The sequence below is a fragment of the Mesocricetus auratus genome, unplaced genomic scaffold (assembly GCF_017639785.1).
Source record: "Mesocricetus auratus isolate SY011 unplaced genomic scaffold, BCM_Maur_2.0 Super-Scaffold_100011, whole genome shotgun sequence".
In the NCBI taxonomy this organism is placed as follows: Eukaryota; Metazoa; Chordata; class Mammalia; order Rodentia; family Cricetidae; genus Mesocricetus; species Mesocricetus auratus.
Window position 1 is genome coordinate 70249661 of NW_024429195.1, and position 144179 is coordinate 70393839.

General features: G+C 37.9%; 2 protein-coding genes across 3 annotated transcripts in view; both read right to left on the minus strand.

Moving 5' to 3' along the window:
* Positions 1-35328: 35328 nt before the first annotated feature.
* Positions 35329-110839, minus strand: Ccer1 (coiled-coil glutamate rich protein 1). 2 transcript variants are annotated; one of them, XM_040754993.1, is made up of 4 exons: positions 109046-110839; positions 108425-108565; positions 38050-38083; positions 35329-35435 (listed from the first exon to the last, which is right to left on the minus strand). In XM_040754993.1, exon 1 carries the CDS (start codon positions 110335-110337, stop codon positions 109129-109131), a length of 1209 nt encoding a protein of 402 aa, XP_040610927.1. In that variant the 5' UTR covers positions 110338-110839; the 3' UTR covers positions 35329-35435; positions 38050-38083; positions 108425-108565; positions 109046-109128. The 2 variants fall into 2 exon arrangements, with proteins under 2 accessions (XP_040610927.1, XP_005068081.1); XM_005068024.4 differs by lacking the exon at positions 38050-38083.
* Positions 110840-121752: 10913 nt separating this feature from the next.
* The window catches only part of Epyc (epiphycan), a 32992-nt gene continuing 10565 nt past the window's right edge, over positions 121753-144179 (minus strand). Inside the window, exons 3-7 of the mRNA XM_013111874.2 lie at positions 132850-133024; positions 127533-127691; positions 127199-127401; positions 126007-126102; positions 121753-122164 (exon numbers count right to left, since the gene is read on the minus strand). Coding sequence (XP_012967328.1) covers positions 121994-122164; positions 126007-126102; positions 127199-127401; positions 127533-127691; positions 132850-133024 — 804 coding nt within the window. The 3' untranslated portion in view covers positions 121753-121993. The remainder of the gene's footprint in view (positions 122165-126006; positions 126103-127198; positions 127402-127532; positions 127692-132849; positions 133025-144179) is intronic.

The following is a 144179-nucleotide window of genomic DNA, read 5'->3' on the forward strand; positions in this document are numbered from 1 at the left end:
GCTTTGGGACTAAGACCACTTAACTGCTCTTACAGGTGACCCAAATCCATTTTCTAGCAATACATTGCGGCTCACAACTCCCTGTAACTCCAATTTCAGATCTTGCACTCTGTTCTGGCCTCCACGGATGTATACATAGACATGGTGCACATACGCACATACAGCCAAATCACCGATACATAGGAAATAATAAAAATAAGTGAATATATAATATTTACAAATATATTTACAAAGTACTTCAAAAATGCCAATGTGTGTTTATGTAATGATATAAATTGATCATCTTAGGAATCCTACTCCAATATCGGATTTTATTTGCCTCAATGGCATGTGGTAGTGGATCCTGGACCATACTTACACATGTCTGTTGGCTGCTGACTGATCTGCTGTTAAAGGTTATACCTAAAGCTCACATTGCCCCTTATCAGGAGAGACATTACTGACTCATTAATGTGTACATTGACCTTGCACTGATAGGAATGCACCAACTATCTGGGACAGTGCTGATCTTGGCAGAGAATTGCAGTTTTTGACTCAAGTGCTAGGTAACTCTTACAAAGGAGGTAGTTGTGTACAACAGGTAGTTCTGCCTTTATATTTCTTTATATTTGAAACTAGGCTTCATCGCAGAGCTGCAATCTCTCAATGTAATTCATCATGTAGATTTTTTTTAGAGGCAGGGTTTCTCTGTATTGTTTTGGAAGCTTTCCTGGAACTCACTCTGTAGACCAAGCTGACCTCGAACTCACAGAGATCCAACTGCCTCTGCCTCCTGAGTGCTGGGATTAAAGGCATGTGCCAATTGTGCCCAGTGTAGCTTTCATTTTATGATATATTTTACATACCGTTCAATGAATATCACAGAATATGAACTATCTCTGTGATGATGTAGTAAGAATACCTTACTGTGTTCCCTTTTAATTTTAGGCAGAACATACCCCGTAGAGTTTTGTTTCTTTCTTTTGATAATAGCCCTGCTATATAGTCTTTGTTGTTCTGGCACCCACTGTGTGGTCTAGGCTGATCTCAAACCACAGCAATCCTCCTCCCTTAGCCTACTGAGTGTAGAGCTTACCTAGTTGCATAGCATACACAGTGGCTGGTGCTATCACCTTATATCACCTTATAGGCTCTGTCTATTGCTTCTTTTCAGCGTAAACTCATTGTGAGTCTCAATTCTTGTCTTGTTACTGTTACTGATGATCTGTTTTTGTCTTTTTTTTAGTTCTTCTGTTTACAGAAGAAAACTGAAACAAACCCTTAGTCAGCCACAGTGCCTATCAATTCAGTTGGCAATGACTATTTTCACTTATAAGATCAAAATGCAGAAGCATTTGTGGTGTGTGATTTAGTGATTATGTGAATATCACCACTATTTTTTACTTCCATTTTGTGTTCATCCTCTCAAAAACTAAACGTTTTAGGACTCTGTAGCTAACAAAAAGCATATTTATTATTTTTCTATATATGCACCACCTGGATTTAAATACGTATCTTAAAACATTTCTCTTTTGAGATCAGTATCTGCTTTTCTTAGCTGTGCAGTGTGCACAACCAAACAGTGCATTCAAAGCAGGGTGAGACTTGAAAGACTCCACAGGATCAGACATAACTCAAGATGAGTGTATTGAATGATAAAAGCAAAACAGTGTAGAATGGAATCATTTTGGATTCACATTTTCTAACCCTTAACCTTTCATAGAAAGGTAAATGGTTTAAAATATTTTTAAATTACCTAGGAATATAAATAAGTACACAGGGAATTTCAAATGTGTAAAACAAAAAAGAACCCCAGAAAGTCTTTTATTTCTTCTTATAAGACATTATAGTATGGAATGAAAGGGAAGCAATAACTTTGTTTTATAATTTCAGGAAATAAGAGCTTCTTTAAATGTCCCACTCTGCCTCTTTCCTGTTATATGAGTCTTGAGAATGGACTGTTTAATTTGTCCTTTATCTCTTAAACTGCAGTAGAGATGAATTAAAGTCAGTTTTACAAATTGTCCTTTAATGTGTACAGATATTTTTGTCTTTTATTAGATATGTAGCCTTAGAAAATTCTAATGCCTTATTTTTTCTCTGTATGTCTCCAAGACCACATCTACAGGGGTACTTCTCTAATTCTGAATAAAACTGTTAGTTCATACAAAATACCTTGAAGACTGCCTGCTACATAGTTATTAATAAATGTAACATTTAGTTTGTTATTTCAATATATACATGTTAAATTTATTTTGTAAGTATTAAATATAGACAATATAGCTATGCACATTAAATTTTATTATTTATTTCTGCTAGTTTACTAAGTAGTAGGTTTTGCTTATGTAGAAACTATCATCAGTACTGATAACTTCTCCATTGTATTTATAACATTAAAGTTTAGATTGATTTTGAAAACTGTCAGAAGTCAAGGATTGGAGTTAACAAATACTTTTGAATCCAATAATGTTCAATAAATGTGTCCAGGTGGTATGGATACCACACTATATTCTCAAAGGTGATACTGAGGCAGACATACTTAGGATGCTCTATCCATCAAGTTGTCTTTCACATAAGGTGTTACATTGAACAGACAAGAAACCTGCTGAGTTCTTTAAGTACCTCTCATTTGTACAAGTATTATGACTGATTACTTGGGATTGGATAACCTGTCAGATGACTTATCGCTGAAGAAAACTGATTCTTCCTGTCTGAAAATCCAGTGATTGCCTGTAGCTCTTAATCGATGGTTGGGTTTGGGTGGAATTTTCCCCCATCTAATTTGGCATTGTTTAATGGTATGATTGTTGTGCATATTTTATTTACGCAACCACATTGAGTTGCAGCATCCAGGTCTTCTGGCTCTTACAGTCTTTCCAGATCCTCTTCCTAAATTTCCCCTGAGGAATATATTACTGACATTATAGTTTCTAACTTTATTCTAAATACTTATCCTTGTACCCAAGGTAAGTGTAGTTCTCTTCTGTCACCAAAGAAATGGGTTTTGTTTGTTTGTTTGTTTGTTTGTTTGTTTTCCACTGGATGGAGGCTACTGCAGAGGTCTTCAACACAGAGAGTAAGTAACTGTGTGGAGAAAAGTACAATTTGAAACTTATTTTTCTCAAGTGACTAAATTATTTCTCTTAAGCACATCATTTCAGATACCGTTCATGTAACAGGTTATCCCCCCAAATTTTTAATTAATGGTGCTATAGGCGTTACACTTCCATATCCTAGTCATATTACATTTGTTGGTAAAACTCATGAATAATGAAGTTCCCAAGACTCTTCTATATGTAAAGTCAATGCCTAATGAATTTTCAGGAAAACATAATCACATAGTCATAGTATTTCTGAAAAGTCAGAGACATGGAAGCAGACCCCAAAATATATCCATGTAGTCATGGCATAGAGTGAGATTTCAGAAGTTTCTTCCTGATGATGTAGAACTTAATTAATAAACCATCTAATTCCAAACTTGTAACAGTCAACATTTTTTCTAGGTACCTAGAACAAAACAAAAAATTCAACATAGTATTCACCAAAAATAGACAGAGAGATAAGAATTACAGTAGGCCAAGGATAGGATTTGTGGGAAACAATATTCAGGGACAGCTAAACAAAACAAAATATACTCTTAGATTTCCTGGCCTGGAAACCCCAGCCAGGTCGACTTCCCCCCAACCCCCTTGGACAGACAACCAAGTGAACAGGAGCCTGCAGAGAGAGCTGGTCTATTTCCGCCCACACTCAGGGCAGAGGACAGAGGTGAGCTCCTGGTCCCCATCTTAGACCTGAATTCCTCCTGGTCACCCTCTCACAGATCTCCTGGCCTGGGGACCACAGCCAGGCAGACTCATTCCCAGACAGATGACCAAGTGACCAAGAGCCTGCTCCTGCCTACACACAGGGCATAGGGCAGAGGACAGAGAGTACTGGATTTTCTTGCACCCACCAAAAGGGAAACATGGTCACCTACCCACCAGGAGAGGAAGAATACACTCAGCAACAGAAAAACAAATATGACACCACCAGCAAGACCTGAACACCCCAATGCAGATGAAACAGAAGGAAGTGAACACAAACACCTTCATGAAAATGATAGAGGCCCTCAAAGGGGATATGAGAAAATTCCTTAAAGAAATGGAAGAATAAACAAACCAAAAAATCCAACAAATGCAAGGGAGGATAATATGAAGCAAAAATTACAATAAACAATTCAAATAGTGCAAAGGTTGAAACTTGACATTGAGACAATAAAAAAGCACAGTCTGAAGGAATGCTGTAAATAGAAAATCTGGGGAAACAGTCATGTACTACATATGCAAGCATAACCAACAGAATACAAGAGATGGAAGAAAATCTCAGGTGCTGTAGTCACACTAGGAGAAATAGATTCATCGACCAAAGAAAATCTTAAGTCCAACAAATCCCTAACACAAAATATCCAGGAAATATGGGACATGGTGAAAAGTCCAAACCTAAGAATATTAGGTATAGAAGAAGGTGAAGAAACCCAACTCAAAATTTCAGAAAACATATTCAGCAAAATCATAGAAGAAAACTTTTCCAACCTAAGGAAAGACATGCCAATAAAGGTACAGAACACCAAATAGAGTGGACCTCAAAACAAAGTCCCCTCACTACATATAATCAAGACCCCAAGCATACCAAATGAATAAAGAATACTTAGGGTAGCTAATTGAAAAGGTCAAATAACATATAAAGGCAAACCTACAAGAATTACACCTGACTTCTTCATGGAAACTCTGAAAGCAGAAAGTCCTGAGTAGATATTCTGTCAACACAAAGAGACCACCAGCCCAGACTACAATACCCAGCAAAGCTTTCAATCAATATAGATGGAGAAAACAAGATGTTCCATGACAAAACCAGATTGAAACAATACATATCCACTAACCCAGCCATACAGAAAGTTCTAGAAGGAAAACTCCAATTCAAGGAAGTTAACTACAACCAGAAAAACATAGGCAATAGATAATCCCACTTTACAAACAGCCAAAAGAGAAAAGGTCTGGAAATCCACACATAATTCCAACAATAAAAACAAATCCAAAACAAATAAGAATGAACAATCAAAGATCATTAATATCCCTAGATATTAATGGTCTTAACTTGCCCATAAAAAGAAACAGGCTAACAGAATGGATTCGAAGACAGAATTCATCCTTTTGCTATACACAAGAAACATTCCTCAGCTTCAAAGACAGATGCTACCTCAGAGTTAAGCGTTGGGCAAAGATTTTTCAATAAAATGGACGCAAGCAGGGGTAGCAATCCTAATATCAAACAAACTAGACATTAAACTGAAATCAATCAAGAGATGAAGGAGGTCATTTCATATTCATCACAGGAGAAATCCACCAGGATGAAGTCTTGATTCTGAACATCTATGCCCCAAACACAAAGGCATTCACATTCGTAAAAGAAACATTGCTAAAACTCAAACCATACATAAAACCTCACACACTTATAGTGGAAGACTTCAACACTCCATTCACCACTAGACAGGACTACCAGACAGCAACTTAAAAAAGAGACAAAGGAACTAATAGAAGTTATGACCCAATTGGGTTTGTCAGACATCAATAGAACATTCCATCCATACACAAATAATATACCTTCTTCTCAGCACCACATGGAACCTTCTCAAAGACTGACCACATACTTGGCAACATAGAAAACCTCAGCAGCTACAAAAAATAGGAATAACTCCATGTATCTTATCAGATCACCATGCTTTACAGTTAGAATTCAACAACAACACAAATTGCAGAAACCCTAAAAACTCATGCAAATTGAATAAGGCACAATTGCACCACTCCTTAGTCAAAGAAGAAAAAAAAGTAAAGGCTTCCTCGAATTCAATAAGAATGAAGACACAACATACCCAAACTTATGGGACACTTTGAAAGCAGTGCTAAGAGGAAAGTTCATAGCACTAAGTGCCCACATAAAGAAACTGGGGAATAGTCACACTAGAGAATTAACAACAGAACTGAAAGCTCTAGAACAAAAAGAAGCAAACTCAACCTGGCAAAGTAGACACCAGTAAATAATCAAATTGAGGGCTGAACTCAACAAAGTAGACTACGAAAACGATACGTAGAACCAATGTAATGAAGAATTGGTTCTTTGAGAAAATTAACAAGATAGACAAACCTTTATCCAAACTCACGAAACAGCAGAATGTGAACATGCAAATTAAGAAAATCAGAAATGAAAACGAGGGCATAACAATGGACACTGAGGAAATACAGAGAATCATTAGGTCATACTTTGAAAACCTGTACTCCACAAAATTTGAAAATTAAAAGGAAATGGACAACTTTCTGTATAGATATCACCTGCCAAAATAAATCAAGTACAGATAAGCAATTCAAATAGACCTATAGCCCCTAAGGAGATAGAAACAGTCATCAAAAGTCTTCCAACCAAAAGAAGCCCAGATCCCAGATGGTCTCAGTGCAGAATTCTACCAGCAATTCAAAGATCAGTTTACACCAGTATTCCATGCAATAGAAGCAGAAGGTTCTTCACCAAACTCTTTTTACAAGGCTTCAACAACGGTGATACCCACGCCACACAAAGACACAACTGAGAAAGAGAACTTCAGACCAATCTCCCTCATGATCATTGATGCAAAAATACTCAACAAAATACTTGGAAATAGAATCCAAGAACACATCAGAAAAATCGTCCACCACGATCAAGTAGGTTTCAATCCAGGGATGCAGGGAAGGTTCAACATACGAAAATCCATCAATGTAATCTACCATATAAACAAGTTGAGAAACAAAAATCGCATGATCATCTCACCAGGTGTTGAAAAAGCCTTTGACAAAATCCAACACTCTTTCATGGTAAAGGTCTTGGGGAGATCCATGATAACAGCAATTTACATTAACATAATAAAAGCTATATACAGCAAACCAAAAGTGAACATCAAACTAAATGGATATAAACTCAACACGATTCCTCTAAGATCAGGAACAAGACAAGGCTGTCCACTCTCTCCATACCTCTTCAATATTGTACTTGAAGTTCTAGCTAGAGCAATAAGACAACAAAAAGAGATCAAGGAGATACACATTGGAAAGGAAGAGGTCAAACATTCACTATTTGCAAATGATATGATAGCATACGTAATGCCCTGAAAAACTCTACCAGGAAACTCCTACAGCTAATAAATACCTTCAGCAAAGTGGAAGGATACAAGATCAACTCAAGAAAATTGTCAGGGACCTCTGGCCATTAACCAGGTAAGGCTGCCTCACGTACTCATAAGACTTGACTCAACCCACATAGAAATTACATGACTCAGGACCACCCTGCTACCTGCCAAACTCCAGAAAGAGACCTGCAGCTTATCTAGGGTGTAGGTTTAAACAATAGAAGGTGGAATGTGAAAGATAAAGTTAGGTTACCAGAGGACACAGGATGACCTACACATCTAAACACTGAACTGAACTCCTGGAACCTACTGACAGAGGGGAAGGAGTGATGAGCAAAGAAAGATGGGGTGGCGAAGTGGTGGGGGAAAGATGGAATGGAAGGAAGGAAAACCATTTCATGTTTAAGACCACAGAAAATATGTAATCAGAGGAATAATTAAGAAAATGGGAAACTCAACTGGACTGTGGATATCTTAGTAATTTCAGGTTTCTGTGCAAAAAATTACTAATAAAGGGAGCAAAATATAAAAGACTATTATAAGAACATAACAAGAACTTTGTAAAATCAAGTAATTTTTAATTCGCCTAGCAATGCCAGCAAAGCTGTAGAAATATAATCTTACTCTTGTTGTTGACTTTAGTCAATTAGCAATTTTTGCCTGAGGAGGGCATCTCATTTGAGGGATTGCTCACATTATATTGGCCTGTAGGCAAATATGGGAGATTCTCTTGATTGTTAAGTGAGACTTGATTGCCCAGTCCACTGTAGGAGGCACCATTCCCTCGTCAGGTTTTCTGTAACTATATAAAAAACTAATTAATTGTGAGCTCAGAAGTATTTCTCCATGGTTTCTACTTCAAGTTCTGAACCTGACTTCCCTAAGTGATGGACTGTAACTTGAACATGTAAACCAAATAGACTCTTTTCTCCTACAAAAAATATATAAGAGATGAGTAAGAAATACTAACCAGAAAATTGAGTTATGTTGAAATGCTAAGCAAACAGAAGTTGTCAAGTGTACTGGCAGCTATGATTTTCAAAAATTACAACCATAAACAAATCAATAACTATTGTGTTTAGTAATTAGGAGTTCACTAGAAATAACTATATGTGGTTGGATGTTTTGAGTGTCTTTTATGTTTGACTACATGTTTTGCTGAGCTACATAAAGTTAAAATGACACAGGCTTATTTTGTAGTCTGTGAAATGAAAGAACTAAGAAATCTCTCTATCTTAATTCACAGCATACTCTGTAATACATGGTAGATCAAACTTAAAGACTTTATCCAGTAATAACCAATATATGAAGTTTCTATGACTTTGGAACCATAGCTTTTTTCTATTCTCTGCTTTTCTGTTATTATTTTCTAAAACTCAAATTACATATATTTGTATTTAACCAAGTTGATCATAGGTATTATTATTCCTAGAATCATTAAATTTTTTGTTTCCAGGGATCTGAAGAAAGAACTTCTAATCTTAACACTTTTATAATGTAAGTTAGTTCATATTATACTTTGGCACTAACTGATTCTTGCCAAAATAATTCCAGTTGCCATAGCTTCTCATGCCCTTGGTATAGAATGTCAGATTTCACCAACTGGTGGTGACTGAAGTCTATGGATATTATAAGGACTTACAAGCATATCTGTGCAGCACAGCATAGAAAGATGCAGTTGTCTAAGCAAGGATTTGAGAAAACATGACAATAGGATGAATCTAAAGTAGGAGTCAGAACCAGCAGATTTGGCCGTTGCTTCATAGGTTATAAGTTTAGTGTTTATTGGCTTATTATTTTTATCTTGGGATGACTTGTTGGGTTATCAGTTGTGAGAAGGAAGTCTCTACCACAATGTCTCCAAAGCCTGTCTTCTCTTATTTGTTTACACCGATACAAATATTATCATGATGAACAGACATGGAAAATGATAAGCCATTATCACAATAGTGGTAAGTCCATTTAAATGAAAACAAATAAAGGGCTCCACATTTTATTACTGTTCATTTGACTCTTTGGCATTTTATGTGTCCATTATACCTTAGAATAATTATTCCCTAAAATGTTGTATAATATTGAAGATTTGTGTTATCTTAGTGTATTTTAACACCACTTTTTGAACTAATTTTTAAATTACACTCTTATTGGGTATTGTGATCCTGGGTGTGGAAGCAAGCCAGTATTTTATTCCACTATTACATAAAATATACTAATTAGAAACTAGATAAATTATTATGCAATTTATATTATAAAATTATTGTTAGAGAAACCATAATTGGTTAATATTAATCCTATTTCAATGATATTTTTGTTAATTACAGTTAAGAAAAAGGACAGATGTATTGGTTCTTATAATTCAATAATTAAAACATCTACAATGACAGTGAAAATGTCATCAAAAATCCTCATATTGCATTGCTTCTTCCTATCCAAGAGCATGGGAGATATTTGCATTTTCTGGTTTCTTCTTTAATTCCTTTCTTTAAAGACTCAAATTTCTTGCGATACAGGTCTTTCACTTGTTTGGTTAGGTTACACCAAGGTATTTAGTGTTGTCTCTGGGTATTGTAAAGGTTGATGTTTCTCTGATTTCTTTCTCAGCCCTTTTATCATATGTATATAATAGGGTACTGATTTTTTGTGTTGATCTTTTATCCTGACACTTTACTGCAGGTGTTTATCAGCTGTAAGAGTTGCCTGGTAGAGTTTTTTGGGTCACTTATGTAAACTATCATATCATCTGCAAATCTGCAAACAGTGAAGGTTTGACCTCTTCATTGCCAATTTTTATCACTTTGATCTCATTTTGTTTTCTTATTGCTCTAGCTAGAACTTCAAGGACAATATTGAAGCACTATGGAGAGAGGGGACAGCCTTGTTTTGTTCCTAATTTTAGAAGAATTGCCTTGAGTTTCTCTCCATTTAGTTTGATGTTGGCTGTTGTTTTGCTGTACATAGCTTTTATTATGTTTAGGATTCTATTTGCCAGTATTTTATTGAGTATTTTTGCATCAATGTTCATGAGGGATATTTGTCTGAAGTTGTCGTTCTCAGTTGTTTCTTTGCGTGGCTTGGGTATCAAGGTTATTGACGCCTCATAAAATTGTTTGACAATGACCCTTCTGCTTATTTTGCGTGGAATACTTTGAGGAGAATTGGTAGTAGCTGTTCTTTGAATTGCTGGTAGAATTCTGCACTGAGGCCATCTGGCCAAAAGCAATCGACAGATTCAATGCAATCCCCATCAAATCTCAGCACTATTATTCACAGTCCTTGAAAGAACAATTCTCAACTTTATATGGAAAGACAAAAGACCAAGGATAGCTAAAACAACCCTGTTCAATAAAGGAACATATGAAGGCCTCACCATCCCTGACTTCAAGCTCTATTATAGAGCTATAGTTCTGAAAACAGCTTGGTATTGGCACAAAAATAGACAGGTAGACCAATGGAATCAAATTGAGCACCATGATATTAACTCACACACCTATGAACACCAGATTTTTGACAAAGAAGCTAAAATTATACAATGGAAAAAGGAAATCGTCATCAATAAATGGTGCTGGCATAACTGGATGCTGGCATATAGAAGACTACAGATAGATCCATATATATAATCATGCACAAAACTTAAGTTCAAAAGAATCGAAGACCTCAATATATATCTAGCCACACTGAACCTCTTAGAAGAGAATGTAGATGGTACCCTAGAACAAATTGGTACAGGAAATTGCTTCCTGATCATAATACCAATAACATAGACACGGAGATCAACAATTAATAAATGGGACCCCCTGAAACTGAGAAGCTTTTGTAGGACAAAGCACACAGTTAACGAAACAAAATGGCAGCCCACAGAATGGGAAAAGATATTCATTAACCCCACATCTGACAGAGGGCTGATCTCCAAAGTCTACAATTAACTCAAGAAGCTAGTCTCCAAAGACCAGGCTGCAGAAACCCACAGAAACAGCTGACCTGAACAAGGGGGAACTCATTTACTCCAGACTGATAGCTGGGACACCAGTGTAGGACTATTCCAGACCCTCTGAATGAGGATGTCAGTTTGGAGATCAGGTTAATCTATGGGGCCTCTGGTGGTGGATGAGTATTTATCCCTAGTACACGAATGAACTTTGAGAGCCAGGGGAGGAGGGGTTAGGGTTAGGGTGGGATAGAGAACTGGGATTGATATGTAAAAGAAGCTTGTGTCTAATTTAAATTAAAAAATGGAAAAAATCCTCATATTTCATTGGAAACATAATGAATAATGTTTCTGAAATCCCAATATAGTATTAATCAAAGTCTGTTTTAAAACTAACTGTTAATTGAGCAAGAGCAGAGCCCTCTCATAAGGGAATAAATAAGCATTACCTGTACCATTATAGCTTTTTTAAGTGACTTAGCAAATTTACCGCCATGCCATTTGTTACACGATTGCTATATTAATGACACATCTGAGAACTATGTATTGTCCCTGATTAAATATTTATGCTCACTTTGATATTATTACTGGTTTTGTTTAGCTGACAAACACTATTCACCAGAGATATCAGAACAAATGCATAGGAGGGCTAAGATTTAGAGTATAATCTGTAAGAATATATGCATGTTCTCAACCACTAATGCATTGTGATGGTTAATCTCTGCTTCATAATTGGCACAAATTTATATGCAGATTTAATGTCTACTCTATTGTCATAGATATGTGTGGGAAAGGAACTTGTCTATGGGACCTATTTCAGTTTGTGTTTTAATTGTGTATATGACAGGGTGCAGTATATTCACAAACACTTCTTTTTAACTGGACTAGATCAAGTTGATATCTTGTACCTTGACTTTCCAGTATAATGAGACTATTCCAGATTGATGTAATTTCTCCAGTGGGAAACAGAGCAGGGAATGTCAAATGAGCAGGAAACAGGAGGTACAAGACAGAATAAGTTAAGGCCACGTGATAATATGGAGATTAACATAAAAGGGTTAATTTAACTGACCTTCTTTTAATCCATGAATCTGTGACAAAACAGACAAGCTAAAGACTTCAAGTAAAATGCAAAATAACAGATGGCTGCTTTTAAAGCCACTCTTACTTTGTAAATTGCTACTGTAGCCAAAGCTAACAAATACAAAATAAGATAAAGTGTTACAATGGGTAAATCATTAGGTAAGTAAATGGGTGAATTATTTTCTTCTTGAAAATTTGCACTGAAACAACTAGAAAAAAGAGGCAAATATTTAAAAGGCAAGGGGAATCATTGTCTTTTATAAGTAGAGCTCAGAAGACATAACTTGCCTAAGTCAACATTGAGTCTTAACCCTTCAGCCTCTTTGTGATCTAGCTAATCCTCTGTCTGTCTGTCTATCTATCTATCTATCTATCTATCTATCTATCTATCTAATTATTATTGATAATTGTTATCATCATGAATAATTTGAGACTGTAGAGAATTCACAAAGGTTTTCAAATGGACTTACTGCTGCATCTAAACGGATTAATTATTTCCTGAAACGAAACCTACAGAATGATGCAGGTTAAAATTATCTTTTCAAATCATGACCACTATTGCTTCAGGAAAGGGTCACCTTGGATTATGATGAGATTCAGTTGCAAATATTAATTAGTTTATTGGAAAAATCAGTACTATTGACAATTTTCTCTATTTTACCAGTAACTAATTGCACTGGGATTTTTATTCATAAACTGGGATAGCATAGTGCACTTTTCATTTTCATATTTTCTACACTGATCACAAAACTAATTCAGGAACAATGAATAAATGGGAACAATTGGGGTTATTTCAACCCAGAAACAATAATTTTAAAGAAAGTATAATGGCATCAATAGTGATATGTATTTATGTTTTTGTGTACTTTTGATTGTGCAATACTAGCATTTTATGGTGTTTAATTATTTGAAAATATTTATTATACTATATCTCATCTGGTCTTCATGACCATGAAACTTGCAGACTGAATTTACATTACATTGGCAGAAGTGTGTTCAGAATTGTAGCCTAATACCCTTACAACAGGTCTTGCAAACCAGGATTGTTGGCTTCTTCTTCTATAACCTGGGTTTTCTGTTTTGTCGTACTGCTCATAAAGTGAATATTAAGGAATTAAATAGAGTCAGAATGTAATATTTCTATCTTTTAATTTTTCTCAAATTTGTGTAGTAAATTGAGAAGTTTGTTATTTGGAAAGATATTCACAGACTCAATTGAAACTATGTTCACAAACATTCTAATTTTCCAAACATTGGGCTATTTTTGTAACATGAAATAAAAATTCAGAGTCCCTTTACAATGAATTATCGAAAATCTTATAGTAAATGCCAATGATATTTATGTAAGCTTTACAAATGTTAGACATTTCAGAGAGAAAGTAAACCTAAGAGAAGAATAAATACAGTAAAGAATTTCAAATGTCTGTTCAGTTAGAGGAGCAAAACCTGTTAAGAAAGAGCTTTCAAAGAGGCAGTATCACCTGTTATTACTCATCATAGCTCTAAACTTTATTTAACATCCCAAAGATAGGTCAATATATGTAAGTTTTACTACTACACAAATAAGGCAAATCCTTTTAAAGATATGGATACCTGATGAAAATTAACGTGTAAGTTCTGGAAAAGGGGCTCTTTAAAAAAGTATTATTTATTAATTTGAAAGAGATGCCAATCAGCTACCTTGTTATGGGATATTTGTACACTGTGTGAAGGTGTATTGCTGTGATTGGTGTATTAAAAAGCTGAACAATCAATAGCCAGTCAGGAGGTATAAGCAAGATTTCCGGGGAGAGAAGAATAGAAATATAGGTGTGTGGGAGATACTAGGAGACATGGAGAGGAAACAGGAGGTACAAGACAGAATAAGTTAAGGCCACGTGATAATATGGAGATTAACATAAAAGGGTTAATTTAAATTATAAGAGATTATGCTAAAGTCCCAGCTTTCATAATTAATAATAAATCTCTGTTTTATTGTTTGGGAGCTGGCTGGTGGGACAGAGCAAGAGTCACTAACTAGATGTATTGTGGACTTTCTTGTAGATAAATGGATGTCCAAATAATCATTCTGTCATTGTACAATCTGTTTCTGTTAAATGTGACTGGACTCTTGTGATTTTGTTAAACAAACCTAGCAATACAAAAACCAGAAAAAGACATGATTCTCCATTTCCCTATTACTGGGATTGCAAACATATGGCACCCTGACTGATTATGATGTTTGCTCTCTAGAGAGGCTAAAGATTTATGTTTTTAGTCAATTAGGTAGACCTACTTTTAGGCCTTTTCAACATCTCTGTGAATTATGTTAGGCTGAAATTCAACCAAAATATGGTTTACAATGGCAAGTAACCATAGCTCAGTTAGTAATCTGAATAACATTAAAAAATCAAACTTAGATTATTGAGTAACATACATTGTAAGATCATAAGTCTTTGCTGTTTTGGGACTAAGCTTTTAGTAACTATTATGCAGCAATGACAACTAATACACACAGTATTATTCACATATTGAAGAACTTGATAATAAAAATACTTTAATTAAGCATCACATATACTTAATTAACAAGAGGAAGTGGAGAAAGAAATTACACTATCAGTGTTTCTGATATTTGGAGACATTTGTAATAATAAGTTAGATTTTCTTTCTTCTTTTATTTCCAATATTTTTAGTTTGGTCTATAATTCACACCTGTAGATAATCTCAGCTGAAAACTACCTTGTCCAGACATCACCTCACCACACTATTTTTCTGAATTATGTCTTATCATTCACTATACTCTAGCCCTTTGAGGAGTGTTTCCATCACACCACAGCCACATAGTCTTTAAATTTGACCTTTCTTTACTCTGGAATATGCTCCTCTCATATACCAACAGGAAGACTCCCTTGAAATGCAACATTGTGATGATCATCTCCTCATACACAACATCTGTCCCTTTTCCATAGCCTGTATTCCACCATAGACTTTATAAAGCAAAATTTATACCATTTCTGTGAGAGTGTATCTTTTTAAAAATAAATTATTTAGTTTATATCCTGTGACAGTTTCCCCTCCCCTCCAAATCCCTCGCCTTCAGTCCCACTCTGTTTCCATTTCCCCAATCCATTCCTCCTATTTCTGTTTAGGAAAGGGCAGGTCTTCTATGAGTTTCAACAAATCATGGCATATCTACTCGTGGTAAGACTAAATAAGCACCTCCCCATGTATTCAGGCTTGGCAAGGTGACCCAGTAAGAATAGTTGAGTCCCTAAAAGCCAGTATCAAAAGTCAGAGAGCACCTGTACCATGGTTAGGAGTCCCATAAGAGGGCTGAGCTACATGACTGTAACATATATGCAGATTGCCCACATCATTCCATGCCTGATTGTTGGTTCAGTCTCTGTGAGCCACGATGACACCAGGTTAGTTGATTTTGTGAGTTATTTGTGTGTGTGTGTGTGTGTGTGTGTGTGTGTGTGTGTGTGTGTGTGTATGTGGTGTCCTTGACCCCTCTGGCTTCTAGAATCCTTTATCTACCTTTTTGCTGGATTCTCTGAGACCCTATGACTAGGCAAGACTTCAAGTGAAGGGAGTGGGAAACCAACCTGGCCACATAACCTTCTACCTTCAATCTTACCTGCGAATGAAATGTGTTGAGTTAACGGTGTCCTAGAGACTGTTGGAGTAGCTAGTTAATGACTGGTATAGCCTCACACCCATGCTGGGAAAGTAAACCCACCCCTGACACTCCCCCAGAGGCCTAGGAGAGAACCAAACATGACTGGAGGAAAAATATGTGAACATAATGATGCCTAACATCATTTTGCTATACACATAGTTTGGTGCCTAGCCCAGTTACCATTAGAGAGAATTCATCCAGCCACTGATGAAAACAAATGGAGACCCACAGGCAAACATTAGGCAGAGAATATATGATATATCAGCATTCTCCCCTAGAAAAATCATCTCCAAGAAAGTACTACTTTGTCAAAGATTTGCACAGTAGTGTCTACAATGTGTGACTGCAACAAAAGAATATGACAGAGAAGCATCAAATACAGTCCAAGTAGTTGGGAATTTTTTTCTCTGGAAGTTTGGTAAAACTTTTCTGTTCAAATGAGCCCAATGTTAAAGGACAGATCTTAAAGCATCATTTAGATCCTTAACATGCAGAAAAGTGCTTATCGATCAGTACCCTCATCTTTTTCAGGGCATGCCTGGACCTCTGTGTTCACTGCTTTCTGCAGCCCAAACACCTAAAATTAGCAATAAGTGTTATCAACAAGACCTAATTGAAGAGGCAAGTGGACACTTCTCAAAAAAGGTTCACTAAAGCCCAATATACTGCTTTAAACCTGATTTCATTTTAAGTTTTACTTTCTCATAGTAGATAAAAATCAGGTGTCAGTAAGCTAACGTTTTATTCTAACATGATTCATACTTCTGTGTCACAGACTAATAAGATCACTCCCTTTTCATTAGCAGAAATTACAAACATAACTTTTTCTTACTACAAAATACCTATGAATCACAAAAAGTGTTTTAATAGAAGTATTTTTGAAACATGTAATAGAAGCATGCTATCTCACATCTCCTATGGCAGATGGACTTATGCATAATTTTAGAATGGTAATCATATTTATCATTCAAATAAGATAAGAGATTAATCAAATAAGATTTAAGTGAATGATATTTAATAATGTGGCTTGCTCTACAACCACTTTAGTATAATATTTGCAGAGTTTTTATTTTGAAAGTAATTTAATTTTTAGTATACTTAGAATTAATTTTAGATCGGTTTTAAGTTTATTGAAATTTAGGCAAAATGCACAATGTTCTCATTTATCTCTGTACTCTCCCTCTCACAACAGTTTTTCTTATTTTGTCATCATGATTAGTGTGGTAGAGTAATAATCTCCAAAGTAATAATTCTATGTTATTAATTTCAGTCCACATTTTACATCAGACTTCATCCTACATGGTGTGATGTATGGATTTGCCACTAAAATCATACATATCTACCAGTTACAATAGCATACAGAATATTTTTATCACCTTCAAAATCCCATATTCTACTTGAGGTCCTGGTTTTCAAAAATAAGAAAATAATGGTATATCCTATTTATATTTCTCAAGAAATTAAGTACTTACTTTTACTAATGATCTCTACCCTCCTGCCTATCCAAAAGTCAAGTAGATAAGATATCAAAAAAGAAAATGACTTTTTGGAGGCAGAGATTATTGTCTTACAAATGGACAAGCAGAGAGTCAAATAAAACTAAGAAAGCTAGTTTAAATGTTCACTACAAATTAAAGTATCTTGTAGACTAACTGAATCAGATAGATCCAGTAACAGGTGAAATTTATCTGGGAAATATTGTGATATAATGTTAAAGTAACAAAGCAGTGATAGAATGATGGGGTCATTTATTTCAAAGATCAGGATATGCGAACCTGACAAGGCAAGCAACACTGAGTACTCACACTACCCTCTTGTTGTCCTTAAAACACCAGCACTGATATATGTGTTCTATGTTAGAACAGGAGCTAAAGCCACCTTGGCAGGTGTCTGTCCCCATCCTGGTACCATGCTGTACGTACATGTCCTACACCATTTCAATAATAATATGCTAATCTGTATATAAGGAAATAAGTGTTAAGTTTGAAAGTTGGCCCACGTATAAGCTACATTATGTCAAGAAGTCTGTAATGTACTGATTATTTTGCTATCATTCACTGTGCTGACAAATTTTATATCAACTGGACACAGGCTAGAGTCACTTGAGAGGAGGAAACCTCAATTGAGAAAATGCCTCCATAAAACGGGGCTGTAGGCAAGCCTGTAGATAATTTTCTTACTTAGTGATTCATGTGAGAGGGCCCAGTCCATTTGGGTGGAATTATCATCCAGATGGTGGTCCTGGGTTCTAAAAGAAAGCAGACTGAGCAAGTCAGGGGAAACAAGTCAGTAAGCAATGCTTTTCCATGGCCTCTGCATCAGCTCCTGCCTCCAAGGTTCCTCCCTGCTTGAGTTCCTGACCCCACTGCTTTTGATGATGAACTATTACTGAATGGACCTGTCAGTGAAATAAGCCCTTTTCTCCTTGAGTTGCTTTTGGCCATGACTTTCATCAGTGCAATACTCACCTAACTAAGATATTTGCCTGATTTTAACTGTTCCGTGTGTGTGTATGTGTGAGTGTGTGTGTGTGAGTATGCATGCTTGTGTGTGCCTGTGTCAGTCATGACTTACAAATGACCCTCATTACTCCTACAAAAAAGATGATGAGACCAATCTTAATACTTCGGTTTTCTTTCAGATTAATTCCCTCCCACTCTGTTAACCTTTCTTCTCAATGCCTCTTCTCCATCCTTTGACTCATGTCTATTATTCATCATCACATTCTTTCTGTATTGAAAATCTACACAGTAAACTGTTTATGACTAATGCTAAACACAGCAGAACAATTGAAGTGACCTTTAAGGGGAGTCTTTAGACTATTGACAGTCAAGGCATTTAAGTAGGTATTATTTTCTTACTAAATATCTCTACAAGTGCTACTCTACTTCACAGACACCTCTGTGATATAGATTTAAAATGTGTTAGGTAACCTGTATAACGAGAACTTTGAGTATTTAAAAAAAGAAATTAAAGAAGATACCAGAAAATGGAAAGATTTCCTATGCTCTTGGATAGGTAGGATTAACGTAGTGAAAATGGCAACCTTACCAAAAGCAATCTACAGATTCAATGCAATCCCTATCAAAATACCAGCACAATTTTTCACTGACCTCAAAAGGACAATCCTTAACTTTATATGGAAAAACAAAAGACCCAGGATACCCAAGACAACCCTGTACAATAAAGGAACCTCCGGAGGCATCACCACCCCTGAGTTCAAGCTCTATTATAGAGCTATCAGCCTGAAAACAGCTTGGCATTGGCACAAAAGCAGACAGGTAGACCAATGGAATCGAATCGAAGACCCTGATATCAATCCACACACCTTTGAACACCTGATCTTTGACAAAGAAGATAAAACTATACGATGGAAAAAAAGAAAGCATCTTCAGCAATGGTGCTGGAGTGACCCACAGAGGCAGCCGACCTAAACAAGGGGGAACACATGGACCCCAGACTGATGACTGAGGGGTCAGCATGGGACTGATCCAGACACCCACCCACTGAACCTGGGTGACAGAGAGGCCTTGGCAATCTGTGGGACCTGGGAGAGTGGAGCAGTATTTATTCCTGGCATACAGAAGGACTCTGGGAACCCATACAATGTGGAGGGATGCTCTCTCAGCCTGGACACATGAGGAAGAACTTGGGCCTTTCCTGGGATGATGTGACAGACCCTGAAAATCCCTCATGGAAGCCCTTGCCCTCCCTGGGGAGCAGAGAGGGAGTGGAGTGGGGATGATGGGTTGAGAGGATTGGGGGTGGGGGAGGAGAGGAGGGAGAGGGAACAGAAAGTGACATGCTTAAAAAGTTAAATAAAAATAATATGGAAAAAAAGAAATAAAAGCTAAGGTAGTGAATGCAAAAACAATGTGTTAAGTGAAAAAAATCTAGGCTTACGAATGGTAAAGAGGTCAACTCTAAAGCACATAACACATTTATAAAATTTTCCTGTTCTTGTTGTAAATCTGTTTCATTTTGATATAGGATGACCAAGTCATATCTACAAATCCCAAGGTTGTTGAAGCTTTCTGTTCCTACTGGCCTAATCCTACAGTGCTTTGGTTAACAGCAGAGAAACTTAGATTCATTCATGTTACTAATTTAATTCATGTAATTCAAATTTTTTCTCTAATTCAGTTTCTGTTGTTATCGTTTAAATTAGGGTCTAAGAGCTAGATTGTTCCTATATTAAAACGGACCCAAATTCTTCTTTTATGTTAAGTCTGCTGTTTAATTTGGCATGTCTCTATGTTCATCTTTCTACTACATCGGTGAAGCAGAGAGGTTCCATCTCAACTATAGTCTTCCTTTTGTGATTAATCCATTGCATCAATAAACAGTCATGGAAAGCATAGCTCATACTTTGCTCACTATAATTTCACCTTTTTCACATATCATGTGGATAATTCTTTTGAGTTCAGTTTCTCTTGTTTGTGTACAGTAGTCATGTTTTTATTTACTTTGGGTTAGTGTTTAATTACAAGTATATGCCATCATATATTTAGTTCTTCCTCAGCTGATGAATATGTGTGAATTTGGGGACCATTTCTCATTAAGCCGCAAGGTACAGGTATATGTAAGGACATAGATGATCTTTTTCTTTTAAAAATAGCTAGAGTTATGATTGGAGAACATTCTGGTAAATATATTTTTAATTTGATACACAGTAAACTTTCAAATTGTCTTCCAAAGTATTTGTTCTTTCTTTGTATCTTCACCCACAATGTGTAAGACTTTCAGTTATTTCTCATTTCCTACAGAACTTGCATTTTTTGATTTTTAATTTTATAGCCATTTCATTTGATATGTAGTGATAGCAAACTTTTGTCTTACTATGCTTTTCTTTAATGATTAATAATGAGAGATATGTTTTCAAGGTTATATTTGGCATCAGTAGATAAACTTTGGTGATGTAGCTTTACAAATCTGAAGGTCATCTATAAAATCAAGTTATTTTTCTTATGAGTCTAGATCAATGTTTCTTATGCCTAGTAAATAAAAGATATTTATCAGATATTTAAATAGATGTATATTTTACAAGTCCTTTATTTTAGCATATGGCTATATTTTTATTTCCAATATTTCAATTTTAATTTTAAAAAGTAAAAACTTCATTTCAAAATGTATTTATGATATCTTTAATTAAGCAAGGTCACAAGAAAATTCATCTTGTACTTATTCTCGACATTTTATTACCTCAGATTTTAAATCTGTGCTTGTTTATTTTTAATTATCTCCTTTTGTCTTCATCTTCCTCATTTTTGTACAGATACACAAAATTATTTCATCATCTTTTATGCAAATGATTATTCCTCTCTATAAAATTACTCTGAAACCTTTATTGGCACAATTCTAGAATCAACCAAGCCAACTAGTCAGCCATTAGAAGTTTTTATTGAAAAATAATCATTCATTTTCCATATAGGTTTATTTCACAATGTTCTTTTGTATGTCAATGATATATAAATATAATCTGTTTTCACATAAACACTACGGAGTTTTATTAGTATAGTATAATAATATATTATTAAATCATATTGCTCTTATTTTGAAAATTTTTGATTGTTATAATTTCTTAGATTGTATGAATATACCTTATATTCAGCTATCAATTTGATTTTAAAGTGAACATTATTGGGCATAGGAACCAATTAGGATGAAATGTCATTATTATAACTTTGATACCTTTGTTCTTCTAATACACATATATAACTTAATTTTTCATTTACTGTTTTACTTCAACTTTTATGGTTTTAAGAATAAAAATTGTGAGTAATTTTTTATTATTATTAATTTTTTATTTTTAAGTTTAAATTTAGATTAGAAACATGGTTGATTCACATGTCAGTTTCAGGTGCCTCTCCCTTTCCCTCCCCTCCTCCCGTGCCCTCCCCCCAACTACCCCATTATCCCCTCATTTCCCCAGGGAGGGTGAGGCCCTCCATGGGGGTGTCCATGGACTGTCATTTCATACAGGGAAGGGCCTAGACCCTCCCCCCCCCCCAAGAGTTCAGGGTGAGAGTTCATCTCACATTGTTGGATGGGAGTCCAAAGTCCATGTGTATACTCGGGATGAATACTGATCTACTGCCCAAGGCTCAATAGATTACCTAGGCCTCCTCACTGACACCCCCATTCAGGAGGTCTTGATCAGTCCCATGTTGGATTCCCAGGCATCACCTGGGATTCAAGAGTTAACCCTTGTCAGGTCAGCTGTTTCTGGGGTTAAACCAGCCCAGTCTTAACTCCTTTGGTCATCAGTCCTCCCTCTCTGTTACTGGTTTTCTTGAGTTCAGCTCAGTACTTAGGCATGGGAGTCTGCCTCTTCTTCCATCAGCCACTGAATGAAGTTTCTGTTTCCCAGACTCTCTGGCCGTGGGATTGTAGGCTGGCACTCCCAAGATTTATGCCTAAAATCCATATATGAGAGAGTACATGCCATGTTTCTCTTTTTGTGACTGTGTTACCTCACTCAAGATGGTTTCTTCTAGTGTCATCCATTTGCCTGCAAATCTCAGGATTCCATTGGTTTTTTTTCTGCTGAATAGTACTCCATTGTGTAAATGAACCACATTTTCTCTATCCACTCTTCGGTTGAGGGGCATCTATGCTGCTTCCAAGTTATGGCTATTACAAATAATGCTGCTATAAACATAGAGGAACAGACATCCTTGTTGTATGAATGGGCATCTTTTGGATGTATGCCTAAGAGTGGAGTTGCTGGGTCTTGTGGTAGGTTTATTCCCATTTTTCTGAGGAATCTCCATACTGATTTCCAAAGTGGCTGAACCAGTTGGCACTCCCACCAGCAATGGAGGAGTGTTCTCCTTTCACCACATCCTCTCCAGCATATATTGTCATTGGTGTTTTTGATTTTAGCCATTCTGACAGGAGTGAGATGTTATCTCAGAGTTATTTTGATTTGCATTTCCCGGATGTCTAAGGATGTTGAGCACTTTCTCAAGTGCCTCTCAGCCATTTTAGACTCCTCTATTGAAAATTCTCTATTTAGTTCTACAGTCCACTTTTTAATTGGATTCTTTGGTGGAGACTTGCTTCTTGATTCTTTGTAAATTTTGGAGATCAACCCTCTGTCAGATGTGGGGTTAGTGAATACTTTTTCCCATTCTGTGGGCTGCCATTTTGTCTTGCTGACTGTGTCATTTGCCTTACAGAAGCTTCTCAGTTTCAGGAGGTCCCATTTATTAATTGCTGATCTCACTGTCTGTGTTACTGGTGTTATGTTCAGGAAGCTGTCTCCTGTACCAATTCATTCAAGGGTACCACCCACTTTCTCTTCTAAGATGTTCAGTGTGGCTGGATTTATGTTGAGGTCTTTGATCCATTTGGATTTAAGTTTTGTGCATGGCGATAAACATGGATCGATCCACAGTCTTCTACATGCCAGCCTCCAGTTATGCCAGCACCATTTGTTGAAGATGCTTTCTTTATTCCATTGAATATTTTTAGCTTCTTTGTCAAAGATCAGATGTTCATACGTGTGTGTGTTAATATCAGGGTTTTCTATTCGATTCCATTGGTCTACCTGACTATTTTTGTGCCAGTACCAAGCTGTTTTCAGGACTATAGCTCTATAATAGAGCTTGAAGTCAGGGATGGTGATGCCTCTGGACATTGCCTTGTTGAACAGCATTGTTTTGGCTATCCTGGGTCTTTTGTTTTTCCATACAAAGTTGATTATTGTTCTTTCAAGGTCTGTGAAAAATTGTCTTGGGATTTTAATGGGGATTGCATTGAATCTGTAGATTGCTTTTGGCAGGATTGCCATTTTTACTACATTGATCCTACCTATCCAAGAGTATGGGAGATCTTTCCATTTGTTCTTCTAATACACATATATAACTTAATTTTTCATTTACTGTTTTACTTCAACTTTTATGGTTTTAAGAATAAAAAATTGTGAGTAATTTGTTGATTTAAACTTGATTAACTTGCTTTTTTAATTTAATTTAGAAGCAAGCTTGCTTCACATGTCAATCCCAGCTACCTCTCCCTCTCCTCCTTCCCTGCCCCCACCACCAACCAGCATCCCCAACCTCCCACTTCATCCCCCTTCTGCTCTCCCTTTGGAGAGTGAGGCCTTCCAAGGGAATCTTCAAAGTCATATCATGCCTGGCAGGGCTTATGCCTTCCCCTATGTGTTGTTTTTAATGATCTTATAAATCTGAGTTACTTAAAAGCTCAGGTGTCTTTTGACTATCTAAATTTAATTTGCTCACTCTTCCAATGATACAGTATACTCATGCTGTAACTGTATTGAATAAAAGTGACAAGGGAGAAGTGTTCTCACTGCTGAGGAAAAGTAGCCTTGTGTACCTTCACTGGTGATTGAAGACTAGCCCACACCTGTATGGAATTGTAACTGGAGAAAAGCAGAGAAACAGTACTGTTCTATACAACATTCTTGAGCATCCAGCACAAGGAGAAGTCCTATTTTTAAACACCAATTATTCTGGTCATCGTTTTGTTTTATGAAACCAGTTAGACTGATTCTTGTTTTTAACTGCCAAGAGGGCTCTGGACACTGTTAGGACCCATTTCTGTCCCTTTTTTGCCAATTTATAATGCATTCAATTATTTTTATTCAATGAAATCAAAACTATAGAAATAAAATGATGTTAATACAGCATTAAGTGAAAATATATTCACTATTCTTTAGATTCTAAATTTAGGTAGCCAAGCATGAATATTTATAGTATAATTAACTGGGCTACATATTTTATTTGCTCTGAAAATGGATAGAGATAAATGAAACTGCCTTGCATATAAATTTGTAGGACTACTTGCTTTAATATGCTATTACATTCAAGTCTTTTTTTTCTATTTTTTAAAATTTAAATTAGAAACAAGCTTGTTTTACATGTCAATCCCAGTTCCCTCTCCCTCCCCTCATCCGCTGGCACCAACTAACCTATCATCCCCTTTCAGCTCCCCAGGGAGGGTGAGGCCTTCCATGGGGGATCTTCAAAGTCTGTCATATCATTTGAAGCAGGGTCTAGGCTGGGAAAGTATCCCTGTATGAGGAATGGGCTCTCAAAATCCATTCTTTTGCTAGGGACAAATACTGATCCACTACCAGAGGCCCCATAGATTTCTGAGGCCTCCTCACTGACACCCATGTTCAGGGGGTCTAGATCAGGCCTATGCGTCCAAGTATTTTAAGAGTGAATTATGTTGCTTTTTCATAGAACGGAAAGTTACCTAAGCTGATAGAGGTACACATAAGAGATCATTTCCATGATTCCATTTATAAGTGAGAAAGAGAAAGTTAGGAAAATTGAAAGAAAACAAAACAAAAAGCAAAATGGGTGTGGATATACTGGACTGGAAGTCTTTCAGGACCATCAAATATATAAAATAAATGTCATATTTCTAAAGCCAAGATATCAAAATAGCTTCATTCTGATGCACAGTAGAATTGAAGAGCAAATTAACCAAAACCCATCTTCCCTAGCAATTTAAGAAAACGTAGGAACATATAAAGTTTGGGCTTTCGCATTGTTTTCTTGTCTTCTGTTGCTGTGAAAAATACGTCTGAGGCAATCCCCATAGAGGAAGTTGCTTTGCATGCTCTTTGGGGGGAATTATCCCACTGTCATTTGGTTCTGTGATTCTGGGTCTATATTAAGGCAGATCATCATGGAGGGGATTGTGTGTTAGGGCAAAGAAGTCCACCTTGTGGCAGTTGGAAGGTGGGGAAGAGAACATAAGAGACCAGGGCAAAAGACACACTTGTTCATGAGCCCATTCTCCTATTCCTTCTACTCCCATAGCCACCGCAATTAGACAAAGACTTGAACACGCGAGTCTTTGCCGAATGTTACAGAGTCAAAGTAAAATACTTCTTATTGAGACAATGTAAACTAAAATGTGGATTTAATGGATGTTTAGAACAACAATGATTTCCACATCACATTTGTAAATCAGAGAAAAAAATTGGTCACAATTATCATGAACTGATACTCTTAAATTATTATTTTTCTATAATCTATATAGTAACTGACACCTTGATTAATTTACTTTAAGATGCTTTATAAAATTTATCACCTACTTTGTGTTTCATCTTCATACTTTGAAATTTGGGTCCAATTATTATATACATTATTTTTGGTTTGTTGAGTTAGCATCAGCTACAGTTATGGAAACAAGGTCCATCTTAATAAACACAATCCAGTTCTACCACATATGGCAAGCGTGGAATGAGACTGTTATCAAGTGTCTTCAGAATCACGGATTGAGCATGTTACCAGACAAAGGGACCTTGCTGACCTTTGAAAGGTCACAGTGTAACCAACCCTGACCTTTCAGCATATCACATTCTCATTTCAAAATGGTTGCAAAGCATTTTCCTAAATAGGTTTAAAGATTATTCCAATTGGAAATCCTGTAAAATAAATTAGAACTCTAAATACATTTATTGGAATTTGAGATTTATAATAATTACATGGCTGAAGCTTACGTCTAAAATTAGAATGTCTTTTCAAATAGATTATTTGAATTCCATTTTATTCAGCTGCATTCCACTTTTACTTTAAAAAAGAAAATTAAAACTGATCTATTTTTCTAATGTCTTCCAGATTGAATAGTGCTAATATTTTCAGCTATAAGAAACATACTGATTATTTTTCTGTTTTTATGATCCAAATTACTTTCCTGTTTCTATTTGTTTTTTAATGGAATAACAAGTTGCAGGTTTCATATGACATGTGTGTGTGTGTGTGTGTGTGTGTGTGTGTGTGTGTGTGTGTATTGCTCCTTCCTTCCCTATTTGCCCGTATCTCTCTGCCATTTCCCTTGCATCCCGATTATCTCTTTCATGCCACATGTATTCCTCTTCTCTGCCTCTTTAAAACCCATGCCTGCCTATTGTGGTCCTATTCTAGTTACATGACCTATAACAACACACACTCCCGCAGAAATAAACATTAATGCAAATTAAAAGCACACATGAGGGAGAACATGTGGCATTTTTCTCTTTGATTCTATGTTGCTCTACTTAGTTTAATAATTTCAAGATCCACCCATTTTCCTGCCAACTTAATAATTTCATTTTTCTTTATATATGAATTAAATTCTATTATGTATGTGTACCACATTTTCATTATTCATTCAGCAATGATGAACATCTAGAGTCATTCCATTCCCTTTGAATAGGCAACTATATAGAGCCTTTTGGGTATGTGCCCAAAAATTTTATAGAAATATCTTGAAGTTGTTCAGTATTTAGTTAGTTATTTCTAAATTTTTCATACTCACTTTCATAGAGGCTATACTATTTTATACTCTCCGTGAATAAGGCGTCCCCTTTCTCCACTTGTGGGACAGTATTCATTGTCATTTGTAGGATAGACACTCTAACTGCAGTGTGGTAGAAACTCAAAACAGTCTTTATTTACATTTCCCCAATGGGTGAAAATGCTCAACAATTTTTAAAATTATTGTCTACTTGCTGCAGCATTAGGAGTGAGAATAACTACCTTCCAAATTATTTTCAAAATAGGAAAACATTCTGTGAAAAAAATTAAAGTAGAACATAGAAATAGAGACATTAAAATACGAATGCAAATTTTTTTTTGGTTTTACGAGACAGGGTTTCTCTGTATTGTTTTGGAGGCTGTCGGTCCAGCCCGGCCTCGAACTCACAGATATCTGCCTGCCTCTGCCTCCCGAGTGCTGGGATTAAAGGCATGCGCCACCACCGCCCGGCGCCGAATGCAAAATTTTAAAATAATTCATTTCCTCTTATGTGTTGCTATATGTAAATCATACATTTACCAATTACTCTAGCACAATGATTTGTCATGAGTAGTTTTTGACTGAGCATTATATGAATTTAGGTATTATGTGTAGTGTGTTTAATGGGTGTGCTAATGTTCTTTTGTTTTCCATAAAAGATGCTATTGTATCAATTTGTTTTCATTTGATGATGTTTGGTATAGAGTGAAGACAGTACTTGTTAGAATTCATATATTCAAGGATATAGGCCTTTAATTTCATAATTCTTCTTAAGTGTCAATTTGACACAAATCTGAAGTTACCTGAGAGGAGGGAATCTCATTTGAAGAATTGCCTTAATCAGGCTGCCTTATGTCCAAATCTGTCAGACATTTTCTTAATTACTAGTTGGTATAGGAAGACCTAACCTATTGTGGGCAGTGCCATCCCTAGGCATTTGGGTTTGGGCTGCGTATGAAAGCTACCTGAGGAATCCAGAGGTCAAGAGTCAGTAAGTACATTTCCTCTATGAACTCCCTGTCGTTCTTGCCTTGAGTTCCTGCCCTGAATTCCCTTGGTAATTGACATATTTCTAAATGTAAGATGAACTAAAGTCTTTCTTCCTCAAATTTCTTTCCCTAAAAATCTTTTGTGATGCAAAAGAGAAAGCCAAGTAGAATAATGGAGAAGAGTTTGAAAGACGGTAGTGGTGTATGAATGAATTTAGACACTTTATGTCAATAGTTGCTTTTGTATCTTAGTACAGAGTACACTGGAAACATAATTTGAAAGCATTATTGTTTAGGCTCAAAGTTAAAGTAAATATGAGTTGATTTAAATTGAAGTCCGAGAAAAATACATATAAAATAATACTTGAGGAAGGACAGAAAACTAGAGTCCCATAGTGATAAGTGAAGCATCTTGGGGACTTTGGACATGGGGGGTTTCATAATGAGCTTATTGTTACATGCCTTTGAAAGCTGAATTATTTGACTTGTTTTAAGAAGGATTATGTGACTTAAATACTTGATTAAGGAGTGGCATTTTGGGTTTGTAAAATATTTTTTTGAGCATCCAAAGTGGTGATGCTGGCCTTCAGTTCCAGCGCTGTAGGTTGAGGCATAAGAATCAAGAGTTCAAGATTAGTTTCAGGTCCATAACAAATTCAGGCCAGTTTGCGCTGTGTGAGATGCCACTTCTAAAAACAAACAAAGAAAAAATTCAGTAACAGATATCACTTGAAAGTAGAGTTCAATGAATAAGGAATAAAATAGGTCTGTGGTCTGTAGGTGAAAGCAGAGGTATTAGCTGATGAACAGAAACTCCCTTCCATCATTTCATTCACTTATCCATTTGCCACACTGCATTCCTGAAGACCAAAATCATTTATGTTATACCTCTCCTTTGGAAGTCCTACACACTCCTGTTAAAATCTCTGGAAATAGACGAAAGCAGAAGTTTTTATATTCTTACATTTCATGAACACCAGTTCCACTGTATGGCACATAGAATAAAATGTTTTAATTCTCAGGTTGATTGTAAGGGTTTATAATTTTCATTGTTTTTCTTGGTGTCTGTCTCATTTCATTCTACATATTATACTGAACACAAAACTCATTCAACGCTAAGTGAATGATGTCATAGGTCAATTTTCTCCCATGTGCCATTGGAAGACTTGGAAAAGAATTATAGAAGTTCTCCTTTAACTTCTGCATGTTTAAATCAACGAGAGATGAAAGTACCACACTTACATACAGAGCAAGGTTTTATTCAACTCCCCCTGTTTGGTGAGAAATGATTATTATAAAGGATATAATCAGTTTTGTATTAAAAGATGAACACATTCTTGCTTACACCATTGCTCACCCTTCTGTATCTCAGCATCCCTGGTGGTGAAACAGAGGCTTCATTCACATGATTTCTGAGGACAAATTTCATCTTGAAGTTTCTCTGGTTCTATCACAGCGAACTCCTACACTTTGGACAGGAAAAAGACAGAATACCAGCTATATTAGTCTTTTTAATGTCAGTTTTTTTTAAAAAATCCCATGTGCTATGACAATTGGGTTGCTCCAAACTCTTTCACTGTCCTTCCCATTCCTTTCCACAATGTTTTATCTTCATAAATGAGGGTGACTAGACTGACAGCATCCATGAGTTTCATCAAGTTCCCTGGAGGTTTGTATGGAATTAAAGCGAATCCACATAGCAGAGAAGATGGTAACCATTAAGAGCACAGTTGTTCAGCAAAGCCATGTGTACATGTACATCTCCGTTACAATTGCTCCAATTTATAGGCAATATGAATAGCTGAAGCATGTTCTCCTTCACAGAGGTCCTTTCAAGTCAATTTTCAAGTAAAACTCCAAATGGCTCTATATTACAGCCAGACAGCCGCCTCCACCCCATCTCTGATGACAATTCAAGACAGCTGCTAAATTTAACATGCCTTTACTGGAACCCAGGGCTTTGTGCACAATAGCAGCCTGTGTGTTGCCAATTCCCAGGATGTACTCAACTTTTGAATTGCTGCACAGCAGCCCTGCTGATCCTTAATCCTTGTGAATACAGCATTGACACAGGGCCAAGAATTTCAGAGGATTCACTTTTAAAGGGAAAAATGAGAACAAAAGGAAAGGAAAAGCTCAGCCCAACATGTTAAGACACATCCTGTGTGGCAACAAAGCAGGAGGGTGGACAGGGATGGACCAGTGAACACAAGCAGTCCTCAACGTACAGGGATGGACCAGTGAACACAAGCAGTCCTCAACGTACAGGGATGGACCAGTGAACACAAGCAGTCCTCAACGTACAGGGATGGACCAGTGAACACAAGCAGTCCTCAACGTACAGGGATGGACCAGTGAACACAAGCAGTCCTCAACGTACAGGGATGGACCAGTGAACACAAGCAGTCCTCAACGTACAGGGATGGACCAGTGAACACAAGCAGTCCTCAACGTACAGGGATGGACCAGTGAACACAAGCAGTCCTCAACGTACAGGGATGGACCAGTGAACACAAGCAGTCCTCAACGTACAGGGATGGACCAGTGAACACAAGCAGTCCTCAACGTACAGGGATGGACCAGTGAACACAAGCAGTCCTCAACGTACAGGGATGGACCAGTGAACACAAGCAGTCCTCAACGTACAGGGATGGACCAGTGAACACAAGCAGTCCTCAACGTACAGGGATGGACCAGTGAACACAAGCAGTCCTCAACGTACAGGGATGGACCAGTGAACACAAGCAGTCCTCAACGTACAGGGATGGACCAGTGAACACAAGCAGTCCTCAACGTACAGGGATGGACCAGTGAACACAAGCAGTCCTCAACGTACAGGGATGGACCAGTGAACACAAGCAGTCCTCAACGTACAGGGATGGACCAGTGAACACAAGCAGTCCTCAACGTACAGGGATGGACCAGTGAACACAAGCAGTCCTCAACGTACAGGGATGGACCAGTGAACACAAGCAGTCCTCAACGTACAGGGATGGACCAGTGAACACAAGCAGTCCTCAACGTACAGGGATGGACCAGTGAACACAAGCAGTCCTCAACGTACAGGGATGGACCAGTGAACACAAGCAGTCCTCAACGTACAGGGATGGACCAGTGAACACAAGCAGTCCTCAACGTACAGGGATGGACCAGTGAACACAAGCAGTCCTCAACGTACAGGGATGGACCAGTGAACACAAGCAGTCCTCAACGTACAGGGATGGACCAGTGAACACAAGCAGTCCTCAACGTACAGGGATGGACCAGTGAACACAAGCAGTCCTCAACGTACAGGGATGGACCAGTGAACACAAGCAGTCCTCAACGTACAGGGATGGACCAGTGAACACAAGCAGTCCTCAACGTACAGGGATGGACCAGTGAACACAAGCAGTCCTCAACGTACAGGGATGGACCAGTGAACACAAGCAGTCCTCAACGTACAGGGATGGACCAGTGAACACAAGCAGTCCTCAACGTACAGGGATGGACCAGTGAACACAAGCAGTCCTCAACGTACAGGGATGGACCAGTGAACACAAGCAGTCCTCAACGTACAGGGATGGACCAGTGAACACAAGCAGTCCTCAACGTACAGGGATGGACCAGTGAACACAAGCAGTCCTCAACGTACAGGGATGGACCAGTGAACACAAGCAGTCCTCAACGTACAGGGATGGACCAGTGAACACAAGCAGTCCTCAACGTACAGGGATGGACCAGTGAACACAAGCAGTCCTCAACGTACAGGGATGGACCAGTGAACACAAGCAGTCCTCAACGTACAGGGATGGACCAGTGAACACAAGCAGTCCTCAACGTACAGGGATGGACCAGTGAACACAAGCAGTCCTCAACGTACAGGGATGGACCAGTGAACACAAGCAGTCCTCAACGTACAGGGATGGACCAGTGAACACAAGCAGTCCTCAACGTACAGGGATGGACCAGTGAACACAAGCAGTCCTCAACGTACAGGGATGGACCAGTGAACACAAGCAGTCCTCAACGTACAGGGATGGACCAGTGAACACAAGCAGTCCTCAACGTACAGGGATGGACCAGTGAACACAAGCAGTCCTCAACGTACAGGGATGGACCAGTGAACACAAGCAGTCCTCAACGTACAGGGATGGACCAGTGAACACAAGCAGTCCTCAACGTACAGGGATGGACCAGTGAACACAAGCAGTCCTCAACGTACAGGGATGGACCAGTGAACACAAGCAGTCCTCAACGTACAGGGATGGACCAGTGAACACAAGCAGTCCTCAACGTACAGGGATGGACCAGTGAACACAAGCAGTCCTCAACGTACAGGGATGGACCAGTGAACACAAGCAGTCCTCAACGTACAGGGATGGACCAGTGAACACAAGCAGTCCTCAACGTACAGGGATGGACCAGTGAACACAAGCAGTCCTCAACGTACAGGGATGGACCAGTGAACACAAGCAGTCCTCAACGTACAGGGATGGACCAGTGAACACAAGCAGTCCTCAACGTACAGGGATGGACCAGTGAACACAAGCAGTCCTCAACGTACAGGGATGGACCAGTGAACACAAGCAGTCCTCAACGTACAGGGATGGACCAGTGAACACAAGCAGTCCTCAACGTACAGGGATGGACCAGTGAACACAAGCAGTCCTCAACGTACAGGGATGGACCAGTGAACACAAGCAGTCCTCAACGTACAGGGATGGACCAGTGAACACAAGCAGTCCTCAACGTACAGGGATGGACCAGTGAACACAAGCAGTCCTCAACGTACAGATGGTCCTTGTTCTGAAAGTTCATCTATAGGCCTGTCATTTGGCAACCAGAGTATACAGAGACAACATTTTTCTCCTTGTCTTAGTGACTTTGCTGTTGCTGTGATAAAACACCTGAAACAAGGCAATTAACACAAGGAAGAGCTTACCTGACCTTCAGTTAGAGGGCTGAGCAACAGCAGGGAGGCATGACAGCAACCAGAATGCATGGTAGCAGGAGCAGGAAGCTGAGCCTGAGAGAGTTCCATCCTAGACCACATGAAGCAATGAAGCAGAGAGACAGAGAGAGAGAGAGAGAGAGAGAGAGAGAGAGAGAGAGAGAGAGAGACAGAGGCAGAGACAGAGAGAGATGAGACAGAGAGGAGAGAGACAGACAGACAGAGACAGAGAGATGAGACAGAGAGACAGAGAGGAGAGAGAGACAGAGAGACAGAGAGACAGACAGAGACAGACAGAGACAGAGAGAGATGAGACAGACAGAGAGACAGAGAGGAGAGAGAGAGACAGAGACAGAGAGACAGACAGACAGAGACAAAGAGACAGACAGAGAGAGAGACAGAGAGAGAGACGTGACAGACAGAGAGACAGAGAGGAGAGAGAGAGACAGAGAGACAGATAGACAGAGAATGACAGAGAGAGAGAGAGATGATAGTAGAGTGAGGCTAGAAAATGCTCAAAGTGCTTCCCCAATGATGTATTTTCTCCAGCAAGATTGTACTATTTCCCCAAACAGTGCTACCAAATGGAGACTTAATATCAACTATCTGAGTCTATGGATGGCGTTTCCCATTCAAACTACTACATTTAGAACTAGATTCCCAAGGAAGGTCATATAATGCTACTTAACAAGCAAGGTGGCCAATGTATGTATATAAGATTCACCATTTGGCAATGTCTATGGAAAAGATGGACTGGTAAGGGCTTCCTAAGCCAAGATGCATATCTGAGTTTTTGATACTCAGAAACAAGTCCTTATCCCTAGTACTATGGGCATGAACAGGAGGTGGATGCCTGGATTTCTCTAGGAAAGTCTATCTGAATGATAGCCCTCTAGAATCAGGAGAAACCCTGTCTCAAAGACTAAGGTGTTGGACAGGTGCTGCAGAGATGGATCATTGGTTAAGAGCAGTGGTTTCTCCTCCAGAGATTCCAGTTACAATACTCAGCACCTACCCACATGGCAGTTCAGAACTGTCTGTAACTCCAGTTCCAGGAGATTTGATACCTTCATACCAATGCACATAAAATAAATTTAAATAAATTATTTATTATGAATGGGAAAATTGCAGAACAGAATGGTGGTAATCTATCTCAAATTACACATGGAACCACTCAGCATTTACTTATCCATTATTTCTTACACCTTCAGAAGTTAAAGAACTGGAGCCACAGAGCTTGTCTTTGTGTCTTGAGTCTGTTGAGTTTCTCCAAAGCAAAATCACTAGGTAAGCCAGGCATTGGTGGCGTACGTCTTTAATTCTAGCACTTGGGAGGCAGAGGCAGGTAGATCTCTGTGAGTTCGAGGCCAGGCTGGACCGATAGCCTCCAAAACAATACAGAGATACCCTGTCTCATAAAAAAACAAAAAATAAATCACTAGGTAACAAAAGTTAATTCTTTCTGAGGAAGAAACTAGACTTTACCAGTGTTCTTTAACATCTGTGTTCATTCTCACTTGTGACCTAGCATCCAATCTAGCACCGCTGGGAACAATTTCCTTTCTATTAGTAGTCTCTACAGGCTCATAGAAGACATGTTCCTCCTGCATTTCAAAGTCTCCTGTTGAACCTCCCGCCAAGTTCTGTTTGACAAGCTTTCAACTTACTAAATAATGAGACCATCTGGACTTGGCCTAATTCCCCTGTGCACGTCTCCAGGTTTCCATCAGTGACTAAGATCCCTTCAACCCCTAGCTCTTACCACCTAACTAGTCAGTGTAAAAGTGACCCTGACCTGTCAAAGTTCTTAAGACACTGATAACAGAAACATGTTCTGCACCTACAAAATCAACAGAATATAAGTAAGTGGTCTTCTGGAGTTTGGGTTTCTTCACTTAGAAGTCTCGTAGTGATTTGTGGAAGGCCTGGACTTGGTAATACAACCTTCTCAAGTGATTGCTTGTAAGTCCTGATTCTCTATGTCTAGCATTTATACCTCATAAAGGACACAAGAAGCAGCATGTACTACTTTTCTTTTAAATTTCACCATTTCTGTTCCTTTCTTCCTTACTGCTGGGGCCAAGAATAGCATTGAAGCATTCCTCTTGTGCTGTTATCCCAGAATTGGCCATTTTTCAAAATGCAAGGGACTTTTCTGCTACAAGAAAATAGAAATAGATGTGAGGTCAGAGGTCCCTGCCTGTGCTCTTTTTCTCATTTTTATGCCACTTAAACTCAGCAGAGGAAGACAAAGGCACAGATAAGAGAAAATAATAGGACTCAGAATTTACAAAGAACAAATTAAAATGTAGCTGCTTCATTTCAGAAGGAATCCAGACTTCTGGAGCTTGGCAGAATGAGCATGCTGGAAGGTCACTTTTGCTGCTCTCTCCTTTCTGGATGAATCTCTGGTTGGAAGATGAAGATATTTGTTTCAGAATAAGTGTTATCACACAGAGAACATGATGAAATTTTCAGGGGAAAATTTTTTCTACCACCATGTTCTGTTTGCAAGGGAATAGACAGGAAAAATCACTTAAAATTGAATGGGATGGGTGCTACCAAGAAATTATGAGATGAAAATTAAGCTAAATTAGCAGTAAAATCTAAATATCCTCTTAGCGGCAGGCAAAAGTGCTTTGAGTTACTATAGATGCATTCTACACAAGAAAGTGAATACTTTTCATGGATCATTTAAGATCATACTAAGATTAGTGAAGATATTTTTCTTTCATTCCCGAAAGAACAGGTGGGTTCTGTGGGTTACAAAGGTACTAACTGGACTCAAGATCACTTAGTATAATATATGTTACTATACATATTTATGAATTAGATATTTAAACACACGATGAATTTCTCTGCAATAATTGTTAAATAAAGGACTTAGTGTTCTCATTACAATTGAGAAAGCATAGAAACCCCAGAGATTAAACATAATCTGTCCAAAGTTGTAGATTGAGAAAAAGATCAAACAACTTGAACCCTGGTTATTTGGGACTACAAACTTGCCATTGTTCCCTTGCTCTGTGCTAACCCTGCTCATAAACTGCAAAGCAATTAAATAGTATATCCCAGATCTGTGAATCACAGAGAACATTTATAATCATTGATGTAGTAGATTTTTATGCTTTTCTTGTCTGAATATGCATGAGTCCCAGATCATATTAAGACAAGATAATATTATAGTTTGAAATTTAAATTACTACCATAGGATCATACTTTCAATATTTTCCCTGTTTGTGGCCCCGATTTGAAGATGGTTGAGTCTTAGGATGACACTAGACTAGTTGATAGGCTTCTGAAGATTTTCTTTGAATTTGGTTTTAGCTGTTCTCCAATGTACCTGGTCTTATACATTGTTATATGACTTTTCTCCTGAAAACAGGTGATAACCGATCAATGAAATGAACTCATGTAAGTTTTAAAGGTATGGAAATGATGTGTCTATTGAAGTTACTATTTGAAGACCATTGAGATGCTAGGGTCTTTCCAATCTTGTAAACTTAGGAGCTTTCTGAGTCTTCTAAGTTTACTTACTTTCTAAGTCTTAAAGGTCTCTGTCTTAAAGCCCCTGTGTTCATGAGGAGCTCATCCAGTAATAAGCAAGTATTTCGCATACATCATATGAAACAATCTATGACCTTATTTTTTTCTGCATTATCTCAAGTGGCAGAGCCCTTGTCCCAAGAACAGATGAGTAGATATATGACTCAATTTTCCTGATTTTTAAGACACCCAAACTGAACTCATCCTTTGCCATGTACAATAGCCTTATGATCCAGTTTCTGAGAGACTACCATATTACTTGTATACAAGTATTTCCCATTTCCCACTTAAAGAAGTTGAGAAATACCCTCTAATCATCATGGTTGCTTTTACTAGGCACGCGGAAGTGAGAATTTCTCCTCCTTGTGTAGTAAAGAACATGCTTGAGAATAATAATCTATCACTTCTACCTCATTCTCTTCCTCTTTGCTCTCCAATTATTCTCACCAGTTCTAAGATGTTGAAGCTCAAGAAAAGCTCTTTTAGCACAAATCCAATGTGGACTCTCTTGTGTCTTTCCTACTGCAGGAAATGCAAGCTAACATATCCACCAAATGATATTTCATATTCTATTTGTTCTGACTGGCACATAGCATTTGATTGACACACATTTGTGAGTCACTATGTAAAATTTTGACACATGTACACATAGTATAATACTGAATCAGAGGAAGTACAATAATATTATCACCATGAAGATTTCTTCATTTCATAAACATTTGAAAAAATATAAATACTACATAAATACTATTGTTCATTGTATTCAATAATGGAAAATAAGCAAGTCCCACAGAAAATTGCAATAAAATAAGAGAGTTTTTTTCTTTCTAAGGTATGAGATGCATGCATGGATTTCAAGTACAATCAGTCTGGACACTGTGTTGATTATTCTAGCAATGTTCACATGTGCAGAGCAAACAAAAATATACATATTTAGGTTGCTTCAAAATTAGAATTATGCATGTTTAGAACGACAGCAAGAAGGAATAGAAAATCACTTGCAAAGAAAGAAAAGTAAATGTAGGGATGTAAGTTTTATTGTTTTATTCCTTTCTGAAGAGAGAGCAGTTCTATCCCTAGCTCACTAGGCTGAAAATTGAAAGTAAAGCATGGGAAATGCTTCAGCTTTCCTGGTACTCAAGATGTACTCAGTCAACAATTCCATTGTTGCTATCATGTTGCCATGCCTTATAAATATCTATGGCAGACAATAAAGGAATTTGAGTAGGTGGAAGGTGATGAATAATGAGAATGCAGTGTGCTGATAGATGAGATGTTTCAGTGAGAGCAAACACAATTATACTGGAAACTTGAGTAAATAAGACCAAGCTAAAGAGAACAGAAGGCCTAATTGTAGAGAGGCTGATGGGTCAATCAGGTAGGAGGAGTGGGCAACATGACCCAATAGCAACATGTTTCAGATGAGCACGTTGTTTGTATAAAGCAAATACTATTGTTTCAAAGCTACTAACTTACAGCAGGGAGGGAGTTCAGTTCTTTCCTGGGGAACCTGTTGTGAGAAAGAGAAGAAACAATCCTATCATTTCAAACGGATCAATTTCCTTGCAGGACAGCTGCATTTTCCATAAAAATATAGATGGAAAAGGAGCACCTGGAGAAGAGTCTATGGATTTAAAGACGGTGATTATAGATTTGAGATTCCGAAGATCAGACTGGTGAAATATAAAAGAGGCACTTCTTTCTTTTGAGAATAAACCTGACTTGCAGAGAAATACCAGAGAATGGGCAAGCATGATCAAAGAAAGCGATACTTTGGCTACCATGTATGGCAATGTGTTAGAGACATTTATTTTTGATATGTAGCTAAGTCCCACACTCATTCCTAAATCATATGCTTGGGAGTCTAGAAAACAATGCATAGTCAAGGTCATTAGTGATTTATTCAAGCCTGCCTTGTGCTATTGATACACTCTTACTTCATTACTTTTTATTCTGTGTACATTTGTGGACAATTTTCTTGAATAGAGTGCTTTATTCCCCCAAACAAACAAACAAACAATAAAAACGCTTTTCTTTTAATCTTTTCGTGTTGTACTAAATCATAGTAGTTCAGAGAGAGTTAAATGCTCATTAATATTTTTGAAATTGTTTCATTGTAAATCACTAGCCTTTAAATTTATGTATGTATATGTGTTTACACATACACATAACCTTATATTTTCTGTTTTTAATCACAATAAAGCTATATTTTTGGAAAGAATTATTTTTTACTTTTTATTGATTTTTTTGTGGCTTTCACATCATGCGCCTCGATTCTACTCCTCTCCCAGTACCTTTGTATGTACCCTCTGCCCTTGCAGCCTGCCTGCACATACAGTAAAATGTAAGAGAGAAGAATAACAAAAAGAAAGTAAAAGAAAAACCTCATTGTGGAAGGTACAGTATGACACAGTGTACCTTTTAGTAGATATCTTTATTCGCATGTGTTCATTGCAATGAATTCAAGGCCTCTGATTTCTGCTGCATTGTCAATGCTGGGTTCTCACTGGAACTGCTCTCGGATATCCTGTTGATTCCTTTTGTCATGGAGATCCTTCAGTTTTAGGTCTGTATGACTGGCCCCTTCATGTGCTCCAGCAGATCATAGATGAAGCGGGTGTTGGGGTGGGCCACCTCACAGCACTGGTTCTGATCTGGTTTGTTTTAGGTTTGGTTATCCCGCCAGTTCTCTCCCATCACCACCACCAGGGTGAGCTTCCCAGTACTACCCTGGTTAGTTCACTCCATACAGCTGGCAACAAAGGGTGGGGCCAATTCTTCTGCTTTCACCCTCCCCACAGGGCAAGCTCACCAGCACCTTTACAACCAGTGCCAGCTCAACCTTGTTGCCAGGTGAGGTGCAGGGGCCAACAATTGCTGCAGCTGATAGGGGGCAGATTCAGCTCTCATGATCTCATGAGGTCAGGGCCAACTCTCCCACCTCACACACACACTACATGACAGACAAGGGGGCCAGGGCTAGCTCTGTCCTTTCATGTACTCAGGAGGGTCGGTTTGCCCATGCTCCCAGGAGCAGGGTCAGCTCTATTGTGCTGCCCAAGGGAGATTTAGGACCTGCTTGCCCGAGTGTTAACAGTTGGTTCGTGAGGATCAGATGCAGTTCTCCTTAGTGTTGCAGTCAGCGATGGAGATGGCAGCTCTGTGCAGCCCTATCCTTTCGACCTTTGGTGGTAACAGGAGCCATACATCTACACAGATAGAGGATATAGAAGGGCCACAGACCCAGATATGGGCTTTGACAGCAGCTCATCTTCAGACTTCACAGTGCCTGAGTGGCAAGCAGGCCATCCTCCTCAGCCTACTCAAAACCGTCCTCACCTCTTCAGACCTGCCTCTCTCTACAGGACATGGACCGTTCTGTCTGTACCTCTTTCTCCCATACCCCACCATGTGTTTGCTCACTGTGATAATGCCCAACTGTTTGGTGCCATAAGACTTCCGGTGGGCTTGAGTTTTCTTCTCACCACCCAGGGCAGGCACCCTGGGCAGGCATGTGAATCTCCTTCTCCCATTTAGTCATAATGGGGAGTTTGTTTTGATATTCATTAGGGTGGCAGACAAGAGAGAGTGGGGAAGAGAGAGAGTGTGAGATTGAGGGTAAACATGATAGACATATAGATAGATAGACAGACAGACAGACAGATAGATAGACAGACAGATAGATATATCATGAAATTGGATGGGTAGGTGGATGGGGATCTGGGAAGAGTATGAGGAAAACCAAGAACATGATCAAATTGTACTGAATAAAAATAATGTTTAAAATTAGAAAATTTTCAGATTAAAGAATGCTGTTTTAAAAACATTGTTTAAATCCAGCCTTGTAAACAAAATGGTATCTTAAGCAAAATTGTAGCAAGCATTCACCAAAGACTTCAACACAGCCAGTTAATAAAATAAATGAACTATGTAGCCTTAACTCTTTCAATCTTGTGAAATTATCACACTGAAGAATATATGAGGTAACAGTAAGCCACGTAGTTCATATTCTACAGCTCCTGAATAACCTACACCTTATTTTCAGGTAGAGAAGATAATAAAAGCATACTTCCTCTACTGACATCCAGTAAATTTTGCTGCATTTCGGAGCTTAAAATCTATGTTAAAAGCTTAATAAAAATGTCCATAACCAAGTCATGATTTTTGTGAGTTTGAGTTGAAGGTACCTTAATGAAGTAGTGTGAACATTTGATTTTCTTTACTTAGTGAACATATAAATGGATTTTCAACTGCTGAATAGCTTTGACAAAAAAACGAGATTCTTCCTTTTCAGGAACAAAATACTCTTCCCTCATTTTAGCAGATGCTCATACAACTGAACAGCAAGCAAAGCCGTCCAGATGAGCATTTAGCAGCAGAGGGAATTATTTTGTAATTATTGTCGACTTGCTATTTATTAAAATATGCAATTATATTTGAGAATGACTTTTTGAAAGCACTGCTGACATTATTATGGGTAACACTAAAGGGGATAGAACTTTTGGAGATTGAAAATGAAATTGCTTATCAACTTTCTTTCTAGAATGTGCTTACATGCAGAGCAGCCCACTTCTCTCTGTCTCTCTCAGTCAGGTACTGTGGTACCCATTTTATAGTAGAACAACTGTGGTAAAAAACAGATGCAGTAACTTTTCCAATGCCATGCAGTCTGCAGAGCTGATGCTCTCAGTGAAGTTCTGACTCCGTATAACTTTGTTGCATTATCATCAAACCAGTCCCCATTCATATGCACTACCCATGAAGACACACTGTCATAACATCTGCAGCAATAAAGTAGAGAATCACCTGAATTAGAGTGTACAGTGTTAGTTATGTAAGGCTAGTGGCACATTTCATGGGTTACAATGTCGTTCTCCTTCAGGACTGCAAGCAAGAATGTAAGCAAGTACTGCACGGTAGCAGAGAAAGAATGTCTGCCCTCAATCAACCTGTCTGCTCCCTGAACATTCTGCTTCACAGCACTTATTGGAAATGACCTTTTCCAGAAATATAACATGCCTTCCTTGGTGATAAGAAATTCCACATTTACCATGGTTGTTTCATTCATCATTTCAAAGAAAGTTCCAAAATTGATCCACAGAGTCTGTGTCTCCTCAGGTATTTTCAATAATTACAACAACAATAATAACAATAATTATAATAAAAAACAAAATAATATTAAGATACAAGCAACAACAAAATCCCATACCCCATAAAACATAAACAAAATAACATAAATTCCTGAATCGTTTGTGTATCCATTCACTTTTTATCTTTACATATGGGAGCCATTGTAGGTTTAAAGAGAAATCTGGCACTAGGGAAACATTCAGAGATTCACAAGGATGAACCCAATAAGAATCTAAGCAATAGTGGAGAGGCTTCCTTAAATGCCCTTCCCCTATAATGAGATTGATGACTACCTTACATGCCATCCTAGAGTCTTTATCCAGTAGCTGATGGAAATAGAAGCAGATACCCACAGGTAAACACTAAGCTGAACTCCTGGAATCCAGTTGCAGAGAGGGAGGAGTGATGAGCAAAGGGGTCAAGACCACGTTGGAGAAAACTAGATAACCAGTTTATCTGAGCAAATAGGCATTCATGGACCCCAGTCAGACAGCTGAGGAGCAAGCATAGGATCGAACCAAGCCTCCTGAATGTGGGTGTCAGTTAGGGGGCCTGGGCAGTCTATTTATCCCTAGTGCACAAATGGACTTTGGGGACCCATTCCCCATGGAGGGATACTCTTTCAGCCTACACACACAGGGGAGGGCCTACGCCCTGCCCCAAATGTTGTGATAGACTTTGATGATTTCCACATGTATGGCCTCGCCCTCTCTGGGGAGAGGATGGGGAATGGGATGGGGGGGTCAGTGGGTAACATGGGAGGATGGTAGGGAGAGGGACCTGGAATTGATATATATATATATATATGACATAAGGATGTTGAGAAGACTGTGAACATAGCTCAGGTTGTGGGTGCTTGCCTCACATGCACAAAGTCCAATTTCCCCTTAACACGACATAAAAACTGAGTGTGATAACACTGACTATTCTGGGCCACATAGCTGTTTGGGGGCCAGCCTTAGATGCCTATCAGCTTGTCTCAATGAATGAGGGAGTGAGTGAATGAATGGATGGATGAATGAATGAATTCATATGGATACAATTTTTACTCTTAGTAAAACTCCACATCTTACATGCTGTCCCCACCTTACTTATGGAACAGCCATTCTGACCAATTTTTCATGTCTCATCCCGATGAGCTTAGGGCTGGTTGGGATTTGGGTGCCATATGATGCCAAGGAGGGGTCTCTTTCTTGTTATATGTAATTTTGTCTGCAGGGAGTGTAACTCCTGAATTTAAATGCTGGAAGCATGTAGAAGGTAGGAGTCCCTCCAGTCTTCTTTCCAAGTGGTTTCAGACTCACCAGCTGGGCTCTCAAGGCAGGTATCTATAAACTTCTCATGAAAAGCTGAAGGTTCCAAATGGAACTATTACAAAGGTCTTATATAGAAACATCAACCTTTGCTTCTTGCCTTTGAAATAGCTCTTATAATCACATTTAAATGATGATTGAAATATTGTCAAAATTTTAAGGTTTTTAAGGTTTTCTGCTATGTTCTGGGTACTTATCAAAAGTCCTCCAACAGTGACGATAAATATCTGGGCTGCTAATGATGGAAAGAAGTCAACATAAAGGTATTAACATGATAGTAATTTCTCTCTGCTGTAGTTTTTCTTTTGGTGCTTCAGTTCTGAATCATGGTTTGAAATAATAAATGGAAAACTCATCCAAGCATAATGGGGCATTTCTTTAATTCCCTAACTTCAAAAGTGGATGCAGGCAAAAATCTCTGTGATTTTGAGAACAGCCTGTTCTACATGGTGAGTTAGTTCCGGGACAGACAAAGCTACAAAGTGAGACACTGTCTCAGAAATATCAAAATTGACCAATTAATCAATAAACAACTGGAAAACTCCTGAATGCCCCTAAGGGAGAAGTATTTCTTGACTCCTTGTGAAAAAAATGACTTTATACCTGGGATTTATAATCTTAGAAATATTTAGACATGTATCTATTGTCAAATATTGTCAGCTATTGCTAATCATTTAGACAGGATATTTCTTCAGCCTATTAACCTGTGTAGACTCACAATGACCAGGACTTACCTTAAACATAAGATTATATGTTATGGTTTTGAAATCTTAATAACTGAAACAAGTGGTTTTGGCATGTCTAGCCTTCAACACTGTATTATTAATTATGGTGATTTATCATAGAGAGAATATGCTTTCCCATTTGGAGTTTTCCTCCTCAGTCATCTGGAAAGGGAAAATTACTTACAACTTTTAATCTTTCAGTTAATTTCCATGGCATAAGATAATCGAAGTTCATCACACATCACACACACACACACACACACACACACACACACAGAGAGAGAGAGAGAGAGAGAGAGAGAGAGAGAGAGAGAGAGAGAGACAGAGACAGAGACAGAGACAGAGAGACAGAGAGAGAGAGAATATTTGGTACTATCCATAGTTTCTCACACAAATGGTGGAGACTTGAAAAGAAACCCTGATTGTAAAGTGTTGCTACAATAGTAGTAGAAGACACAGCAATAGCTACTGATTGCCCACTGAAAAATATCACTTTGAGGGGTAGAATAAACCTCGCTTGTAAGTTTGCCTTGGTAAAAATGTAGCTCTTTGCAAAGCTGTATGCAAGTTTGTATTGTTTTATTGGTTCATCTTATTTATTCATAAAGGCAATCTGGAAGCAGGTACTATCATCTTATACGATAATCCTGTGATTCCAACAAGACTAAGTGATTTCTCTTAAATTAATGATATGTTTGATGCATCAGGTCCTGACTTTCTGATGGATACATTCAGGAGTGGATTTTAGCATTAAGATCCTCAGCACCTCACTTTCTGTACTTTTATAGCCCTGAGTATCAAGTACCTGACACATTGATTCTGGAGTACTCAATTATCTGACTCTACAAAAAGATAAAACACATTTCCTAGGACAGGGCTCATATAAGTGGCTTCACAAAGTATTGGACAGAAGTTATATTTATCTGTATAGCTGTAAAACAGCTTTGTGTAGAAGACATGGATCCAGAGAAAAGATGGGAAGAATAATAGTTCAAATGACTCATTTTGGCATTTTAATTAGTAACAAAATACTCTGGTTTCTTGAATACCATCCTTACTACAATCTGACACCTAAGGTTCTCGTTATTTTATAACCCTTAGATAACAACCATTTTTTATTTTATTAGACTACCTTAGAAAATTCTGTGCGTAAAATCTGCCAAAAACTTTCAACAAATTCAATAAATATGGGAACAAATGCTAGCCCTTAGATAAAAGAACTAAATTTTAGCTGCTTCTCTGCAAAAGGAAGTCACAACTTCTATCCAATGAAGTTCTCTGTTAAGATAAATGCAATACATTAGTACTCCTGGGGCAATATAATTGATCTACAAAATGATTCATAGACTATAACTTAAACTTAGCCCAACAGGAAAATGTGACTCACTCTCAGGAAAACAAGGCTTGCCAGGCATCAAACCTGAAAGATCCCAGATGTCTTACTGAGCACACAAAGAGAGTTTTAAATGATGTTACAACAGTGCACAATCAGAGAATGTTGGATCTCTTCACAAAAGCCAGCAATTTGAGCATCAGGCAAGAAACTATAAAAGAAAATCAAAGGAAATTTCTAGAACTTGATGATATTATAGACAAAGTCCAGTAACCATTACTGCATGGGGTATTAGGTGAAAATCCCATACACACAGTGATCAGTAAATAGAATAACTAAACATAAACAAGCAAAATTTGTCTGAAGAAAACTGAAGGTTCATGGGCATAAAAAGTTATTTTAAAGTGGCTACAGAAGGAAATCACAATGCATAAAAGAGTGCAATGAAAATGGCTACTGATTTTCCAGAAATTAACCTATAGGATACAAAAGAGAAAAAGTGTCAAAACGTATTTTGTGATAAGGTTTTGGATCAAGAAATCTCTATATCCAATGGAATATTCTTTAAAAATTGCATTAGTCTTCTCAGATTGCCACAACAATATACCACGTGTTGAATGCAATAACCAATAGACATTTATTTTTCATGGTTCTGAAAGCTAGACATTCAAGATCAATAGGTGGATAGCGTTGGTTGGGGCGCTCAATGGGAATTGCAGATAGTTGCCTCCTTGTGTTCTGACATGGCCTCATTTCTTGCAGGTACTTGATGATGTTTCTTGTTATAAGGATACTAAACTTATTGGACCAAGACGCTACTCTTATTACTTTCACAACCATATTTCACATGACTTACTTCCTTTCTCAAAATACAGCCACATTAGGAGGCAAGGAAGCAACACCTGCATTTGTTGGGGGCATAAAGACTCAGCCACAAAATTAATGAAGACAGTGCAAAGGTGTTCTTTCATCACTATGTAGAGAATTTATCACCGGCATATTGACACTATAAGAAATCCCTTTACAGTTTGCTGAGAAGGTCATAGCACATCAGTAGAGTGAGTTCTATATTCTTTCAGAAAACTGAAGTGTGTCACATATAGCTAGTATCTGACTAAACAGAGAGTCATTTTTTCTTTCAACTTCTGTTTAGTGAAACTGCCAAAAAATTCAGTATTTTGTGTGTAAATGAAATGCATAAGGTAATTATAACATGAAGAATGCAGCCATATAAGTAGGGTTCTCTGTTTTCATGGTACCTATATTTTGTTTGACTGATGAAAAAATCAGTGCCACTTTGTAGGAAAATCAGAAAAATATTAAACATAAAAAACGAATAGTTTTCCCTATGCCCAGAGTGTCAAAAATTGACCTAAACTCATCTCTGTCATTCCAGTTTGTGACCGGATCAGCATCATCTCCCATCTGTAGTGTTTTATACATTTTTCCTAAGAAAATATATATATATATATCCATGCCTATGACCAGAAGGCTGGTCTGATTATTGTCAGATGTATTTATTAGTTGTTCTAACCAAAGTGGTAGCAGCCTTCATCATCACACCTGGGTCTTCTGAGACCCTTCCTGTGTATCAGACTTTACATTCTGAAAATCAGCTTTATGGCCAATATGTAAATGTCTCTTGCCTTTTTGAACTTACAATAACTAAAATCTGAAGCTTCCCCAAATCCTCAGTCATATAATACTTTTAATATGCTTTTTCTTTCACACAGATATATTTTATTTTCATTATATCCCCATCTCACTCTCCTTTCCCAGCTTCATGTACATATGTACATATATGTATATATAAAAATCTACTGATCCTCACTTAGTGTTTCCCACGTGCATATGGGTATTACATTATCCACTATAGAATTGGCAGCGTAACGGGCACAATCATTAAGGAAAACTTACTTTCCTTCACTAATAGCTGTTGATCACCTGTAGCTTCTCAATTAGGTATGGGGCTGTGTGAGCCTATCCCATCCATGCTGAAATACCAACTAGTAGGCTGGAAAGTGAGAGGTTACTAGAATGACCTGAAACTGCTGGCAATTTTCATGGTAGTACTGCTGTGTCCTGTACACACTAGACAAATAGTTTGATCTATTTTTACTCCTACACAAATAACTTCATAGCCCAAACAAAAGTAACACAGAGTTTTCTGCCTATGGTTCACAACTAGTTTAAAACAAACTGAAAATAACTGAAGCAAGAAAACCTTGGTTAATGAAGAACTTTAACAAAACAAGTTGATTTAACAGATACTCCTCTCCACCCCAGCAAAGACCACATACACAAGGCACTGTTTGGGGGTCCTTAAAATCTAACTAAGAGCAAAAGTGACCTAATTTATGCCCTATGAATGATTAAAATGGATATAGTAAACAAAAAAGTAAATAATAATGCGTACTATGTATTATGAAGTACTTGGAGATAATACCAAGTGCTATCTTTCTAGAAAACAGCAGAGGAGCCCTGCCAGGTCAGGTAATCTAAAAAGTCATTGATATGAAGCTTACTATATATCAGGCATTGTTCTCATTACTGTTCATGAATATTTGACTTAGCAAGAGACTCATGTGAGGGATCAAGTAAAGTCATTATTTGGGGAAAAAAGGATTTCAAGTTTAAGATATGGTTGGAAAGAACTGGGCATGTTTGAGAAACTGAAGGATTGTGGTAAGGCAGGATTATGCTGGACTTTGTGGGAGATCAGTTGGCAATCTGGAGTGCAGTGGGAATCAAAGTGAGGTTTTTTTAAGTGTTAAGCTCTTGATTGGGTAGGCAATACCAAGTGGTCAGACCTGAAACACACACATATGTAAGCTCCTATGGAAAGACTCAGCAGGTTTTCTGTGTAAGTTGAATCATCCATACGTGTATGTAATAACAATGGTTAAATAAGAGGGGGCAGTAGATTTGGATAGAGGAGAACAGACCCGGGTCTTAAATATGAGAGAAAAGAGGGGGAGAACTGATGTAATAATATTATAATAAAATGACATAAAGTTTAAGCTTTCAAAAAGCAGAGGCATGGCTTGCCTAGACAATCACTTTAAAACTCAGTCAGGGTACATGGAGAGAATACAATAAAAGAAACAGGAGGGAAATGGCAGTGACTAGTCCAGGAACTACTGCTCTGATCTGAAGTGTTTATGATAGCTTCTTGGCACGGTATGTATGTGGAGATGCTTCAGACTGACGGATGCCGAGTTTTCCTCTAACATCACAGGAATGCTGTTTACTGCACTCTATGTACTATAAACCCACATTCCCATTTTAGACTCCTTGGAAGTGCAGAATAAATCTCACTCATCTCTGCATAATCAGGACTTTATATAAACAAAGTTACAATGTCCTCTGTGTACAGTCCCACTTTTATCTGTGGATAAACATAATATATAATTGCATAAAAATTACTTGTGACTCAAAATTTAGATTGTATAAGCTTTCTTTTTTAAACCTGCCTTGATTATTCTTTTTCTCTTGTATTATTGCTAAGGGTGTTGTTTATATGTCCTTTGACCTAAATCAGTGAAAACAAAGCTTAAAGCAATTTTTAAGAGGGGAGATATATTTCTAATGGTCTCGTAACTAATTTTACTCTTTAAAGTGGAGGAGTTGGGGAAGAAATGATAGCAATCAAATGTGAAACAAAATACAACAGCTTCATTCATCCAAGTTTCCAATCTCACAATTCCAAAGAGGTTCTTGGAATATTATGAAACAAGAACTCAAAGCTGACATCTGAATCCTGTTTTCTTTTTAGAGAAAGCTTCTGCAGTGTGACACCAAAGTCCTAAAGGTGACACAAATCCTTTTGGGCTTTGACAAAATAAACATTTCAGGAAACCATTGCCTGGGGGATACTTAAGAATATGTCTAATACATCCTTTCAAGAAAATCCTGCATAACGTATTGAGGAAACAGAAAGATGAGAACAGCAAAGTTTGCATCTAATGTTCTCTATCTATGCACATGCTTCTTTTTTTACTGATTATAACTTCCAATCACATTCACTACCCACCTCTCAGTAAGCACATTATCAGTACAGTAAGGTTACTTTATTCTGTCTGATAATTATTAATTTGTTGTGTGTAGATGCATCACCGCCAAATTACATAAATATTCTAATTCAAAGCATTCACTTTTAACATTATTCAAAAAGTAGAGCTTAGGCAAACATGCAGTTCACAAGAAATATTCATGTGATGCCTAACCCTCTGAAGAGTACTCCAGAAAAAGACACACCAGAAGGATGTGAGCTAACTCTTGGCTGGAAGGGAAAGGCAGGAAGGAAATATTTATTAGATGTTGGTGTGAAGAATTTTGGCCAGCAGAAGCTGAAATCAACTCCACAAAAGAACTAAAATTGTTTTAGCACAGGATTGCTTCCATCGCCCATCAAAATCCTTTACTCTCGCCCACGAACAATCACCATGGTGCCTTAAGTGCAGCAACTTCCTGTAAAGTTAGTTACACCAAATGACTTTCCTACTTACTTTTTAGACATTGATTAGCAAACTTGTTCTGGCTGGATGAGCATTCTTTTTCATATTCAGTCACAGAATGGGGTTTCTATCTACATGCACAACTGCTAAAGCTTTTGATGTTACTTACTCTATTTATAATGTCTTTTGTATTCATGTAATTGACAAGCTTGAGTGACGCTTCTCTCAACTAAATTTAGTAAAGGACATTTGATGTATTTTGTTGAGTTCATCAATAATGTGAATTATGTCTTGGAATTCTTAGCAAGATAGATAGATAACTAGATAGATGATAGATAAATAGACGATAGATAATAGACATAAATAGATAATTAAAAGTAGAGAAACATCTCCTCCAGAAGTTAATTTATATTGTAATTTTATTATTATTTTGAGTTTTGTTCTCATGTGTGTGTGTACATGTGTGTGTGAGTAAGTTTGTGTGTATGTGAGTGTGATACATGGTTGTAGGTATGCATATGTCATAGCACATGTATGGAGGTCAAAGGACAACTTTGCAGAGTGTCTCTGTTCCTTTCACCTTTATGTGGGTTCTGAAGACTGAACTCAAGCTGTCAAGCTTGCAAGAAAAGTGACTTTAGCCTCTGAAGCATTTCAGCAGCCCTCAAAATCTTTCTTAATGATTTATCTATCATATAGTTAGTATAAAAATTCTAAAGTAAGTTAACACATCCTAACATAATTAAAGCATTTAGTATACATATTGGATTTTGTACATACATAATATATTATTATGCAATATATATTATTCATTTGTATTCACTATATCCAAAATTGAACTTACATCTGTAGAGAATATGGGGACATTTTTCTACAGGTTTGTGTGGCATACAGACTGTGTCGTAAAACAATAGTCAACCAATTTTAAAACATGAAATCACCCAGACTGTTGACTTAACATAATGGAACTAAAATAAGAAGCAGTTCCTGAAAAACTGGTAGGAAAATCTCCAAATTCTTGGTCACTAAACAATTTATTTTAAAAATAATCTTTGGGTCAAAGAGTAAGGCACTGAGAATTTTTAAACAAAAAGCCCTAAAAGGTATTATAAATGTAAGACCAAAAGCTATTGAAAAAGGGAACAATATTGGAATGTAGGATGAGGCAGAACTTACTGGATTAGACATTGAAAGCTTGCCAGTGCAAGCTAGACTGCACAAAATCCAATACCATTGCTCTAATGAAGTACCATGTTAAAAGTCTTTTAAATATTTATTTAATTTTGTTTGTGCATTTATTTATGTGGAAGGGGTTGCAGGCCCTGATGTGAATAGCTATATCAGGGGCCATAGAAGAAATTTCTTTTTTACTGCCGTGAGAGTGGCAGGGATTGAACAGAGACTGTCAGATTTGATGTGAAGTGCATTGACCTGCTGAGCTGTCAGTCATCTCACTGACCTCGAAATATCATGTTAAAGTATATAAAACATGAATCTCTCTCTACTTGAATGCTGTGAGGAAACCCTTCATGTGGGTTTGTAAATGGACTTTAGAAAATAAGAGAGAGGCAAGCTAAAAAAATATCTACAATGTTTTGCTTATAAGCCTGATGGGTAACTGAGGCAGGTATTTGGAAGACCAGGGTGGTGGTGGGATGGGGAAATTAAGATGATTTTAGACAAAGAGGAAGATCCTGTGGGAAATTGGCCTGTAGGATACCTTTATTATATTAGGCAAAAATTTGCATAAAGTTTGTTCTTGTCTTAAGACTTTGTAGGCAGCCCAAGCTTGAAGGTGATATTGCAGTTTGATTTGAAGAGGACATTTCAGTCACAGAAGACTTCATGTATCAGCACACATATTATGAATTACTCTTATGATGGTTTAACATAATAAAGTGTAGCAAAAAGCAAGCAGAGAAGAAATAAAATAGTTGATTTTTGGTTACAGAAAAGGGGTGTTTAAAGGTGAGACCAGATAGGTCACAATTACTGAAGACAAAGGATTTATCATATGATCAACAAAAAATATTCTTGGAGGGTGTCTTAGTTAGAGTTTCTATTGTTGTGAAGGGATATCATGACCATGGCAGCTCTTTATATTTGTCCCTCCACCAGCCCCCCAACCTCCCACCCAATCCCCATACCATTCCCCAGGGAGGGTGAGGCCCCCCATGGGGGGGATCTCCAGAGTCTGTCATTTCATCCAGTGCAGGACCTAAGCCCTTCCCCATGTGTCCAGGCTGAGAGAGCATCCTTCCATGTGGAATGAGTTCCCAAGGTTCATTCGTACGCCATAGTAAACACTGATTTACTACCCAAGGCCCCAGAGATTGCTGAGGTCTCCTCATTGAAACTACATTCAGGGAGATCAGTCCCCTGCTGGCCTCTCAGCCATCAGTCTGGGGTTCAAGAGCTCCCCTTTGTCATGTCAGCTGTTTTTGTGGGTTTCACCAGCACGGTCTTGACCCCTTTGCTCATCACTCCTCCATCTTTGTCACTGGGTTACAGGAGTTCATGTCAGTGTTTAGCTCTGGGTATCTGGTTCTGCTTCCATCAGTCACTGGATGAAGGTTCTAGGATGTCATATAAGGTAGTCATCAGTCTTATCATCAGGGAAGGCTATTAAGGTAGTCTCTCCACTATTGCTTAGTTTGCCAGTTGGTGTTATCCTTGTAGATCTCTGGATATCATTAGTGTCAGCTCTCTCCTCAAACCTATAATGACTCCATCTATTATGGTATCTCCCATCCTGCTCTACTTTATTCTTAACCCAACTCAAATTTCCTGCTCACCCATGTCTTTCTCTGCCCTCCTCTTCTCCCCCTCTCTTTTTCCCCAGTTCCCTCTCCCCTCTGCCTTGTTCCCAATCTGCTCAGGAGATCTTGCCTCATTCCACTTCTCTGGGTTTTCATGCATATCTCTCTTGGGAAACTCCCTGTTTCCCAGACTCACTGGCAATGGTATTGTAGACTAATACTCCCCTGATCCATGTCTAAAATCCATATATGAGTGAGTACATACCATGTTTGTCTTTTTGTGACTGCATTACCTCACTCAGGATTGTTTCTTCTAGTGCCATCCATTTGCCTGCAAATTTCAAGAGTCCATTGTTGTTGTTTTTTTGTTGAGTAGTACTCCATTGTATAAATGTACCACATTTTCTCTATCCACTCTTCAGTTGAGGGGCATCTAGGTTGCTTCCAGGATCTAGCTATTACATATAATGCTGCTATTAACATAGTGGAACAGACATCCTTGTTGTATGAATGGGCATCTTTTGGGTATACGCCTAAGAGTAGAATTGCTGGGTCTTGTTGTAGACTGAGTCCCATTTTCCTGAGGAATCTCCATATTGATTTCCAAAGTGGCTGTACAAGTTTGCACTCCCACCAGCAATGGATGAGTGTTCCCCTTTCTCCACATCCTCTCCAGCATAAGCAGTCACTGGTGTTTTTGATTTTAGCTATTCTGACAGGTGTAAGATGATATCTCAGAGTTGTTTTGATTTGCATTTCCCTAATGGCTAAGGATATTGAACACTGTCTTAAGTGTCTCTCAGCCATTTTAGACTTCTCTATTGAGAATTCTCCATTTGGTTCAGTCCCCCACTTTTTAATTGGATCCTTTGGAGAGTTGCTTCTTGAGTTCTTTGTAAATTTTGGAGATCAGCCCTCTGTCAGATGTGGGGTTACTAAATATCTTCCTATTCTGTGGGCTGCCTTTTTGTCCATGGCAGCTCTTATAAAGAAAAACATTTAACCGGGGCTGACTTACAGTTCAGAGGTTTAGTTCAATATGGTCAATGCAGGAAACATGGCAGTGTACAGGCAGAAATGGTGATATAGAGCTGAGAGTCCTGCAACTTAATCTGCAGGCTGCAGGAAAAAACTTAGACATTGGCCTTGCTTGAACGTCTGGAAACCTCAAAACCTCCTTATCGACACCCCTCCTCCAACAAGACCACACTTATTTCAACAAGGCTACACCTTCTATAGTGCCACTCCCTACAGGGCAAATATTCAAATCCATGAGTCTGTGTGAGCCATATCTATTCAAACCACCACAACTATCACAGTGCCACATAGTCTGTTTTTAGTGGTTGGTGTAAGCACTAAGTATAATGCTTAGCTTCCCACAAACACTTTTAAATTCTCAGTGGAAGGCTCCATGATTCAATAATTCTTGCATTTTGAATCCAATAGTTCTTATAATTTGCATAATATAATAATAACAATAATAATTATCAACAGCAGAACTGGGGATTGAACCATGCCACACTCATGCCATGCTAGGCACTGAATTATATCAACCTGAAAAAAAGGCATTTTAAATTAACCATATTGATCATTCCCTTCTGTAAACAAACAAAAGCATCAATTATACCCCACATGCATACTGATTATTATTTAGTAATTAAAACTGGAATATTGATAAGATGGTTCAAGGATATAGTGAGATAGGAGGAAATTCTTGTAATATCCTATGACACCATAAAATGACTATGGTTGTCAACAATTAATGACTATATTAATATGGCTAGCTGAAAAGTGTTCTTTAAATTTATAAATGTAAATTTTCTGATATCATATACTACTTACATGTATTAAAGTTTCACAAGCCTCCATAAATATTTATAATTGTTGTGTATGATTTGGAAATAAAAAGTAAAACTAAAAGCATTTGCATGTGTAAATAAATCTAAGATTCTTAGGGGTGCCCATAAGAAAGCAATAAAACAATACTTCAATATAGTATAAATGCAAATATATCTATGTAAAATTTGCTCCAGAAGTCATTTATTAGAAAACTGCAGTTCAATAATAAACTCTATATTAGAAGTCTTTTATGAAACAACATAGTATGTAAAGCAGTCCTCTGAATGTAGTTGAGCATGTTCTTGAATCCCAAATGATGTGCTTTTAATAGGTGTGTTATGTATACTGTTTCTCTGCCTTTCTTTCTTGGGGTATAATGAAGATGCTACAAACGTTTGTGGAGTTAGTTTTTAACCAAAAGAAAATAAGCATCTAGAATACATCACAAAGCTCCTAGCTCAATGGAAGTGATCAAGCAATGGCAGGGCGCAGAATCATCAGGAAAGACTTTTATCAAACAAATGAGAGAACTGTAAGTAGGGAATACAATTGTGAGGTACTTTTGGTTCAGTACGCTACCAAATGAAGACAAACATTCTCTCAGGTTTAAGGATAAGGAATGCTCATTTTGTCTAGTTTCAGGGAGGAACTGATATGTAGAAGCTTAGGGGATAGTGTGGGTAGCAGCTTTGGCTATGCAAGTGAAGACCTAAGTACATCTGGTACAGGGTATATTCTGCACATGCCTGTAACCACAGCATTAGCAGACGGTGGTAGAAGGATCTTGAGAGGTCACTGGAGAGTTAGCCTTGCTGGAATAGTGACCTCCCAGTTCTGCGAGAGAGAGTCTCAAGGGAACATATAAAGAGCAATGAAGCAATTTACATTCATGTGCATTGTGCATACAGCATACACAACACACACACACACACACACATAAAGTATATGGTATTATCATCAAAGTGTACTATTAGAAGACACATAATTTTATTGTTTCTATTAAGTTTCACACCATAATTAGATACATCTAGAACCTCGTGGGGGAAGAGAATAATTGGATTATCTCTGGCTTATTTATTATAATAAAAAAGTTTTAATTCCCCTAGCTATTAAAAATAATTAATTATAAAGCTTATATTGGAAAAAACAAAGTCAAGTATTTATTTGCTCCCCTGAATTATAAAATAAAATTTAGTTAGCTCCCGGAATCCAGTTGCAGAGAGGGAGGAGTGATGAGTAAAAGGGTCAAGACCAGGCTGGAGAAACCCACAGAAACAGCTGACCTGAACAAGGAGGAGAACATGGAACCAGACTGATATCTGGGAAACCAGCATAGGACTGTTCCAGAACCTCCTGAATGTGGATTTCAGTTTGGAGTTCAGGTTATTCTATGGGTCCTCTGGTAGTGGATCAGTATTTATCCCTAGTACATGATTGAACTTTGGAAACCCACTCCCCACAGAGGGCCACTCTCTCAGTCTATACTGAGAGAAGGGCTTAGACCCTACTCCAAATGATATGACAGACTTTGAAAATCCCACATAGACTGCCTCACCCTCCCTGGAGAGCAGAGAAGGGATAGGATGGGGGTTGGTGGGACCAGAGGAGGAGAGGAGCGAGAAGGAACTTGGATTGACATCTAAAACAAGCTTGTTTCTAAGTTAAATTTTAGAAAATAAAAAAAATAGTTCATAAAAAGAAAAACAACAGCTGGGCATGGTCGTTCACACCTTTAATCACAGTACTAGGAATGCAGAAGCAGATGGATCTCTGTAAGTTTGAGGGCAGCCTGGCCTACAAAATAAGTTCCAGGACCGCTAGGGTTACACAGAGAAACCCTGTCTCAAACAGAAAAGAAAAGGAAAATAAAAGGAAGTGAAAGAAAAGGAAAGAAGAGAAAGAAAGGGAAAACACCATTGTTTTAAAGGATTATGGGTTAGTAATATTATAGAACTATTTTTCCTATTGGAGGGCAGCATTTTCAGATAAGTTTTCATACTCTGTGCTGGCTTGGGGCTCACTATGTAGTAGACAATGTTCTTAAATTACTGTTCCTCTTTCCTCATGTTTTAAGTACTGGGATTATAAGGGTAGGCCACCACACTCAGAACTTTATGATGATGATTGCTCATGACCACTCTATTGTTTGTAACAGTAAAATTTAACTGTGTTATGTGTTCATATTATAATGTGTTCTCATCTAGGAGGCTATCCCATGGACCTTAGCCTATTCCAACAAGAAAAGCAATGTGATTCCTTAATGAGAAGGGGCCTTCACCTGGAGAGGAGAAGGGAGTTCAATACAATAAACAAAGAGAGATGGGAGGCAATGAACAAATAATACCAAGTTTATTTGACAAAAACTCAAGGAATCATATAATTTTATATTTACCTAAAACTATACACTGGTATGGGGAAATCTTTTTATATACTATAAAGATATATCTTTGCCAAGGTGCTTTCTGATTGGTTTCATAAAGAGCTGAATGGCCAATAGCTAGGCAGAAGAGAATAGGCATGATTTCTGGGGAAAGAGAGAAAGAGGAGGAGGACCCTAGGTGCATAGATTTTATTAACAGATTCAGAGTATTTCAGATGTGCTGTACTGAGGAGAGGTAACAGAGCCACATGACACAATGCAGATTAATAAAAACAGGTTAATTTAAGTTTTAAGAGCTCGTTGGAAACAAGCGTAAGCTAAAGGCCAAGATTTCATGATTAATAATAAGTCTCTGTGTCATTATTTGGGGACTGACAGTTCCAAAGAAAGTCTAGCAAAAGTCTGTTACAATACATAATATATATAAATGTATGTTTACAATATACACACACACACACACGCATACACACTTTAAGGGGATTTTAGACTGAGAGTGCTCAACACAAGAATTGTAGACTAATGAAAAACCTACTAACAAGCAGGAGAAACCTCCTTTCAAATGATTGCTTTGGGTAATCCAAATAATAACAAAACAATATACATTTTTGATGTAATCCTTCATTGCCTCTCAGGGTTAAATGCTGCTCCTATTGCTAAAGACATTGCTCATTTAGGACACAAGTCCACTGACTTGAGCTTAATCTGACCTGAAAGCCACTTTCCTGCATTCTAGCACCCATAGTTCTAGAAAATACTATGCAAGTTACTAAGGGAGGGAAGAAATTAAACAGTTCTACCCAGCTGTAATACCTGTGAACTACAAAAACTGCAGCATGGTGAGGATATGCATTATGAGGCAACAAGTGGCGCTCCCATGTTGGTGGGACCAACAGCTGTGTAATTGAACTTAAAGCCCTCTCCATAGGAGGGAAGCCATGACTGTTACTAGAAACCGAGTAAGCTTCCCAGGACTAGTGAGCCTATAGAGTCAAAGCATAAACCACAGAAAAGAAGAGTAGATTGGCATTACTACATTCTAAGTCAACCATATACAGACAGATAAGTGCAGTTAGCACCCTTCATAAATGAAGCCTTCCTTCGCAGCAAATGGAGACTATCGCAGAAAACTACAACACAATACAATTCAGAGATCAACAGATCTCAGAAGTCAGAAGCCCCAGTTGGATATGCATCTACAACACAGTTTCTGCATCCATGACTCAAAGAACAGCATAGAAGAGGGTTAGCAAGATTATAAGAGCCATAATAAGAAGGAGTCTCGTGTGAAGTAGAAATGGCTATATAAACAAAACCGGAACAATGGTAATATCAATGGGCATATTAGCATGGAAGGGTGATGTCTCATTGTCCCACAAAGAAAACTAATGAGTACTGGAAGACGAATTAACTCACAGAGGAAGGGATAAGCCCCTTATAGTTGTGAATGCAGAATGGTCAGTCTTGGAAACATATACATGTCAACAGCAAAGATGGTATCAGAATTTTGTTTTATATATATTTGCTTATACACATGCAGATGCACGTGTCACAATAATAAAGATAAAGAGGCCACCATGTTGTGAAGAAGGGTGTGTGGTACTTCAAGTGTGGTTAGCTGGGAGAGTCAGGAGAGAGGAAAAGTAGGGGAAGAATTGATGTAATTCTACTAATTAAAACACATTGAAAGAGAAGCAGCAAATAATTCTTTCCTGTACTCATTGTTACCTTGAAAACATTTTTATATTTTTCTTGTTTAGCTTCACACATCAAATTCCATCACAACAACTATTGTTGTGAAATAATTTATATAACTATACACGAATAAAATGCGGCTTAGAATGGGAATATTATTGTAATGCAATAACTGTATCTTTGTAGAATAAGAGTCTAAATTGGTCCTGATGTAGTGGGTGAATTTTTTAAAAAGGTAATGAAAGGACTTTACAAAAAGGAAACAATGTTGACAAAAATGCAAAGTATCATCTTAAATAATAAACCAGTCAATACTGATAAATGCATAGATGCAAAGTAAACCTTAATGTGTACTCCTTTCAACTCCTATCATTCACCCAGTTAGCTGAGCGCCACTGGCCCCCTAGTGGTGATGGCTCAGGTTATAGATTCTTCCAATGTGAGGGTATAAAAAGGAATCTTATTTCAGCGGCACTAAAGTGAAACATTTTCCTGTAAATGCCAAACTCCAGAAATATATTTTTAAATCTCCGTGTGGGAAGCAAGTAGAATTTTCCTCAGCCAATGTGGGGTTTCTTCTTGTACCCCTCAATAAAAGATATGTCAAGAAAAGATGACAAATTGGGATCGCACATGGTACATCATAATAACTCAGAACTTGTGCCACGTTGAATTTTGCTAAAGGTTGCAGATGACTCACAGCACAAAGTTCTGCAAGACTTGCCATGTAGATTGCTATTGCACCTTAATTTTCCTGGAGCCCCTCTTCAACATGCCCTTCTTGCTGGAGCTCTAGCATCTTCTTCAAGAGGCCCTATCAAATTCTCTCCATGCTGTAGTAATACACTGAGCTCAAGGTTTCACATGGAATGAAGAGCAGGTGTAGTTGCAATGGTCATTGTCCCCCTCTTAGAAAGTTTTTTTTTCTTCCAATTTCTTGAATAGTAAACAAACCCTTCTAGCTCTGATATTAAGTGAAATTGTAAAAAAAAATACATTTCACACAATCTACTCTTCATCATTGGTTCTTAGTCATAGCAAAAAGTGCTTTCCAAGGAAGGTATCTGAAGGAAGAAAACATCACAGAGGTAGACTGTCACATCTCCCTCTGTGCTATTGTGAGTCTTGAACTAATTTTCATGAGCTCGTACCCAGTCATCTTCTAATGAATAACAGTCACAAGATTTTTTATCTGTTGTTTTAAACATGAAAAGACTAAGTATTTTATTAGAAAAGCAACCCATGATCATACACTAACACAAACCAATATTTAATCAATTTGACTTCTAACTAAATTATTACTTGGGAGGTCAGAACACTGTGTTGCAGAAGAAGAACGGGAAGGGTGATAGCACACTTCTCTCTCTGATGTACTGTGCCCAAACCAGGGCATCCACACGGAGAGTAGTGGCTCACAATGAACAGTATGTATAGAGAAGGAAGTGAGGAAGAGGAGAAGCACAGAGAGAGGAAGAAAATGAGGGAGGATAGAGACAGAGGAAAGGAAGATGGCATCAGTTTTTCTTTTTTATGCCTCATATTTTCAGGCACAATACTATCTTAAGGCAAGCAGAAAATATTTCTTTCCATTAATTTCAAGGTGCTAAGATATCTACTTTCACTTTCCTCTTATTTTCATGAAGACACCTATAGATTGACCACATTTCCATTATTGTGTATACGCACTGAGAAGCTTTGATAATTATTTTTGTATCATTATAAACCAATGTTATTTAACACCTGTGGAAAAACTATATTCACTGTAAACTCAGAGTGTTACAGGTTTTGGTCTGCTTTGCTCATCTCATTTGTCTATACTGACTGTACTGTTTGGGTGCTGAAACTGCTGAGTTTCTGCTTTCACTAAGTTTTATAATATTTATGGTCTCTTTTCCTCAGAAAATTTAAAGAATTTATGATACACGCATATATGCAACAAGTGCAATCACAAATCCATATTTATATTATTTGCATTCATACAGTATTGATATAACTGCCAGTGAATATCCAAACATCTATATGTCTTAAGTTCACTGTACTTTAGATATCTGATATTTTCCTCAGTACTGACATCATTATATAATCTAGAAATGTTACTCATTTTGTAAAAGACAGAAACTATATTACATTTAAAAGCTGACTAATAACTTTGAAATGTTTCTCTTGTACAATGTAATATAATTATGTGATGAGAAATTTTTTAGTACTCTAAATACTTAGTAAAATCATCACAGTCAAGGATATATTCAGGACTACAATTAAACACAATCCTAGTGGTGTATAAAAACATATTTGAAAGACAGAGTTGTGCATTATGTTCAGATTTGAAGCTTTAACTGAATACTTTAATCCAACATTTTAACTTCTTTGACTCCCACATTTCCAAGATATTTTTCCAGACTGGTGACTGGGAAAAATGGGAGAGTCAACTTGCCTCAATGGACTTCTGGCATTGGTACTTAGTATATTGGTTTCCTTAATGCAAATACTGTGAATCTGTGAACCCATTTACCTGACTGTAAAGTATTATCTGAATTCTAACATTGCTTTTTACGGTTGAGTTAGTGATTCATTTTTGAGCACTAGAAAAATGATTCATGCTTACCCAAAATATTAAACGAGATGGAATGTGCCAAGATATTCCTGACTGAAGGATGTATTGTATAAAAACTTGGTAAGTGCTCAGGAATTATTACTACTGTTGTTATTGTTGTTGCTTACACTAAAAGTGTGATTCTGGGAATAAGATAGTCTTGGGCAAGGAAGAACAGGAACATGATAGGTTATGAAAAAGAGGTCAAGCCAATTCCCGGCATTATGAAGAAAGGGTCTTCTTAGAAAATTTAAATGCATGGAAAGATGTCTTAATGCCACATTTTACTTTTGCTCATTTTAGGCCACAGATTGTTCATTAGTTTGGTTCATGGTTAAAATTAATTTTATTCTCATAAGACATTTTAGAACTATAAATATAGGTAAACAATTGATGAGAAATTAAGACTTTTTACACCTTTATATACTCAGATAAGAATGTCAAATAGATGTTTGAAAAATCAGTCATAATTATCAGCTTTTAGAAGAAGTCAAAATTGCCCTGACAAAATATCATTGAGACAAAGGCTCACTTAGCACCCTGATGCTTCATCTTTTCCATTTTTCTATCAAACTGCTATATAGATCCCCCTCCCCCATGGCCCATGGAAATGATTTTTGGAGTAGTTCCAGATTCTTCTATTTAGAAATCAGAGGTACTCAAAAATATGCAGTATTACATGCTGATCTCATGAGTCACAGGAAAAGAACTAAATAGAAACTTGAGATTCTGTAAACCTGTGTTCATTCCCCATTCTCCACAATGTTTCTTGCTATTTTGACCAACACACAAGATTCAGAAATTCAGATGAACATGCTAGCTTAAACTGAACGAAGGGGAATGTAATGAAAACCTTACACTAATTCTTAAGGTGAGCGAACCTTAAGAGGACTCTCAGATTTGACAGAAAAAAAAAATGAGTCATAAGGTTTAAGGTCATAACCCAAAGAACAACGTTGCTTTCAGTAAAACAATTTTATAGAAATCAATTGATATCAGTGTTTAAAAATAAAATTATGTCCAAATGCACTAATTGAGAACCCAGTGTAAACCAATGCCTACCCAGTGTAAAGCAATGATCACCCAAATGTCCTATGTGAATTAGCTGAGTAACATAGTTGATCTTCCTAAGTAAAGGTTGAGACCATGGTAATCTATTGAACCTTGGGTAGTAGATCAGTATTTATCCCAGGTATACAAATGGACTTTGGGCAACCATCCAACAATGAGAGATGTACTCTCACCCTGGACTCTCAGGTGAGGGTCTAGACCCTGCCCTGGATGAAATGACAGACTATGGACACCCCCATGGAGGGCCTCACCCTCCCTGGGGAAATGAGGGGATATTGGAGCGGTTGGTGGGAGGGCATGGGAGGAAGGGAGGGAAAGGGAGAGGGATCTGGAATTGACATGTGAAGCAACCTTGTTTCTAATTCAAATTTAAATTTAAAAAAAGAATTAAGGGAATGACTCATTTGGGCGCTCCTATGAAAATGTTATCATCAACGTCTACTTAACATGTTTTCTTCTAATAATAATTTTAATTTCTCTAATCCTTTCTTGATAATTATTAACATTCTCACATACACATGATGAAAATCTACATTGGAGAAAAACAAACATAAACCACATTGTCTACAAGCTGAACCTTCATTATTGGTGTCTGAACATACTAAAATGTCTGAAGTTGCATTAAAATAATTTCCAATTTTAAATGGTAAGCAAATATGCTTCTCATTTAAAAGATGTATTTTAAATTATTATGTTTCTCTTATATGTAAGTATTTTTCTCTGTGTATAGAGTTTAACATTTTAAAATAATAAACCTTACAAATTCAGAATTTTAGAGACCTTTATTCCAAAGCAGTATTACATTTATTTGATCTAGTCAATAAATCCAATTCCTAGCATCTACATGGTAGCTCATGGCTCTCTGTAACTTCAGTATCAATAAATGGTACTGGCATAACTGGGTGCTGATGTAACTGAATTCTGACATGTAGAAGACTGCAGATAGATCCATATCTATTGCCACACACAAAACTTAAGTCCAAATGGAGCAAAGACCTCAACATAAATCCAGCCACACTGAACCTCTTAGAAGAAAAAGTAAGAGGTACCCTTCACCCAGCTGGTACAGCAGACCACTTCCTGAACATAACACCAATTACATAGAAACTGAGATAAACAATTAGTAAATGCGACCTTCTGAAAGTGAGAAGCTTCTGTAAGCAAAGGACACGGTCAACAAGACAAACAGCAGCCCACAGAATGTGAAAAGATATTCGCCAACCCCACATCTGACAGAGAGCTGATTTCCAAAATATAGAAAGAACTTAAGAAGCTAGTCACTAAAACACCAAATACTCCAATTAAAAAGTGGGTACAGAACTAGAGAATTCTCAATAGAGAAATCCGAACTGGCTGAAAGATACTTAGGAAAGTGCTCAACATTCTTAGTCATCAGGGAAATGCAAATCAAAACAGCTCTGTGATACCATCTTGCTCCTGTCAGAATGGCTAAAATCAAAAACACCAATGACAGTTTATGCTGAAGAGGATGTGGAGAAAGGAGAACACTCCTCCACTGCTGGTGGTAGTGCCAACTCATTCAGCCACTTTGGAGTTCAGCATGGAGATTCCTCAGGAAAATGGGAATCAGTCTACCAGAAGATCCAGCAATACCACTCTTAGGCATACACCAAAGGGATCAAAGAATGCACATTCATACAAGGACATATGTTCGACTATGTTCGTAGCAGCATTATTTGTAATAGCCAGAACTTGGAAGCAACCTAGATGCCCCTCAACTAAAGAATGGATAACAAAATGTGGTACATTTTCACATTTACACATTTTCCTACTCAGAGGAAAAAAACAATAGAATATTGAAATTCACAGGCAGATGGATGGAACTAGAAGAGACCATCCTGACTGAGGTAACCTAGTCACAAAAAGACAAACATGGCATGTACTCAGTCATATATGGATTTTAGACATAGAACAAAGGATTACCAGCCTACAATCCACACCACCAGAGAAGCTAGGAAACAAGGGGGACCCTAAGAGAGACATACATGGGCCCCCAAAACGGGGAAACAGACAAGATCTCCTCAGCTAATTGGGAGCATGGGGGGAGAGCAGAGGGAGTTATGAGAAAAGGAAGGAGAGAAGAGGAGGGGAGAGGAGGACACGAGGGAGCAGGAAGATTGAGTCGGGAGGCAGGAGGGAAGAGAGGAGTGCAAGAAAAGAGATACCATAACAGAGGGAGCCATTATTGGTTAAAGAGAAATCTGGCACTAGGGAAATGTTCATAGACCTATAAGGATGACCCCAACTAAAAATCTAAACAATAGTGGAGAGGCTACCTTAAATGCCTTTCCCTGATAATGAGATTGATAACTACTTTATGTGCCTTCCTAGAGACTTCATCCAGCAGATGATGGAAGCAGAAGGAGACACCCACAGCTAAATACAGAGCTGAACGCCTGGATTCCAGTTGCAGCAGGAGGAGTGATCAGCAAAGGGGTCAAGACGAGGCTGTAGAAACCCACAGAAACAGTTGACCTGAACAAGGGGGAGCTCATGGACTACAGACTGATAGCTGGAAAACCAGCATAGGACTGATCCAGAATTCTTGAATGTGAGTGTCAGTTAGGAGGCCTGGGCAATCTGTGGGTCCTCTGGTACTGGATTAGTATTTATCCCTAGTATACAAATGGACTTTGTGAGCCCATTCCACATAGAGGGAATCTCTCTCAGCATAGACACTCAGGAGAGGGCCTAGGCCCTGACGCACATGATATGACAGACTTTGAATGTTCCCCTTGGAAGGCCTCACCCTCCATAGGGAACAGAAAGGAGATGGGATAGGGGGTCGATGTGGGGCAGGGGAGGAGGGGGTGAGAGGGAACTGGGATTGACACGTAAAACAAGCTTGTTTCTAATTTAAATAAAAAACACCTGAAAAAATAGATTCCTGTGTATAACTCATTTTCATACTTCTAATTCAGTCAATGTTTATCCAATATTTGCTCTTCTCCATGTTAAATAAGTCTTTGTTCATATGATTTCACCATAAATCAAGAAAATGATATGTAATGCAGATCTATTAATGTTATAAAATGAAGAGAGTCTGAGATTACCTGTCCGTGTTGAAGTGTACCTTAAGACAACTAAAACACTCATTCCTCTGATCATCTAAAGCCTCTGGTCAAGCTTTGTTTAATAAAAGGGGAATAAGATATTAAGAATGAGGATTTCAGGTCTGATATTAGTTCTAATACATAACACATTAAAATCATGAAGTCAATTTGTTTGTAGAACCTGGATGTACACAGATAATCTTTAAATTCCCTGTAAGTCAAGTATGTGACTATACTATTTTTCTCTGTATTTTTTAAAAATATATAAGTCCCCACAGCATTTCAAAATACCTTTATGTCAATCAGTGCTTAAGAAGTAATATATCTCTATGTGATTTTCTCTTTGTTTATTGTTTGTATGTCTTGTCCTTTAAATGAAATTATGAATTCTTCAAGGAAGGACTTCTATTTAGTTTCTGCCCTAATTTCTATTGCTGTGAAGGACACTATGATGACAATTCTTTTTTTTTTATTATTTACTTTCCATACCAACCACAGTTTCCCCTCCTTCCTCCCTTCCCATTCTCTAAACCCACCTCCCATTTATCTTCCCTCTCATCTAATCATCCTCTGCCTCCATTCAGATGCCATAAGGTATCCCTTGGGAATCAACTTGAGGCAGGAACAACCCACCCCCACTGCTTGCATCAAGGCTGGGCAAGGCATACCCCCACCATAAGGAATAGGTTCCACAGAACCAGCTCATGTGTCAAGGGCAGGTCCTGGCCCCACCGCTAGAGGTCCCACAATAGACCAAGCTACAGAGCTAGGTCATTTCTGTGCAGACATCCTGGTTGTCAGTCCAGAGTCCATGAGCACATGTCAGCTGTCTTTGTGGGCTTTCCTGACATGATGTTGGCCCCCACTTGCTCATAAAATCCCTCCTCTCTCTCTTCTACTGGACTCTCAGAGCTCTGCCCAGTACTTGGCTGTGGATCTCTGCATCTGCTTCCATCAGTTGCTGAATGATGTTCTATGATGACAATTAGAGTAGTCACTAATCTGATTACAGGGGAAGGCCAGTTCAGACACCCACTCCACTATTACTAGGATCATCCTGGTGGGTTCCTGGTAGATTTCCTGGCACCAGGTTTCTCCCTAACCGCGTAATGGCTCCCTATATCAAGATATCTCTTTCATTACTCTCCCCTATTCCACCCCCATCTCGATCATCTGATCCCTCATGTTCCCATGCCCCCATGCCCACTCCTCTATCCCCATCACCCAGTTTACCCAGCATATCTTCTCTATTTCCTCTTCCCAGCAAGATCCATACATCCCTCTTAGGGTCCTCCTTTTTACCTAGCTTCTTTGGGGCTGAGGATTGGGCTGACTTGCCTTTTCAGAGGTTCAGTCCATTATCATCATGGTGGGATATGGTGGCATGCAAGCAGACATAGTGCTGGCTATATCTTGATCAAAAGGCAACAGGAAGTGGTCTGTCTCACTGGGCATGTCTTGAGCATATATGAGACCTCAAAGCCGGCCTCCACAGTGATATACTTCCTTCAATAACACCACACCTACTCTAACAACATCATATTTCCTAATAGTTCCACTCCCTTTGGGACACATTTGCTTCCAAACCACCATAGACTTCAAAGGTTTCTAAGTTCTGAGGTAAAATTAAAAGAATTAAAATATATACCTAAATGTGGACAACATGGCTCAGTTAGTTAGGGACAATTGTCATCATGCCTAATGACCTGACAGTCCCTGGAACTGACATGAGGGAAAGAGATAACTGAATCCAGTCAGCTTTCATTTGACAAAACATACCATAAATAATTCACGCAATTGAAATAGAGGATGGGGAAAAGGAAGGAAGGAAGGAAAGAAGAAGAAGAAGAGAGAGAGAGAGAGAGAGAGAGAGAGAGAGAGAGAGAGAGAGAGAGAGAGAGAGAGAGAGAGAGATACACTTGATGCTAGTGGAGTCCTTTAATAAAGTCAATGTTCAAAACCTCAAGCTTGGAAAATAACTAAAGATGACTGTTAAAGCTATTTTTGCAAGGAAACAACTTCTTTACTATTGAACTAACATTTTGATAAGTGTATAAAACTGGGCATTTCCATTGCTTTCTGATAGGAGGCAGGCAGAAGCACAGCAAGCTTGGAAGACATCACAGATCTTCACTCCCTGCTCTGCCAAATGATTCTCAATCCTGGTGTCTATAGTAATCCATGAGAAATCCTGAGACAGAGTGCTCACAGGGAAAGATCCAGTGAATGGCAAGATTCACAACTCACTGGTGGTGTCTCAGCCCAAGTCCTCAAATTCCACAAGGGAAAAAGATGTTGGAGCTCTTTGAGAGACCCTGAGCTACATGGTAATTCTTGAGGGAAAGGCAAGGAGGTAGCAGGCCATGGAGCCAGATTTACCATGTGTTTCCAGTTTTGTGAATAAAACACAGCACTCTTGCCAGGTATGTAATGTTAGGTTACACACTGGGCTAGTGATAAGCATCTGATGCACTGGTTCAGGCTCTGGTGTTGGGTTTTGCTGAACTGTACATCCTCTGTTTACCTTGGCCTGATGGTGTGGCCAGTGTTTTCCAGTTTAGCATGGTGCTGAGCTTCTGTTTATCAGTTTGAGAAAAGGAAGACCATTTCTTGGCAAACAGAAACTGCCAAGATTTCAAGGAACAGAGTGGTTACCTCACATGCTTGGGGCTTCTTCATTCTTTCACCCTTCCCCTCTTCAAGGTCTATTTCTCCCCGCCCCCCCAAAAAAAGAAAATGTCATTGAGCTTTTTAGTTGTCAGGTAATCTCTGCCTACCAGAAGAAGAAAGTAAAGGATTGTTAGAAAAAGTGGCAAGGGCTGGAGAGATGGCTCAGTGGTTAAGAGCACTGACTGCTCTTTCAGAGGTCCTGAGTTCAATCCCCAGCATCTACATGGTGGCTCACAACTGTCTATAATAGAAAAAGTGGCATTATCAAGATGTGTTTATTATTTCAACTATTTTTTGCCATCAATTAGTCTAGAGTTTTCCTTCTGTATCTGCTCCTATTACTGCACACGTCTCTGAAAACAATTTTTAAAATGAAGTTTGAAATTCTTCAGAGTACAGGCTCTTATTTTAACATCTTGGGAAGCTTGTAAAAATACAGAATTTAGCATCAGAATGACAGAGTGAAGAAAATGTATGCAGGGATGACTCAAGGTAGCGGAACAGAGACCAGAATTCGGACCGCTCAGGAAAATTCCCTGACGTAACTGTACAAAACCAGAAGCCAAAGAACAGCAGTATATCTGCCTTTCTTGAAAGCATCCAAATTGTCTTTTAAAATTATATTGTCATATTTAATCCTAGTTCAATTCACTAGGATTATTTAAATAATTTACATTTATTTAATTTATTTGAAATAAAAATGCCTTGCTAAAGAATATTTACTGTTTTTTCTAATAGAAATGTTTCCAAAAATGATAACATTCAAGGTAAGTGTATTAAACTGTTTCAGGAAAATTTGCTCTTTCCTCCATGGTTGTTCATAATGTTAACCCCAGAATAATACAAGTATATAGTAAACTCTAAATGTATGCCCTACTCCTGGTCAGAGTTTTACTTTTTAAATATCCAAATACTTCATGAATAACCTATTGAATTTTAAACAGTATGTGTTAAATATTTCCCATTGTCTATGATGCTCTCCTAATATAGAGTAGAGCCATGGTCTTCAAACTGGATTTTCTTCTTGTCCTTGTGATAATCGGTAGTTAGGAGCCAATCTATTCCAAATAAGCATAATGATGAAAAAATTAAGAAAATAAATCCAGAATGACATTTCCATCTGTGGTTGTGCATAAAATACCTATTTCTGGCAAATGACTATATGCAAATTAAAATTTTGAGTGCAGTAAGAGTTACATAACATAGTTATATGTGCCTAAAATATTTCCCTCTGATCACCATCTTTCTATCTTTGTAATTATAAGGATCCCTATAAGTACAGTTACTGATAGAGTGAATTGATTTTTTATTAGTATACTTGTCTTTCATGACAAATGTTGTAGAAGACTGATTAGTCACTAATATTAACCAAAGATAATGACCCTGATTTTGGTATCACTGTAACATTTATATGGTTGGATCCTTCATGTTATTATCACAGTATTCCTCCAGAACAAACCTTGAATATATACTTTTTGTTTTAAGGCCATATGCTTCTGCTGTAAAGAAAACCATTCATTCTTGTGATTCACTAGTTCTGACTTGACAGTGCATGCAATAATGTCCCAAGTGCAATTATGCAAAATTTAATTCTTTTTATTTCAAAACGGAAATTGTATATCACTACAAAATTTTGTTAGTGTTAGGTTTTTGAAGCTTTTATTATATGTCTAATATTAATGGTCATCTCAAGGGTTTACAGTCATGGTGGAATCTTAATCTTAAGGATGAATTACAGATTTAATAATGAGCTTGACACTAACTGGACAAAATAACTGAATGTCATGACAAAAGGAACGCCCTTAACAATTTAGAATGAAGTGCCACTGGTGAGTAGAAGATTATCTGCTACATCTAACACCTGAAGTCAGTGTTTATGTGGTAATATCTAAGGCTTTGGTGTTTGCTTACAAATGTGTCATCTCGCTTTCTTGGCAACAGGAAACAAAGAATGAAATGGTGTTGAAAAAGCATGACTGCTTTTGGAGCATAGAAGAATATGTTATACACCTTCCGTGGCATTCCATTTGTTTTTTGTTCTGTTTCTTTTTAGTCAAGTGGAAGACATGATGTTAAGTTTCCATTATCTTTTGAGGAGATGATATAAGATGTCTTTTAATCATTTTGTAGAAAATTATAGGTGCTTTACACATTTCATTAACTTCTGAAGTACTCACTATAACTTGTAAGCCAGCCAGGCTAATTCTTCTCTCTCGTGAGGGATGTAATTATGAAAGATCGCCTCAAGTGAGAAAAGTAATTTTGGAGGCCTATTTGCAGAAGAGCTGTGCTATGCCTATAATGACCTTTTTTCTTTTGAGATAGTCTCAGGTCAAACTGGGCTTTCTGCATCTCTGAGGAATTAGAGTAATCTCACTACCAGAAAATGTTCGAGAATGAAAAATATAAGCTCTGAGATGAAGAGAGAATCCTAGATGTTTATCTCTGGGGCCAGGCTCGGGATAATGAGTCACACTTTTTTAAGCTCACTGGGAGATTTACTTTGTTGTGAGAACATTGAGAAAGACTGTTCTCATTCCCAGATACATGCCTGGGGGCGATGACTAAGTTCCTATGGAAGGGTGATACTTGTGGTCACAGAGGAAGAATGACTGCATGAATAAATGGACACATCTTTGGTGTACTGTTGAAATGAATTAAACAGCTACTGAAATACATGAAGGAATCTTAAGTGACTGCATATTAGTAAGCAAAAGATGATGTAAATGTGTAACTTACAGTGTTATTCATTTAATAGCATTTCTGATAAGCAAACTGTGGAGACAGTGAAAAGATCCAGTGTTTCTAGGATTTAAGGAAAAACAGATGAACATATGAAACATAGTGAGTTGAGGCCCTGAAACTATTTTCATGTTGCTAGGTTGTATACATTTCTCTATACATCTGCCAAGAGGATGTACAGCACGGAGACCTTGGAGGTAATAATACGTTGATGTTACTTCACCCATGTAGAAGAAGCATTTGTCTGATGTAGGAAACTGGTAATTGAGGAGACTGTGAATGTGGAAACACAAGAAGAATATGAAAGATCTCTGTTTACTGCTCCATGAACACAAAACTTCTTTAAGATAGTTTATGTAACGCAATGTTAGTATTGTATAAAATATATTGTATAAAATTACGGAAAGTTACTCAAGTGACAGGTATTCTAACATCAGTGGGTAGAATTCTGCAACACATATGCAGAGTTGCATGTTATGAATGAGAGTCTTTATGTTTTCTGTGTCATTAGGCATTGTAATAAAGACTTTGGGAGATTTTTGTCCATCTCACAAATCACCTATTTCTCATGAATCCTACAGTGATCATCATGGGCAGTGTTTTGCATCATCAAGGTGCAACACAGGTCAAGGATCATAGGAGGTTTCTAAGAAGGTACAGCGTGATAATCTGTCAGGCTTCTGTAACGTAACAGTTCGATACATTGATGGGATTGTTAGAGCCAAGTTCTTCGTCAGTGAGGGAACAATTTACATGTAACAACAGGCTAGAATGAGCCCAGTGGTAATGGATAAGTTTTGGAGACATCAGTGAAATTTCATGCTTACCTTAATGCAGATGCAGGTGGTCATATATGAAAATATGTGCAGCTAGATACTTAGAAACAGGTTAACGTAAATATATTCTCCTGATTAGTCAACTAAGAATGCTTAAGGGAGATACTCCAGTTTCAGCACACATATCCTAGCATAGGCTCTGTGATGTCCAATCCCATTTTCCACACAAAGAGCCACAGAAACAACTGGATGTAGAAGTGGGGCAGGGGAAGTGGAGAAGGGCATCCTGCGTTGCTGGAAAGTAAGAAAACGTCAAGGAGAGTTTACCGTGTTTATAAAGAATGGCACTGGGTTGTAGGAGATAACTGTGTTCCCTACAGCCAAAGAGGGAATAATTTGATCAACAGAGTATTAAGATAGTATGGGGGTTATAACGCACAGTATAATGGATACACTCCATTAGTCCATACTCATCTAAATTATTAATATAACAAACAGGAAAGAAGATAAATCTTGTATGATAAGAATTTTAATAGGTCACATGGACACTCTGCCAAGGAAGAAATTGCGTATAACTCATCTCTTTCTAAATTAGGCTAAGCAGAGTTCTTCCCAGTGTAGTGTGGAAAGCAGGAGAAAAGGTAGACAAGAGAAATGTCAGTGATCAAAAGTCATGTGATACTTGCACATGAAATATGATACGAATGTAAATTAGCTTCTTTCACCACTCCTCATGGAAGCATTATTTTTAAAATGCCATTTTAGGCTCACTATGAAAAATTCTTTCCTGTTAAGATGGTCAAGAAAATCAAAACCAGAAAAAAGAAACTCGGAGGGATAGGGATGGCTCAGTTGGTAAAAGGCTTGCTGTGGAAACATGAAGACCTGAGTTTGGTTTTCTGAACTCCTATTAACAAAAACAAAGCATAGATGCTATGACAGATATTTCAGACTTGAAAATTCTAAGAATAAGCCAGTTTTCAACATGACTAATTTTCCACCTCATTTGATATCCACAGACTTGCACTACCTATAGAGAGGTGTAGACTGAGGAGACTCAGAGAGAATTTACTAAACTGAGGGGAGGAGCATGGAGTCCAATTCATCTAAGAATAGTGAAAGGATTCTGTTTAGACATACAAGGTCAAGGGCATGCTTTGAAAGTCCTAGAGGCAAAAAAGCAGAATGACAGTGTCAGTGGGTCAAGAAAACCTCCCAACACCTGAACTAGAATATTGCTCACACAGGTGACTATTTGTTATTTCCTGATGAACAATGTATAAGAGCCAGGTGATAGGCTAGTAACGTTAATGATGGTGAGTAGGTTATGGCTGAAACATCAGTAATTTCTCTATATTATGTTGCCACAATGCAAAGTCATGGCATGTCTTGAGTAAAGTGCAGAGACTTTGGAGTTTCATATTATAAGTTTACTGTTTCAAGGAGGATTTGTTTTCCTTAAGCATAAAACTGTCTCCAAATTCAGGAAGAAAAAAAACAAGGGAAGTACATTTTTCATTTAGTAGCTATTGTTCCAGGAAGCTGATATAAATTTGCCCTTGAAGAAAATCTATCTAATGGAGGTGATAATAGTTGCCATTTCATAGACTTGGACCATGAGGGTTCAAGAAAATGAATACATCACAAAAGCCCAGAATGGCACAGTCTTCCATTCTCACAGTCATTTTAACCTAATTTAATCTTTTTACAGCCCATCTATTAATTCAGAAGCTTATTTTCCTTGTACAGAACCCAATTCAAGCCTTTTGGCACATGGCTCTCAATCTGCCAGCTTCTATCTTTTGCTCCATGGAATACAAGTTTCTGCTGAAACCCGTGAACTACTCCAGCAACCAATGCGTTGCACATTAACCATTTCATTCTTTCCTGTACATTATGTAATTTTGGTCTTTAAAAATACAGCTCTTAACAACAGTTTGAAAGATACAAGTGTACAGCCTCTCTATTAAAGATAGTATTACGCTATCAGCAAAACACATCTCCATGGTGGTAATTGCAAAAAAAGGTTCCAAGACTGCTTTTAGCTTGCAAAATAATGAAGTAAATCGCAGTGTTCTATCTTCAGGAAACAATAAAGCAACTATGATGAAGAAAAGAAAAAGCATTTTTGTTTTTGGTCAACCTTGACCAACACTAAGATGATAGATTGAAATGACCCAAAATGTTGACAGAATGCCTTTGTGCAGATCACCAGATACCAGTTCCTGGAGTAATTACAGCTATGAAACAAAGTTGAGTGAAGTGGTTATCCAGTCTATAAATGGAGAGAAAGACAAATTGTTCTGTTTATTTTAACTTATATGGCTGTCTTTTGGCTGAATAGCCAAGTAAGTTTAATTACAGTTATTTGCTTTGTTGGGCTGCCATCTAACAACATCAACAGACGTGGCATTTAAGGACCACCTCTGTATAAAATCCCCTAAAACCTTTGGCTATAAATTCCTTTGACAACATTATTTAATCTCATGGTTTAAGGCATCACAGTTATAAAAATGATTCCCAAATCTTTATCTTAACTTATTATTCTTTGTTGGGAACAGCACTAAATGCCTGACACAAATTATGTTTCATGTTAACACCTTTCACCCCAAATATCGTATTCTCTGGGCTTGACTGTACTTACAGAACTCCTATTACTGTTCTCTTAATAACTGAAGCTTAGCACCTGATGGATTCTCACTTGCCTCAAATTCTTACCATTCACATTTAATTAGTTATATTACTTAAATCTTTGTAGCACATGTTTCTAATTTCCCATACTATGACTCCAGAAACCTGGAAATTTTGTGGTGCTATATTAAATTTAAAATTATTTTATCAATTTCTGTGAATTATTCTGGATTTTGATGAGGATAGCATTGAATGTGTAGACTAGAATGCCCAATATCACATTATTGATCTTATTGACCCAAGTATGTGGTAGGTCCTTCTGTCTTCTGGTGTCTTCTTCAACTTCTTCAATATGATAAAGTTTTTATTACACCAATCTATACATTTCTTGGTTAGGGTTATGTAAGTATCTTTTTTGAGGTACTGTGAAAGACAGAATGTTCTTGATTTCCTTCTCAGTATGATTGCCACTAACATATAGACAACTAGTGAGCTTTTTGTGTTATTTTTCACATAGTGATTATCAACTGTAGTTCCCTGATGGATTCTTTGGAGTCTTTCATGTAAAAAACTGTATTATCTGCAAATAAAGATACTTTGACTTCTTCCTTTCCTACTTGTATTGTTTATTTTTCAGTTACATATACAGATGTAGCTAGAAATATAAGTTTAAAACGGGTTGACAAATATGTCCATAGGTAATTCTATAATTTTGTAAACATTGTGGTTTATTTATTTGTATCACCGTCATTAGATGGGACTTCTTTCTTCAGTTAAATGACAAGACACACAAAATATATAATGATACTACTGGATAGTGAAGAATATTGTTTTGTAGTAAACTTAATTTGTAAAGTAAGAATTTAGTTATTTCAAAAACATGGTACTTTAGACCAGTAAAATATTGCTCATCATTTTCAAGTATGTACAACACATTTTATACATCATATAATTAAGATAGGTAGTATTTATTGAATGTTCATTTATACTAACATCACCACAAATATGTGAGTTGTACATACGCTGTAACATTACTATGGTGATAATGTCACTAAGTTATAGGGATTTTCCTACTCTACTATAGTGTAATGGAACCACTGTTTTGTGTGTTTTCCCTTATTGATGGACACCATTATGAATTGCATAGAAAAATTGAGGAGATCTTTGGAGGAGCAGGTTTATCCACAAAGAACTACAGTAAGGAACAAGGGAGAACTTTTGTGTGGAACAGATAATAAAGTGTGTGCATAGTAAACCCAAAGCACTCTGGGAAGGAAGACTAAATCTCAAGAGTCATGAAAATAAAGAACATTTATAAATGGATCTGAAGCCTAAAAATCCATCTCCATCCCCCCCCAGGATCCTTTCCTGCAGAATCCCCCATTCCAGTTTCAATTCTAGAACATTATTAAATCCTCAAAGCTGCTTTTCTCAACTCTATTCTCAATAGAGAATGAATGTAAGGAATGTCTGTCTGCTCTAGCACTTGGAAGGTAAAATGACAATACTAAGTTAAAACAGCAGTGAAAATGGTTACCATATTATGCTCAGAACATTTTTTAAATTGACACAGCTCATTTTCATTTGCAGTCAGAAGATTTGAATTTAAATATATCTAGCTATTGAAACCCCATGAACATATAAGGGTTTATGCTTGTCATCTACAGCAGAACTGTGTATAGTGCTGAACAACTTACAAATTACTAGACCAATTTTTATGTGACTTAGCTATTTCTGCAAGTACTTTTTTTCTTCTTGAACTAGAAAAGCATATGCATGATGAGACTTCACTTCTAACCTTAAAATCAATAACTAAAAATAATCTTAGCTATATCAATAAACTCCATTTATCTATCACAGGCCTTTTGTGGCATATTGACTTTAAGCAGAATACAACCTATTGATAGAAGAGTATAAATGAATTTTTGTGAGTGACAATCCAGTTGATTGGTACAAAAAATGACAGACTAACTCCATCTTTTGTATTTCTAGGTCAAGAGTCTAACATTTATGAATAATATGCCAGAAATTTCTGTCAGAAAAAAAATAATGATAATGTCTCCCATAAGGTATTCCTGAACAATGACTAGTGTTTACTAAAAATAATTTTCTCAGTAACCTGGTTCAGTGTTTTAGGGTTTTGTATGAGCTGTTGGGAGAGAATCTGGGAATTTCAGTGAATGAAAAATCAAACTATAAAAAATACCCCATTGAGTTTACCGATTAGCCATTGAAGCAGAGAACAACATTTCCCAGAGGAATAAACATGCTATACCTTATGCAAAACATGGGGAAGATGGCATCCATGTCAAATTAGAATGTCATTAGCAAGCACAAAATAGGCAAGTAAAGAAATGCTTCTACTCTGAGTTGAGAAATTAGGAATAGATGCTATGGCTGCAAAGAGTACCACATGGAGATGATTATGCTAAGTCACTGGCATAAATTTCTGTCTGGATACTAATTAGGAAAGATTGCAATCCATTATTCCCTTGGCTATGTTAAGAAGACCTTCATGGAAACAGAGTTTTAATGTCAATGGCTCTTAAGGCCAGCATGCATCAGCAGTGCATCCAACACAGAGAACAGAGGTTCATTATAATGCAGATGATTTGGCCTTGTCCCCAGAGTCCTTAGTCAGTAGGCATGCGTTAGTTGGACACCTACCACTTGAACTGTCTAAATTCATTAATAATATTCATGGTATAGTCTGAAACCACATTCTATAAACCATGCCCCTGTAGTTAATACTGGACTTAATATTTTGATCACTCCAATAACAAGAATGTGGTGATGACAAAAGTCTAATTAGAAAAATAAAAGACACACTTTTTACATTCTTGATTTTTATATTTTTCCCACTCAATGTGCCAGTATTCTTCAACAAAGATTATTCAGTAACCAGCATAGCATAGAAATAAAATGCTTAAAACTGAAATATTTTAACTGCTATTCAATGATTAGTTTGATACTTAGAAAAATTTAGGGAATGTGTAACTCTTTACATACTTCTGCTTTTTCAAAACAATAAAAGTGCAAATGGCTCACAAAGCAAACCAAGAACTCTTTCCTTCTGCATTAAAAAAAGGACACCACACTGTAACATGGAAAATAAAAAAGACCCAGAGACAGATATTGGGATTCAAGCTTCTTATTGAAGATCAGAAATGCAAAACAGCCAGCCACTAACTCCTACTCTACCTCACACTAAAAGGTGATCCTGGCTCCACCAAACCTCAGACTGTAACCTCTCCTCAACATGGCTGAAGAACCCTAAGACTTCAATGTCTTCCTATCCTCAATGTGGCTGGAGAATAAATCCTGATACAGAGTAGTGAAGACCCTCTAGTGCTGGGATTAAAGAACTGTGATCCGAGGGGCTGAGATCATCTTTGTGTGATCTGTTTCTCTTTAGATCTAGATCAATCTTGTGTCAATTTGGTTGATCTTGTACTCACAGAGATCTGTCTACCTCTTAATCCTGAGGCCTAAAATTAAAGGTGTGTACTACCACCTTCTGCCTGATCTCTATAGCTTGAGGCTATAAGTAACATATCACCACAAGATTTTTTTAAAAGCATATAACAGGTTGGAGGTAATAAGAATTACCGAAATTAAATGTATAGTGCTTGGGGAAGTTGAGTAAACTGACAACTCATAGAGTCTGAGTTCTATAGCTCATTTCAGGACAAAATTGTAAAGGAAATAGACTGATGTATTGTTTATAACCTACATGGAATGACTTTTTTGTTAATCACTTTGTATATGTAAGTAAAGGGTCTTTAGGCATTGGATATTAGGCCTTGGTTAGAGAAGAAATATATTATTGTCATCCTTAGTAACTGCTTATAACTTGTTTGCATCATAATAAATCTCTTCTCAAGTTATTTTGATATTCTAATAGTGAATAGTATGAAGAACTAAAAAGCAAACAAAAATACCTCATAGGAAACTCTTATGGCTCTGCTCAGGATAAGGGTTCTCAGTGAGTCTAAACTGAGGTCTACATTCATTCCTTCTAGGTCAGTAGAATGACTCAATTACCATGTCACATAATTCCTGGCTGTCTTCCTCTTTGATATATGACTCTTAATATTCACTACCATAGATTTCCCATTCAAGATCATTATGGGTAAATCTACAGAGACAGCTGAACCAAGATCCTGGGAACTCAAGACATCTAGACTGACAGTTGAGCCTGCATGGGACCTAACTAGGCCCTCTGCATGTGGGTGACAGTTGTATAGCTTGATATGTTTGAGGGGGCCCCTGGCAGTGGGACCAGGATCTATTCTTGGTGCATGAGTGGACTTTTTGGAGGCCATTCCCTATAGTATGATGCCATGCTCAGCCATAATGCAGGGAGAGGGCCAGGCTTTGTTGATTCCCATGTGAGGCCTTACCCTTTCTTAGGAGTGGATGCTGTGTGGGTTTGGGGGAGGTAGGAGTGAGTGAGAGAAAGGGAGAGAGGAGTAACTGTGGTTGGTGTGTAAAATGAATAGAAGATTTTTTTTTAAAAAATTCAGCACCATAGGAAGAGCATAAGGAGTTTTTATCAGCGTGGGACTCAGCTCTTATGCCTGCAAATTATGTCAAGAAGCTGTCCTTGGACTTTTGGAAACCAAAGCGTCTTTCTATAAAGCACTCTTAAAACTGTGGCTATTGCAGACCATTTCCCTCCTGTCTGTGAGAAAAGTTGGAAGTCATGGGGAGCAGAATAAGTGTATGTGTGTGTGTGTGTGTGTGTGTGTGTGTGTGTGTGTGTGTGTGAGTGTATGTGTGTGAAGACTCTGCTTTAGTGTATGTGCGTGTATGTGTATGTGTGTGTATGTGTGTATATGTGTGTACGTGTGCATATGTGTGTATGTACGTGTGTGTATGTGAGTATGTGTGAGTGTGTGAGAGTGTTTGAGTGTGTATGTGAATGTGTATGTGAGTGTGTATGTGAGTGTGTGTGTGAGTGTATGTGTGTATAAGTGTGTATGTGAGGTGTGTGTGAGTGTGTGTACATGTGTGCATGTGCTAAGATGCTGCTTTGCTCCATGCCCTTGACTTCTTCATCTTCTTATCACTCCCATTTCCTTCCACCACAGGATTATTTCTACTCTCACTGTGGATCAACTGAACCTTCCATCACCTGGAGCTGGAGTCTCTGCTCCCAGAAGACTATTTGGCATCAACATTATTCTTATTTCTTATCTCCTGCTCAGGCTGTGTTTAATAATGTAGTGCTTCCCCTGGAATGACTTTCTGTAATAAAACTTATTTTCCTTGGCTAATCTCCCACAAGCTTAACTCTGTTTCTCTCTTGCCCAGACTTGAGCATTTAAGATTCTTACAAAACTGAGAATATAGGTCTTAGTGGTTAAGCATTAGTCCAGCAGGTTATTCCATAGGCAGAAAGACCAAGAGGTCAACATCAATCTGCACTATATAATGTGACAGTGTCTCAAAATCCCCAGAACACTTACCAAATGAAACAAAATGAAAGAAAAATAAACCAGAATGTTTAACATTTTTACCAAATCCATCAAGGCAGACCTAGTTCATGTTCCATGCTTATCTCTGTACTGATACCTACAGAGCTCCACAGCCTTCCTCCCAAGCTGAAGGTTCTCAAATTATTTTCTATGTATGGCTTGCTCTCTCGTCCTGACTTGGGGCACATATACTGGGGTTCTGTGTTAAAAGCTTCCAGTGCGACATTTCTCAACCTTGCCTTTTCTTTATTTCATATAGTAGCACACACAGCCTTCAGTACTGATGGTATATGATGATAGCATCTTCTCTGGAACACAGATCTAGATTTCAGCTATAAAGGTCAACAGTTACTAATATGTGAACTGCCAGTGGCCCCTCAGACGTAATTAGATGACAGGTTGGAACATTCGTTAGCTCACCACCGAAACAAGCAATCAAAAGTACCAGGCAGTCACAATGGGGAATTAGAAATGGGAAGCAATAATCTGTTAAGAATTTCATCCTTCAATATGCAGTTTCTTCTTTAAGGAGTGTTTGGTGGACTTTGTGGTAGACTGCATACTTGTGCTCCCAAGAATTTGTTGAAATCCTGACTGTTCAAGATTTTAATACTTTGACTCTCAGAAGGCAGCTGATTGTAAAAATGGAAACATCTCGATGGGACTTGTGTCATTATAAGAGGTAGTGGAGGTACTGGAAAATGAATCAGTGATTGAATACATATTGCTCTTCCAGAAGATCTGAGCTCAGTTCCCATACCCTGAATTTACAGCTTAGAATCACCTATAACTACAGTTCTGTGGGGTCTAATATCCTCTTCTGTTCCTGTTTTTAATATGTATTTACTTAGTATGTATACAGTATTCTGCCTGCAGGCCTGAAGAGAGCACCAGATCAAATTACAGATTATTTTAAACCACCATGTGGTTGCTGGGAATTGAACTCAGGACCTCTGGAAGAGCAGTCACTGCTCTTAACCACTGAGCCATCTCTCCAGCCTTCTTCCTCTGTTCTTAGGAAGTACTTGTACTTGTTTGCATATATTGCAATACAAGACATGCACATACACAACAGTATTATGTAGTTAGGAATTTAATACACACACACAATCAGTTAATGAAAAAAGGCCACAAATTTGAAAAAGAGAAAGGCGTTGTTTATTGAGGGTTTGTGGGAATGAAAGAGAAGGAGGAAATGATGGAACTATGTTACAATCTCAAAAAAAAGGTTTTTAAAGAAAAGCTGATGACTGAGAGGCCAGCATGGAACTGATTCAGACTCCCTGAATGTGGGTGTCAGTGAGGAGGCCTCGGCAATCTTTGGGACCTTGGGTAGTAAATCAGTATTTATCCCTGGCATCCGAATGGACTTTTGGAGCCCATTACACATGGAGGGATGCTCTCTCATCCTGGACACATAGGGGAGAGCCTGGGCCCTGCCCCTGATGAAATGACAGACTCTGGAGATACCCCATGGCACCCTCCCTGGGCATCAAAGTGGGGATTGGGTGGGGTTTTGGGGCCTGGGGGGGAGTAGGGGGGGTAGGGGAGGGGTGGGGTAGGAGGGGAGGTAGAGGGAGCTGGTATTGACATGTGAAGCAACCTTGTTTCTAATTAAAATGAATTTAAAAAGAAGAATATAAATAAAATGGAAAAAATAAAAATAAAAACGTGAAAAAAGAATAGCTAAATCTTTAAAGAGAGAGAGGGAGGATGGAGGTCTTGATCCTGTTCTCCCCTTTCTCCATCATGTTTAAAAATAAAAGAATTCCACTATCTTTACACCAGGAACATTATACTCCTTGCAATCCAAGTCAATAGGTGGGTTGATGTTAAACTTCCCCACCATTAGATTTGAAGATGCAAATGTTTGATATTTAGACCACTCACCCACCTAGTTTTCAAGAGCATCCTTAGGCATATTGTGAAGATGGGAGCTGTGGTGAGTTTTTAAGATCTCTTACCTTGGAATTGGCAGAGCTTAGCAATGTTCAAGGAGCTGAGCACTTAACTGTGCCAGAGGTGAAAATATCCAAAAGTTTAGAAGTGAGTAATTACTGCTGAAGTAAATGATTACTGCTGCAGAGAACACTTACTGCAAAAATCTACATGTTTTAGTTTTATGCTTTAGAGTGTGTCTAAGTGGCAGCACTGAATTGAAGATCACCTGTGATTAGCTGAGTGTAGAGCTAAGTGATCTCTACATACTTTGAAATGTTCTTTTGGTGTTTTGTTTTTCGAGACAGGGTTTCCTTGTGTATCTTTGAAACCTGTCCTGGAACTCACTCTGCAGACCATGCTGTCTTTGAACTCACAGAGAGCTGCCTGCCTCTGCCTCCCAAATGCTGGGATTTTTTAAATGGTAAGTCATGAGGGAGTATGCCTGTTTAAATAGATCTATGGAAAATGGGGATTTTGTTGTATGAAAATAATACAATGAACAGACTAAATAAGAATCATGTGAGAGGAAATGGTGACTCTCAATGATACAATGTGGGATATGTATATAGATGAAATTTAAAAGAGAGAAGTTTATTTTGGCTCACAGGTCAGCAGTGCTATGCACCCATCTTGGTGGGGGATGTATGGCCAACAGGAGCATGAGGCAGCTGGCTGGTCACATTACATCCAGTCAGGAAACAGGGTGAATGGAGTTCTCAGCTCACATGCTCCTTTTTATGCTGTCCAGGATGTCAGCCCATGTACTTTGTGCTCTCTCACACTTAGCATGGGTATTCCCACCTTTATTAATTCAATGTAGAAATCCTCACAGACTAGCCCATAGGTGTGTTTCCATAGTATTCCTGAGTCTCAACAACCTGATCAGAGCATCTCTCTGTTTAGTCTTGACAATATCATTTAGCATGGTCTCAATCACCAGTGATTTTTTTCCTCATTGAATTTTTATCCCTTTTTTGTGCCTCTCATTTTAATTTCCATCGTAAAAAATCGCCTTAACCTCTAAAATTCAGTAGAGTGTATGTGTCTCCACAGAGGCTGTGCTGTGCCTAACTGATCATAGCTCAGAGCGAAGAATGCAGAAACACTTCAGTGACGGTCAACTTTTTCTAACTGGATTGGATTTACCCTGAAAGCAGCAGCTTTCCCAGTCTCCATTGCAGCTATGTCCTTACAGTTGAGCAAGCACCATTTGCTCCTGCACCTTCATGCCTTTACTTATCAACATCATCACCACCGTATTCATCAGCAGTAAAGTTTCATTGACTCGTACAGTTACAGGACAGCTTCAACTGGGCAGATGTGCATGTAATACATCTTTAATGCAGATAAAAAGTTTTCCACTGCAAAATATTCAGTTGCTTGGCAATGCTGAAAACAGACTTAAAATCTTGAGAAGATGTCTTCCTCTACCCTCATATTGATGTAATTTGCAAGTTTAGGCACTGTTATGCTTTTGTTTGGAAATGCATCTTACTTCTAGTTACCTTAGCATTTTTAATTGCTTTCTTCTTTACCAGCTGGCATATTGCATAATACACAGTCGATTCTCATTATTCATGGTAGTTATGTTCAATAAGTAACTGAAAATAGTGAATTAGTAAATGGTGAGCCACTGATCCTAGTCATTTCTGCCAAGCACTTGTCACAGGTCTTTTGACAATCAATGAATATGTAATGCTGTGTGTATTTGTTTATGTTCAAACACATTTTGTTTCATGTGTTTTTGCCTCATTAATGTTGAACTTACTCCTTTCTAACCTTTGCCTGAGGAAATATGCCTAGCATGAGTGTTTTCTCCACAACACATATCATTCTTTTCTTGTGCTCAGGTCACTAGACATCATTTCAGAAATGTATTTCTGATCTGGCTTCTCCTAGTAATGTTCAGGTTAGAGAACCAAACTCAACATTGTTCTGAGGATTACTTGAGTGATCACAAAAGTTCTGGCAGTTTTGTTTCTGATTTAACATGTATATGAATTAACAATCAGGATATATTATGTGAAAAATCTATTTTCAATAAAAAGAAAAACAAATCTGGAGAATGTGTATAATGATGAAACCTGTATTTAATAATGATTGGATATATTAGCAATTCCATGAGAGCCAAAAACAATATATTTTACTGCTTAATTCAGGATGTAAAATGTTGTCTGTTAAGTTCCTCATTATTTTATACATTTGCATTCTCTATTAGTGTTAAGAAGCAAACTTTTTAACAAGGCTGCAGAGATAGATCAGCAGTTGAGAGAATTTAGTCTTCTTACAGAGGATCCTCATCTGGATCCCAGCTACCACATGGTGGCTCACAACCATCTCTAATTGCAGTTTCAGAAGATCCAACACTCTCTTTTGGTTTCTGCAAGCACTAGACCTGTAATCATATTGTGGACTGACATATATGGGGACCAAATACATGCATATAAAATGTTTTTTCTCTCTTTAAATTTTTTTATTTCATTTTACATTCCAACCACAGTTCTCTCTCCCACCCCTCCTCCCACCCTCCCTCAACTCCCTGCTATCCCAGTCTACTCCTCCTCACAGGTAAGGGCTCCTATGAGGAGTAAACATAGTTTGGTACAATAGGTTGGGACAGAGCTTAACCCCTCTCCCAAGCATTAAGACTGAGCATGGAATCCCACCATACAGAATGGGCTCTAACAAGCTAGATCAAGTATTATATCATGATGCTACTGCAACTGAGCATGGCATCGCACCCTAAGGAATAGGCTTCAACAGGCTAGCTCATGTACTAGGTTTGTTTTGTGGTCCCTCTGATAATCCAAGCTTCACAACTGTCTCCCACATATGGAAGACCTAGTTTGGTCCCCTGGAGTCTCTACAGTTGTAGTTCTAGAGTCCATGAGTTTCCATTAGCTTAGTTCACCTGTCTCTGTAGATTTCCCCATCATGTTCTTGACCTCCCTTGCTCATATACTCCATTCTCCCTCTCTTCACCTGGATTCCCAGAGTGCAGCCTGGTTCTTGGTTGTGGATCCCTGCATCTGGCTCCATCAATTACTGGATGAGGCCTCAATATTGATAGGTGGGGTACACATCAATCTGATTACAGGGGTTGGCCAGCTCAGGCATCCTACTATTTCTAGGAGTCTTAGTTGGGGCTCTTCTTGTGGATTCTTGGGAGTTAAATAAAATATATTTTTAAAAAGAAAATCTTTAGTATTGCCAAATATTTATTATTGTATACCATAAACTTCTAATTGAACAGGCTCTTCTCTCTAAAAGCAACACTCCTGTGTTCTGTATTAGTTCACTATTAACCTAAATAATCTCAATTTAGCATTATCTCCATCAGAAAGCCTACCTTCTAAACTTCATAAACTTCATTCAACAACTTCTTTCCGATTTAGTTAATTCTTGTATTTTGGCACTTGAAATTTAGAACATTTTGTCATTTCTAGAATAATAATGCCTGTATTTACATTTTGCTAATTCAAATATCTGGCAAAGTAGATGAACTAAACTGTACCAAACTAGGAAAGGGGCAAGAATAACTCATTTCTAGCTTAAAGAAAAGTGGTATTTAACTCAAACTGGTTTGCAGAGTTATGAAAAAATCAGTGTTTAATACACCTAAATGAGAAATTACAAATATGGAATAAAGTCCAGGTTTGGCTGATTTAAGGAACTTCAGTGTGCCCAAGTGTTAAGAGAGAAATGCCTTAAACTTTTCATGTAATAAAAGTTAGATGATTCAGCAACATAAAGCAATTATTTTAAAAGCTAACATCGTGCTAGAATATATTAATAGAAACTGGTCTAGTTTATCACAATAATCTTGCTTCCATATTTGGCAATAATCAAGCCTTTGCTGAAGTATTTATGAAAGTTGTGGAGAAATTGGATTTCATTCAAGGAAGATCAACAAAATGAAAATGAGACTATTAGAAAAGATGAAAGGAACTCTGGGACTCCATGGAGGTTAGAGGACACCAAAGAGGATCATGGATTAAAAATTGTAATCAAGCTCAGACCAATACTTGGCCCAAGACTCAATAAAAATTGTGCTTGATTAATTAAAGTACTTAAATTAAGGCTTAAAGGACAGAGATCAGTAATTATACATTGGTACACTGGCCAAAAGTGCATGAAATAAATTAAAGTTCTAGAAATACATTAGGGATGATTTAAAAGAGAGTTTCCTGAGTCTTGCAAGTAGCAAAATACTGGAACAGAATGCAGTGGCAGAATATGAAGTGCCCTGCCTCTATATTTATTTGAGTCACTTACAGAAGAAACTTTTGAGCTGCATAATTTCAGCCTAGTCACAATTGACCACAATTGCTTGCCCTGCTTGACTTCTCAAGCAGATTTGCAAGGCATATTGATGTCTAGCACCAATAGTATTCTTTTATATAGTCATGAATATAGTTTTAATTATTTAACCTATGTACAACAAAATTATGTACATATTTCTAAATTCTGCTCCCACATGAAAAAAAATGTTCACTTGGATATTTCTTGGGATTTTCTCCTGATGGAGGATTGGAACTAAGCTACAAAAAAGAATAAATTAGACATAGAAGAGTTGATTCCATTGCTTTCATAAGCCGTAACAATAACGGTTTCATAGGATCTATTATTTATTATTAGCCTAAATTCTAAGCCCTAGGATAGGGATTTTAAATGTTTTATAGCGTATACCTCTTTCACGCTTTATCTCCCCCCAAATTCTCTAAAAAATAGTTGCTGTTGTCATTCCTTTCATGGATGCACACCAGTGATACTTGATGTCAGTCACAGGAAGAGAAAGAATTGTAATTCGGGAAACATCTCCTCTTACTCACAGATTTTAAATTGTTATTTTATTGTATTCATGTAGCCATCCTTGTTTTTTCAAAATGCGTTTCTTGGTATGCTCACTGAATGCCATGCTTTCTGAGGTTCTGGGTCCAGATTGAGTTTCATGGGGAGCAAATGATATGAAAACATGTATACAAGAAGCCTTTGGGGGATGCTCTCAGCAAAAAGAATTTGGGGGAAAAATAAAAGAAGTAGAGTTGAGCACAGGGAGGAACTGAATTATAGCTCAGTAGAAAAATGGAAAAGCTCATTTGCCTGTTTCTGAATGTGAGCATCTGAAGTGCACAGTGGCTTGTCAGAGTCCTACCAGACTGTGTCAGTGTCACCTAATACATGGCAAAGGTAATTAACCTGATGAAACCAATGCCACCATATTTTCAAGAGATTCAACTCTAGGCCACATTTTGAACACAGCAACACACACAAATAGGTGGCTATGTACACTCATCCTTATTTAGTGGTGAGGGACTAGGTGAAGACATTCAAATTTACCTCTTTACAGTAGTACAAGATGACACGCAAAACTATAACCAAAAGGGAGTGTCAAGCATAATGGTCAAGTGTCAGACAATTTAGGTAAAAGCTTCATTGAGGAGATGATTTTTACCCAAACATCTGCAATAGATGAAAGGATAATAACAGATGACTTTATTGTGGAGGAAATAGATTCATGCTAAACTTCTGAAGAACATTCATATACTGTCTGAAGCATTGCAGAGATTCAGAACAGGTAGCTGGCAAGATCATAGCTTGAAAACGACAAAATGATAAGACCCAGAAGTCTGAGACATAATCACAAATAGGAACCCAGAGACTGCATAGGCCCTATAGCATGCTAAGGATTTTGACATTTATTCTGAATGAGTTGGGAATTTGAGAGTTTTGAGGAGAGGTGTGAATGAGCTGACAAATGTTCCCGGTTCCCTCTTATGTGTTAAGAACAGATTGTACGGAGACAAAAGACGAAAATAGGATGAGAAGGAAATTACCAAAACAGTCCAGGGAATAACTGGTAGCAACAAGATTAAGTGGTTATACTGTCTTAACTGGAAAGTGGCATCAACAGAACTTGCTGGCCAAGCTATGTAATTTACTTTTAAGTCATTTCCTATTGCAATTTAAGCAATGCATTAAATTTCCCAGAGCCTTGGTATAATTTCTTTAGTTTAAGGACACTATCTCTATTCTACTGAGTAGGCTGTGAAGATTAAACAGCTAGTGTATGTGATATATAGACACAAGGATGCCTAACAAACACCATTTGGCTCCAGTCAGTTACCTTCAACCTTTTTCAATATGCTTTTATTCTTTTCATCCTTCAAGTATTCTGTAAACTCTTACTGTAAGTATGACTTGTGGCCTATAGGCTGAAGATGTCCCGGGACAGCTACAAATGAGCCCAGCCCATTGGTAGATGACAATGTCCTATCAAAAGTTACTTCTGTAAGTCAAACGCAAGCATGACAACTAAAATTTTGTTTTAAATGAAAAAATTGTCATTAATTAATTAAAATGATCCATGCGAAAGATCACCATATGTTAATAAACACAACCCTTGACTTTACTCTTAATTCGATGTGCCTTTAAGTGCAGGAAGAGGCTCGTTGTCTTCTGAATCCTTCCAGATATAAGAACTAAAACTTACCCTCTTGGATTTTAAAAATGTGCTCTCTGAATTTTAAAGGTTTCTTTCAAAGAAACATATGCTATCCCAGCTGCCTATGTCTAATAAAGCAACCACTGACAGAAGGGAATAAAAAGAAATGGAATATAACATTTCAGAGTTGCCTCACACACTCAGGACTTTTTCATGTGAGTGCAGTTGAATATAGTGAACCTGCAAAGTGGGAATCATGGGAAAATGGAAGTCCCTACAATGTACACAGGATTCCTGACTTCCAAATGCAATACTATTTATAACGCATAAGTAGCAACCCAGAAAAATCATAGATTATTAAAGTAAAACAAACTGTGAGTTGTTTCATCTATGGATAAAGTATTGATAATATTTCTTTTGTAACAATTTGTAGTATTTGATGTTTCTCTTGCAGCCTTTGTGTGTTATTATGCAGGGTATTTTGTGCAAGAGATTTACATGTTCAAGAAAAGAGTTAAAGATATATCAAAAGTTTATATTGCTTTTTACTTGAATATTTTTATCTAAGGTCACAGTGGTCCAAAGTAGTGAAAATGGGATAAAGCACTAAACTTACTAATAACTAACACCATGCATTCAAATTGGGTCACTGACTTAAATAAAACATAAATTTTCATACAACTGATATTTATTAATTGGATGATTTACCTTTCAAGGCTAGTGTGGTTTTGGAGATAGACACTTCTAATCTTACATTGCTATAAATAGGGCAATGTTGACAAGAATGTTGGGACCCCTAAAATGGAACAAGGATGCTGCCACCCTGTCTTGTCTTCCTAAAGACTCTTTCCTAAACAGGAAATGTTGCAACAAGAACATTAAAATTCTAGAAACCTTTACTAAATGTCCCTTTCAAAACCTTCTGCAGAGTTAGCTGAACATACCGTTTCCTTTGCCATATGCAAACCCTCCCACCTTCTGGATAGGGCCAAGAAATCCCACTTGAGATCTTTGAATGTTATTTTTTTTGCAAAGACAATTCAAAAACCACAGAACATACATGGGAGAGAACACAAACAAATCATTCAGATTGGGTGTCTCTTGCTTTGCTCACATGTAAATTGTGTAGAATTACATTCATATCATTAGGCCACATTACGGCGATCGTATTAGAAAAACCTAGATGAAATACATACAGTATTTTTGATCACTATTTTTGACACAGAATTTGTATTTCTGGGGTGTTTCTAAAGGAAGACAAGAGACAAGAAAATATTTTCAAGAAAGTTGTTCCCTTGATATATCATGAAGTTCAGATACATTACTTATAACAATGAAGAGAGAAACTACAGAATTAAAAATGAGTGAGAAATGGGGTCTGAGGCATTAAGTAAAATTAAAGAAAAATGTTTAGTGGATTTACATTACTACATTTTTGGAACTGAAGTGCCTGTGTGTGTGTGTGTGTGTGTGCATGTGCATGTGTGTGTGTGTATGTGTGTGTGTGTGAGAGAGCTTTGTGTGTGTGTACATATGAATGTGTATACAGTTATGTGTATACAAGTACATAGTTATCATTTTTGGACTGATAATACTATTAAAAACATAAAAATAATAAACAGAACTGTGATGTAGATGACACCAGACAATTTGAAGTGTAGCGATTTAATCTACAAAAGGAAATAACTATTGCATTTTTGCATTTGCATATCCAGTGAACCTATTTCTCTTCCCCCAAAATTTGTCTTTGTAAGAAAAGATGGCAAAAGAGACTAAATGGGGGAAAAAAAGAAGCCAGCAAAGGAGTTTATGTTGTAGTTTATTTGTCTAAGGCAGTGGTTCTGAACCTGTGTGTCAAGACCCCTTTGAGGTATCTAATGACCTTTACATAGGGGTCATTCATAACACTAGCTAAATTACAGTTATGGAGTAGCAAGGAAAATAATTTTATGGTTGGAAATCTCCACAGCATGAACTGTATTAAAGAGTCGCAGGATCTGGAAGGTTGAGAACCACTGGTCTAAGGGATCCTTGTTACAGAAAGGCCCACGATATGATCTCAGAAATATCCATTAAAATCAAAGAGCAATTGGCTAGAGGCCAAGGGGCCTGTGATATCAACACATTGTGGGTGGTCAGTCCAGTGAAGAGGATGATAGTATCTGGAGAGGAGATGAAAATGTTAGGCTGATGAATAAAAAGAAGAAGCGAAGGGACCCTGTGTGACATACCACTCATTTACATGAGTGATGCTGCAAGGGGAGGCGTCATTGCTCTCATGACCATAACATGATAAATCTGGCACACACTCTACTCGGGAAGTTCCCTAGGCAGTCAAGTTTTGTGGGGGAACGTAATGTCCAGTAATACTTAGAACTGAGCAAAGCAAAAGCAGAGAATGCTGGAGAAGCAGCTACCTTGGCTTCAAACTGTTCTCAGTGCCCTTAAACACAGCCTCCCTGAATAGAGCCTCATTCTCATAAGCGGGACTCTCAACGTGGGGAACTCATGATTTGTGAACCTCCTCTTGAAATTATTGACAATACTATGTTTGATTTTATGTTGGAAGTGACACATGGTAAAACACTGGAGGATGTGCTAGGACGTCAGAACCTGCCTCATGTGCCTTCTTTCCTCCATCCCTTTCCAGAGCCTGCCACCTACCTACTCAGCCGTGTGTGTGTGTGTGTGTGTGTGTGTGTGCATGTGTGTACTTTCTGTGTGTATATGCTTTCTCTCATCTTTCTCCTCTCCTCTCTATCTCCTGTCTGTCTTTGCACCCCCTTTGGCAGGGGCAGATGCAGTTGTGAGCCAGACATAGGCATTCATCTTTCTTTTTTTTAAGCTTTAAATACTTCTTTTAATTTTAGAAGCACTCTTATTTACATATCAATCCCCTCATTCCTTCTTCCTCCCATCCAACCATGCTCTGTAGAGAGGCCCTCCACGGGGAACCATCAAAATCCCTCACATCATTTGGGAGAGGGCCTAGGCCCTCTTTCTTGTATCTGGTTTTAAATAGTATTCCTCCATAGGGAATGGGCTCCCAAAGTCCATTTGTGCACTAGGGATAAACACTGGCTCCACTGTTAGAGGTCCCATAGACTGTCCTGACCTCATAGCTGGCACCCACATTCAGAGGGTTTGGTTCGGTCCAATACTGGTTCCCCAGCTTTACAAGTAATGTCTCCAGCTCTCACTAGGTCAGGTAACTGTTTTCTGGGTTTCTCTAGCACCCTCTTGGCTCCTTTTCTCATCCCTCCTCCATCTCTGCAACTGGATTCCAAGAGTATGGCTCAGTTTTTAGCTGTGGGTGCTTGCCTCGATCAGCTACTGGATGAAGGCTCTATGAATAGCAACCACGGTAATCATCAATCTCATTATAGGGCAGGGCAGCAAAGACAGCCTCTCCACCACTGCCTAGATTCTTACGGTGCTGGCATAACTGGATACAGACATGTAGAAGATTTCAGATAGATCCATATCTATCACCATGCACAAAACTTAAGTCCAAATGGATCAAAGACCTCAACATAAATCCAACCACACTGAACCACTTAGAGGGAAAGTGGGAGGCACCCTTGAAGGAACTGGTACCGGAGACTGCTTCCTGAACGTAACACCAGGAGCACAGACACTGAGATCAACAATTAATAAATGAGACCTGCTAAAACGGAGAAGTTTTTGTAACGCAAAGGACACAGTCAACAAGACAAAATGGCAGCCCACAGAATGGGTAAAGATATTCACCAACCCCACATCTGACAGAGGACTGATTTCCAAAATACAAAAAAAAAATCTCAAGAAGCTAGCCACCAAAATTCCAAACAATTCAATTAAAAAGTGGGGTGGAGAACTAAATAGAGAATTCTCAATAGAGGAATCTAAAATGACTGAATGACACTTAAGTGGTCAACATCCTTAGCCATCAGTGAAATGCAAATCAAAACAACTCTGAGATGCCATCTTTCTCCTGTCAGAATGACTAAAATAAAAAGCAATAAAGACAGTCTATGCTGGAGAGGATGTAGAGAAAGAGGAATACTCCTCCATTGCTGGTGGGGATGCAAACTTGTACAGTCATTTTGGAAATCTGTATGGCGGCTTCTCAGGAAACTGGAAATCAGTCTATCTCAAGATCCAGCAATTCCTCTCTTGGGCATATATCCAAAGAATGCACATTTATACAAGGATATCTGTTCCCCTATGTTCATAGCAGCGTTGTTTGTAATAGCCAGAACCTGGAAGCAACCTAGATGTGGTACATTCACACAATGGAATATTACTCAGCGGGAAAAAAAACCACAATGAAATCTTAAAATTTGCAGGTAAATGGGTGGAATCGGAAGAAAACATCCTGAGTGAGGTAACTCAATCACAGAAAGACAAGCAGGGTATGTACTCACTCATAGATAGATATTAGACATAGAGCAAAGGACTACCAGTCTATAATCCACCAGAGAAACTAGGAAACGAGGAGGACCCCAAGAGAAGAACGAACACATGGTTCCTGGAAGAAGGGGAGGAGTACCAGAACCCCTGAGAAAATTGGGAGCACTGGGGGAGGAGGGGAGAGAAAGGGAGTGGGAAGGAGAACAGAAGAGAACAGGAGGAGTGAGACAGGGAGGAATAGAGGAGGGCAAGAAAGGAGATGTGTTGATAGAGGGAGTCAGTATAGGTTTGGAGAGAGGTCTGGCACACTGGAAATGCTAGGGGATCCACAGGGAGTCATCCCTACTAAGAATCTAGGCATTCATCACTTTTTAAATCATGAGATAAATTACAAAGGAAATAAAAAGCTTTCCCCCTACGTTTTTAAATTTTATTTTAAAATTTAAATTAGAAACAAGGTTGCTTCACATGTCAATCCCAGCTTCCTCTCCCTCCCCTCCTTCCCATGCTCTCCCAACAATCCCCCATCCCTCCTCCCTCAATCCCCACTCCTTTCCCCAGGGAGGGTGAAGCCCTCCATGGGGGTTATCCTTAGTCTCTCAATTCATCCAGGGCAGGGCCTAGGCCCTCCCCCAAGAGTCCAGGTTAATAGAGCATCTCCCCCTATTTATTGTATATAGATCACTGGCATTTTGTGCTGGGCCTCACAGACTGTGTCTCTGGGCCCCATCTGAGGTGTCCCACTGAGGGGACACTGAAGGCTGTTGCTGATGAACAGTTAGGAAGCTCATTTGCAATCACAGAAGATGGAGGAACACACTGAGGTTGTGGGGGCTGAGGTACTTTACATTCAGAGCAGTTGCCAAGGAAGCATTTGTGAGAGAGAGGGAGGGTGCCCTGTCAAAGTTCCAAATGGAACTAGGCCATAGTTTTCATGAGTGCACTGAACCCCGGTGGTCATCTTTGCTGGAAAAGGCCTCTGCTCAGGGTATCTGACCAAAAAGCTGAAAATTCATATGAGCTGATTCAGTAAAGCCTTTCCAGTGATCTATTTTTAGAAATTTCACTTTGATTCTGAAGCAGTTTCTTCTGTAGAAAGCAGAGGGTGCCTCAAGGTATGGTTATGCAGATGAAGGCCACAGCAGAGCAATGATGAGCTTGTTTTTATTATATTCCACTTTTATTTTATTATTTGTTGTTTTATATAGTCTCTTAATTTTTAGAATGTGACAGAAATTTTAACTCTAGGGTAGTCTAGAACTCACTGTGTGACAGAGAATGTCCTTGAACTCATAAATCTCCTAATTCTACCTCTCAAGTGCTGAAATTATAGAGATGGGCCCTGGTGGGTTTTCAGATCATGAAGCTGCCTACAACAGAAACTCAGTGAGTTTTAAGCAACAAAAGAAACAGCTTTTGGTGCAACAATTTCATTTACCAACTTTTGAATTGGAATGAGTGACCTTAGTTTCTTTTCAGGGTTATCTAGAAACTGGAGGTTGTACTTATTGCTCCCTAGGTGCTCCGTATATAACGTGTGTTTAGGTTCTTTGCAAATGACTATAACAATGCTGTGACTTTAATTCCAATTTCTCCAACCCTGCTCTGAAGGACATCAAAGCATTAAACACCAGATTTATTAGAAGTTACAGCAATGTTATCTCTTGGCAACCTCCACATCTCTGAAGGTTATAGCCTTAGGTGGAACAATGGAAAATTGAAAACCAGGGCAGAAATAAAAGGTGAAGTTACAAAGCAGAGGAGGACTAGGTGAGGCCTCTAAACAGCAAGTATGTGGGGTGTCCTAGGAGAGCTCTATGTTTAACTCAGGAGATGCTCAGAGGGAAAGAAATGGCTTGCTTTTCTGAATGTCACTCGGGTTCTTAATTCCACACCACTTTGACTTATAAGTGGTTTGACTGATTTACATAGTGTTCTACTTTTTAACACAGAAAAGCCTAATGTGTAAGCAGGCTCACACTTACCAAAGTAGGCGCCTCTCCTTGTTCAGCAGAAGAACGAACACGTAAAAGAAGGGTCACAAAAGAACAGTAGAGGGCCTGGTGAGATGCCTCAGGAGGTAGCGGTGCAGGCTGACAAGATGACAGCACCAGCCCCTAAACCCGAGGACAGAACCTATAAATTGTGCCACCACAACCGGCTTGACCTCCACATACAAACCTTCGCTCTCACTCTGTCTCTGTGCCTGTCTCTGTCTGTCTCCTCTCTCTCCTCCCTCTCTCTCTCCTCTCTCTGTGTCTCTCTCTCCCTCTCTCTCTCTCTCTCTCTCTCTCTCTCTCTCTCTCTCTCTCTCTCTCTCTCTCACACACACACACACACACACACACACAAATAAATCTAATAAAATGTTTTTAAAAACTGACAGAGGCCAGCATGAGAAATCCACTGGCACCCATGGCATTTAGCCCTGAAACTAACATCAAAGTATATTTTTAACAGTCTTTTCCATAATTAGCAAAAATCTCAGAATAAATGCTATTGAAATACCTTTTTTATATTTTTATTTAAAGTTTTAGAGTAAATAACACACATCTTTGTGGTTTCAGAAAATCGAGAAAAGATTTTAAAGTCATTTTGTTCATTCTGTGTCTCAAAATTGTGCCCCCTCCACTGATACATTAAAGCAGTAGTTAGTATAAGGTTTCTGTGTTAACACTAGCTCAAACCAAAGAGGGACATAAGAAGCGATTGTATGTGACTGTATAGCTTCTTGGAAAAGATCGCCATCTAGAGGAAATTGAGAGTCAACACTACATCTGCAATGCACCACCTTGCTGCTTGATTCCAATGACAGAAGTAAAAAGAAAAAGGAATAGGAAATGAGTACCATGTTGCGGTAAATGAGCTGAATCTTCCCAAAGCACAGAATACCAAAAGGGTCTAGAAAGTATTTCTCTGTTTCTATCATTAGACCTACATACAGCTTTTGTTTACACATTAGGAGTTGCTTTCTCATTTCTTTTCTTTTTATATGTCAAGAAAATCAACTTAAATAGATATTTTTAGAAAGTAAATATACATTGTTACAAGAATAAACCTTGTATTTAAGGCAAATGCTGTGATTAAAAGCAGCAAGGAATCTTGATCAACACCTGGAAGGTCTGAAAATGATAATGTGTTAAAAATCTGCACGAATGAAAACAGCGATTTCTTCCTTGACTCTGGTTCTAGGAATTTTTTAGGCCTTTGATCACTGTTACAGAGAACCTTGAATTTTCTGAATGTAGCTTGGCAGTGGTGGTGCACACCTTTAGTCCCAGCACTAGGGAGACAGAGGTAGGTGGATCTCTGTGAGTTTGAGCCCAGCCTGGTCTACAGAATTTTCTGAATACATGTTAAACACAGCACATGATTCATGTACTAATATTAACATTATTGCTACAGATGAAGTTTGAAGGAAAGTGGCAAAGGGCTGGAGAAGTTTAAATGGGGACTTTTCAGCAAAAAAAAAAATGAAATGCCCTATTTGAAAAAAAGGGACTAATCTCAAAAGTTGACTTCTTTCTAAAAGATCCAAAAGCAATTCTGAATTAAAACCATAAAATTTGTAGATAAGAGTTGCTGGTAGTTGTATATTCTTATTTGTGTGTATACTCACCTGTGTGAAAATGGGCACATAAGCATAGTGTGCATGCGTGTGAGAATGTGGACACCAGGTGTTGGCACCTGGGTACATTCCTCAAGTACTCTTCATGATAGATTTTGAGACACAATACCTTGATGGTCGTAGACCTCACTAGTTCCACAAAGACTAGCTGGCCAGGGAGCTCCAAGAATCACTGCATCTGCATTCTGAAACATCAGTTTCTGACCATGCACCATGCATGACTTTTTACATAGGAATGGGAAGTCTGAGCTCGGGTCTTCATGCTTATGCAGTAAGCACTTTATGGCCTGAGCCATCTCCACCACCCTGAGATTAAGAATTTTCATCAGTTCAAGAATTATAGAGTATATGGTCTAGCTATAGCACACCTGGGCATACACCACAGAACTTTCTAACCCACTGAAGTTACATCGACATGTCCTTTATGGCTCTGTTCACAACAGCTAGGAGATGGAATCAACCAAGATGTTTATTTACAGACATTTTGTCCATCAACAAATTGTCCATCAACAGATGAATAGATAAGAAAAATGCTGTACCTATAGGCAATGGAATATTACTCAAATGTAAAAAAGATGGAATGTAGATAAATGAAAAAAATTATACTGAGTGGGGTTACCCAGGTCCCTAAAGACAAACATCTCATGGTCTCTCGCATGTGGATCGTAGTTTCAGATCTTTCATGTATTTGAAGTGGAGGACATGTTGCAGCCAGGAAACTAGAAATGGGCCATCATGGGTAGAGAGTTACTAAGGGGGAGGAAATAGGAAAATTAAATAAAATGAAAGAGAAGTAGAACACTCAGAACAAAAAAAAATCAAACATGGTAGGGATTGGAGAATGAAGCGGTTGGAAAGGCTTTGACAAAATAAAAGGTGTATGAAGAAATGGAATCTATTATCTTCTCACCCAATGGGAAAAACTAATTAGGGGAGACTATTAGAACATGAGTGGCATGAAAGGAAAAAGGAGTCTTAAAGGTAACTAGAGGGAAAAGATAGATTAGGATGGCTTAGTCTAACCTAGGTACAGATGAAAACATACAGAAATCTATTGGTTTGTAATCTAACAAAAATATTAAATGCAAGAGTTTGAACAGAATGTCTTGCAAGGTTAGACAGAGATGCTCCTAGAAGACATGGGACATTATATGAAAATCTCAGAGCCAGACACAGGATAACTCTCTACAATTTGATCGTAGAGGCTCCCAGAGGCACCCAAACAACACAGGCAATTGTTTGCCTACCATAACTAAGTGATAAGACCCTATTACAGAAGACCCCACTCACTTTGAATTCAGGTCAGAAATTAGCATGAAGCTGAACAGAAAATATTTTCACTGATGGCTAACTTACATAATGACAGAAGGTGCTGTGTGGACTGCTTGAAGCAAACAGACACAAATAGTGTTGCCTAATGCTGGACCCTACCTGCTCCAGTAATGACTTATGGGAAAGATGTGTCCACTGGTGTAAGGATGGCACATTGGTTATGGTGATAATAACTGCTTTGTGATTGGCTATGAGGTCTGTTTCACTGGAGGAATTTCATGCCTAGATCTACAATCCTATCAAAAGATCATGACTAGAAAGGTCGTAGATCCTAGTGGGAAGCCTGCTTTTGTTGTTTTTGCTAAGTGGTCATGCTGTCAAACTGGCTTCTTTCTACCCATAGATTTGTATGACACTCAACTTTGGTTACAGAAGCTTCTTGATGTGGTTGATACAGAGACTAAATGGTCAAAGTGCTAAGTATAAGTAATTGTGAGTGCTCGGGTGTGGAAGGATCATCTGTATCAACATCTTATCATCCAAGACTCAGGAAAGATTCCAGAAAAAAGATAAAAACAAGTTTGGAAATGTTGACTTTTGGACACGACATAACTGTTGAACACATAAAGTTATGACAATATACATAGTGTCAAGCAACCTAAAATTCCAAATTGGGTGTGTAAGATGCCTCCAAAACCTCTCTCCTGGCAGAGGAGCTGTGGGCAGTTGCTGGCACCTATGAGAAGGAAAGTCACACTTCTTCAAGGATGTGAATATTGATAAGCTCATACCTTGTGGATAGCCACACACTCATTCACATCTGGGAAGTACTAATTGAATTCAAAGTTATTAACAACAAAAATGGACATGAAGTTGGGAGGAGGCCAGACTTGGAGGCAATAGGGGAAGTTGGAAGGCAGTAGTAGTAGACAGATATGATAAACATGCTTTGTATATATGTGTGGAATTTTAAAAGAACAAAAGCAGTATGTAAAAAAAAGTAGGTTGATTTTTCTAAGGCCCCTAACCATTGTTTGTAGGAATCTTTTGGGAATATATGTATTGTACATTCTTTCATTTTATGTCCACAAAACTCCTACTAATAGATACCTTCTAATCGGTTGATATTAAACATATTAATGTTCAGTGTATTGTATAGAATAATTGTGTAGACAAAAGTCTAAAAGAGGGAAACAAAGCTGCAAGGATTATTTGAAAGAGAATTTCGAGTGGCATGCTCACTCTCATTTGTTTACATTGCATACTGTGAGAGAACCACATCCTTCCCAAAGATCTTTCCTACTGAATAAATGGTAAACACATGACACGGAGCCTATATTTATTAGTTTAACCATTGGTCATTGTTCTAGGAAAGTGCTGTTCATAAAACTATTGCTAAAATGTTCTGGACATAATCCTGGCAATATCCATAAACTATAAATTAATCGTTTGGTAGAGAAATGTAACATATTGTGCAGATTAATTAACACATAGGTCTCTAAGTTCGCTGTGACCTTTGTTTTAAGTATTTATTTATAAAATAAGTAACCTTATAAAAGATATGACTTTCCTACACAATGACAGTTATTTAAGGAGTGAATCTAGTGTAGAAGACTATAATTCCAATAAGATATGAATTACTCTGAGTATCTATCTTTCCGGCAATAATTGCCACTTCAGTAATTTTCATAGCCAAACAAGATGTGATAATAGACCAATGGTAAGCATCCATTGTGTTAAATTACACATACATATGTGAATAAATAGCACATGCTTGAAAGTGGTGCAAACATATATTTATAGGTAATAGTGGTTAATTGTGCTTCAGAATAGAAAACATCATTGGATAAATGAGGATGAATTTATAGCCTTGGATTTGTTGGGTCCAGGAAGCACAGATTATCAGTGTGCAAGATACAAGAAGATGCAGCAAAAGTATGCCTTATATTTAAAAAGACAAACAAAAAACTCTGCATTTGGAAACTTGGCTCCAAGGATTTTAGCAGAATCTTAAAATTAATCTGTCTTGTGTATATTACCTAAACCTTCCAGCCCCTTTGTTCCATTTTATATTATTTTATATTATTACATCTGAATTCTTATCAAATTTTGTGTTTCATTTTCTATAGGGTTCTCCTTGCTTCTATCAGCAAATTTTCTGGCCTTAGCAGTCTATTCCAAGGTGATATATGTATTGGGCTTAACTATTAACTGTCTACTTTTCTCCCCCCCCATGCATGGAATCTATATGGGTGTGTGTAAATGTGTGATAACAAAAAGCTTACTTTAACCTATATTATTGTTAGCAAGACTCAGGCTAAGACATTTAAGATAGAACATAGATGTACTATTGACTAGAAGCTACTTTGAAGAATAGTTTTAAAGTCTGACTAAAGTTAAAGCTCTGTTTCTGGCTTCATCCTGATATTTGGTCTGATTGGAAACCTCGGTGAACTAGGAGGAATGGAACATTATTCCATGTTATAACTAAGTTATTTTTCAGGTTAAATCTGTGTTTTGTTTTTTCAATTTTAATTCTTCCCTCTCTAATTTTTAATTCTTTCCCCAGCCAAACTTTCTCAGTTGATACTCTTTGACTCCATCATGCTATATCTTTTCCTGACCTCCTGATAACACAGTGCTTATTTTTATTTTTAATTAATTAATTAACTTTTGGTGTTTCAAGACAGGGTTTCTCTGTGACTTTGGAGGCTGTCCTGGAACTAGCTCTTGTAGACCAGACTGGTCTCAAACTCACAGAGATCCACCTGCCTCTGCCTCCCGAGTGCTGGGATTAAAGGCGTGTGCCAACACTGCCCGGCCCACAATGTTTATTTTTAATGTTGGATTTTATTTATTTTTTCTAGAGATGACGTACAGGTCATTTTCTCTGGTAGCCAGCAATTCTATGTTTTCATCCACTTCCATTAGTGATGGCTAATTCTTAATTTAGAGAATTAAGGACTTCTCAATTAGAGCGATCACTCTACTTTCACCTTAGAAGAAAGGGAAACAGGGCCAGGAAACCTCTCTTAATGATGCGCCATGAAAATTTTGCACTCTTCTCTTTTTTTTCTCTTTTTAAAATATCTCATCCTATAAATAATTTATCATAAAACCTTTGGACTTCAAGTACAGAGACTCAGCACTTTGCAAAGAGAGCATTACAACATGCAGTATGACCAAAAATGCACAGTGGCTTTTAATATTGAATGAAAACTGCATACTTGAATAATCTGAAATGACTAACATTTTATTCATGTCCTCTCCACTTTGGAGTGGGACTAATGATGTTAGCAAACAGAGCAGTGTCTTCCAAACTGACATCTAGGAGCCATATAGCCAAGGCAAGTCTTTCTGTAGTTTCTACCTTGAGTGTTTTCATTAGTGAACTAAGAATCTATAAGTAGTATAAAGTTTCACCCAATGTTAAGAGTTTGATAAAGTGAACATAGAATAATGTAAGTGTTGGCTGAACGTTCTACACCAGGCACATTAACACCAGCATGCCTTTTGGAATGCATTCTGGGAAGGAGGAGTGTCGCTCTGAGCATTTTCAGAGAGGGCCATTTGCATGATTATTCTGTGGTCATTAGTCATTAGGATTGTGAGGTTATGGGCAGTGGGATCAGGAATAATCCCTAGTGCTTGAACTGGTTTTTTGAAGCCCATTGTCCTTGGAGGGATACCTTGCTCAGTCTAGATATACATGGGGAGGACCTTGGTTCTGCCTCAATGCGATGTGCCAGACTTCTTTGACTCCCCATGGGAAGCCTTGCTCTCTCTGAGGAGTGGATGGGGTGGGTTGGGGGAAAGGCAAGAATAGCGGGAGGAGTAGGAACTGGGATTAGTATGTAAAATGAGAAAAGATTGTTTTAAAATAAAAGGATCATTTCAAAAAATGATTGTGGAGCCATTAATTTCTCCTTAGAGTTATAAATTTTATTTCCATGAAAATATGTTTATTTGCAAGGACCATACTAAGGCAAGAGCCTTTGGAATGCCAGAGATGTGGTTGACACCACCACCTACCTTTCCATGCGTTTTTGTATCCTATCCAAGTGGACTTAGTTTGCACTGGGGTAAGTCATTATGCTCTTCTGTTAGAACTAGTTAATGATCACCATTTGTTTCACACATTTATTTTAATTTTTCTATGCTCCATTGACATTGATATCATTACAGAATTCAACACTGGAAATAGATGATCCATCATCCACTTTCTGCTCTATAGACTTTACAAGAAGGAATAGAGTCATAGACAACTGAATAGGGCTCACAAAAATCCATGAAGTGTAATGTGCAGATCATGGAGAACTAGTGTCTGCTCCTCTTGAAGGGACTCTGTGCTGAATTCATCACTAAGAACCATGGAAACACAGAGATCCCATGTCAGGCACATATGTGTTCTCCTAACACTGCCTAAACAGCTGAAGAGAGCAGGAAATAGGGTCATAATAAAAATATCAATTACTCTGTCTCACCATCAACAAACAAGCAGGTTTGTTCCTTTCCTTAGTATGGTGTTTTCCTAATTATTGGCTGGCACAATTATTGAATTAAATGATGTTCAGGTCCCAGGAGTGGCCAGCACATATTTCTTTCTCTTAAAAGTAGGTCAAAGGAGGAACACATACTATTATTTTTATTTCTTAAGATTAAGGTATTAAGCATTACGTATCTTAGCAATTTGGATTTTATATTTAAGCATATAAATCATATGAATTGTCTTCCTTACTGGCACCATTAAAAGAAAAAAATACTCTGTTAGTGAAAAACATGATAATTAGTGGCCTGTATGTCAGAAGGGATTCAGAAGATTCACCTGGAGAATGCTTTAGATAAAATATAATTAGATACAGTGTAACTACATAAAAATCTGTACAGAAATCTAAAATACAAATAAATCTAAGGATTTTAAAACTTCCATATTCCTTCTGTATCTTAGCCTTGTAGATAAAAAATCCAGGGAGTCACATAGCAATATATTTAAATAAATATATTATTATAATGCATCTTGTCAGCACAGTTACAATATTTTATGTGTATTAATGGGCTATGTTTTTTTTCTGAATGAGCTGTTTATTAAAATTAAACTAGAAAATCCACAATTATAAGAATATGACAATTTCTTTTGTGCTACGAGTTAGTGGTGACTGATGCATAGAGAATATGAGCCAGTCCAATCTGTGCTATGCCTTTCAATAAGGCTATTGTAAATAAAACAACTGAAATTCATAGGCCACATATACCATGGCCACTAGGTGGCAGCTGTTTACTGAGCTAGGGAACATTTTTTTTTTCATTTCTTTTTTTTTTTTATTTAGGTTAGAAACAATCTTGTTTCACATGTCAATCCCAGCTCCCTCTCCCTCCCCTCCTCCCCCACCCTCCCCACCAGGTCACTCAGTCCCCCACCCAATCTCCAGTCTGATCCCCAAGGAGGGTGAGGTCTTCATGGTGGATCTCCAGTAACTGTCATTTCATCCAGAGCAGGGCCTAGGCCCTCCCCCAAGAGTCCCATCTGAGAAAGCCTCCCATATAGTGGCATGGGCACTCAAAGTCTATTTGTATGCCAAGGGTAAATGCCACCCAGGGCCCCATAAATTACCTAGGCCTCCTTACTGACACCCACATTCAGGGGGTCTGGGTCAGTCCCATGCTTTCCACACAGCCATCGATCTGGAGTCCAAGAGCTCCTGCTTGTTCAGGTCAACTGTTTCTGTGGGTTAAACCAGCCCAGTCTTAACTCCTTTGCCCATCAGTTCTCTCTTTCTGACACTGGCTTCCAGGAGTTCAGTTCAGTGTTTGTCTGTGGGTGTCTGCCTCTACTCTCAGAGCACTTAAGACAATAGGTGAGAAAAAAAGGCAGTTCCATTAACAGTGTTTTCCTTTAAATGTTTGTGCAGGAAGTAGTTTGAAACCACGTAACATTTTTCAGGAGAGAGGATTTTATTAAAATCTTGTTTACTTTTTAAAATAAGAATACTGATTTTGGAAAAAACTACAGAATGTAAAGAGAGAACACAGAGAGCCATTTGGCTGCATCTTAGCTTCAGTTTGGCAGTCCATATTATGATCTCCCATTTCAAGGAAATTCTACCACTAATAAGAAATTAACAAAATACAAAATACAAAACCCCTAACTGCATATGGAGTATTGAATTTCTTACTTTGGTAGCAATATCTATGTTAATACAATATAATTGAAGTATTTTGAGAAATAGTAAGTTATATAGGCAAAAATTTTAAGTTAATAAAACTAAATACACATGAAAAATATAAATATATCCATAAGCAAGAATTATAAATCATAATAATACTTCAAATGCCATATGAAAATGTCAGAGTATGTCAACATCAATAGCACAAATAGCTTCACACATGCCAATTAATATCTGTCTAAAATATGTAAGAAGTGGTATAAAACTTGATTATTATGTTACAAATGTATTTAAACTAACTACTCTTGGATATTAAATATATCCAGTAGAATTTGAAAAGATTGGAAAATAAAAATAACGATAGTATTCATCCAGCTTGTGTTACATCTTGCCTACTGATTCTCTTCTTATAAAGGAAATGTTTTATTATAAGTCTTAAAATCACAACGATGAATGTATTCAGCATTAGCTTAGTGGGAAGTATCAATATGAAGCTGACTTGAAATTCAGCATTGAAGTCGTGAGACATGACTCTTGCAGCCTGGAATCAGTGTCTTAAATCTGGAACAGTCTATTTTAAAAGCAATGTCAAAGATAAAAATTTCAGAATATAGAAACCTAGCAGGATGATGTACACATGTATAAGAAGCAGTGGTCTAGATAGTTTGTGAAGTGTCTGTAAAAGATATTTTCAATACCTCACATCCGTATCTTATTTAAAATATATTACCTTTTTTTTTGTATTTTCCTGTAGGGAAAATTTGGGGCAAATTGGTGTACAAAGCTCCACTGAATTTATTTTGTATGTGTTTGTGATGGTTTGTGTGTGTGTGTGTGTGTGTGTGAGAGAGAGAGAGAGAGAGAGAGAGAGAGAAAGAGAGAGAGAGAGAGAGAAAGAGAGAGACAGAGAGAGAGACAGAGAGAGAACTCTTGTTTTTGTTTGAGACAGGCTATCTTACATAGGAATTCGGAACTAATCAGTAGCTGGCTAGTTGGCCGTGACCTCCAGGTGTCTGTCTGTCTCTACCTCTCCAGGCTTGGGGTTTCAGATGTGTATATCTATCCATCCAGCTTTTTATATAGGTACTGGGAATAGAACTCAGGTCTTCATGTTTGTGAGGCAAGTACTTTATTGACTGAGCCATGTCTACTACCCCTAAGATTTCTCATTGATAGAAATAAGACTATGCCTTTCAGCAGGTAATGCATACATCTGCAAGTGTCCTTCATGTAGGAAATATCTGAGGGCGGTTTACATAAACTGAGATGACAGAGACTTAAACTTATGCCTTTTTGACACAAACATTTGTAAGCCTTTGATTTAGTCATTCATTATGTAAAAATTTACAGTCTTATGGGGCCTCTAGCTTACAAATGGACTTTGAGAGCCCATTCCACATAGAGGGATGGTCTCTCAGCCTAGTCACACGGGGGAGTGCTTAGGCCCCACTCCAAAGGATATGTCAGGCTTTGAAGATTACCCCATGAATGGCCTCCCCCTCCCTGGGGAGTGGAAATGGGATGGGATAGTTGTCTAGTAGGGGACAGGGGAGGAGGGGAAGGAGAGGGAACTGGGATTGACATATAAAACAATCTTGTTTCTAGTTTAAATTTAAAAAATAGAAAAAAATATAGTCACAAGGGAATAATTGGAAAGCAAAGTGACAAATGAATTCATGGTATACACAGACTCACTCATGGAAGCAATCATCTACCATGAAGAAACGGCCCTTTCTCATTACTGACATGCTTTAGAGGAGAAAAAGTTCAAAATCATCAGAGTTAGTTATGGAAGATTGCTGCTCTGTAACATTCTGTAGCTCTTTATAGCCTGGAGGTTAGACTGTCTGTTTGGACAACCTTCTCAATGTTCAGTCTTCCTGTTGGAAGAAGTATGCTGTGTGCCTCTGTTCATACATATAACTGTATATGGTGATTAAAAATGAATGTCTACATTCTAAATACTGAATAAATTCTGAAGTAAACAAATAAGTTTGCAGAAAAATATGTAAGTGAAATTTGTTTCAGTAATACATTGGTCTCAAATCCTTCTTCCATTCTCCCAGTAATAAAATAATCTTAACTTCTCTATACAAAATTATATAATTAGAGGAATATACCCTGACTCTTTTTTCCTGTATCTTGATGATTCAAAAAAATAAACAGATTACTTAGGTTGTTTCTAAACTGTTTTATTTTTCTCCTCCATACGTTTCTCCTTTCCTTCCTTCTCTCCTTTCTTCTTCCATTTATCTTTCTGTCTCTTGATGTAGGATCTCTCTCTCTCCTCTCTCTCTCTCACTCTCTCTCTCTCTCTCTCTCTGTGTGTGATATAATTATATGGCCTATATTTTACTAAACATATTTCTGATAAAGTTATAAATTGGCTACAGTATATTCTAGTAAGAAGGAATACCTACAATTCTGATCTGTGAGAGTACAACTGGGAAGTTGAAGCTATTTTCTCATTAAATTTTCCTTTATATGTAACTAGTAAGTAAAGCATTAGTTGATTAAAATTGATAATGTATGCCAAAGATCTTGTATATACTCAAATGTGTTTCAGAATATGAATTTATGTTTCTATGTAAGCTGGATATTGATATTCAGTATTTTCATTGAATCTTTATAAAGAATTCTTAAAAGTGTCCCATAAACAGAATTGTCAACAATTAATTCACAAATGATTCTCTCACATTGCAAACTTACATTACCTATAAATTCATGAGTATTTTAAATAGTTTATTTAAATTCATTTTATGTGTGAAGGAGACACAGTTGTGAGCTGCCATGTCAGGGCTGGGAATTAAACTCAGGTTTTCTCCTCTGGAAGAACAGCCAGTGCTCTTAACCACTAAGCCATGTCTCCAGCAACTCATGAGTGAATGCTTGTTGTATTTATTAAAGATAAGTAATAAAATAAGACTATTCTCCTTGGGTATGTATTAATTTAAGCCTTTTTATATAAGCATATGTATTATGCATATATACTGTTTTAATGTGTTCAGTTGTCTTCATATAACTTTCATAAACCATTTAACGAGTGTTAACTGAAATGCTTCTTTCAAATACCATGTTAATTTTGGAAACTAATGCACTGTAATATCTCATGTCTTTATAGAATGTAATGGATAAATCTTAGTGCCAGTTATAAAAGCACATACATACATGCATACACACATTACATTCCAGCTTGTACTGAAACAGCTGGTTTTTGTTTAGCACACACAGATAATCTAAGTGAGTCAGAAGTATTGCATACAAATATGTATTGTCCATACATATTAGCTTACAGGATCATCATCAAAGTATCTGGTTATAAAACAAGTTTAGGTAGGCAGTCATCAGTAACTAGTTTTTTTTCATTAAGTTTTGCTCTTGTCTTTCAAAAGATACAGATGCACAATGATTAAGTAGATAATATGATGTCTGCCTACCTCTTTTGCTTCTTATTGGCTGCTTCTTCCTCCAGACTCTTCTACTTAGGTCAGTTCTCAGTTCCTCAGTGTCACAAAGCTCCTCCCAGATGCTGGCAAGCTTAGACTCCAATCTCCTCACCCCCAAACACACAGTAAATGTCCCAGCCTCATTCTAAGACTTCTTTAAGATTTGAGCTTTCATATGTGTTCCTTCAGATGGAAGGGTTTTGGTGGATCATCATTGTACCATTATTTTTCACATTGTTTAGTGAACAAAAATAATAATCCAGTAACTATTAAATGACAGTCCCTAGATTATAATGCAAACTCCTGAAGAATCACTTACATCACCGTGGTGGCTGAATAAGAATGCCTCCCGCCCACTGTAGGCTCATAGATTTGAATACTTAGTCGCCAGGAAGTGGCACTATTGGAAAGGATTAGAAGAATTAGATGTTCCCTTGTTGGAGGAAGTGTGTCACCAGACATGGTTTTGAGGTTTTAGAAACCAATGACAGTCCTAGGCGCTCTCACTGTCTCTCTTTCTTTATCTCCCCTTCTCCTGTAGATCAGGATTCAGCTCTCAACTACTTCCCTAGCATCTTGCCCTACCATGCCTGCCATCTTGCTCCCTTGTCATGATAATGAACTAAGTATCCGAAACTGTAAGAAAGCCCCAATTTAAATGATCTTATAAGAGTTCCCTTGGTCATAGTGCCTCTTTGTAGCAATAGGACAAAGACTAAGACAATCCCTAATAGTGATTTTTTAAAAAATGTGCTGAATTTAGGTTTTATAGAAGTCACAGTGTTGGGAAGATGTTAAGATAATGTGTCAGAGAACCAAGGAAGAAAATTCAGTGGGATGGATATGACCGTAATACATTGCATGCTAAAATTCACAAATAACAAAAAAATAGAAATTTAAATATAAAAGAAGCATCTCTTATGAGAAAATTGAGAATTCCAGGTATAAGACTGTAAACACATTCAAAACTAAATAGATTTCTTCAGTAGAAAACTATATGCATTTGACAGTGATTTTTCACAGGTGTTTTGAAGTGAAACACATTTGAGTTTTGATGTGTAGAATGACCAATATTAGAGGAAAAGGGTTGTTCCATATTTATATGTATGTATGTATGTATGTATGTATGTATGTATAATAACTACAGTTGGAAGGTGTTTAATAGCCAATAAACCAATTTGGTAGGGCATTTAAAACTGAATCATACAGGGAGTAATACTTCCTTATCTTGCAATCCAATGTTTAATACTTACTGATGTAATTTGTAATGTTTGGTGTGATTTTTAGAATCTTTCAAAGAGTTTTTTTTTCTTCATGCGGTTGGACATGAGTACAGTTGCATAATTTGTGATATTTAAATACAAATGAGGTCATTTTGAATAATTTTAATTCTTAATAGCTTAATAGTGCTGCAAGTAAAAATCAATATCCAAAAAAACATGGATTTTTTCTATCAGCCAACAAATACTTAGTGTTTCAAGTTAAGAAGCCTAGCTGACAAGGTGGAATTCTGAAATTGTAATCAAATTCTTCATCTAGCATGACTCTGGACAAATGATGTCAGCAGAACTTACCCAACCAGGGGGAAATGTGTTTTTACTTTTGAAAACTGTTGGAACCAAGGTTGCCATTTGAAATGACGTATCCTCCATAGGTAATTCTTTACAGATTATCAGAAACTATTCACACGGGCCCATATTTATACATCATTTTTACTCTCCTTTTTAAAGAAGACAAACTGGGAAACAAAATTAGGTATTCCACCCCCACAAAAGTCAGTCATTGTTTCTTTAATCCAATCTGCAAAACTATGTTTCTATTTCCTCTGAATGTATGCAAGGAATATAAGCATGAACAAGGCTCCAGATTCTAAGCCGTGTGCCGCTGTTTGCAGTTACCTTGGATCTTAACTAGATGTGCAAGTTGACTTCTGACCATGGGGAATCCTCTCCATGCATGGATTATGGATTGCTGAGGCCATGGCAGACAACCAGTTCCACAGAAGCAACTTCATGTTCTTCTGAGGAAGATCCAAAGCACTGTGGAACAAGGAATATAAATGAGCAAGGCCACAACAGACTGCACACTGGCTTACCAAAATACAGCCCTCAAAAGGGAACTCTGAAGGTGGAAAATCTACACCGGAGAAAAAGACTGTTCAAAGCGCCCTCGGTGACATGAGCACTAGGAAATAGTCAGTGGCTGCCATGAATGCTTCTTAACACGTGACAATAAAAAAAACTTTATTGCAAGATCATTAAGCTACCGTGTAAATTTAAATGTTTTCTTGCCATTGCAAAAAGTTTGAACGACCAAGTCTCAATTGTCTGAAAATGGAGACAGCAAATAAAAATATTCAAACTGTAGTAATAAAATATGTGGCCTTTAATCATTTCCAGTAAAATATATCTGAAATCTTCCCCTCCCCCACCCATAGTCATACACAAACACACCAATGTTTAAATATTTTATAGTGGCCAACAGAGGTGTTTACACTGATGTTTATTAATGGAACTCACTTTTGAATTTGTATTTAATAAGTTGTTAATTCATATTAGCCTCAAATCAGTTCTATTTCATTTCTCAGTTCTTTTCCTGATGACTATTGGCTAATGTCCGGTACCATAAACAGATCTGCCTCTGGCACACTGGGAATTATTTGTTCTTGGTTTAAATAATCATAGTTTATAAAGTTCTCTCTCTCTTCTTCGTCCCCTACTAGGACAGACAAAGGCATTCCCAGAGGCAAGAATTTGTCTTCCTCTCTCTGCTCTCCCTCCTGCAGCCCCTCCTCTTCCAACATCTCCTCCTCCTCTTGATTCTCTTCTCCTTCTTCCCCATTGTCAGCCTCTTCGACTTCCTCATCCACATCTTCATCCTCTGTCTCTCTCTCTTCTTCCTCCTCCTCGCTCTCCTCCTTTTCATCACAAACCTGGTCACACTCATCATCATCGTCATCATCATCATTTTTCTCCTCCTCCTCTACCCGCTGCGGCGTGGGAGACTGGATTTGCTGCACTGGAGCAGGACTGAAGATTAGAGAGGGATCCTGCATGAAGCCAAACAGATCTTCCGGCAACCGCGAGTCTTCTTCGACGCCGCTGTGAGGCGCCTCATTGGCAGTGGAGCCTCCCTGGGTGGTGCCGCCTGCCTGGGCTTGCTGTGCTCTCAAAGCCGCCTGCTGGCGCTCCAGCTTCTCTTGCTGCCTCATGTCTTCATACACCTGGTTCATGATGAACTGGGTGGTGTTCCGTGGCGCTCTCATCCCAGGCGCCCGCCACCCTGAAAGGTTAACCGGCCGCAGCAGCTTGCTCAGGTCTATAGGTGGGTTCCTCGGGAAGGAGCGACGAGGGTGGCGGCGCAGGCCACGGCCCCTGCGGCCCCAGCGCTTCTTTCTGCCCTGGGGTCTTTCCCAACAGGGATTGCAGGGCCAGCACCAGCAGCAGCAGCAGCAGCAAAGGCAGAGCGGGAGCAGACCATAGGCCTGGATCATCTGCGCTGGGCACAAGGGACTCTGGAATGCCATCAGAGGTGGGCGCCAGGGCCCTCCGCAGCGCCCCCAATTGGAGTACAAGGCCCAACAGGGCCGTCTGGGTGGTTGGAACCAAGGGCCGGGGCTGTGCTGTTGCTTGGGTTGTTTCCTGGTAGCCTCATACTCAGCTTTGGGGCCATCGCGGTATCGCCGCTTGAACATCTGAGAGCCCCTCTGCCTTCGATGGTAGGAGGACCAGCTGCGCAATGGGATGGAGGATGCCCAACCGCCGCCGCCCAGATTGAGGGGATCCTCCCTTTCGTTGACCGTCTGGGTCATGGTTCAGGGATCTCCACGAGGAGAGGTCTTAGTGGTAGTGCCCTAGGAGTTGTCACTTTGGCCAGATCTGATGCCCAGTCAGAAGAGCCTCCTCATTTGGAGTACCTAGGACCACGTGCTCGTGCCTGTGACCTCGTCTTCTGTCTTCACAAGGATCTCGCTCTTTCTTCTCCACTCGCTAGCTCTTCTTTCAGAATCACTGTGTTTCGCACCTGGGTTGTCTTGCCCAGGTGGTTTGGGTGGGGTAAGGATGGTGGCGGAGGAAGGTGTTGGTGGGCGATGAGCTGTGAGAGCCACTCCCGGATCCCACACACACCCACCTCAGCTGAGGCGCGGGCTGGGGACGGGAGAGGCAGGGGTGGCGTGTTACCTTGCTCCTCCCTCTCAACCCAGGTGCTTCACCGTCGCCGTCCTGGCCGGACTGAATGGGCATGGGCAGTGGTAACCTTTAAATAGAGGCTGGGCCTCCTCCCCCACCCCGCGTGCCCACTGCGTCCTTGGTTGCCCAGGACGACAGCCAATTGGGGTAGACATGGTGCTTTATGGGAGGAGGAGGGGTTCCTTCCGGAACTAGGTATCACATGAACATTCGCAAGGGGTCTTATGACGCAAGAGTTGAGGCAGAGGTAAAGGTGGGCAATGCTCACACCCTGGCAACGCTTGTGGGAGGGAGATATTTGAAATTTCTGTCTTAAGTCTGTCGAGGGATGTTGGAATATGGGCCTTCCCCTTCAGCAGAGTGAAATCAGGGAGCCAGATATCTTCTCTACAGCTCTGTGGGCAGCTGCAGTCAAGGAAACACAGCCTTCATTTTGTCCACACACTTCTAAGTTCAGAAGTTAGATTCATAGTACTAATGAACTTTACAGCTAGCCTTGAAACAAACCTGTTTGATCATAGAGATAAGTTCACATATCGCTGTACTATCAACCCATCTTTGGTAGACCCCTGGTGAGAAGTAATGGAATACAAATGAGAAAGCACCTTAGTTATTCTAATATTCCACAGATGGATCTGTTGATTAAGGATTATCATGGAGAATGGTGTTTGACTCAGGTAAAGGACTATGAGTCAGATTCATTTTGTCTTGTAAGCTCTTAGGAAGCCTGGTTCTGTTGTATATAGAATATATCCCCCAGGGTTGGAAGAAAGACATTAAAAAAAAAGCAGATACTCAGTAACTTGACCATCATTCTCTTATTGACTTCTCATACAGAATATGCAAAAACACCTGGCTCAATGTCTGAGCAACAATAGATAATTCCCACCCCCAACCATGAACCCATGGTTTTTTTCTTTTGTTTTGTTTTGTTGATAAAAACACATCAAGGAAACTTGACCATAGAGGAACAAAAAATTAAAATATCACTATCATGTTTGTGTGGTGAACAGAACTGTGGAAAATAGAACACTGCCCACTGGAAATAGTAGTCAAGTGAATGCCAGAGGAGCAACATATGCAAAAATCCTGCAGCCTGCTAAGATTGAGTATAAACTGTCGATTCCACAGACATCATTCAGTTTCACTAGTTCAGTAGCTTGCTGGAGGCGGGCCTATTTGACTCAAAATGCAGAGTGATGACCCTTTTACTCTCCAAGGATCCACTTCTGGGCACATACTCATAAGTTTGGCAGGAATTATTACCATTAACCCAAAATGGCACAGTGCTAGCCAAGATTTGTTTCCTAAAGGACTCAGTATGGAGCCAGGCGGTGGTGGCGCACGCCTTTAATCCCAGCACTGGGGAGGCAGAGGCAGGCGGATCTCTGTGAGTTCGAGGCTGGACTGGTCCTACAGCCTCCAAAACAATACAGAGAAACCCTGTCTCATGAAAACCAAAAGAAAAAACGAAAAAAAGGACTCAGTATGATTTTTAAATGTAAAAGAAATAAACCTGTAAATAATATGATATGAATAAATATAAATATATACTATTTGAAATATGTAAGATATATACATTACTATAGTAAAATCCCCATTTTTCTAAGTTTAAAAAGACATGTATCATTTTACCACTAATCTACACTCATCAGCTTTCGATCAGTTGATGCGACTGTTAGTCAAATAGTATCAGCATATTTTTACTAGTTGTATTGTCTACTGAAATGTATTGGGTCAGTAATGTTTGCCCTATTCTTAAGAAAGCAACATATTGTAATTCATGCTTTACTTTTTTTCTTTTTCTGAATTCATTATTTTATTATTCTACTTTAATGTAAATATACGTAAGTATATATGAGTATATGACACATGAGCAGGTAGGTGCATGCATAAGTCAATAGAAGGTGTTGGATCATCTGGAGCTGGAATTGCAGATTGCTGTGAGGTAAATCATGTAGGTGCTAGGCACTGAACTATGGTCCTCTGGAAGAAGAACCAGCACTGTTACCCACTGAATCACCTCTCTAGCCTCTAGGTTTTCAGATTTTTTTTTTTAATTTGGGACAATAATACAAACTTTTTGTGTATTGGAAGATAAATGTGGCTACAGCTCAAGGTGATTTACTGACACAATAAACATTACAGTCAGGAATGTAATAGGGATTAGAAAAAGACATTTGTACTTAATTTATGAACATTAAACAGTGACAAATGCAACATTCTGATTAGGGCTTACAACAAAAATATATTTGTGATGTCCATGTATTGTTTTAGTTTCTGTCTTTGTATAATCAAATCATGAAAAACGAGGTTGCTTAAAGTAGTATAAGTTTATTTTTCAGCTTCTAATTGTTAAGATCCCAGGAACAGTATAGCCCTCCTCTTCACTAAGGATTGACACAAGTAGAAAAGAAAGGACTGCCTTAGACTGCCTCTTGAGAAACCAGTTTGGGAAAACCCAATGACATGATCATTTGTAATTGACAGAATTCATTCCTTTGTGACTGTGGCTAAAGATAGTGTCATTTATTTGTCTGTTAACTAGAAGTCACTGTCATAACTCAAAGGCCATCTGCAAGACTCTGAAACCAAAGTTCATTTGGACAGTTTTGTGATGCTGTTCAGTCACATAGGTTGGCATGCTTTATGCTAATTGAAAACATCTATCTGTGCTGAAATCCTAACACTTGGTGGCAGTAGTGGTTCATCCAAAACTCAGTCATCATTAGTCTCTTTTTTCCTTTTTTTATTTAAATCAGGAACAAACTTGTTTTACTTATCTATCCAGTTCCCTCTCCTTTCCTCCCTCCTATGGCCCCCACCAACATATTTCTGCTACCTAGGAAGGGTGACGCCTTTCATGGGGGATCTTCAAATATTGTCACATTATTTGGAGAATAATATGTCTAGGCTGAGATAGCATCCCTCTATGTGAAATGGGCTCCCAAAGTCCATTCCTATACTAGGGATAAGAACTGATACACTGCCAGTGGCCCCCAAAGATTGCCCAGACCTCCCAACTGACACCCAATTTGGGGGGGTCTGGGTTGGCCTATGCTGGTTTCCCAGAAAGCAGTTTAGGGTCTATGAGCTTCCCCTTGTTCAGGTCAGATGCCTCTGTGGGTCTCTGCAGCCTGATCTTGATCCCTTTGCTCATCACTCTTCCCTCTCCACAACTGAATTCCGCAAGTTCAGGTCAGTGGCCATCTGTGGGTGTCTGCTTCTGCTTTCATCAGCTACTGGATGAAGACTCATGCATGTCTTTTTGTGACTGTGTTACCTCACTCAGGACAGTTTCTTCTAGTTCATCCATCTGCCTATGAATTTCAAGATTCCATTGTTTCCTTCCTCTGAGTAGTACTCCATTGTGTAAATGTACCACATTTTCTTTATCCATTCTTCAGTTGAGGGGCATCTAGGTTGCTCCCAGGTTCTGGCTATTACAAATAATGCTGCTATTAACATGGTGGAACAGATGTCCTTGTTGTATGAATGTGCATCTTTTGGCTATATGCCTAAGAGTGGAATTGCTCGTTCTTGTGGTAGACTGATTTCCATTTTTCTGAGGAATCTCCATACCGATCTTCAAAGTGACTGTACAAATTGGCACTCCCACCAGCAGTGGAGGAGTGTTCCCCTTCTCCACATCCTCTCCAACATAAACTGGTGGTTTTGATTTTAGCATTTCTGACAGGAGTAAGATGATATCTAAGAGTTGTTTTTATTTGCATTTCCCTGATGGCTAAAGAAGTTGAGTACTTTCTTAAGTGTCTTTCAGCCATTTTAGATTCCTCTATTGAGAAATATCTATTTAGTTATGTACCCCACTTTTTAATTGGATTATTTGGTATGTGGTGACTAGTTTCTTGAGTTTTGTATGTTTTGAAATCAGCCCTCTATCAGATGTGGGGTTGGTGAATATCTTTTCCCATTCTGTGGGCTGCGGTTTTGTCTCAGGGGTAACAGGAACACACCTAAACATAATAAAAGCAATATACAATAGACCAGGTGCCCAATATCAAATGAAATAGAGAGAAACTCACCTCCATTCCTCTAAAATCAGGAACAAGACAAGGCTGTCCACTCTCTCTATCTCTTCAATATTATACTTGAAGTTCTAGCTAGAGCAATAAGACAACAAAAGGAGACCAAGGAGATCCAAATTGGAGAGGAAGAAGCCAAACTTTCACTATTTGCAGATGTTATGATAGTTTACATAAGTGACCCAGAAAACTCTATCAGGGATCTCCTACAGCTGATAAACATCTTCAGCAAAGTGTCACGGTACAAGGTTAACTCAAAAAAATCAGTAGCATTACTATGTAAGGACGATAAATGGGCTGAGAAAGAAATCGTAGAAACATTACACTTTACAATAGCCACAAATAACATAAAGTATCTTGTGGTAATGCTAATAAAATAAGTGAAAGACCTGTATAGCAAGAACTTTGAGTCTTTGAAGATAGAAATTAAAGAAGATACCAGAAAGTGGAAAGATCTCCCATGCTCTTGGATAGGTAAGATCAACATAGTAAAGATGGCAAACTTGCCAAAAGCAGTCTACATATTCAATGCAATCCCCACCAAGATCCCTGCACAATTCTTCACAGACATTGAAAGAACAATACTCAACTTTATATGGAAAGACAAAAGACACAGGATAGCCAAACAACCCTGTACAATAAAGGAACTTCTGAAGGCATCCCCATGCCTGACTTCAAGCTCTATTATAGAACTATAGTCCTGAAAACAGCTTGGTACTGGCACATAAACAGACAGGTAGACCAATAGAATTGAACTGAAAACCCTGATATTAACCCACACACCTACGAACACCTAATTTTTGAAAAAGAAGCTAAAAATATACAATGGAAAAAAGAATGCATCTTCAACAAATGGTGCTGGCATAACTGGGTACTGGCATGTAGAAGACTGCAGATAGATCCATATCCACACACAAAACTCAAGTTCAAATGGATCAAAGACCTCAACATAAATGCAGCCACACTGATCCTCTTAGAAGAGAAAATGGGTACGGAATTGAATGAATTGGTACAGGAGATTGCTTCCTGAACATAACACCAGTAGCACAGACACTGAAATCAACAGTTAATAAATTAGGCTTCCTGAAACTGAGAAGCTTCTGTAAGACAAATGACATAGTTAACAAGACAGCATTAGTCTTTATTCGGAATAAACAGAGCCATAAATGCCTCATGTCAAAATATATACATTTTAAATGAAAATAGAATTGTTTCCTCCTTCTACTTTAATCCCTCCAATTCTTTCCATGTTCCCCCTTTCAAGCCCCTGTATGACACCTCCACTCTCAAATCAATAGCCCTTTTCTTCATTATTATTGTTACACACACATATACACATAAACACACACACACACAAATACACACACATACATACATACATACATACATACAATCATGATGAATTCATTTTTGGTTTTTGTGTATGTGGTTTCAAGGCTGAAACTGTATATTATATTGGGTAATCAATAAGTGATCTCATTCCTGGGGCCAGGTAATTCTCCCCTCCCAACACTCAGTTGCCTGCAGTTCTCTAAGGCTGGAACCCTGTCACATAATTCTCCTTTTCACAAAGGCAAGTTGGGGATGAAAGGGTCAATTTGGCTTAAACTTCCACACATTAGTACATCATTGATGGAAGTTAGGACAGGAACTCTCCGAGAGGAAGGAGCTGAGGTAGAGAAGGAGTGCTACTTACTGGTTTGCTCTCATGGTTTGCTCAGCTTGGGCTTTCTTGAAGAACCAAGGACTATAAGCCCAAGGATAGCACCACACACAATGGGTTAAGCCCTTTTCTGCATCAATCACTAATTAAGAAATCACCTTACAGTCTTGTTTATAGCCCAGTGTTAAGGAGACATGTTCTTAATTCAGGTTCCCTTCTCTCCGATAACTCTAGCTTGTGTCAAGTTGACATGAACCTAGCTAGGACCATTGACCGCTCTGTCAACCAGACTTGGGGATTCATTACCGTTAAGCCACAAACCTTTCTTTCTTGTTCATTTCCTGGATCACATATTAATATCAACATTACATTATAAACATTCCAAATGTAAATATCCCATGGCTTTTAAAAGTTCAAGCACTTAAAAATTCAGTCTCTTTAAAATAATCCAGTCTCTTTTAAAACTTGAAGTCTTTAAAAAATGTCTCTCAACTCTGCTCTCCTTTCAAAATCAAAAATTACTTAAATACTTTGTTACTTCAAGAGGGAAGAAACAAGTGACAGTCACAATCTGAACAAAGCAAAACTAACCTCCCTCTTAAGGCTCAGGAATGACTGAAGAAGAGGGGACAGGAAGAATGAAAAAGCAGGAAGGAAGGAAGGAAGGAAGGAAGGACTACAAGGAAATATTTTTTTCCTGTACACAGCAGTGTTGTTGCACATATGAACTCACATTATTTCCAACAGCTTGTTCAAAACCTGTGCAAACCCATGCCAGACCAAATCCCAGAAAGAGAGGTGTTGGGCAAACAATATACTCCAAGCTACAGAGCTCTAGGCAATTATTAGCTATGGGTAGAGGGGCAGGCAGACTATATTCTTTAAGAATGTAGCCTCTTGTTCTCCTCCTCCATCCCCTCCCCTTTGCCGCCCCTCCACCCCACCAGGTTTATCCTGGGGATTTCATCAATTTTCCCTTCCCAGGTTAATCCCTCTAAGGGGGGGGGGATGGTCTGGGTCCTTTCTCAACTGAATGTGCCAGACTTTGTTGACTCTCCACAAGAGGTCTTTTCTGAGGAGTAGATGGGGGGTGGGTGAATTGAGGGAGGTGGGGGAGCAGGGGAGGCAGGAAGAAACTATTGTTGGTACATAAATAAATAAAAAGTTTTGGATAGAGAAAATGTGGTACATTTACACAATGGAGTATTACTCAGCAGAAAAAATCAATGGAATCTTTAAATTCTCAGGGAAATGGATAGCACTGGAAGAAACCATCCTGAGTGAGGTAACCCAGTCACAAAAAGACAAACATGGTATGTACTCACTCATATATGGATTTCAGACATGGATCAGGATAGTGCCAGTCTGCATTTCCACTGATAGTCTGGGAAACAGGAAAGAACCTAAAAGATATGCATATATGCATAGTACCCAAGAGAAGAGGATGGAGACAAGATCCCCTGAATGGATGGGGAATACGGCGAGGGGTGGGGGGGAGTGGGACCTGTGAAGAAGGGGGGAAGAGGAAGAGAGTTGGTCATGGGGGAACAGGAAGTTGAGGGAGTGGGGGTAGAATAGGGGGAAGAGGGAATCATAGGATCGAATACAGATCAGGCACCAGAGCCACCTCGAGTGATCTAAAGGGATAACACCAATTGGCAAGCTAAGCAATAGTGGAGAGACCACCTCGAATGCCCATTCCTGATAATGAACTTGATGCCTATAACCATCCGGGAGCCTTCATCCTGTGACTGATGGAAGCAGAGGCAAACACACAATTAATCACTGAACTGAACCCAAGGAACCCAGTGACAGAGAGAGAGGAGTGATGAGCAAATTGGCAAAGAATGGGCTGGCAAAACCAGCAGAGACAGCTGATCTGAACAGGGGAGAACTCTTGGACCCCAGACCGACAGAGGGGAGGCCAGCATGGGACTGATCCGGACCCCCCAAATGTGAGTGTCAGCGAGAAGGCCCGGGCAACCTATGGGGCCCTGAGCTGTGGATCAGTGTCTACCCTGGTATACAAACAGTCTTCGTGTGCCTATAGCACAAAGAGGGATGCTCTCTCAGCCTGGACTCTTAGGGGAGTGCCTGGACCCTACCCAGAGTAGAATGACAGACTCTAGATATCCCCTATGTGGAAGGATTTGGCAATAGGGTGGGAGGGTGGGGGGGAAGGGGAGTGTGGGAGGAGGGGAGGGAGAGGGAACTGGGATTGACATGTAAAACAAGCTATTTAAAATTAAAATAAAAAATGAAAAAAAATCCCAATACCAAGCATAAGAAACTTCCATTCCAGTTGTTGGTCAGGGGAGACCAAGAGACCCACAAAATATTAAAGACTATTGCTCTCATGGGTTGCCTTCCAAAAGTTCAATATTGGTCCCAATTGCTTCAGACACCACATAATTCAGTTATAATTCAGAGGATTCATGCTGGAGCCGACTCACCAACCTCATCCCTAAGAACTAATTTCATAGTACTGGAAGGTGCTATATCAGCTGCAAAGAAAGGAAAGCAATAGTCCTACCCTACTATGACTCTTGTGACCCACAATAAAGGCTAGCAGGTCAAAATATCCCTAAAAATGCAATAGTGATATTTATAACTTAGCATTATTCAACATCTATCTAATTAGACATAAGAGCCACTTAACAGAAGGAAAATAGTGTCTGATACTGGAAACTAATCAACTAACTACGGCCAGTGAGGGCATGGGTCTTAGAGAAGATCTTTCTATCCTTTCATCTAAATCAGTATAATTTCTAACTGCATTTTAAATACTTATTATACCCACAGCCATGTAGTGAGTGTACTTCTAACTCGGAATCAAAGAAGGTTGGTGGGTTTTGTTTGCTTGTTTTGAGCAGACAGAGACCTTTCCAGAAAGCCACAGCTGATCAAAATGCAATGAACAATTTACTCTTGGGTACCCATCCCAAAGTGATACATGTACAATGCAACCCTTACATTTAACGGCCAAGAAACACTGAAGATGTAGTGGAAGGATTTTAAGAGCCGTAGGCCTAGGAAGTATGCCACAAGATTGAGCCTCCCACAAAAGACAGGGAAACTCTACAGGAAAGCTTTACGGGATGTCTGCTTAAACAAGACCAGAATATTTCTAACTCTAGTTGAATCCTCAACATAGATTGGGGAAATCTCATGGAGCCCCAACCCCAGATAAAGAGATGTAGAAAATTAACTTGAGAGAGGTAGAATCAGTCTCTTTCCAAGAATAATCCCCCTCTTTGGGTTATCTTATACCAAGTGGTCAGCCCCCAAAACATAAATGCAAGTAACATTACTTGGACTCAATAGGTTGTATTTTTATGTTTTCTCAATGTATATACTCAACGAAAAGAAAGGTTAGCATTTGTGAAGGAGTGAGAGGGCTTGGGGGAAATTACTTATTCCTTTATCTTGGAAATTGGGGAAAATATACAGCTACTTTACAAATCTGTGAGGTGTGGATCATCCCATCTATGAACCATTAAGTCATTTTACACTGCCAAGAGAAACTTAATTTTATGATAAGTACAAAGAGAATGTTTCTCTTCCTTTCAAGACAATGCATTTATAATAGTGTCATGTGGATAGTATCATTCACTTTCCCCTTTTGAACATGATATTTACCTTCAATAACTAGGGAGTTTTAGGAAACTAAGAAAGTAGAGAGGATTAATAACACTGAGGAAACGTGTGCTGGGTAGGAACTCAAGGAAGGAAACTGGAGGTAGCACTCATGGAGGAAGACTTCTTACTCCTTGACTCACTGGCTCAGCTGGTTTTTTTTTTGTTTGTTTGTTTTGTTTTTTATACAATTTGTACCCTCCTGCCTAGGAATTATGCTGCCTAAAATAGGATGGGTTCTCCCACATCAATTACACATCTCAGTAAAGCCTCTCACAGACATAGTCATAGGTCAATCTGATCTGACTCCTTCAGATGACTCTAGGTTGTGTCAAGTTGAGAGCTGACACTGATTAGAACAATACTTTGAAATCGGGTCAAACAATATTTACATTTCAAAGGATGAGACACATAAAAACTTCTCTACAATTTTACTAATAGTTTTAATGTCTACAGATATTGGGTACATAAAGGATATAGATCATGGGAAAATTTAATTATTGTAACATGTTTGAGGAGTCTCGAGGAGAACCTACTATTGTTTTGTTAAATGCACATAGTATCAAGGTGCCTCTTAAATACTTATTTTTATACCTATAGATTGGTGTAGCTCCCAGCCTTTGTCAGAGAACCCTCTCTTTGCAGCAGAGAGAGATTAATACAGAGACACATAGCTGGTCAAAATGATGAAAAGTGATAACAGCTCTCAACCCTAGGTGCAGCAACAATGCCAAACCTCCATCTATCCTACTGAAGACTGAACAACATTCACTTAGTATCTTTTATGGAAATTTCATAACACTTATTAAGAACTTAAATATTATTTTACCGAGAATCCTATTTCTGTGACTTCATCCATAGATACGCTCAAGTATATAGGTATTCATGCTCAAGCAATGGCAATTTTTTTTACGGTTTTGATATAAATGCAACATTTGAATACTCATGGAATAGAAGACAACATCTCAGAATGCCAGAGACTGTATTCATGTGGAAATACCTCTAGGGATTATGTTAAAATTATATAATCAAGGTTCAGAATACTTAGTATCTTTTGCACTTAAAATTGAATGTTCATGTAGTTGTATTGGATATATATATATATGTATATATATAATTAGCAGACATGTATTTCTATATAAGGAGTATTTGTTTTATTCTTTTCTGGAAGAAAAATTTTATGGAGTTATATAAGATTAGTGACTGGACCTCAGGGTTTTGTACCTGAAAGCAAAACTTTTTCATTATCTTGGGTTTTAACCATATACTTACATTACTACTCATTTTCAACTTTAAAAAATCCACTCTCTTTATAAAGTTTCTTTTCTGCTCGCCCCTAGTGTTGTTATCACAGCATCAATATGTTGCATATTTCATATATTATTTTCAAAGATAGAGAAATACAGGTAGATACTCGGGTAATCAAGGGTATAAAATGAATTGATATATCTTAACAATGACAGATCTCATTAGGAAATTATACAGTATGATTATAAGAAATAATTTCTCACACAACCATGTATTTTTCAAACACATTTATTATTTCCTTTGTGATCTTAAATGAATTAGGTGGGAAACACATCAGTAAAAATAAGGACTAGAAAAGTTTAATTAAAATGTGTACACCTTATCAACATATCTAAAGCATTTATTTCAATTGTTTTCTTTTTTACATATTTAATTTGATATGAACTAAAATTTTTAAATTGTATGTGATTTTTCTATATATTTTATAAATTTATAGCTAATTCATGTTTAGTTAAATTATTAAACAATTATTTTATCTTAAAACCCTTAGCTTATTGTTTTATATAATTATTCCACATTTTTTAACTCAACTGAAATATACAGAGTTTGTTTCTGAAGAGAGCTATGAGTCACTTGGCTACAAAAAAAGCATCACAATTCTGACGTTTGCCTAACATTCTAACATTAAATAAAACTTCCAATAGGCAAACGAGGTAGACACATGTATGCTTGAGGAGTTTTGCTGAGGTTAATAGGGTTTCCATCCAGCCGAATATCCTCCAATGCCTTACGAACATATGTTAAATTTTTAACATTACAGAAAGTATCCTCATGCATTTCCAGAATGTTGTTGTTCTAAAAAGACAAAGGGAAATGATAAGACTTAACACACTTCAAAAATTGAATGTAACTGTAGTACATTTTGAGTCACTTCTTTTAATTCTTGTATTTGCTCCATAAGTCAGGATTATTTGGTATGTGATTATTATACACCAAGCATTGTTTGTGCTGTAGGGGATATATATATATATATATATATTCTTACCAGTATGGGGTACATGGGAAATATAAGTAGGTGAGGAAGATTATTGAGAAAGAAGTGATTCTAAAACTGGTGAAATCTTTGGAGAAAATGTGGTGTAGCAAGAAGACATGGGCCTGGAGAGAGCCAAGAGAAGAATGTTCAGAGAAAAGAGAAAGTAAGCACAAAGTCCCAAGCATCTGTGTGGAGCTCCTTCTGCACAATTAACACTCAAGTTGACCAGACTGAAGTGAAGTAAGTGACTAAGGAAGCAGATGTTAGGGAGATACACTTTTACTTTTTCTCCCCCTCATCCTAAGCAACTACTGACATACTTTCTGTTTTTACAGATTTCTCTGTTCTGAGCATTTTACATATGTGGAATTATCTTTGGAAAACAATGCCCATTTCCAGAAAACATTGAATACTGAAAGAAAGAGGAGATTTCAGTTAGCCTTAGAGATTTGTTTACTTAGTGTAGTGTCTTTTTTTTTTTTTTTTGATTTTTCGAGGCATGGTTTCTCTGGATTGTTTTGGAGGCTGTCCTGGAACTCCATTTGTAGACCAGGCTGGCCTCAAACTCACAGAGATCTGCCTGCCTCTGCCTCCCAAGTGCTGGGATTAAAGGCATGCACCACCAACGCCCGGCATGTAGTGTCTTAAAAATCCATGTATGATATAGTATATGATAGTTTTTCTTATTTTCTAGTAACTGAGAGTGTTGCATTTAATGCATTTATAATCATAAATCTACACATCTGTTCATGCAAGAGTGGAATGTTACCAATAAAACAATGATTTTGTGGGCTTTTTTGAAAACTGGATTCATGAGTATTTGTGTGTAAGTTTTATATGGAGATATATGATATAAGAAGATTTCAAATCTTTGAGTTGTAACCTATCTTTTGTAATTGGAGGAACTCTTGGTGCATTTTTCAAGTAGCTACAATATTTTTACACCCGAAACAGTAGAAAACACATTTCCTTGAAAGCTGACAAATAGTTTTATGTATGAGTATTAGCTCATTGTAGGCTTGTCTTTTGCCAGTATGCGGTGATGTAGTTGATCTTACAATATTATGGAATATTATAGTACAGATTATGGATTTTATATGGAATAATACAGGGATAAGTTCATCTTATAGTCTGTTACACTGCTGTACTTCTAGGCCATGCCAAGGGCTTAGTAAGATCCTTATAATTCCCTGCATGTAAAACCTGTAAATGAGTCTGGAAAGCATGTGCATCCTAATAACACCATTTTCTGATCTGTATTATTAGGGTATTCAGACCTTTTTACTTGCTTAACTCTGTATTGCAATTGTGATTGCACAGTGCTTGTCATTATTTTGTTAAATGTATTCTATGTATTTAAGATATGTGACATTTTTAGAGAGAATAGCTTTGTTGTGTGTGATAGTGTGCAACTAAATTTGTACTCTGAGGAGACAAAGGCAGGAGACACTCTGGTACATTCAAGGTCTGTCTGTTATATACAGGCAATTCCAGAATAGAAAAGGCTACATAGTAACATGCTGTGTCAAAGACCAGATAGATTAGATAGATAGATAGATAGATAGATAGATAGATAGATAGATAGACAGACAGACAGATAGACAGACAGACAGATAGATGAATTGGTGGGAGGGTGGGTGTGTGGATGCATGGATGGATGGATGGATGGATGGTTGGTTGGATAGGTACAAACATACATACATACAATGACCAATGTATAGATAGATGAATAGAAAGACAGACAGATAGATGATAAATAGAAGTTAGATTGATAAATGATATATATATATATGTTATTAGATTGGTGGATGACAGATGATAGTGATAGATGATAGTAATAGATAGATGATAAATAGTTAAAATAATTCTTAATATAGTTTTCAAGACAATTATTGATAATATGTTAGAAGTGTAATTAACACTGGCATAATGATCTTACAACTTATCATAATGCTGAACTTACTCTTGAGTTGTGATTTTTTTAGTGGATTTCTTGAGATTTTATGTATACAAGATCTTGTCATTTGAAAGTGAAGTAAGAAAACCTACTTCTTTTGTCATCTGTGTGTTCATTATTAGTTTAATTTACTTATTCTGTTTTCCTCATCAGAACTGTTAGACATAATATTAATAAGATACCATAACCAAAAAGTCACTATCTTATTTCTGAGCTTATCAAGAAAGTATTGCATGTTTCTCCATTAAATACTAACTTTCTGTGGGTTCGGAATACATTTTCTTTAAAGGGTTGAGGAGTATTCTTAGCTTTTGTTTCTTCAGATATCTAGTATTAAAGGACTATTGAGGTTTTTCAGTGGCCTTTTTGTATCTTTTTTAAATAATCAGGTAGTTTTACTCTGTTATCATAACATATTTGTATCATTTCACTGATGATGGTTAAACTATTCTTTTATTCTTGAAATAAATACTACTTGCTAATGGTATGTCACTACTTTTACATGTTTGTAGATTTGATATGTTGCATGCATGCTGCATCATGTTCATAACATTAATTGATCTACAGTTTTCTCATCTGTGGATAGCTTTGTCTAAATCTAATTTTGTTATTGGGATAAAATTAACCTTAGGATGATGAGTCAGGACATGTTTTTCTTTTCCATTATTTGGGATTGTTTGTAAGAGCTCATAATATGTTATAGAAAAGCATATAGTCAGAAAAGTTCAAGAAATAAGTATCAAGATCTCAGGTCTTTACAGAAATATGACAAAAGTATAGAAATATAAGCATAACAAGGAATAAGAAAAATGCAGAGGTAAATATTAACATAATATACAGAGAAAATCATTGGACCCAGAGATTACTACATGCAATCTTCTCACAATAGATTGTACTTCAGCAAATAATGAATATTTTTCCTATGTGTTTATCCCACCAAAAATTAGAAAATACTGAGGGAGCTGATTATAGTTCTAAAGCAAGTTCTTTTCATGTAAGTAAGAAGCAAATTATCTACAATTGTTTCAACTAAAAACATCTTACTGAACACATTGGATGAAAATGAAATATATTTAGAAACTATTAGATTATAGTATTTTTGAAAATGTGTTTTCACTTATTCCACTAAAAATAAAATGCCATTCAGTGTGAATAGAAACTATGTAAACTTTCAAGTGTGTGTTTGTGTGTGTGTGTGTTGTCTTTAAAAAAGAGAGAGAGTATAAAAGAAAAAATGCAGTTTCTTTAACTGAAGCATTGGAGAATTGTCATTTTTCAGGACGTGTGGATGCCTTTGAAATGTACTGAATTCAATATAAAATCTGATATTTAGAAGAAAATAAAATTGACAGGTCTTTCTGAATACTAAATATCAAGCTAGATTTTTGTCTTGTCTTTGTGATCCTTGTGTATTTTTTCACTAGGTAAAACTTCTGAGTTAAAGAAAAACTTCTGTTATCTTAATTTTATTTACAAAATAATAAAAATAATGACTGAAATTACCAGCAATTTAGTAGAACAGATAGCACCATAAGGATGGAAATACTTTGTTAGCTGATGGGATGAATGTGTAGAGAAATAGAGGCAGAAAAATTGATGCACATGTCAATACGCCATGATAGATAAATTTGTTAGTCCTGGCTCCCTTCTCTTTGTGTTTATTCTCACTGGAGTTTTCAGGCTCACCTCATCTTATAAACTTACCTGGAGGTGAAGAGCCTGCAGACTTTCTGGAAGTGGCAGAGGAATGTGGTCCAAGTTGTTATCCGTGATATAGAGATGGTGGAGATCATACATGTCCTGTAAAGGTTCATATGAAAGACTTACTAAGGTTTCTTCTGCACGCAGCAATTTGTAAACTAGCATGTCCATGTGAAGACCCTGTTTTCTAAATCACTAGATAATTTAAAGCAATTTTGAAAATATTGACTGCAAGCAAATTTCTTCATGAAACTCAAAGTTAGTTTCCAGTCTCCTAGAAAACACATATGTTCAATATACTTTCTCAATTTACACAAGACAGCTCTTTTCCATGGAATACTTTTTTTGATACGTAGTAAGAACTTCCTTCATTTTATACGTTTGCAGAAATGAAAATTTCTTCTTAGTCAAAGACTGTTTGCTCAGTAAGAAAACATTTAAACAATAATTGGTCTATGTTAAGAACAGCATAGTAAAACAGTACCTCATCTCCACCCATGCCCTCTAGTTTCAATGCTTGCCAGCCTAGCATGAGATTCCATAACCCCTTTAGCCACTATTGACAGAATAATTATCAGAGAAATTTTAGAAAAAGTTCACACCACCCATCACCATCTCCCTGGTGAAATATATTTCCTTTCAAAGACCAAGTAAAACCTTACCATTCAACCTATATATAGAGGAGAATTTTGAATGGGTTGGGGAGTGTGTAAGAAAACCAGCTGATTTTTGTTCTTGGATTGTTCTAAGAAGTATCTCCAAATTCAAAATTGTTTTCCTCACTTACAAAACAAATTCCCAAAGGATAACTCCATCTAGACTGTTTATAGCCTTGTGTCCTCAGAGCACTACCTGCTCCCTGCCCAGTCACTGACCCAAAGTCATTTTATCTGCCTTTGGGTGGAATTCTAAGGAAACTGAGATTTTCTGGCTTAAGCCTCTTCCAGGAGCTTTTTCCATGTGCCCAAGAAACACTTACTTCTAATTTAAGATCCACTTTCCATTCTTGGTGCTTGACCATTCTCAGAATGAACCAGAATATATCTTATTTTCAAAGTTTCCAGCAATAATACAGATAAGTCTATTTTAGAAGTTATAAGTACTGTTCCAGGAAATCCTTTTCGTGGCATTAAAATGCTAGTCCATGAGAGATGAGGAAGGGGAAGAGGGCTACTATGTGACACCTAAGACTTACTTTAAATGCTTCTTGCTTAATCCCTTTCCTTCCCAATCTATTGTTGCTGATATCAATAAATGTCAAAGTGATTGGCAGCTCTGGAAGTTGCTTTATTTTATTGTCACGTAGGACAAGCTCTTGGAGATGAGGCAGCTTTCGGAATGCATCTTCATCAATCTCCGATATTAAGTTTGATGTCAGATCAATCCTTTTTAAATCAACTAGAAGAAAAAGTGATGTCAGTAGATAACATTCTTGAATGTGGTTTACAGAAATAAAGCACAAACAAATACAAATAGCAAATATAAATAATAATGTAATTTACAATAGGTCTATAATAAAATATCCATACTTAGGCTTTCAAAGTCATTTTTGTTGATCTTTTTAATTTTGTTAAAACGTGAATAGAAATACGAAGTCTTCTTAGGGAGTGGAGGGATGGCATCAAGTTCGTGGTCATCACAGTATACAGTGGTACTTATACAAGTACACAGAAGGCAAGTTGGGAAGTCTGAAATGTATAGGTGAATAATTATGTGTCAGTATAAGAATTCTAAGAATAATGTAGCACTGATTATTCAGTAACTGAGATTAAAATATCACCCAGAGATTCCTGATATGTTTCACATTTTCTCAAAGCATTTTTAACAAGTGACCCATTAAGGTCAAATCTACAACACGGCATCAACAGCAATGCTTGCAAAACCTATTTTAATGGATATATTATGGCTGTTATTTTAATAACTAGTAGGGATTATGTTTTCAAAACATAAGTATTGAGATTATGTTTTTATAAAGTTAAAGTACCATGCAGTCATTACATATATGACTCAATATTTAAATATTCCATTAAAATGTGTTTCAAGATATCAAACAAATTGATATTCATTTGACGCATGCATATTTTATATAAATGATATAACAGTGGCTACTAAAACAACGATGAAAAGAGACACACAGCTCTGCCCTGTGATCTATTATATAAGGTGAATGCAAACCACACAACTCTGTATTTTCACATATGATATGAATATAAACAGAGTCATTTATCTTAGTTGGAGAATCATGAAAGGGAATCTCTGACATAGCAAATGTCAATCTGTGACATACATAAAATGATAGCACTGAAATGTAAGTGAGAAAACCAGTAAGAATATGACAGAAAAAGAAAGAACATTTGCCAAAAACCGTTCTCTAAGATTAAAAGACAGTCCTTTAGGCTAAACTTAGAGGCGGCCACCATAATCCATGTGAGAGCCATTTTGTATTATGGACAGAGTTGCAGTATGGTCTTGCTTATTAACAACGCACTCTGCCTGACAGATTGGTCAGACTGAAGGAGGGCTAAGTGGGATGAGAGGGTATGAATTGCAGATAAAAGAGATGTGTTATATATGACACATTGTGGCTGCTTGGCTATGGTAATGGTGATGGCAAAGACAAACAAAGGAAGGGGATCACAGAGAGGGAGAGAGAAATAAATAGAAAGAGAAAAAATCTTTTGTTTTTTACTATATGCTTAGTATTTACCTAGAGAATGATAAGCTTTAAAGGGCACAGAGAAACAATGAACAGAAAGAATGCAAAATGGGGCATAGGGCCATATTGATGGACACCAAATTGATGGAGAGTTTGAAAGGGTAGGAGATTTAAGCTTAGTTTATTCGGTAGATAAAGATTGAAAAGGTTCTTGAACATGGTATTGCAGGGATATTCAGACTTTTTAAAGTCTGTATAATGACTGAAATGGATGCCAAATTATAATCTATTACAGATAAAATTGGAGGAAAGAAAAACAAAAATATATTCTAGAGGTGTTCACTGAAAATGACAACAGGCAAGATGATGATAGCTGAGATGTATTTGTGCTTTTGTAAAGCAATGTGGTTTTGATTCATTTCTGCTGCTGTGATAAAGAAAACTGACCAAAAAGAAAAAAAGGTAAAGGACCATGGATTTATGTCAGTGTACAGTTCTAGGTTACAAACCCATCACTGCAGGGAAGTCACAGCAGTAAGTGCTTGGAGAACCTTGTCACATCACATCCACAGCCAAGGGGAGAAAGAAATTAAAACATGCATACTTGATGCTCAGGTAGCATTGTCTACTTCTATCCAAGCCTGGGCCCAAAACTGGGCACTGGTGTCAGTCACCTTCATGCTGGGTGTTCTATCTTCATATGAGGCAATCAAGACAATCTCTACACATACACCCAAGGAGGGCTAAGGTTGGACCTGATCCAGATAACCCTCATGGAGACTGCCTTTGCAGGTGATTCCCTTCTGTTTCTAGTTGACAACTAAAATCACTGATCACCATAGGTGATCACAGTGGGAAGGATTGCAAGAATGTACTCCAAAGGTTAGAGTTTGCATGCTAAAGGGGGAGTAGTAGGAAGTGGACCTTGTTGCACAGGAAAAAGGGATCAACCCCCTACAAGTGTGAATACATACAGTCTCTCAGTTATACTAGGAATAAATGGATGGAGGGGGCCATTATCAATATAGACAGAAGGTGAATCTGCTGTGGCTGGCAAGTGCATTTTCTCTGTAAAGTACAAGATTGTTTGATGAGATTGAGGGGTAAAAGATAGATGTGGATGGCAGTATGATGTGAATGGAGGAGGAAAAGCAGCTTCAGGGCAGATGAAAGGATATGAGGTGAATGAAGCAACTTATCTTCTATACTAGAAGAGGGAATGGGGGCAAATTAAAACAAACTCAGAATTGCTCAGTCACTAGTTCATCTCATTTTACCAGGAACCCTCCTAGAATAATCATACCCAGACTAAGAGGGCTGTTTGGTCACTCTACTTAAGGGTCCTTTTGTTGTTTCTGAGCAAGAAGTCCAGTAACATCTTATTGTTTGCTTTAAATAAGTATATTATACACAGTAAGAACTTTAGAATAAAAATGATTCAACCAAGAAAAGTAAAGAGCTCTCTTTTAGGGAATTCTGCAAAGTATTTAATCTTTGCTGTGACTCTATTCATTAAGATCTAATTATTCCCACTAATAAGGTTTAAATGAGGGTATTTAATTTTTACAGTGTTGGTCTTGTATTTCAGCATCAATTGTGCAGAATAATTTGTACATATTCACATAAATTATGATTTGTTTTTGTTTTACTGCTCATAGATTGCAGCCATTTGGATTGGATTAATTTGATAAAAAATAAGTTTTGAATTTAAAAATTTTCCAAGCTGTTAAACATTCATACATATATGCCTCTCTTCTGGAAATTAAAATGTCATTTAAGTTTTAACTTAAATTACTCAGTTTACTCTTAGTTATGGAAATAAGAAAAATATCAATTTGTTGATATTCTCTCAAAAATTATTGAAACCAAACTTGACTGTAGCTTTTAGGAGGATTGTGCTCTTGCTATGGATACAGATATGTTTAGGAATATGGGGGTGGAATGGGTAAGAGAGAGACTGGGCCTATCCACAGACCTTGTACTATAAACCTAGACAAACATCCATTACTAGAAAGGTCGTAGACTCTAGAAGAGAACATACTAAAGCTATTTTCATGAGCCAATATAATTACTAACTTTCTAAATGTATTCTAAATACTTACTTTTATATCCAAAGATAAGAGTAATTCTCAACCATTATCAAAGAAATTTCTGTTTGCAACAGGTGGTGACTATTATGGAGAGCCATAACTGCTTAAAATGTATAGACTTTAAGGTACCCAACTGCATCTGATACATCTAAAATGCAACCCCTACATATAAGTCTTAGGGAAAATTATGAAAGAGGGCATAGAATGATTATAAAAGTCAGAGGACCAGGATGCCTGCTACTGGAGAGGATCTTTTAGAGAAGGCAGGGAAGATATAGCCCTGAAGTCTCAAAATCTCAAAAACATGCTTGTTCACACAAGTCCTGCATAATGACAATACTAGTAGACTAGCCAACATGAATGTACGAAATTTCACAAGATCTCACCCCTAAAATAAAAACTATATGTAGTCAATGGCTACTGAGAGAAGGAGAAATCAATTTCATTCAGTGATGGGGCTCCCAGGGAGGTTATCCAATTGTAAGTGGTCTGTCCATCATAATTACGAATTATGTATAGGAGCAACACTAAATTGACTCAACAGGAATATATATATATATATATGTATATATATATATAATGGTGTGTGCATGTTTGTGATAATCAATAATAATTAAAGAAAAAGATCATCAAATTGAGAGAGATCTGAAAGAGACAAAAGGAGTAGCTGGAAAGAAGAGAGTAAGTTGTGATAATGATGTAAATATAGTGATCATGTATGAAATTCTTTAAAAAGTAAATTAAAAGAGATTGTGTAGTATGCTTCTGTGTTGTCTAGAGATCTATTTTCTAGGACTGAGAGATAGAGAAAAATCAACATTTTCCTACAAGTACAGTCTAGAATCCTAGCAAGATGATTTACAGACTGAAATCAGTACCCTCTCTAGTTCTGTATTTCTTAGTGACAAGAAAAGAGAAGTATCATTAACACCCTACAGTGATGTAAGAGTAAAGAGAGGATACTGTGTGCTGTTGCAGCCATCCACACACGGCAGATGCTCAATGAGCACATGGTACCCTTATTCTAATCAACATCATTATATCTTATGACTTTGAACTCTGCTGGCTTAATTCATTCAATGCTGTGTTCTGCAAATGCATGCCACAGAAAGATTTGGAGTAATGATTCCTGGCAAACATTTCCATCCTGTGCCTTTGGTTATTTGAATATTTCCAACAGGCCATTATAAAATCTATTGAATATCTGACAACAAAATGCACTATAACTCCGTGTTTTGAAATGTTTTGCAACATTCTAGGATTTATGCTTGATTTTTCACTTTTCTTTTGGAGTGGAGTTGAAAATTGGCAAGTCATTTTAATTTTATAATTGTTTTCTTCTTTGAAGGTTTCATGTATTTATACCATGTATCTTGATCATGTAAACCTTTCGCTCTCGCTAGCTCCTCTCAGTGTCCTCCATCTCATCTCTCTCCTAACTTCATATCCTCTTATTTTATTTATTTTGACCCACTGAGTTTTGTTAGTGTTGCTCATGTACACATCATTGTTGAGTTTATTCACTAAGGCATTGGGAATCTAATTGCTCCTAGCTAGTAGAGGTAGGGTCTTTGGAGTGCTTCCCTCATCCATACTGGAAGTTTAGCTGCCTTGATCTTGGGTAGGCAACTACTGCTGTGAGTTTTTGTGTGCAACAGCCCTATAACATTCAGAGGGTAGCATTTCATGGCATCTCCCATCCTTAGGAAATTATATTCTTTGAGTTGCCTCTTCTAAGGTGTTTCCTGAGCCCTTGCTTATGGCAGGCTTTCATGTAGATGTCCCATTTGTGGCTAAGCACTCACAGTTACTTATATTGAACACTTTCAACAATAATGAGTCTGTGCTACCACTACCCACTGTAATAAGAAGCTTCTCTGGCCAAGATTGAGAACAGCAACAATGAATGGATAGAAACATAAATCTTTAGAAGACTGATAGAAAACATGACTACTTAGCAATATTTCAGTAAGTTTCCCTTAGGGCCCACAACTTCTTCAGACATGGGAAAGACAGACTCCTTAGGAGTGGGTTGAATCTTTATATTTTTGAGAAATGGCAAAGTGTATTCAGTGATAATTCAGTGTCAACTTGTCTGACCTTCGTTGGTGTGTGGACCCAGAAGCCCTGGGAATTCTGGCTCCTGTGGGGAAGAGCCATCTATCAGCCGGGGAGTGGATTCTTCATCCTTGTCTTCATCCTGGGTGTCCTCTAGCTGTGGGCCAGGTGTGAGGAGTTCTCTGCTCCCAGAAAGCCTCTCTGTCACCTTTTCAGTCTGAAAACAAGCAGAATTTCACAGCAACCCCAATCACCCTGTACATTCATAGCACAAATTTAAGATGTGTCTATTTGTGCCACAAGATGTCACTCGTGTTCTTATGTTCAACACATTGTGCCTCGCCCACCAGTCTGAAGCAGCATGTTTCCCTGAACTACTGTTGTTTTCAATTAAGTTGGTTTCTCAAATCTTGGGAATTGGCTTCAATGCCATACATTTTCTTGCTATTTTCTTTTACCTTCATATATTTTTTCATTTGGTGTGTTTAAAAGTATCTCACTGTTTTCTAATGATACACATCTCAGTGAAAACAGATTGTTGTTAGGAGTGATGCACATTAACCAGGAACTGTGCAAATCAAAATTGAAAAGTCCCTTTCACTCCTGAGCCCAGTTCACTCTTCTCCCTGGAATAGCTGTTGAGATACTGACTCATATCTTCTTCCTTTAGGGTTTTCACTTTTGGAATTCAAATCTTTTCTTTCTTGAAATTATTGTGCAGTGCCCATAATGACCTTTTAATGAAAATTACCCTTCCTACTGAGGAAAAAAATCTATAGTGGCATGAAAACTATGTAATTTAAATATGAAGTGCCATTTCTTACTTTTATTTCCACATGGAAACTAAATACAGCAACAATATTTGATAATGTTAAAACTGATATTTTTGAGAGATTTAGCATTGGTGAAAAATGGTAAAACAGAAAAAAATAGATCGAAGTACTTCTCAAATTTCACTATCTTTTCACCTTACAACTTTTCTGTTACAAGTTGTTTCTTCTACAAATATTTAGAAGCACCTCAATTTTCAGTATCTTTCCTGTATGCTAGTGTTTATTCCTTTCTACTTCTTGGTAAGTGTGTTCTTCTTGATGATCTTGTAAGCTTCAGATGGGAATTTGCTTTAGAAATTTAGATGAGCAACACCCTGGGCCCATTTCTTCTTGTCTGTTATTATCATGATATCCCTCCCCAGAAATCTTACATTCTTTACTGATCACATCAGTATGCACCCATCTGCATTTATTTTCACTCATTAAAGATGAAAAACCACACAAACTACTTCTCATTTATTACCACAATGGTGTAAAGACTACTTTCACTTTTAAAAGAGGAATATAATTAGACTTGATTATTTATTGCTTGTGTTATATAACCATCTGAATTTTTTAAAGATTCACTTATTTTGAATGCCACTTTTGATAGATCTGAATAGATTTCATTACTAATGAAAGTAATATTTTTTAAAGGAACAGTTTCATAGGTTCTCTATTTTAGCCTCTTTCTACCCCAGATTTCTGCTCATTGGTTAACTTCATGCCTTAGCCTATGTAGTTGTAAACACTAAATTACGCCTTTGTCTTTGTATTCTAGGTTTCAATATAATAAGCAACCCATAAGATTGATGGAGTATATTCTTCAAAGAAAATCTTGTTCAAGATGCGTTTAATTCATATCCACAGATAACCTTAAGGATTTTCTGCAAAGAATCAGTGAGTGTGTCCATGACAATTTTCAATCATTCAAAACATGAAGTCTAAGAGAAGTTGCTTCATAGTGTAGGAGACATCCAGGAAGATTCAGTAAAGCCTGGCCAGGAATCTGCAGCTGACAAACTGGGGTACATGCACAGACACATGGTTTCCATCAGTGTGGTCATAGTGAGGCAGTTGCAGAATACTAGCTTTTCAGAGACTAAAAGCAGGCTCCAAGAAGAACGGAAATTGAGACAGATGTTCCATGGAATGGAGGAGCTGCCTAAAGGGAGGAACACATTCCAGACACACTGACTTGAATCTTTAACTGTGTAGGAAAGTTTTTGCACATCCCTCACACCCTTTTCCACTGATTTGATGCGAAGCTATAAAGTCTCATTTGTCATTCGATATAATGAGGCCAAACAGCTTTTGGTGTTGATCAGAAATTGTTTTGTTCATGCTTGCTTGCAAATAAAAAGAACAACTTTTAAACCAAGGAAAAGGAATGCATTTTCATTTCCGCAAAATCACAGAACTATAACCCCATCGTGCATGGAGAGTCATCTGCATGGTAGACACATTTATTCTAGCTATTAAATAGAGGTTGTTTACATTCCCATCCTTTCCCCTCTTTTAACAACCTTCAAAATGCAATATGAAGTTAGAAGGAATTCATTCTAGAAAGTGTGGCCAGGCAATTGTGAACACCCCTGTGCCAGAATGATAGATTTCATACTTATGCTTCAGAAACCTAAATTTGGACATAAGCATGAAACTCACAAAATATTCTTCAACTATAACTGCTCTCAATCAAATGAAAGTACAATTGAGTCTCTGATCTAAATGTTCATTTATTAATTCAGAATTTTTCTCTATTCTCTTTTTCTTTTATTTCTTGATTTTAATCTGCTTTTCATCCTGTGACTTGACTTTTTAATCTGAGAGTCATGCGTCTCTGAACTATGCAAGCATTCAAAAACATAATCACTGCACTTGAAGAAATTAGCCTTGTACCAGGTAGCAAAACAAACTTTTAATTATTTTTTAATTTTGGCTTTGTGATAATACCTTGTTTGCCCAACCATGAACTGTAATATTTGTCATGATGGACTATGTTTAGGACGACATTCTATTTCTACAAAAGAGTAGATACCAGAAATGACATAGATTAGAGACAGTGTTATGGGGTTTGGGAGAACTCAACAGATATTGGCAAGGGAAGGTAACTTCCAAGTAAGTAATGATATCCTCAGGGCTGGTCAGTATCTGTACCCAACGCATCTGGGCTTCCAGTTAGTCATCCCAGCACAGAGTTCCCTCTCAGGGTACAGGACAGCAAGACAGTATTCTAAGACCAAATGTCTGCTGCGTGAAGAAAGTATCTCAACCAAAAAAATGCACATATGTACTTGCAATCTCAAACAATATTTTTGAAATATTAATACTGATACAAATAACCTCCTTAAAATATTTAAGATTTGCATTTCTTTTCATTGACAGTATTGTATACATAGAAACATCTCCTTATTAAAGTATGTTGTGTTATTATAAGCGACAATAACATTTTGACAAAATTATTTTGATCAAATTCATGTTATTAGTAATAAAACTACTTGATTTATTTGTCCCAATTTTGAGGGATAATACGAAAATGAATGTACTGTGAAAAAGAAGCCACATTTCTCCTAGATTGTTTTTTTTTTTTTTTGGCAGAGTCCCTTCAAGACACATATCTTGCTCTTAAAAAATAATTTTTTTTCTCATTGAGTTTGTTATCCTCATGAAAAACAAAGGGCTTCTGTACAGGATTTTTTCAGTCTTTAGTGTGGGTTTCTCTTTCGCACCTGCCCTGTTCTCTCCCTCTCTCTCTTCTCCCCCCATCACTTCATCCTTCTGCCTTTCTTCCCACTTTGTCTCCTACTTGCTCTTTGAGCCTCTCCATACCCCTTCCCACACATATTTCTTCCTCTCATGGGCTCCTTTCTAGTTCCTTGGACAATGTCTACAAGTACAAGCTTTCCCACGTAAAAATACATATATAAAACTTAGAAGCTCGGGGCAGACTCAAAATGTCTGAGTGGAATTTCGGGAACGTCCAATGATGAAGGTGTACCAGAAACCAGAGGTCATTAACCAGATCAATGACTCACTGCAACTAACATTTGCAGGTAAATCTGGTTGTACAGAAAGGTATTCAGTGTGATACACTGAGTATCCAAATGCCACCAGGAAGAATGAAGAGGTGTTGGAGAGGTGGGAATGACAGAAAAGGAAAGAGGATTTTCATGTTTCTTTGTTTGCTTATTTACTTGTTTGATTGATTTATTGGTTTGGCTTGTGTTTATTTTTTTAATTTTCGTTTGGAGAGGCATCCAAGAGTGAAGGGCAGATATGGGCGGGCTGGGAAATTAGCAGAATTGGGGTACATTATGTGAAATCCCCCAAAAAGCAAATAAAGAAATTGTGTTAAAAATTAAAAGCTAAACACACAAATGAGAGAGAACATATATTTTTCTCTGATTCTGGATTGCCTCAATTAATATAATATATTCCACTTGCCTCCATTTTTCTATAAATTTCAAAACCTCATTTTTCTTGCCATCTGAATAAAGCTCTATTTCATGCAAGAATCTCACATTTGTTATCTGTTAATTATATGGTGTACATCTAGGGTTATTTCATTTCATGGCTACTGCACATACTGCAGCAATTGATATGTATGTGGAAGTATCAGTACAATAGGATACATGTTCTTTGCCACTTAAACACTCTATAGCTTGGTTCTTTAACAGTTCTATCTTTGGAGTTTTAGAAGTGTGCACACTGATTTCATAATGACTGACCCAATTCATATTCCTACCAACACCACATATTTACAATTTTCCAACATTCTTGACAGTATTTCTTCTTATTTGTTTTCTTGATTAAGTGGTCTCACTGAATTCTGACTTTTGCAAGACAGCCCATCAAAAAGTACTAAAATACATTTACCTAATAGCGAAGGCTGTCGAGCATTTGTAATTTGTGTTTCTGACATGAAAAATCAGATTCATCAATAAATTATTTTGACAATGTTGTATTTCTAACCACAGAAGAATGAAATTAGATGTTTATCTCTTATCTTTCATTAAAAAATCAGTTGAGGCAGATCAGAGATATCAATTTAAAACCTGAAATCATACAAATCTTGATGAAAATAGGCAGAAAACTTCAAGCTATAGATTTTGGCAAGAACTTTCTGAATAGAGCCTGATGCACAGAACATTGACATGTGATTATGTGACATTCGCATGCTTCTACACAGCAAAGGAAAGTAGCATCCAAGTGAACAGGCCGCCTTCATTATAGACTTCTTGATATCATGAATTACTTGCTAGAGTTAACATTCTGTTCTAATTAATAAAAGCCAGTATTACTTATTTGTTGATACTTGTATTCTTTTAGCATCAGCACTTTATCAGCCACCAGGTAATAAATGATGATCTCAATTAAGTGTAATGTATTTGTGATTGAAAAAAAAACACTAAGGAGGAATATAAGGTGTTGCTGTTTTGGGATTCTGATTTCCTTTCTTCACACTAGAGCTCTCAGCATTAATTTACCACCAAAAATTAGTCATTATATTTTGAACAAATTATTGAAAATTAAAATAAAAAACTCAATATTTTGTTCAAAATAGAAGAAGAATATCTTATGTCATGGTAACTTGTTAGCACTTTCCCAGATCCTCTAGGATGTAGCTAAGGCCTTGCTAAGATGAGAGCTTAAGGTTATGCATATTTGTTAGTACTTCCATTAAAATGTCAGAGAGACAGGACTGGGCATTGGTGCCACACACTTATAATTCCAGCACTCAGGAAGTAGAGGCAGACAGATCTCTGTGAGCTCAAGGCCAGCCTGTTCTATACAGCAAGTTCCCATACAGGCTCTAAAGCTACAGACAAACTCTGCCTCAAAAAAAAAGTCAGAGAGCGCTTACATAAATAAGCTAATGATGCATAAGAGAGATGCAGAAAGACACACTCATATGCTGTGAATGATGAGAAATAGTAAACATTAGCATAGACATTAATGAAATTGGTGCTAAAATAACAGTAGCTAGAATCAATCAGAGAGTTAGTGTTTTGAAATATAAACAATATTGACAACTCCTTAAATATATCAATTCAAAAGAAGAGAGAAGGGAACTCAATTAAAGTTAGAGACAACAAGGAAAATGTTGCAAGACTAATGAAATGTGTGATATCAGTAGGGAATATTTTGAACATTAATTTTCAAAAACTGGAAAATTTTAAAGAAGTTGATACATTCATAGATACACATAACCTGTAAACCAAGAAATAAACAATTTAAACAGATTTATAGCAACAAATGAGACTAAAGTAGTACAGTGGTTTATGTACATGAAAATATCCTAGAATACACGACTTCACAGTTGAATAATGCCAAATGATTTTGAAGAGATAATACAAATACTTTTCAAAAAGAAGGGAGAAGACACTAGCAAACTCACTGAATGAAGTTATGGTTGCCTTAGTAATCAACCTTATTATAAACAGAACAAGGAAAGGAAATGTATCAGCCATGAATAACACTGAAAGCTCAGTTAAGAGTCATCACACAAAAAAATGAACAAAAATGAATAAAAACCCACTAAAATAAATAAAAACTAATTATACCACCCCTGGACACATACCCCAAAGATTCTCACATACATACTTCTTGCCACACTACTCATGAGAGCTAATACTAACTTACATGCCCATCAACAGATGAATGCATAAAGAACCCTGTAAAATAAAGGAACTTCTGGAGGTATCACAAGTTCTGACTTCAAGCTCTGCTATAGAGCTACAGTAATGAAAACAGCTTGGTATCGGCATAAAATCAGACAGGTAGACCATTGGAATTGAATTGAAGATCCTGATATTAACTCACACACCTATGAACACCTGATTTTTGACAAAGAAACTAAAACAATGGAAAAAAAGCATTTTCAACAAATAGTGCTGGCATGACTAGATGATGACACGTAGATGATTGCAAATAGATCCATATCTATCGCCATGCACAAAACTTAAGTCCAAATGGATCAAAGATCTCAACGCAAATTCAGCCACTCTGAACCTCTTAGAAGAGAAACTGGGAGATACCCTTGAATGAATTGGCACAGGAGATCACTTTCTGAACATAATGCCAGTATAACAGACACTGAGTTTGACAATTAATAAATGGGACCTCCTGAAACTGAGAAGCTTCTGTAAAGCAAAAGACACAGACAACAAGAAAAAAACATCAGCCCACAGAATGCGAAAAAATATTCACCAACCTCACATCTGACTGAGGGCTGATTTCTAAAATTTACAAAGAACTTAAGAAGCAAGTCTCCAAAACACCAAAGGATCCAATTAAAAAGTGAAGTACAGAACTAAATAGAAAATTCTCAATGGAGGAGTCTAAAATGGTTGAAAGACAGTTAAGAAAGTGCTCAACATCCTTAGCCATCAGGAAAATGCAAATCAAAACAACTGATATACCATCTCACTCCTGTGAGAATGTCTAAAATCAAAGCCTCTAATGACAGTTTATGCAAGATGATGTGGAGAAAGGGGAAAGTTCCTCCATTGCTGGTGGGAGTGCAAACTCGTGCAGCCACTTTGGAAACCAGTATGGAGGTTTCTCTGGAAAATGGGAATCAGCCCACCACAAGATCCAGCAATTCCACTCTTAGGCATATACACAAAGAATACACATTCATACAACAAGGACATCTGTTCAACTATGTTCATAGCAGCATTATTTGTAATAGCCAGAACCTGGAAGGAACCTAGATGACCCTCAACCAAAGAATGGATAGAGAAAATGTGGTATATTTACACAATGGAGTACTACTCAGTGGAAAAAAGAACAAAAAAAAACCCCAGTGAAATCTTGAAATTCACAGGCAAATTGATGGAACTAGAAGAAACCATCCTAAGTGAAGTAACCCAGTCACAGAAAGACAAACATGCTATGCATTCATTGGTATACAGATATTAGACATAGAGCAAAGCATTACCAGACTAAAATCCACATGTCCAGAGAAGCTAGGAAACGAGGGAACCATAAGAAAGACATACATGGTCCCATGGGGAAGGGACAAGGGACAAGAGCTCCTGAACAAATTGGGAGAGTGGGGAGAGGGGGGTGGAGGAAGAAGAAATAGGAGGGGAGAAGAGGAGTGGTGAAGAGAATATGAGGGATAAGGAAGAACAGGTTGGGAGATGAATAGAGGAGAGCAAGAAAAGAGACACATCAATAGAGGGAGCCATTATAGGTTTAAAGAGAAACCTGGACTAGAGAATTGTACAGAGTTACACAAGGATGACCCCAACTAGTATTCTAAGCAATCGTTGAGAGGCTACCTTAAATGCCCTTCCCATAAAATGAAAATGATAACTACCTTAAATTCCATACTAGAGCCTTCATCCAGTAACTGATGGAAGCAGAGGCAGAGATCCACAGTCAAGCACTTAGACTAACTCCTGGAATCCAGTTTCAGAGAGGAAGGGGTGACCAACAAAAGGGTCAAGACAATGCTGGGAAAATCTGCAGAAACAGCTGACCTGAGAAAGTTGGAACTTATGGACGCCAGTGGAAGGTTCAGGCATTACCCTGGCCTGCCCTCTTACCTGGCAGGATGCACTCAGGCAGCACTCTGGCCAGTCCAGAGTTCTGTGAGAGCCATGCAGGTGCAAAGGACCCCTTTAAAGGACTGATCTTTGCCCTCTTACGATCTCTTTTACTCTTGTCTTCCTCTCCATCTCATCTCATCTCTTACTCTCGTCTCTGTCTCTGTCTCTCTCTCTCTCTCTCTCTCTCTCTCATATCTTATCTCTCTCTCTCTCTCAGCTCTGCACAAGTTGGTTACCTCTCACCACCCCCTTCCTTCCCTGTGCACCAATAAAACTCCACATGGGATTGTTGAGTCACAGTTTGTGTCTCCTTACTGGATAAACTTAGACATTTTAACAACATTGGTTCCCTGACCCGGACAGGCTCTCCCTGCAGCTCTGGCCACCTGCCAGGTAACTACGCAGGTAACCTGCAACTTTGGACCAATGGCCCACTTTCCATCGACTGGATCGCTGAATTTGGCATCCAACAGTGGCTACTATTTGGTAAGGACCCCCTCTAGGTTCATTTCCCTGAACCGTAAGGACTGACTGATGAGAGTCCAGCACCCTTACAGTGTTCTTGGGAACTGGGGGGACTCATCCAACCAGGACCTTCAAGCTCACAGTTGACCCCATTGTCCGATAATCATTTTCGGTTTGTTTTTCTCGAGAACAGCTTCTTGGTAATTTTTTCAGCTCCTTTCTGAGCCTTCGGCAGCTTTTTACCACTCGGACTCTGGGCCCTTGATTCGGGTAGTTTTTCTGCCCTGGCTAGACTCTCAGGATGACGAGTTCTGAAGAGTTGGTCTCACCATTTTCTTTCCTTTAGACCTGGCTCATGCCAGAGTTCCAGACAGCCAGGACTACAATGGAACAACCAGCTACTCCAGATGTGGCAACACCCCAGCTTTCTCAAGTTCCCCCAAAGATGGTCGATGCCCCAGGTCAGCAGGAAGCAGTCTTAAGAACCCAATGTCCTTATTCCTGAACTTGCCACATCTAACACTTCCACCTCTTTTTATTCATACATAAAGGTGGGAATGAAAGGTTCAGGCAGTACGTTGGCCTGCCCTGTTACCTGGCAGGATGCACTCAGGCAGCACGCTGGCCAGCCCAGAGTTCTGTGAGAACCACGCAGGTATAAAGGATCCCTTTTAATGACTGACCCCTGCCCTCTTATGCTCTTTTACTCTTGTCTTCCTCTCTGTCTCCTCTCCTCTCTTACTCTTGTCAGTCTCTCTCTCTCTCTCTCTCTCTCTCTCTCTCTCTCTCTCTCCTCTCTCTCTCTCTCTCTCTCAAACACACACACAAACACACAGCTCTCTCTCAGCTCTGCACCTCTCACCCCCCTTTTCTTCCCTGTCCACCAATAAAACTTCACATGGGATTGTTGATTCACGGTTTGTGTCTTGTTACTGGGTAAACCTAGACATTTTAACAGCACCCAGTCTGACAACTGGAGAACCCACATAGGACTAAACCAGGTTCCTGAACAGCCTTCATCCAGTAGCTGAGGGAAGCAGAAGCAGGTACCCACAGCTAAGCACAGAGCCATATTCTGGGAATCCAGTTGTAAAGAGGGAAGAGGCATATGCAAAGCAGTCAAGACCATGCTGCAGAAACCGACAGAAACCGTTGGCCTGACCTAGTGAGACCACATGGCATCAGTCGTAAAGCTGGGGAACCAGTATTGGACTGAACCAAACCCTCTGAATGTGGGTGTCAGTTTGGAGGCCTGGGCAGGCTATGGGACCTCTAACAGTGGAATCAGTATTTATCCATTGAGCACAAATGGACTTTGGGAGCCCATTCCTTATGGAGGGATACTAGTTCAGCCCAGGTTCTCTCCTCAAATGAGGTGACAGTCTTTGATGATCCCCCATGGAAGGCCTCACTGTCCTTGGGGAGTGGGTGGGGGTATGTTTGGGGGGGTTGGTAGGGGGTATAGGAGAATGTGAGGGGGGAGGGAACAGGGATATTGATATGTAAAATGATTGTTTCTAAATAAAAGAGAAACAAATTTAAAAAACAAAACAAAGCAAAAAACCTAAGAATGCAACATTTAAAGGGCCCTGAATAAAAACAGTAAAATACCTCAAAAGGGAGCGTGAATCTCATTAGCTAACACACTGATTTCAGTGTTGGGAGTGTGGCTTCAACATTGGGAGATTTTAAAACTATAGAAGTAAATTAGTTCTGACCAGAGGGTCAATTAGCAAAGCACTTAGTATACATATGTATGACATGAGTTTGAATTCCAAGAACCCACATGAGAACTGGACATTGGGAGCATCTGTAATTTGGAAGTTTATACTGGGAGATGCTCAGAAGACAACTAAGCCCGTATCTGCAGCAAAAACACAAAGAGGAGATCCTGTCTTTACCAAAGTAGAAGGTGAGGGTTGGTACCCTAGTTTCCTCTGAACTCCATGTGTATGCACCCATGTTTACACACACACACACACACACACACACACACACACACACACACCACATGATTCAAATATTTGACCAAGTCAGAGAATCCCTGATCTAGGATCCCTGAGCTAGTGAAGTGTTTTCTCACTTAGAACAGAGATGTATCACACAGGAATGCTATTTCTATCCTGGACAGCTGAAAATCTGAGGGAGAGAGGTTGTTTTTCGCTATACAACAAAAAAGTTGTATAAATATCTATAGCAACTTCCACTGAAGAATATGCTGAGGTAGATTCCTCAACTAAAACTGAAAGAAGTTTGAGTCATAGACAAATTCTCCAGAAGACACTGCTGAAGTGTCATGGAAGGATGCAAGAGGAAAAGAAACTATTCAGGTAGTGTCTATCCTTGAGAGCCCTATTAGCAAACTCCTTGATTTCACCCAAGAGTCTTTCATCTGACAGAACACACACTTGATGCAACATGAAGTATCACAAATGCAGAGTTTGCATGGAAAAATGGGAATGTCAATTCAATGAATGTGCAAGAAAACAAAACGAACTTCTAACAACTGCAGGTGCGTGAGGTTGCCACACTTGTG

Coding starts and splice junctions, on each gene's coding strand:
- Ccer1 (XM_005068024.4), bottom strand. CDS start 110,337: ATGACCCAGACGGTCAACGAAAGGGAGGATCCCCTCAATCTGGGCGGC.